We start from the raw sequence: 144,179 nt of genomic DNA on the forward strand, positions 1-144,179 counted from the left end.
AAGCGATTGATGTATTTTTAATACCATTCAGTCCAATTAAATATTGCGTCACTGAGAAATGTGTGTGTAATTGATATTAAATGAAAATCTGCCACACTCTTACCGGATTTGATTAACTAAATATTAATGCGCATTTTGTTTTCACTTTTGCCGCATTTGCTCACATTTTCACCTAGTTTGTTTTTTAAATCGGATCAATTAGATAATTCGCAGACAGGTGAAAAACGTAATTCGTTATCCGATTGGTTCATCTTCAATTTCACCGTTTACATTTTCCGCTTATTTAACACGCTTATGTAACTTAAAACCACCAATCGCGAGGGTAACACCAAAAGTTTTACAGAAGAAGTACATTTCGAATACAGTCACACAATACGTGCATACATACATATACTGTAAATACATATGTATATAATAATTCGATGCAATCAAGCAAACACTATTATATACTACACTATCATACTATATAGATATGTACATATGTATATTCATACATACCGGGCATTGTTCATTCTAATCAACTTCAATTTGGGAATAATTTAGGTAGATGACCTTAATCCACTCAAATTGAACAATTTACATAGGATTGTGTAATAGTTTTTATACAGGGGTAAAAACTTTTATCTAACTATTATACATATATATTTCAGAAAATTCAGTAACAAATATTGTAAAAGACAAACAAATGTAGTTTGACTTGATTTGCAATCTTTCGTTGATTCATACACTTTTTGAAGTCTCGAAATTACCGATGAATTTTATAATTTTTGCACTTCGAGTATTAACGGGAAAGGTAAAATCTGTTGTCAAAGTGAATTTTTATATTTATAAATATGTCACCATAACTTGTAACTCTCGTAAATCCAAATATTTTATTTTAGTTTGAACCGAATTAAAACTGTTTCTATCGACCTTCCTTTTATATCACATACATACGTACAAAATCCAATGCACTCAAAATAGTATGAAACGCTGTATGCCCAGCATAGCGAGAAGAATTAGGAAACGGAATACTTGGGTGTGACAAGTATGAAGGGTAATGGATATAGTGGAGATAGTGAAGAGATCGAAATGGCAATGAGTGGGTCACGTATCTAGGACAATGGATGAAAGGTGGACAAAATAAATGCTAGAATGGTACCCGAGAGAATGTAAAGGGGTGAAAGGAAAGCCGCAAGGATCTTCCATGTGGACGAAATTAAAAATGATGAGATGAGACGGATGACAGTTGAATCCTGTCATAGAGACCTTCATCCACCATTGGACAAATAAATGATGATGATTTATAATACCATACTTTATCGACCACACTTTTATGGTTAGAGAGTTTAAAAAGAATATTTCTAAAATATAACGTACAAATATTGTTTTTAATTAAAAGCGGATTTACAAGATATTGTGACGGTATGGTATTTACTTGCATCTCTGATGACTTTATATCGCAGGAGGAAAAGTCTTCAACGATTATTCTGCAATTTTTCAACACTCGACAGCAAAAATATGCGTCGAAGATCTATTATGCGTTTGTGTAGAATCCGAATGAAGCAAATTACTCTCTGATGATTGAGAAAGTGTAAAAAGCATTTTTCCGTTTCCTATATAGGAAAAAATATGGGTATTACCCATATCTCTACCCTACTCCTTTCCTTTTGGACATGCTTGGGTATAATTCCCTTGAACTTCGGAGAAACTTCCCATTAATTCGTTTTGTTCTCCAGCTACTACGTGGTAATACGTCATGCCCATTGTTGCTGAAACAGTTGGGACTTTATGTCCCTAATAATTATTTGCGTGGTAGACATCATCATTACATTCCTTATGTTATATTTTATATTTGATATTTTTATTTGCTATTGTTTTTTATGATTACGTATAAATGTATTTTTGCCTGTGTATATATGTATATGTACATATGTTTATATTTATTTTTATTTCTCTTTTTTCTTTTATAAGACATTCCCTTCTTTGTTGTTTTTTATAATTTGTAATTATTATTATTATCCGCTATTATATACCTTATTACTTTTATGATAGTGTTTTATGTGTTATTTTGTATATGTATATGTTTTGTTTTCGTCGTGTCTAATTTATTTAGCTATTATTTTGTTTCTATTCTGTTATATTTTTGACCATTGTGGCGCATTAGGAATTCCTGTAATGCTGCAATGGTCCAAACTTTAAATAAATAAATTTTGATTGTGTATCAAACCTATTAATGTAATGGGCCTGCAAATAAATTAATAAAATACAAGTATAAGATTTTGCACATATAAAAGTTCCCATTTTGGAAATATTGCGAGAGTCCCAAAGGCACTCGATTCAATTATCCTTATGAGTGTGTTTCCTAGCAAATTTACTATTCCGTAAAACGAAGTTTTCTTTACCGATATTGCCTTCAAGGATTTCTCCGGTCAGTTAGCTAATATAACTCATGGACCAATTGCCTAAAAGCGTCCAAATTAGACAGCTATAAATAGCGCCTTTATTTATTTTCAGTCTGCCGCTAAGAGAATGTCAATGAATTTTTTCGCAAGTGTACATACGTATGTACGTGCGCCTAATGAAATTAGCCGAAGTTTGCACGTGAAGTAATTTATGTACATACATACTTATATGACAATGCACGCGTTACGTCGAAACGAAAGTTGGACGATTTTTAATTTTTGTTTTTTCAAAATGAAATCATATTTTTAAAACGCTCCTATCCGGTCACACATGATGTGGGGCAGATTTTTAGGCGAATTAACGAAATGTATAAGTAGCGTGCAACATTTTATGGCAAAAGTTTTGGAACGTGTATGGGCAAGGCGAGGCAACGCGATTGCTTCATGCCGTTTAGCCGCTAAAGTGAAACACGCTTTTGGCTTCGACTTCAGTGTAGTCTTTCGGGTTTTATTCGATCGTTTTTCAGCACGCACTTCTGAAAGTCTGTCGTCCCCAATGCGGCTATTTGCAGATGCGAGTTTCGCGAAAACTTCACACGCCCAGGTATTCGACAAATGCGGCACGAAAATTTGAATAAAAGAAACACTCGTTTTACGAGTACGTATAACAAAGAAAAATTAAGGAAATGCTTGGAATATTTCAGGACTATTTCAACACAAAATAAAATTTAATTAAATTAGACTTTTTCATTGAGTTTCTTAAAAGCTATGTGTGTACATACATATGTACTACCATATATCCAGGATGGAAAGACATGTGTACATACATATGTTGTTTGATGATGAAGATACGGGATGGAAAAATGTCATTATATGACAAATTTTATAGTACGAAAACGATAACACCGTAAAAGAGACAATACTAACTGTAAGACTTTTTTATCACGCCATTATTTTCTCGTTTTATTTTTATATATCAAAAAGTAAGTAGTATGATTAATAAAAAAAACGTAGAAGAGGAAAACTTAAGTATGAAATAAAATTATTATACTTGTAGAAATTTCAAAGTAGGCCAACCTGAAATATTGTCTGAAGCATCCTTACAACATCCATTTAATTAATATACAGCGTATCTTAACGAATGCTACAGAAGACGTAATCGTGATAAATTGCATAAACATTAAAGTCTATTGTGAAATTTATTAACGTCTAAGGTAATATTTATCATAATTATACTTAACTTCACTTCTTACAAACTACCTTCAATGTGTGTATGTTTAAAATGTTATATATTATTTAGTTTCCAAGAAATTACATACACAAGAACGTACATTTTCATTAAAATAATAAGCAAAAGTTTTAAGCAAAAAAAAGGTTTGATAAGCGAGAGGTAAAAACTTTAATCACTTTTTAATATGTTTTTAACACGAGTTAAAAACAAATGTATCATGAAATTATTTAAAATTTTTTTCTTTTGGTTTTCATGTCATAAAAAAGCAACGCATATACTCTTAAAAAATTATGAACCCTACACTTTGACAAATTTATTTCTATATTACGTATGACAAATTAACATCAAAATCTTTCCCAAATTATTAATTCAAAGTATCAGTCAAAATTTATATCGACTACTAAATTCATAAATGTTTTTTTTTTAGTTTGATATTTACAATCAATTTCTCACCCATTTTATACCACGCCAATTTTGTTGAAATTTTGGAAACATAAATATTAACATTATAATATATAAATAAACCAGCAACATAGCTCAATGTCTAGTGAATAATTTTAACAACTGCGGGGGATCACTGGTTCGAGTATAGATCCAGTGTTACTGATCAGATTCTGGATATATGTGACTCCAAGTCAATATTTTCCTTCAAGAGTTTGCCAATTTTATTTTATGCCTTTATTCTTTATTTGAAACGGTTCCGACCAAATCGGCCAACTACCCCCATTATTTTAATTTAATTAAAAAAATTATATATCTAATAAACATATATGTAATTTTGAAAGAGACTTTGTAAGTATGTATGTAATTTCGGCTGGTAACATCGAAAACAAATCAATGTTTGTATAACGACGATATCAATTCCGCTTTCGATTTCGATTCTGTTTCTGAATTACTTTTTCAGTTCTGTTTCCGGAGTCTTTTATCAATTCCGGATCCGGATGCCTTTTTCAATTCCGGATCCCGATTAATGTTTCAGTTCCGGATCTCGATCACTGTTTCAGTTCCGGATCCCGATAACTGTTTCAGTTCCGGATACCGATTTGTTTCAATTCCGGATCCCAATTACTGTTTCCCGATACACACGTCATATGCGCCATGATAGGAATTACCCACGGCAACATATACGGTTAGATGATGTATACGCTAGTACTATTTTTTAAATATAACATAGAATACAATAGAGACATCTCTAGACAATCATCAAATTTATCGATACAGAGCAAAATTTGTGAGAAATACATGTAGGTAGCATTTTTATAAGATTCAACAAACTCTATATGCTCATAACTCTAATTTGCGGAAACTGAAGAGGAAGATACTGATTTATTGGATCCGTCACAACAATCAAGCTGAAAATTAAATATGGCCATAAATATATGTATAATATATGCTTTGTATCAAAATTTGAATTAACCTACTCTCAAAAGCTTATTTATAAAGTCTTACGGTAAACGACAACGACACCTTAGAGCAATGTTGGAAAATGGTACATATGTAGCTACCATATAAATTAACAAATTAATCATACATATACATACATACCAGTGGCGTGCGGTCCATGGATGCGGTGGATGCGGCGCATCCCCTATAACTTTAAAAAGCCAAGAGTATTTTTAATAAATATTTGAATTTCGCTTCGATGTATTCTTAGTGATGTACGTGATTATGATGTAGTATATGAGTATATATATATATATTTCACATATCACGTGTTTTTTGTTACATGATGCATTATATAGGATCTTTTGATAATTTTTATTAAGGATTCGCATAGGCCGCATTCGCATAGGCCGGCCACAGGCGAGTGACGCTGGCGAGTAGACGCTGAGTGAAGTGCGCGCGCGTCATGGATTCGGAGTCGCGACCGATCCCATTTGCGCATGCGCACTATGAGGCTGTCATATTCGCGCGGACGCGTTGACACTTGTTTAACCTCTACGGTGGATTCGGTTTCTCTGTTTGCTTATCTATTGAGTTTCACTTGGAAGCCGCTGTTGATCGATATTTCCGCACGCTATGCCCCAAGTTATTTATCAAAAAGCTAGCCGATTCATTTCTTTAGACGAAGTTAATCATTTATACTGTAAGTTGGTTATTTTTTACTTTTGAATTAAGTTTTCATTTTAATTAGTTTCGTCTAACTTTATTTTTAGTTTACTGTTCCACTACTTACGAGTTTTCATTATTGCCTTTAATATGGATATCGAAAATAACAATGAGAGTGGACTTGTCGTCGAGATCAATAATAATTGCAATTGTTTAATTGAAAATGTGCTGAAAAGAAGATTTGCTTCTCTCCCATTTAATGAAAAGGAGATTATTGTTAAGAGCCCCAAACCCACACCAATATTAAATATTCAGTCTAAAACAAAAACATTTAAAAGGTATTTTAACACAGAAACATACGAAAAAATTTCATGGATTTGTGGATGTGCTCACTTAACGAAATTATTCTGTTGGCCATGTATTTTATTTTCTCAAGAAGTGAATGTCTGGAGTAAATTTGGATTTTCTGACCTAAACAATTTAAGTAAATCGCGCAAGAGACATGAATGTTCTCAAGCTCACATATGTTCTGCTGCTCAATTTAAAAAATTTGGAAAGGGACCTCGTATAGAAAATTTTTTAAGTGCTCAATTTAAAGCAAATATTGAAATGCACAACAAAGAAGTTACTGCAAATAGATACATTTTGTCGAAATTAATAAGCGCGATCTGTTTTTTAGCAAAACAAGAACAACCTTTACGAGGACATTTTGAACACCAGGAATCGGAAAATAGAGGGAATTATATTGAGTTGCTGTATCTGTTGAGTGAATCAGACATAAAATTGAAAACTCATTTAGATAACTCTACGGTGTTTACTGGACTATCGAACCATATACAAAATGACTTGGTATCCGCAATATCAAAAGTCTTGCTAGATGAGATTAAAACTGAAATACGTGCATCAAAATTTGTTTCCATAATTGTGGACGAATCTACAGATATCAGTCGCAAAGCTCAGCTATCTACTATTTTTAGATATGTAGATGAAAACAATGAAATTCAGGAGAGATTTGTTGGATTTGTCGATGTTAGTCCCAATAGAACAGCTAATGCTCTTTTTCAGCACATACGTGAGACCTTGGAAGAATTTGGTTGTTTGGACAAATTAATTGCACAAACGTACGATGGAGCGTCTGTAATGTCCGGGGAGCATAATGGAGTGCAACGAAAAATTCGAGATATTTGTCCTAATTCTTTATTTGTCCATTGTTACGCTCACAGATTGAATTTAGTTTTGTCGCAATCTGTTAAACATATATCCGGATGCAAACGTTTTTTCAGCCGTATGTTGTCATTTTCAACTTTTTTTTGTAAGTCTTCAAGAAGAATTTCCCTTCTCGATTGTCAAATAAAAAAACGATTTCCCACTGCTGCCCCTACACGATGGAACTACAATAGCAAAATTTTAAATATGATATTAGAATATCAAACAGAATTAATGGAAATATTTAATCAAATAATTAATGATGAAGACGAATGGGATACTGATGCTGTCATAAATGCTGAAGTCCTTCATCGTTATTTAAAAGAGTTTGAATTCAATTTCAATTTGCATTTATTTTCTGCAATATTTAATTCGGCAGATTTTTTATTTGAAATTTTACAAAAAAAACCTTTGACATATCGTATTGCGTAAGTGAAATTAAAAAATTTGTAAAATATTTAGATAACAAAAAAGACGATTTTGATTCATTGTGGAACAAAGTAATAACTAAAAATTTTAATAGAAAAAGAAAATATGCTGAATGTGAAGAAGATGTGAAAACAACGTATAAACTTCACTATTCTGAAATTTTAGAAACTCTTTCAGTAAATACAACCAATCGATTTCGAGATATCGAAAATTTAAAATTTCTCGAATTTTTTAACGTCAAAAAATTTAAAGAATATGAAAATAATTTTCCAGATTTCCTATTTAAATCACTCCACCTAACTTATGGAAAATACTTTGATTTTATGAAATTAAAAAGCGAATTAATTTACATGTACTCAACGCAAGATTTTCATTTGAAATCTATAAATGACGTAAAGGAATTAATTGTGAAAGATGATCTAATAGACGTTTTGGAACAAGTATTTAGTTTAATACAATTAATTTGTACGATACCTTCCACGAGCGCATCGGCTGAACGATCATTTTCGACTATGAAAAGAATTAAAACGTTCACCAGAAGTAGTCAAAGTGAAGAAAGACTCTCTGGTCTTGCTTTAATTGCAATCGAAAAGAAAATAATGTCAAATTTAAAAAACAATAAAAAATTCTATGATGCGGTTATCGATGAATTTTGTAAAAAGGAACGAAGAATAAAATTAAATTTTAAAAAATAAATTGGTCGGTTTTTTTTTTCAAACAAGGGACAGCATCCCTTGTTTGAAAAGTCACCGCCCGCCACTGATACATACGTATTATATGTAGTAAGAATTCAATATTCTAGAGATGAAAAATGAAACATTTAAAATCATAATTTCATTCGGTATTATTACAACACTTTCTTGATGTATCATAAAAACGACGATAATGAAAACTAATCTATTAGTCACTTGAACGTGCGCTCAGTTTACCGACGTATTGGATTACAAGAAGCCCCAGCAATGGACGGGTTAATAAAACCGCTGTATCAAGGTTCTGGAACCATTAATGCAATGTATTTATTTTCGTAACGTAATATATACATATATTTACAATATAATACGCACGTCAATCACAATGGGCCGAGTTTCGCAGGGACCGCAAAAATAGTGCGAAGCTTTACGGGTGATTTATTGCATCTGCGGTGTTATTTTTGCTGTGCAACACAATGGAAAGAGATGATACGACGGGGCACGCATAAACAACAGGAAAAGTTTCGGTGGGCTTTTTGAATTTTGAAATATGAACGACACGACAATGGTGACAATGGAAAGTGAAATAGGCTTGCGTGATGGAGAGCTTCAGGCAAAATAAATTGCGTGGAAAAATGGCAGTACAACAACTGCAAAGTACATACGATAGTATAAAATTTATGCGACATGAAATATAATATGTGGTGTATAATTAACCAGTTTTATTTATTTAAACCACCTTAGCATGTGCATATTGATCCAACTATACAAATATTATCTTAAGTATAAAAATAAAACGAAGGCGGTAATAAAGTCGGTGGAGCTCAATTTTGATCCGATAAAGATCGAGAGATTTATTCGACTTTTTCGAAGGTTTCGATAGATGGTGTAGCTGCCAGTGAACTTGGGATGTTATCAAAATTTAGATCGACCTTCTCTTGTCAGAACAACTTAGTAGCTTTTGGGACTTTTCCGTATAAAACTTTCCACACCAAATCGTTTTCATTGTTGATATTTACTTCTGACACGTAGAGATAAAAAACGCTTAAGAGTCGGATCAAAATGAAGCTTCCACTATTTGCATTTTTTTGTATGATTTCAACTATTATTTTTATGATTTCAATATTCAATATTACTTTGTATGACTTCAACTTTCAGTTTTTTGTTTCCAAATTTTGTAGGTATTCTTTATAAATAGAAGCAGATAAAAATCAACAGGAAGAAAAAAGACAATATTTCAAAAGATTCCTAATGATTTTTCCACATCTTTATTCAAGGAAATACTCGGACAATAAGATGCAAAACATGAGGAAATACATACATTTGTACCTAGTGTATATACATATGTATATATGTTACAGTCCAAGTGTTTCATTCAAACTATTGGTCATATTTTAAGTGCTAACAGTCAAAAGTAACCTTTAAATAGACTCACCAGGTGTCGCGTGAAACTTTTAGCTGTCAAAACCTTTGGGATGTCAAAACGACAAAAAGTATTTAAAAAGGAAATAATATGGAGATCACACTATGTAAAACGTTGCTAAATTTCCCGCTTCCGCTAATATTAAAAAAATATTACAACCCAGGCTGAGTATTCACACATACATAGATGAGACAAACGATTGAGAATGCATACTTTTGTCTAATAGTTTGTGCATAAACAAACTAATTCGTTTATCAAGTTGTTCTTTTGGCCAGAATGTTTCGTGTATGAACAAACTAGTATGTTCGTGGACGAATTGTACACTTGGACTGTATCAGCCATTCACCATCCACTGCTGGATGAAGGCCTCTCCAACACTTTTCCCCTCATCTCTGTTTTGCGCAATTGTCATCCATTTCACCCTACACATATTCCTAATTACGTTGATCCATCTTCCTTGCCGTGTTCCATTTACCCTTTTACATTCTCTCGGGTACCATTCTAGCACTTCTTTTATCCACCTTTCGTCAATCTTCTAGGTACGTGACCCATTGGAATTTCAATCTCTTCACTCTCTCCACTACAACCACTATACCCTATTACCTACTAGCTTTGCCATTCTCTCAGATACATACATCCATACTTAATCTCAATCTGAAGATATTCAAGCGAAGAATTTCTTACGAATTCTTAAAATGTAAATAACAGAGTTGCTATTTTGAAAAGATTTACGAACTTCATTGTTGTTACTAAGAAAATAGTCTCCCACTCATCCTAGCCTAAGCGAATAAAACTACGCTCTTCCTAGCCTAAAATTTATAGCAAAAATGAAAATATCAGAGTTGTTATTACCTAGTTGTTATTAAATTGTCTTGCACATTTTCTTTAAGATTATTATTGGAATAAACAGTAGAAACGATAATAATGGTAATTTATAGAATTTAATACACAATTTTAGGAAGCTGTAGATTGACTAATTATCATTACTAGTCATCAACTAATTACATATAACTGGAAAAAAGAATGACCATTGTACTTACGTATGTATATGCATTGTTTCTACGCGAGACACAATCTCAGACTTTTAGGGCGACATATTTTTGACATATTGTAACATTTAAAATATCACAATACATATAATACGAATAAAAAATGGTCGCAATAATCACACCGATTCCGGTTTTAATTACAATCACACAAAGCGACTGGGCAGTATAATATTTCGACAGAGTGTGGGGTGCATTTTTTAATAATAAGTTCATTACGCGGATATTTCAACTTAATCGCACCCACGGGGACGACCAGCATTGTCGCGGAATAAAAGAGCTTAAAGCTTGAAATTTAATGAATACGAGGCGAACGCAGAAGCTTCCGCAAAGCTTCATTTGTCGCTGAAAGCTTTTTAACGACCACAATTCGAAACGACACGTAGCCCGTCTGTGCGAATATTTCACGAACCTTCATTACACAACGGCCCGGCCCTCCCAAGACGAATGTTCGTTCCTATTTACATCGGCGTGTAATTCAATTCGAGAACAGTTTAAACTACACGCCCTATTAATATATTACATAATACGGCATGTGTGAGTGTAGTTGAAGTTTATAAATTACATTAAATCGGGAATGAAGGCCAAACGCACGCTAACTAAGTTTAGTTCATCATATTATGTACAGACCGCGTATTATAATTGCTTATTCCCCAGACTCGTGGCTGCCTTTGAACTTGAACAACATACAAACATATATGAAAATTTGAATTAATTCATTTCGTTATATATTAACTTCACATATGTGTATATATATATAATCGATTTTTAAGGTTCTTATATCCCAGGGGTCTCGAAACTTTTTTTTTTATGCTGGAAAAAATCAACGACCGTTTTAATTCAATTGTGTATTGAATATATATATATATTTTTATGAAACAATATTTAGTATACATAATTATGTACATTATAGGTTTGAAGCTTTTCGTACCCACTTACTTGTAATTTACTTCTCTTCCAAATAACACTTTAGTGAGCTGTTATAAATTTTATTTTTGGATTTATATATCAACAAACTTATTTACATGAAAGTCTTGCGCTGTCTAATAACCATTCCCAGACAATCGCTTTATTTGTAGCGCAAACAGCTGTTGAGTCAACTTTCAGTCTAATAATCTTCAGGGCGACTTGACTCAGTGACGCACCAAGGATTTAATCTCGAGTGGTAGAATTAAACGGAAAATATACTTTTTCGCAAATTTAATAAAATTCACTAAGTGGTTATAGAAATGCACACAGCTTTTGATTCTTATAATAAAACTCTAGTAGTAATTTCAGTAGTAATTTTTTGGAAAAGTTATGTAGGCAAGTCCCCCCCAAGCTGTCCCTCCCTCTAATTCACCACTGGTCCGTTTATAGTTATATGTGTATATATAATTATAGTTTATAAATTTGAAATCATATTCAAATGGTGGTGACAAATTGTAACTAGGATAGTTTTGCCGATTTGAGGAATGAGGAACCATTTTAGCAATGATAGGAAACGATCGCCCTAGAATTGTACCATAACTAGAGTTGTACCATAGTTGCACATATCTAAGGTCTGGCCAGCAACACGGGACTAGCGCTCTAGCCCATGAGTCCTCGGTTGTTAGCATTATATGCTTACCCCTGAGCTATGTTGATAATTTACTTCATTTTATTGCCATTCTTAATTTATGTATTTAATATTCATACTTTGGGAAAGGTGGTATAGTTGATGGACCCAATGTTATAGTTTCTCGCCGAGTTGATAAATAAACTTGTACATATTAATATAAATTGATTAAATTAAATTAAATTAAATTGATTAATAAACTTGTACATATTAATATAAATATATAGATTTGAAATCATGTTCAAATAGTGGTGACAAAAAATAGATACGATGGTTTTGTCAATTTGACGAGGGACCGTTTCAACAATAAAATCAGATAAATTAACAAACTCTGGTATAAAACGATCAACTTATAGTCACAAATATCCAAGTCTGACCAGCAGTACTGTAAAAATTCTCGGAATAAATTCACTTCAATACAGGTCAACTCGGGGCTTGATCCCGGAACCTCTCGGTGGTAAGAATTAACGCAACCACCTATACAGGCAATACTGCAGGCTAAATCCTACATTATAAATCATTATATTGTTAATCGTTAAATTAACAGCACTATACATACATTCATTACCGTATATGTAGGTGAAGGATCTGTAGTAGGATCTGTTGTAGTACTATTGTTGGATTTGGTTGTCAGAAGACATAGGCAGTAGAATTAAATAAGGCTCGTTGAGCGGTTTAAAACATTATTTATTCGGCAATCAATCAATTGTTCGACCATTACATGTACAAGACGCCAACTCATTCGTACATACATACATATGTACATCCATGCTTCTACATAGGCTAGAAAACTAAATCCCACACTATTAATAGGATATTTACTATCTAGAAGTTTATTTTCTAAAAAAATATTGAATGAATCTTAGATTGATTATTCGAACATATGTATGTACTCGTATGTACATACACATACTCCTCGACTTAATATACAAAATTTTGCATTTACGACTGAGGAAGTAGAGATCGTAGATTTTATGTATTTTTGATGGCGTTGGAGCCGGACGTTTTTGTACAAAGAAGAACTTTTTTAAATCTTTTATGAAATTAATGAAACATGAACAAATTCTGTACTGCTATAAACAGAATAATGCGCTCATAAAAAAATCAAAAAGTGTAGTTTTGTCATTGAAGAAAAACTTTCACTTTTGATATCATGAAAACAAAAAAATATATGAAAATTTTAAAAAATGATCATAATATTACTGTGTCGTTTTTTTATTAGGGCGATTTCATATTACGTACATATAGTCTATATTTAATAGTTATATTCAAGCTTATTTTACAGCCAGTATATAGCACAATTGAATAAAGCAGAACTTGCGTCATTGAGTGTCAAAACCCGCCCATTGAACACATCACTAGAGTTTACATAAATATCGAAGATTTTATCGAATAAAATCAATATTATTTAGAACCGGAATTAACATACTACATATCTATATTCAAGTACACTATAATATAATCAAAAATTGCGACACAGCAACAACAAACATGCGTTAGCATTATCGGAAATTCGCATGCGTGCCGAACGACACACACCGAGAAAAACAAGAAAATGAGATAAAATACGACCGCGAATTCCTTTATCCGTGAAAGCCAATTTTATTGCCGGATTTTCTGCTCGATTTATATGTAAAGAAGCGGCACAAAGCCTATTCTCTCGCCTATATCCAGACCGGAGAAGATAACGCCGTTTAGACCAAACGTTCACATCGCACGTGTGACAGGAGAGAAAAATCATTTCCAAATGGCGGTAAAAACCAGCGACCACCACTTTTTAGGCCACGCTTATAACGAGCCTGCCCCTGACCCATATAACGAGTGCGATTCGGAGTTGGATAAAGTGTGATGAATAGCCACTGCTCTCCAGAGCAGAGCAGAGTAGACGTACATATGTACATACGCCACTGAGGGAACCCTTTTGTTCCGGGCGTATAATAATAAAGTTTAACGATCCATTATGACATTTTCGCAACCCCGCCGAGCGGTAAATGTCAGAGAAAAATGAATCGAAAATCGCAAAACAAAGACCCCCGAGGGATATAAATCAGATCGTACCAAAGGAAACACTCCCAACAGCAGGCACCATACAAGAAAAACAACATAAATACATCACGAAAACAATAACTAATATATACATACATATATGTGTGCGTTTCGTACCATTCATATATGTATGAGTAAATATAATTCTCGCGAAAATATAATATGGTGTGTTTAAAAGGCCGTCGAGCCCTGAAAAGCTCGTTTAGATAAAGCCATAAATTTACGTAACTCCTTGGAGTCGACGTTCATACATAGTTTCCCCGTACGAGAATATCTACATACATATGTATGTACATAGCATAGGTACGATATTAAAATTTCTAAGTGCGTTTTGAACATATCGAAAACTTAAATGCGATATAATTTAGTTTTACGGTACGACATTTTGGCAATAAGCGCCGTATACGTCTTTTCTGTCTATTTTCTTATTTGGCATACTTTCAATTTCTATCCAGCAGCTCGCCTTTGTTACATACGATACGAAATCTTTTCGTACATATTTGATATGAAATACATATGCAAATATACAAAAAAAAATCGCGCACGTGCTATACTACAAGCTCACATATATTTACATATGTATTATGAAAAGATTTGAAAATGTACGTATATATGTACGCATATAAATTCATAAGAAAATAATAAGACTCGTTATTGCATGACGGATAATTTGAACGGAATGGAGAATATACTAAAAATTATAGCCATATATTATACGTATATAATTGCATTTTAAACTGTACGAAAACATAATTATTTTTCTCGCTCGGAATTATTTTTCGTTCATCCCGCAGACCAAGCTCCAGTAAATTTAATTGAAAATCTTCCAATGAAGGAGACTAACGATACTTTTAAACCTCTATATTTCCAACTCCGTATCCCATCACAATGGTTATTACATTAAAATACAGTTTACCGGTAAATCTAATCATTCTTAAAAAACAATCAACGTGAATTTAATCTTCGGAATTATTTAAATTGATTTTTAGGTACAATATTAACTCACGTACGTTCATTCAAAATTAATTTTCATTTACAATAGAATTCTGGCTAAACTTATATGTATGTATATGTACCATTGATCTGAAATATTTTGAGAAAAATATCCATTTAAATTAATAATCTCGCGATGACTTATGAGTGCATTTGGGCGAATGAACGCCGTTTTTTAATCAAAAATGCCACTTGGCCTGAAGAAAAAAAGTTTCGATCATTGTCTTTCGCCAATGAAGACTTATGACTAATGGATGTTTAACTTTAACATTGAACGGCAAGACGCTACACAAAGTCCAATTCAATCAAAGGAGAATGAAACGCTGTATGCTCGGCATAATGAGGAGAGATAGGAAACGGAATACGTAGGTATTGAATATAGTGGAAAGAGTGAGGAGACTGTATAGCAACTCTGCTATTTTCATTTTAAGATATTCTTCGCTTTTCTATCTTTAGATTGAGATTAAGTATATGTATATGTACGTATGTGTACGTATGTATATGTGCATATATATATGTATGATAAATCTAACAAGGGTAGTATGTATGTACATGTAGATATAGTGGAGAAAGTAAAGATATTCAAATTGCAATGAGTGGGTTACGTAGCTAGTAGAATGGATAAAAGGTGGACAAAAGAAGTACTGGAATGGTATCCTAGAGAGTTTCAAATGGTGAAAGGAAGAACGCAAGAAAGATGGGTAGTCGAAATTTAAAAAGAAATGTGTGGGGTGAGATGGATGAGAGTAGCACAAAACAGAGATGAATAGAACCGTGTTGGAGAGGCATTCATCCAGCATTGGATGGTGAATAGCTGTAAATAATGACAGTGATATGTAGCCACGGATCCGGAGAATCGGAAGTCATCGGAAAATCCGAATATTCTCATTGGAAAATTTTCAATCGCATACTAACAAAATCTGCAATATACATACAATCATAAAACGACATCGACACTATGTATGTATAACGAATTATTAATATTATACGGATTTTCAAATGTGACTTTTGAAAGAAAAGGATTCCTTTTGTAAATAAACCACAAGTGAATCTATGTCATAGCGTGAAATATGTCATTCACGGCATCCATTTTTCATACAGTTCCGGGAAAATTCACTTTTCTCTAATGACATGAGCAATTGCGAAAAACCTTAGCATGCATCGAAATACATTTTTCATTATCTTGATGGAAATGAAGCATCAACGGATCAATAAGAAGATATTACAGATACATACACTGCATTCGATTCGTGTCGACAGAGCATTGGACTCGTGAACTAAATACTAAAGACCTTTTCACAAAATTTATTCAAAACTTTGATAACCACCTTTCTTCTCTATAGTTTGTTTCCACGATTTCAACGGTTTGTTTTTTTATGAAATGAAATGTATTTAAAAATATAAACCATTGCAACCAGCTTGACGGTTTGGTGCAAATTTACAATATAATATAAATCATACAAACGTAAAGACGGGCATCATCAAGCGATATATTATATTATATTATAAAACCTTGAAGAAAATCATCAAAACGGCATTTAAATTGCATTATTACAGGTGAGCGCCCTTTCCCGGCCGCTAATCCGAAAACTGCCAAAATTTCCCTCAACCTTGCGAGCGGGAAAATTGCCGAAGGTAATCGCCGGAAAATTACGACTTCACGTGCGTGACTGAGTAGAAACTTCAGTACGAAAACTCTCGACCCACTCACGCACATACATACCAACGTACATATATGCAAAAGTACATATATACATATACATAAATACATACACACATAATAACACGCACGTGGAAAGTCGTAAAGTCTAAATTTGATTGCGGCTTTACGATGATGACCGCAAACGTAAGCCTTCGATCGATAGGTTCGATCGATTAATTTCGAGCGAGTTTACGCCGCTCGGGTGACATTTGCCGATGTTATGTTCATATGTACACACACGGAGCGAAAGGGTTAAATATCAATCGGTCGCATTGATTTTCCCCGACCGAGCGGAAAATTCGACAGCGCCAACGACGGCCGTTAATATTTAATTTTACAAACGATTTGTACATATTTACATGGATATAGCGATTCGTTGACATTTAACGGGAGGGAAAAGGTCGCGTCAATAGACAGTGCTATTTTAAAACCCTTTGAGCGAGAGTCTACACAAATGTATGAAAGGTTTCTTAGCGCGTCCTCATACATAAGTAATACACAGAAGTCTCAACTGGCGACTCTTAGACATCTCTGCAAGACTTGAATTTCCTGCAAGCCTTCAAATGAAAAAAAATAGAAGCAATTTAACTGAAACATCGGCAATACAAGTAAACTACAATTTATCTAATTAGCTATTATACGAAAGTACGTACATTTCTTTCGGAGTATACATACATATGCATAATATCTATGTACATGGCATGTTTGTAGGAGTTGGTTAAACTTAATCACTCGATATGTATACCTACCGCGAACAGTGCGGTAAAGTAATAAAAACTAGAACGAAGGTCATACCTTTTTTATTGTAACTAGGCGTTTGGCCCTTCATTCGGCGGTTGATGCTTTAACGTCTCGGAAAATAAATTTAAACCAACATAATTAAAACGAATGTCAGTATTAACTAGTCGTATGTATGTATATATGTTCGAAGTGGATTTTATCACTCTGCTCAAAAGTAAAACTACGAACACCCTAGCTTACATTTTTTTGCAGAAATGAAAATACCAGAATTGTTATCCATTAGGATTGACAGTAATTTTTTTATTATAGACATTTACGGTATTGAAAATCGAAAATATAAAAAAGAATACAGCATGATAACACTCGCCTTACTGTGCTAAAAAAAAATCCGATAGCCATTGTGCTGGACGCCAAGCGTCCTGTTAAAAATTTGTGTTTCAAAATTAAAAGAAAGAAAAATCTGCCAGATTAATTATTCTATTAGCTATAGTAATCATTTTATCGTGTATTCAACGTTGAATAATATAAATAAAATGCACGAAATTAAAAAAATAAGGGCTGAAGCAGAGCCGTCATTCCAAGGCGAATATCATTCTCACACTGACCGTTGAGCGCAGCGTTCTGAATTCCCCCTCTTTCTCGATCTGTGAGGCACATGTACAAGGGGCTTCTCGCGAAAATAATTACTATTGATTAAATCAATGTCTTTATTTCGAAATGACATAATTCGAATCATAGAGGTTTTAATGAGTAATACATAAAATATAAAGACCCTACATTCAATATATTTGGAGAAATAAAATCAAATATAATTCCTGGTCACTCGCTATCTATCACAGTGCGGCAAGTGTTACGAATGTAGTGTGTTCATTCATGAACTTACTAGTTTGTTAATTTATGAACATACTAGTGTGTTCATACACGAACTATTAATTTTAGACTAATGGCTAAAAGCTATCTACAAATATGTAAGCTCATCAGGTGTCGCATGAAACTTTTAGCTGACAAAATCTTTGAGATGTCAAAACGTCAAGTATTTCTGTTACGTATGTCCTGTTATGTATAAAAAATTGTTAGTACTATGGGTGATGAACGAATGAGACGACTGGCATGTTAATGCACGTGTTTTATTTATGACAGCTGAAGGCAGAGTGAGTAGCCGCTCTCCGAACCCAGCCGAGTTGGTCCCCACTCGCAGGAAGGTAACCAAACTCGACCATGTCGTATAGCGAGCCGCCACAGTACTTATGTACAAAAATAATATAACCATACATATGTGTTGCCTTGGGGTAATTCCTGTCATGGCACATATGTACATACATACATAAATGATGGGAAAAACATTTTTTTTCCTGTTGTGTATTTTATAACTGGCCAGATTGAGTCACGTATGAACAAACTACATAGTATGTGCCTGAACAAACGAAATGTACACTTGGACTGTAACAAACATATAATCTAGAAATTCCGGGACCAAATTGAATTCTCCCACTGTGTTTATACGTAGTACATACATACATACATGCCTTGGTTTAGGATTCCTTGCAGAAACTAAAATACATACCACAGTTTCCATTTTACAAAGATTCATTGATATCATCGATATCACATTTGATTTGTAAATTTACTATATGAACATCATCGAAAACAGTAACAGTTTTGTTGTTTACGGTCATTTACGAGACTTCGTATAAACTTTAACGCAATATTGCGAACTGGTCAAGCCAACAATATCATTGTTACAAGTCACCATTCCAATACTATCGAATAATAAAAGCCAGAGATAAACTCAAATTATAAAAGCGACATGTTTTCATGTCACGTTTACCTCCTCAAATACATACATATGTAACTGCAGTTCTACGTCAAAATGCGCCACAAACGACCCTCCATATAAACATGCACATATGTACATAAACATATAAAAAGGCTCATTTATCATTTTATGAAACTGAAAAACATACATACATACCTCAAAAATTCAAACCAACGAATGCGTAAACATGCCGATCGCGATAATAAACGTTTCGCTCGAACTGCAACTGCTAATAGAGGAGTGCACGTGAACGTACACGTACCTACATACATATGTAATTTACTGCATTTTCACATGCATCATTCACACCGAAAACACAAATTTTGTTTGCTCTCAACATCCACGCTCGCTTTGAGCTACATATTATGAAAACAAATACCCGACATTAAGACATTTAGCTTAGAAACATGTTTGAATATACGATCTTGTTCATATCAAAATTCAATAACGTACATATATTTACAAATACATCTTGTCTTACAAACATATCATCTTTCATACGAATTTATGACAGGCTATTGGAAACGGTATATATTATAAGTAAACTGTGTATGTAGTGCGTCCATCACATATTCCGAATATAATTTATCAATTCTGTGGAAAATGAAAATACGCACCGTGCGCATCTATCACTGATGAGAATATTACTATTATGTTTTATCAATACTGTGATGTAAGAATATTTCAAACGAACGTATTAATATAATAATAGAATATGTATAGACATTATTTTATATTAAATTTTCATAAATCATGAATAATTGTGAGATCGATATTTAATATACATAATATAATAATAGCACCGACATTCGTAGGCAATACTAAATGTCACAGAACAATGAGCAAGAAACCGTTCACCCGCATCACGTCAATTTATGACATTTGATATTAAACTTACGAAGATTTTCCATTGTGTGAGATTGGAAAAATTTTGAATATTTTTTTTATACGTAATAATACTCGAAATTGATTACATTAGTTACGATTGTAATCTTTAACTGTTCCACTATATTTTATGAATAGATGAACGATACGAGCCTTGTTTAGAACGATATCAATAACGATCAAACGGAAGTGCCGGTTTCCCCTAGTATTTATTTTTCACTAAAGAATCGTACAAGAAAACTTATGTATAGTATCGTTTTGGATCAACAGGAAATAGATACTATTTTACTACAAAAAACAACATTAAACGTAAAGAATTATTATTACCACCATATCGTATAGGAAACGTGGGCTATGTATGTACATATGTATTGTTATGAAAATTAATTTCAACATTGAATACTTTTACTTCTTGAAATCTTTTTCGTACTTGGCATTCACTCAAGCTTAATTAATTAAATTAAAATTATGTATTTTACCATATTTGCACTTCCTATTGTTAAATTCAAATCCTTGATAATCGCACATACACACGTACATATGTATGTATGTACGTTGTATATTTTTCAAGGCAAATTTAATATAGAATTATATATTAATAAAAACTTATATTGCATAATCATATTTTTCACTGCAGTATAATTTACCTTGAACATTTGAAAATAATAAACGTCTCATATTTCACACCAGTAAGTTTTAATTATTAAAAGAAATATAGCACCTGTGTATTTTAGCTAGTTACTATTCTCCAAACGACTTCATATTTACGTAATTTGTTTTATCCACCAGGTTATTCCTGATTAGGGCGGTTAAGTAAAAGAAAATTAATTTTATTAACTGTTTCTTATCTTATGTCTCTGTACATACATATGTAAATATGTACATATATATATGTACATATTTGTGCTTTAAAAAATTCTAAAAACGTGTGGGAATAAAATAATAGAAGCGAATAGTGGAATCCTTCATCTTTGGGATACTATATTTGTATAATTTAACTTTTATAATTAATTTTCTTTTAAATCACAGACTTTTAACTTTTCGTGTAAACACGTATGGACCTAAATTTACCGACAACCTATATTTTCGTTCAAAAGTCTGATACTGTTATACTTAGAGTGAAAATATTTCCCAGGACTAAAAACGGAACGCCACACAAAAAAATTGTTCTCCCATTAGTAAAAATTTTATAATTGTTCCAACAAATATAAAATTACAAATAAAAAACAAGAAAAATAGATAAAAGGCAAAAAATGTAATATAATATTTGATGTTCATGCTCCGCAGGTTTCATGATGTTTTTTTCTGAAACGTGTATAATTTATAAATAAAATAACTATAATTTTCCGAAAATATATTTTTGGTTACTATTAATTGCAAAAATTATATATAACTAAAATTTTAATTTATTCTTTTTTTAAGTAATATAATTTTTACCAGAAAGTACATTTCCTTGAAAGAAGAAAATGAAACAAAATAAAAATCAAATATTATTTAATATTTTATTGAAAAATAATTATGATGAAAATAATAGCAAAAAGTATTTTATTTTCAGAATCATGTAAAAATATATTAAAATTTTACTTTAAAATAAATAAATTATATGTAAATTTATATTTATAAAAATATTATTGTTTTTGGGAAACAGATTGATTTTGGAAAAACGAATTTAACAATTAAATGAAAACGAAGAACGCAAAGCACTGTCCAGGGACTGTCCCGGCCAACTCGGGACGAATGGTCACCCTAGCTTGTACTATGTACTTACATATATACTTAAGTATAACAGACTTTTTCCAGTATACTTATTACATAATGCCTGTACTTGAATAATAATTACACCCAAAGCAAAATATTTTTACATATCCTTAAGAGGGCTGGACAGCAGCGCCTTGTCCATACAAACGTACTATACTTCTCCCTACCTCAATTATGGTACTAGAGAAATTATTTTTTAATATGCTATGGATATCCACCATTGGGGTGCATCTATCGTTTTATTTTTTTGATTAATTATTTTTTATAGGAGCTAGGAGCCGCCAAACATCTATAAAATCGCCTCTTTTTTACACCCACGAAAAGAGTCTAGCGTGGTTATTTAACGGTCGATTTTAAAAAAAATACGCCGATAGATGCACAGAAAATATCTTTCTCATACCGATGATGAGATTTTTTTAAAAATTGGTTCAGTTTTGGAGGAGATATATAGTGACAATAGTTGAATACGAAACCTCGATTTTGTCAATTTAAAACACGTTTTATCTGGTTGAAGCGCAACTGTCGCATTCACTCAATATATATATTGATATATATTGTCACATTCACTCAATATATACATACACTCAATATATATATCAAAGAAAGGAACGGTAACAAAATTAAGGTTTCGGGTGTACAGCCCTCTTAAGGCACATTTTATATGTATTATTATACATATATGTATATCAATTAACCTATTTCAAAAGATTTCATTGATGCGAATATGAAAATTTTGATGTAAATTTTTATTGATTCTAAAAAGACTTAAAACTACTGATATGTTGCTTACGTGTATCATTTGAGGTGGTAGGTATGCCGAGAAAAAAAATTACAGGAAGATTAATGAATTTCAGAAGCGAATTTTCCTCAAAAAAAAGTTCGTCATGAAAGTTACTAGAGGAATTTTCCTCAAAAGAAATGACCCGAATCTTAAAAAGATTTTTTTTTCGAAATGAAAACAACCACAAAATTCGAGTAGAGTTCAAAAGTTTTCATCGAAACCCGCCGACCCAACTTAACCCATCTTAAAAAACCGAAATATCATCACAATAATTACCGGAGCCAAAGTGGATTCACCCGCTGTGTTGGAAAGAAGAACTACAAACATACATATGTATATACATCTATATGTATATGTATATATGTATATGTACGTTCTAGCTTAATTTCTTGCGGAAAGTAACCAGTAATTGAGAAAGTAGCAGTCATTGTTTCACTTAATGTTTTACAGACATTAATTAATTTCAACTACAATAAGATTTCATACATTTTTAGCATAACTTTTACGCAATACTGCGAACTAACTGTATATCACCAGGTCAACTAATTATCATGCCTACAAAGCATCATTCTTTCTCAATTCAACGATATAAATAATATTGCTATTGCAAATAATAATTTCAAATTTATAGACAACTAGTGGTTTTACCCGGCTTCGCTCGGTATTTGTAATATAAACAGCTTAACCATGGCAAAACAATCTAATAGTAAATATTCATTTGTTTTTTTATTAAATTTATTTGAATCGAAAAAAAATAATATTCAACGATATCTATATCGTTATCATAGAAACTTTAATTTGCTTTCGATTTTCCCAACAACCCTTACATATGTACATAGTTACAAAGTATATTTCGAAATTATATATTAGATTTTAAAAGCGGCACTTCTTCAAGTCGCCGCTACCGCTAATATGAACCCTTGCGCATATTTTTATTTGCTTGTATTTTTTTTCATATATGATACATTGCCATTACAGGTCACCCTAAATCGACACTTTGGCTCACTGTGTACATACATATTATGTATATACTCAGTAGTGTCACCCTAATGGTTGCCACGGTTTCCGGAAACCCGTTGTTAAAAATCAAAAGTTTCCGGAAACCGAAAACTTTTGACTTTTAAAAATCTTGAAAATTTAATGAACTTTCTTGTAATTGTGCCTTGGCCGAAAAAAAAGTATACACATACATATGTACATATATACATACTTATATGTATATTTTCAATATAAAATTTTTGAAAATAATTTGGAAACCCGTTGTTTCAAAATTGGGGTGGCACCACTGTATGTACTTGGGTTCGGGCCGAGGATATTCAGCTCCACAGGCTATAACAAAAATTTGCCCTCCAGATATATGTATGTATGTATGTATAAACATAAAAATCAGCACAATAAATATCATTTTAAAAGAAAATTTTGAATCAATATTACCAATTATTTGTTAAAAAAAAACAGCAAATATTTTTAAGACTTTTATTTTCAAACATATTTTCGATATCAAAGTCTACTTGAATATCGAATGCTTTATACGCATGTAGATGTAAGGAGTCAACAAGGAGATATCATCCTCTATAAACAAGATGAAGACAATATTTGACAAATCACCTGTGTCATTATTATTTATTTATTTTTGGAATTATAATTCTTAATTTTTTTCTCAAAACCAGCCGAGGATGAATAAATGGCGCTCCCTCCGAGGCCGGCACCCCAGGCACCCCAATAAAGCCGCGCACGACAGTGCAGCGCCGACATAACCGCGCAGAACAAAAGTAAATTCTTATGTATACTCGTATATTACATCTCATATCGTAACGGCATATGTAGGTTGTGGCACCCCGACAAAGCCGCGCACGATAGTGCCACGTCGACATAGCCGCGCATGACAAAAGTAAGTTCCTATGTATTATATTTAAAATAAATAAAAAACTAAAAGACACACAAATTAAACATAGGACTCACGTGAGCGCAATATTAAAAAAAATATAATAAAAAGGTTTTTGCAAGAGCCTAATTGGGCTTCACAATTTTTACAAAATTATAAAATTATAAGATAAATTAAATAGTGTTTTGACGAAAAATTAGATTTAATACCATTAAAACAAATCGTGCGCGGATTTTTGGCCAAGTAAATACTTGGCCGACGGACGCTTGGTTGAACGGACATTTGGCCGATTGTGTATCTAAATTACCCAAAATTCACTGAAAACAGATACAATACTCAGAAATCACCTCGTTCTCATTAAAATTCGATGCTTTTGATACATTTAAACAATTAAAAATTTCATTTGGCGTCGGCCTAAGGTCCGTTCGGTCAAATGTTCGTTCTGCCAAGCGTCCATCAGCCTAGTGTCCGTTGGCCAAGTGTCCATTCTGCCAATAGTCCCTCAACCAAACAAATTAATCGTTCTAAACTGAAAATTAATATTAATATAATACATACAATACGATATTTCAACTATGTATTTTGAATATTTACCGTCAACCTCGGTCGAATATATTTTCATTTAATTTTGTAGTTTTTATTTAATTCTGTAGTGCGCGGTAAAAAATTGCCGATGCCGATTTTGTTGGATCCGTCCCGAAAAAACTGGCAAATTCTAAACCGGAGACGGTCGATCTGGATTTATCCGGATGAAATTTTAACCCACGACCTCTCAACTGGTAAACAATCGTTTAACCATTGAGCCGCACACTAGCTCGATACATATTATTGAATATGTCACTTCCACCAGAGCAATCGATTACACTGTTCGACACGAAAAATGGTTCAGAGACGAGATATGACTTTTCTTATAGATCTATACCCAGTAAACACGAATCTGGTAATAAAAAATGTTGATTCGCAGATATAAGTGTTTTTTAAATCGCGCGATTTTTCTATATCTTCTTGTTCGGTCAATGTCTCAAAATCTGTCAATTTTCTGTTCAAAATGAACATTGGAATCCATAGTCGGGTATTTCATCTTTCATTTTTAGTACTTTTCAGCTTTCAAATGTCTTTAAGTAGTCGTCCAGTTCAAATCAAAAGTCAAAAGTACGTATGTTCACTAGGGATTTTTTCCCACCGTTAATACTATTTTATATTGAGTATTTCCTATTGAAACATGTTTATTGGGATAGTGTTCTGGCCACACTATTTTTTTTCGTTTAAAAGGGTTAATTGGAAGTCTGCTGAATTTTAAATCGGTAAAATTGCGAGCTAAAAACTCGTACTAGTGGATCACGGTTTTGTGTTATTATTATCTTATTTAAATTTAAACCACCATTCCTATTCTATTCAACCACCGCTGATATGATATGTACATAAGGTACAAACGCGCCCTCACAAACAGGTTTAGTTTTACATAATATATGTACATAGGTCCGCCAAAAACAACAATTCCAGCACGCAAAAACAAAAACAAAAACACATCAAACCGGATACTAATCTCTGGCTCGACACCGGAACCGTAGTATCCCCCAACGCATACGTAGACGTACGACTACGTGCACGTACACGTGACAATGAGCGTGTGTGCGGGCGTGGAGTGGAGCTCGGATCGGCGCCGCGACGCCGTAGTCGGTGTGCGTCAGCGGAGGCCTGCGGTCGGGTGGAGCGCCCCCGGAGACTTCGCCCCCCGAACACCCACCCACCCCACGACCGCCCACCGCACGGCAGTCGCAGGCAATCGTTAGAGCTGCGCGCGCAGACCCCAAACCCCACATTTGCGAGATCCGCACATTCGACCATCGACATCCGACAGCCATGGTCAGTGGATCTTTCCGCGTCCCCTCGCCCCCCCCCCCCCCCCCCCACGCCCCCTCCCCCGTATGCCGCCGATTAAGGGGCTCTCAAACCCGGAACCGCAGTCCGTTTGCGGGTCCGCAAACATGCGTCGGCACGCCCACAACGACAGTGTTTATAAAGTCTCGAATCGCGCCTTGCGAAATATACAATATGCATATATGATCTAGTTAGTGTTTGTTTGTTTGTTGCGTGTTTATTTGCGAGTGTTTGTGTGTATGTGTGTGTGTGTGTTCGTCAACGATCGATCGGTATAACTTCGCATAACTGACGAGGTCGATGGTTATTTTTTACTGCATATTTTTTTGTATCATTTTTAGTTTTGTTTTTGTTTCCGAGATGACGTTTTTATGAGACGTTCGCTTTGACGGTTATATGCTAATCTAGTTTCGGAGAGATTTGCCGAAATGGTAAGTGTTTATTTTTTTGTTCGCTCGTTCGGCTTATCGAGTTCGACGATAGTGAAAAAGAAAAAAAAAAAAACAAGTCGGATTGTGTATGTGAGCTTTTACGTCACATTGCAGGTTCAAAACAATTTAATATGTGCCAAAAATAGAATTTGGTACATATGACAATTGCTATTTATGTACAGATACATTACGATTCATTCACAAAATTTTATCTTTATCGATCCACAATGTTACTCTCGTTATCTTCGATTAGTATCGTGTCAGTTGACGTTTAACTGATGATTGAAAAATTTATTTAAATTTTGGGTACTTATTGGTTATACGGGCGCATCCGAGCGTCGAATATATGTACACACACTTACACTAGCGCATACAAATACACGGCAGTTACATGAATGGCCTCTAGGTGTCGCAAACAATTTTAGTAAAGTGACAATACGCAACCAGTGATCAACGTTACATTAAACAATATCGAAAACGCATTTTCGAAATAATCTTATTATACATACATAACTTCTTATTTATTATGTATATGAATTTCACATATATATGTAGTAGATATGTATGTAAATTGTGGTCGAGGCCAGTAATGCCTCAACGCAGAAAGAATCTCTTCAAATGGATATAATATAATAAGATTATTTGGGATAGGCGTTTTCGATTTTTATCGATATTATTCGATGTAACGTCAATCACTGGTTGAGTACAGTCACGTTATTTCAAATGTTTGCGACAACTACATAGATGCAATTCATGTGAATGCCGTGTATTTGTTGTGTTAGCGTAAGTGTGTATACATAATTGATGCTCGGATATCCAAGAGTAAAAGTACCAAATTTAGATTTTTTATTTTTAAAGATTTTTTTTTAAATTAAAAATGTTGTATATATGTGTGTGTATGTTTGTGTGTGTGTGTGTGTGTGTGTGTGTGTATGCACGACGCAACATGTCCGAACAGACAGATTATCCTCAGAAAACAATTAACAATAAACACACGTCTATTTTAATTTCTTATATGTATTATTCTAATCATTTTCTATACATATAACGTAAAATTCTAAAGTTAAATATATATTTTTTTATATTGAAAATTTATTTAATCAAATACATAAATCCATTTTAAATTATAGCAAATTCCAGACGTTTTCATTTGATTAGACGTTATATATTGTAAAATATGTTTAAAGTTTCATTGTTTGAATTTAAAATAAATGCGGCTGAATGCGCAACTCTTCATTGATTTAATTTTCAATCTTTTTAGGTGATGGACTTTTTGAATAACAACCCGGCGCCGCTGTCGGTGCCGGCGTCGCCCGGTCTAATAACCCTCGCCAACGTCAAGGATGACGAATGTTTTAATTACTCTCTAGTCCTAGTCAAGGGCAACGTCCCATGGCGGAGTGAAAAAACGGAAGACAACAAAATATACGCAACCGTATTGTACAATTCGGAGACGACGTCTTCCACTTGGGACGTCATAAACGGCGAATTCAAATGCATATTCGATCTGAAGAGGGGCAAGAATCACATAACGCTGCAGTACGAAACGGATTCGCGCGATCTCGTTTTCGAATACACGCCTCGACGGACGAATCTGAGGGTGACACCGGTGTATATTGTGTGCCAAGGACACGATGGAAGATTTCAGAGTCCTAGAGACGTAGATAGCTCCGTGGAAAGTGCTTGTTCCAGAATCGCCACTGGCGCCAAATTGATTCAGTGCGTCATGGCGGAAAAACTGTACGAACTCGGAATGGGCAGAAAAACTTTCCAATTGGAACACGAAATAAATCCGAAGAAACCGGAATGCATAGTATTTAGAAGTAACTTGAACGTGAACAAAGCACGAAAGATGAAGGAGAGCGAACTGTGGTGTCATTTCGGTCGCGAGCTGATGCTCTCCGATTTGGGAAGCAACGAGAGGAAGTTCATGGCGTTTATATCGTGCACGCGGTTCAAAGGTATGGACAATATAGACAAAGTGCTCACTCATGAGGAAATAGTCTCCATGACGGAAGGACACGCCGCTTTGGGTGGTGGAGGACTAGCCGTTTTCGGGTCGGCATGTCTGTATACGTGGCCCACGACCTTTGAACAAATAATCCCCAAGTTTTTGGACACCACGATAATCGACGCCAAAAGATTTATGGACGACAGCTGCTACCGTGGCACTATAGGAGGCTGTTTCGCCACTACTTTAGGCTCGGTATGTCACGAATTAGGACACACTTTCGATTTGGGTCACACCAAAGACGGTATAATGGGGAGGGGGTTCGATCACTTCGATCGAGTTTTCACAGCTGGCGATCGTAGAGGCCTCGTTTACAAAGATGCAAATTTGAATTTCAGCGGAAAACCCACCCAACACACCACAGTTTCGTTGACACGGAGTATAAACGTGACTATGAACGTGGGCGAGCCGATCAGAACGCTAGGACCTAGGAGCAAAACAACATTGGGAAATTTCATATCGCTGAACAACGATATTTTGAGGCGAGGCCCCAACGTAACTCCAATCAATCGATTGCCCTTCAATGCGACTCTCAGCAATAAACACGATCCAAAGCGGAATTCGATAATTAGAATGAGCAACGATTACACTTACTGGACTAAAAGTTGTGGGGTGTTTTTGAGCTACCACAGATGGTTCAACAACGAGTATGGCAGAGAGAGAGAGGCCATCACTAGGTATCTGAAGTTCGATAAGAATAAGATGATGATACTGTCGACGGCAGGAATTAGGGTCGTCGAAGTGAGAGAAGAGTCCACAGGGATGGTGATCGATTCGTACGAATTCACAGAACCGAACCCTGAAAAGCGATTTCTCATTCCATTCACATCGGCCGCTAAAAATAAGATATTGGTGATAGTCGTCGAAGACGACCTCGGCAACGTTCTCAAACAACTATTTTCCTATTAATTCCAATAACTTTATATTTTTTTCGATAATTCTAAGTGTATTTTAACATTAATAAGCAATCGACAATAAGCGCTGAGTTATTAGATGCTAGAGCTTAAACTAATATTATTATAATTGATAAAAAGAGTGTCACACAATATTATATTATATCTTGCCGAGATCGGTAAAACAGTGCTTCGATACAAAAGTGACCCAGCTTTCAGCCACCAAACTTTTGCACACAAAATACAACACAAGCGTTGTGCTTAATCACAAGCAAAAACCTACAAACAAAAATAAAAATTTGGAATCACGTAAGACTCATAAGTACAACAACAAACATAATACATAAGTATATTTTTGAAATTTATTTTTTCAACAGAAATGATTCACTTGTTTGTGTATTGTATATGTATACAGAAGAACTCAGTGCTTGAAAATTAAAAAAAAAATCATAAAGTCTATTAAAATAAATTCAATTCCTAATAATCTAGTCTTGTAAATATGCGTAACGAATCAGTATTCTAGTCATTAATGTACGCATACAATACAATAATATTTGATCTATGCGAGTGTGTATGGAAACAAAGGGAATTGAATAAGTCCATGATTCGACATTGCAGAGTAATATTCCGCGATTTGAACAATAACAGAGATGGATACAATGGAGCTAATGTGCCAAAAATGAGTGATGATACAAACAAGGACCGCGAAATATCGATCGGCAAGGCCTGCACCATAGTGTGGTGGGGGCGTACCGATCTTGACGTGGTCCACGTGGTTATAACTGTGACACAACGATCTGTCAAAAATTCACTGACCGGTGGGACACGAAGCTGGCTTTTCCACCATGGCTGGCGGTGAGACGACGGGTGAAAATTTCTTCAACACCATCCAGAAGCCATTCCCGGATGTCGTCGATGGAAAACTCGACACGGAGAAGTTCCTGGAAGCGGCCAACGGAACGGTAACTCTGCTTGGTAAGTCTCTGACATTTTGAATCGGATCACTAACGTGTTTTCAAAACAATCGAATAAAAGTTTATTATTTCAAATTTGTTTTGAATTTTATTAAATTTATATCTGTATGGTATTTACTTCAATTCAAAATTTCTACATCCACTAGTCCTTCAATTGATCTGGAAAGCCTTTTAAATATTGCAAAAAATCAAGCAGAATTAATATAAAAATATTAAACGCGTTAACATTTCAATAGGTGGTTTTGAATACATACATATTTGAAATTACATACATACATGTTCAATGTTGTGTGAAAAACTATCACTGTATTCTGTTCGTTTATCAAAATAGTATCAATATATACTTTAATTTGAACCCGATGTATACTTTATTTCATTATGATGACGCCTTTCTTGATCAATTTAAAATTCGAAAGCTATTTATAAACAAAACTTATGCCAGTATTTATCTTACTTTTAATATACATAGATAACAGATTAACAAATTATGACCAACTTTATAAATGACGCTGCTCGGTCAAAAATTAATATTTTTTTCTATTCAACTGACTTCATTGCATTTAAAATGTTTAAGATTTTAATTAATTACCATAAAAACTCGATTATCAGTATTTATAAGTTGCCTTAGATAAATATGTATATAAAACATACTTTTTCTCGAACATACATAATAATATACCCAATAACTGTCCAGGTGAGCATTTCTGAATGATCCATGTAAATATTATTCTCTTCGATATTTTCATAACTTCATTTGCCGTCCTCAGACATAATAAGACAGCACATTTATGGATGATATATTTTGTACACTCCAGATAATCAAGATTCTACTGTATCTATACTTTGCTCGTATCGATAAAAAATAGATTTTTTATTTAAAAGAAAAACTGGATCAAATTTCCTTCATTTTCTCTATTAATTTTGTAAAAAAAACATTAATTTCTAACGGGTACTAAATTTCAATTTAACCTTTGCCCATTTTCTCATCTTACATATATGACATCACGAATTGTAAACAACTTAATTGGTATTAAATGCAGCTTCTGATTATTTAATTGACAAATTTTGACATAATTCGTCCCCGGTAAATTAAATTTAATAAAAAAAAAATAATAATGGGTCAATTAAGGAACTTCAGTTGTCAAATATCAAACTATGTACATATGTTGTTGTTAAAAACAATTTTTTTTCTTAAACTGTAATCTGTTCAAGTTTTCCACTTGTAAGCCAATCCTGCTAAAGTAAATAATGTTATCATTGAATTCTTATAAAAGGCTTCCCTGTGATTGTACATATACATACATATACACAATGCATATTTTTGATAATATATAACAACGGTAGTATCTCATTGCATGTACATATGTATATAATATAGTAATTTATAATACAAAATATGAAAATCATAATTATGTAAATTAAAATTATTATTTTTATATTGTAGACTAGCGGCAAAATTATGATTATATTTATTTATTATGAAATTTAATATCCATTGAAATAACGGAATACTTAAAATTCTTATAGCAAGTATCCCGATTGTATATGTACATATGTAGGTCAGATAAATCATCAAAAACCATTCAATATTTACTGAACTTCAGCTAAGAACGGTAAACTGAACGTTCACGAAAGCAGTTTCGCTCAAATATGAAACCAGTTTAATTCAGCACAGGTCTTGAAAACCATCATGTAATGTGACCTACATTTAACATGTATTTATCTAAGTTCGCAAGTGGAAATAGGTTTCAAAATTATTGCTTCGTTTTCGTTAAATTGGTATAATGCACCGTTGTTAAATATTAAATAAAATATGTTTATGAAATTCTTTTGTATGACCAAATGTAAATTTTCTCTTCTTGAATTATGACATACAGACAATAATTTAAGGTTATTCTCAGTTGTTAAACATTCTATTTTCTTTTTATTCTAGAGCACATGGGAAGAGGCTTTACTCCCATGGCAAGAGACTTAAGTGGAAATGTAGGGGTAAGAACTCAAAGAAATTAATTATTTTAAATAAAACTACCAATGTTTTTATTTGAATTTTAAAACTGTACCAAACTACTAGTATATACATAGATTGCAATATCATATAAGAGTTTATTACAATTATTTTAAAATTTCTTTTAGAAATTAACAAAAGTTTATCTCTCAGATAAACTGAAAAATTCAACAATTAATGATATGTTAATAGCAGAAAGAGACGAGGGAAAAAATAATGTTGCTGCTGAAGCTCTTATATGGTATACGAGGTATTGATTTTAATTTATATCCAAATAAATTCAGTCTTAAAATATACGTAACATCTTAAATTGTATCAATAAAACATATCTTAATGCCAGTCTTGTTTTTTAGGAGTATACACTATTTGGAATTATTGCTCGATAAACTTTTGGACGAAGAAGAGAATGGTTCATCAGACATAAAAGAAATTCTAAATAATGCTTATGCAACAGCCGTAAAACCATACCATAAGTGGTTAACGCAACAAGCTGTCACTGTAAGATATTGTTAATTGAGTATTATTTTGTTAATAGGTAAATGAATACATACAAAGTTTACTTTCAGTTGGTCGCTCGTGCATCGGGAATGTTTATTTCCAAAGCCTCCATTTGCAGAGCTTTAAATACATCAAGTGATAAAGATGAGTTTCAAAAAGATTATAAGGCGTTTGTTTGTAATTTGAATGTAGTCAGATGTCATGTTCAACATTTTCTTACACAAGAAAATCTAGATAACAAAACACCCGTTTGACTATTCGAATTGTTTATAAAAATAAATGATTTGTTAAACATTGATATGTATGACGCTGCATGTATTTTGAAGAAAAAGTGACCTTTACATTGATATTTCAATAAAATTAAATTAAAAATCATCAAAATTACACTACCGTGTATTGAGGTGTGTATGTAGTTCGATTGAAACATGTGAACTATGAATTAAAAAAATAATAATTTCAATATAAATATGATATTATCTAGTTTCTGAAATCAATCTACAGTCATATAATCTGTAAGATGTATAATTGTTTAACTCTTTTCAAATAAGACGGCACATCTTCAATAGTTGTAGTTGTGTTTCCTTTAGATGTACAAAAATCGTAGCTATTATGTATGTTCAAAATAATCAACAACTTCGTTTGATATTTTGTATGTTGCCTTGTTAGTTATGAAATGACGTTGAGCCTTCATATTTGGAAAGAATTATACCATTGAACTATGTATGTAAGTGAAAACAATTTAACATCCATAAAATAATCTAAAATATATGTAATTGTGCTGTTTTAAAACAATACTCATTTTTGTTCCCAAAATACATGTATATACGTATTATATTATATTCCATAAACATTAATGGTATTTTTAAAACGAATTATTTATTATTACTGTACAAAAAAACTTTAATTATTATATAATATATTATATATGTATGTATGTATGTATGTATGTAAAAAGGACCTCAAGATTCTAGTGTTGTTTCAGGAATCTCTCGTTTTTTATTTATTTAATCATTTATCCAACTTAAAATGAAAATGATTTACTCTATAATATATTTTACATATTTAAAAGTAACCTTTTGCCTCATATGTAGTGCCTTTCATAATAAGGGGACATAGTAGAATCTCACTAAAAATACTTAAGTGTTTAACACCTTTTATAATTGAGCATATTTTATTGCTTACGTAGCCATTGCCTGGAATTTTAATGTAAAAATTATTTTTAATATTTTATTTAAACAAATTTATATTTGAGGTCGTTTTTTATTTCTGTTTATTTTATTTACAATTTTATTCCCAAATAAATCTAGATTCAAATAATTAAATGTATTTTAATAAATTTTCATTGTATTCCTATTTTAATTATGCAGAAAAGCTAAATAATCGTAAAACTGGGGGACCATCTCATATTCTAGAAAAGAATTCATCATATCATATATATGTATGATGAATTGTGTGTATCTGTATATCTGCGATAACGCTCGCAGTACTATAATAGTCCTTTGGATTTTATATACATATGTACGTCACAGCTAAAACACTGCCAACAAAATGTACGAATATAATATCGAAAGAAAAAAACTTCTATATATACTGTTTGCTACCAATGTTTCTTCTAAGCTAATAGTCGGCGCGAAGTCTCTGAGCATTTAGCGCTTATTGGTGTTTTATATTTTATATTTAATTTTTCTATTGGTGTTTTATATTGTTTATATGTTGGTAACTAGGTAGTTTTTACCTTTTTTCATATTAAACAATTAAATATAAATATTAAATTAAATATATTTCAAAGGTATTTGAAAAAAATTAGACTACAGATCGAACACAGGACCGACACATTTCTTTTAATTTTTTTTTATTTAATAACTTAATATCCCAATACCCATGCGATGATATTTTATGGGGTTCAACACTAGTTATAAATATCGAGGGAAAATTTTACTATTGTGCGCAGAAAGATGTAACCAAAAGAAAATAATTTTCAATTAACAATAACTTAAACGTTTTTTTGTCCGCTTCCCTTCCTTTCTGTCCACTAAAAAAAATAATTGAAATCTGCCAAAGAAATTTCATACCCAAGGACACTTAACTAACCATAAAAAATTGTAGCATGCTGAATATAAAGCAAATATGCTACATTGAGACAATAATGATGTACAAAGAATGATTGAAGGGTATATATTTGTATCATATTTATTTACAATTTATATATCTACATACAACATCTTTATTACGCCACCTTTGCTTTATTGGATGTAGCTCGTAAGTGAGTTTTCAATGCAAAATATCTTTTAGCTCTAGCTGCTGCTTCTCTCAATGCATGAAATCCAGTAAACAGTTCGGCCAATAACAATAACCACATGACACCGTTAAGAGTCAATTCAACGGGTCTTTGTTGAAGATATGGATTGATCAATAAAAATGTGTGAAGTGGTAGTTGTAATAAAATTGAAAGCATCCAAAACCCAGCTAATTCTGGAATCTAATATAAAAAATTATAATTATGTAAAAAAATTAAACTTAAAGATGTTTTAAAGTAACTCAACAATATGTTGATACCTTTTCTGATAAGTTTCCCGTGTAACCCAAGTATAATCTCATAAGTTCAATGAATATAATCATAATAAACACAGTTATGGATAAAAATTGTGTGAGATGTCCAAGGCATTGAAACTGAAATATTTGTAAAATACATTATACATAATGAGACTTTTATCCAACAATTTACTCTTAGATAATATTAAACATTACCTTTAAGTATAAAAATATGATTGTAGTAACAATCCAAAATGGAAACATAAATACATTGAGAAATAAAAACATCTGCAGCGGCATGCTCGGACACGGTTCATATTTACCTAAAAAATAACTTATAACTTACTAAAATTACTTAAAATATTTAATTTACATAAAAATATAACCAACCAATTTCATATGAAGTGTATTTTGGTGGTAAGTCTTTAAAAATATTTGTAGAAAAATCTGTCACAGCTTCTCTCCAATTCATTTCAATGAATTAATATATAATCTATTATAATATTAAATAATACAGTTGTATCAAAAGCGATGCAACTACTCATTTTGACAAAAATGTTTGTGAATAGTCGCCATGGTGATTTGAATGATGCACAGCAGTTGCTTTTGAGCAAGGAACATGTTTATCTTCCAACTGAAGCAGTTTTATGAAAATAGAGTGTTTTTACATTGCATTACACTATTCTATAGATTCTATATAAATACATACATTTCGATTAATACTAAAATCAATGAAAAATTTATTAGTGATACTGTTAATCTGATTTATTTTCGAATTAAAATGAAATTTGATTCAGTTTCACTAGGTAAATAATGTGAATATTTAAAAGAAACACTAGAAACCTTGATAATACTAAGGTTATTGGCCACTTGAATTTTAAAGTTAAATAACCAAGTGAAGCCTTCAGTGACGTCTCGATACTACATATATATGCCGCCCTTAGGCAGAGTTCTAAATGCCGCCCTCTTAGGAAAAATGGTTGAAACGAATTTTGTATTCATAATTATAATATTATAGATAGATATGTTGAATAACATTTTTAATTCATAATTTTACTCAAAAACGTATATATCTTGCAATGGTCTACCCCACGGGATCGAATGTGAAATGCACTGTAGGAATCTCGTCGTCGTCATCGTCATCGAAACATTCGAGAATATTCCGCAACAACAAACTACATTCCCGAAAACCAGACGTCGTACACCTGCAGTCATTATATTAAACTCAAGCGGAACGCCCCTACCAGTCGAGTGGAACCAAAACGGTCGAAACACGCCGCCACCATTAAAACACATCGAGCGGAACGGCGCCAATCATTCCAGAAAATTCTACGCCTCGACAAAAGTGCATTCCTCGTTCACGCATCAACAACCACATGCGCTTACGCATCAACAACCACTTCCATCAATCGTTCCAGAAAATTCTACGCCTCGACAAAAGTGCATTCCTTTCTTACGCATCAACAAACCACCACCATCGGTCAGGCGATTCCAGAAACACTATAAAAGGAGGTACAACCCAAACAACGCCAGTCGACCCACAGCAGCAAGCGTCGACATACAGCTCCTGACCAGCCACCACTACACTACGCGGACTTGGAAGATCAACCAGCCGGACGAGCCAGCAACACACTGCCGTATCCAGAGACCATCCGAACATGATCATCCAACAGCGCTGTCAACACACATCGCTACCCCGCCTACATTGGTACTACCCCGACGTGATCTACGCAACCTTCTGATCATCCAACAGCGCTGTCAACACATCGCTACCCCGCCTACATTGGTGACCCCATCTTTGAACCACACAACAGTGTTTCGTTAGGCCGGGATACGGTCAACACATCGCTACCCCGCCTACATTGGTGACCCCATCTTTGAACTACGCAGCCTTCATAGCAGTCAACAGCGCAGTCAACACGGCAGCCCACAGTGCAGCCTCCACAACAACCAACAGCCGCCACGACAGCAGCCCACAGCGCAGCCTACATAGCAGCCTACATCGCAGCCCACATAGCAGCCCACATTGCAGCCTACATAGCAGCCCACATCGCAGCCTACATAGCAGCCCACATCGCAGCCTACATAGCAGCCCACATCGCAGCCTACATAGCAGCCCACAGCGCAGCCTACAAAGCAACCAACAAACGCCACGACAAGGCAACAGCCAGAAGCCTTCACGCAACCGCAAGCTTCGAGCAACCACAAGCTTCACGCAACCGCAAGCTTCATGCAACCGCAGACTTCACGCAACCGCAGCCTTCAACGCAGTCTACAACGCAACCCTCAACGCAGACTTCAAACGCAGTCCGCTACATGTCCCCACAACTAGTGACCATGTCAAACAACTCCGCAGCTTTCGCCACAACAAGACGCAACCCGGAGACAACAACCAAATGGATCCACTACTGTTGATCCGCCAGCACCGCTCATCACACCTTCGATGAGTCATCACCTCGATGAGCCCACGCAGGACGCCGCAGCCTGCACAACAGCACCGTCCAGACCGACACAAACCTTCACTACCACTGTAACGACCGAAACAGTAACATGGTGTGAAAGTACATATGGACCAGCTACCAACACAACCCGCTGTTGAGTCAACCCACTCCAGCACAACCGGCGAAACAAATCGCCACTGAGCCAACTAGCTCCAACACAACACAGCCGCTGTCGAGACAACTAACTCCAGCACAATCAGCACAACGCCTGCACAACAACATCGTCCAGACCACCAACCTTCACTATCAACGTAGCCTAGACAGAATAAGCAACATGGTAGAAAAGAACAACTCGGACTGGTACGCAAAACGAGACCTGCTGTCGAGACAACCGACTCCAGCACAACCAACGAAGACCAGCACTCAACGCACTTCGCTAACCAACAGTCTCCACACAAATCCCGCTGTCGAGACAACTAACTCCAGCACAACCAACGAAGACCAGCACTCAACGCACTTCGTCAACCAACGTTCTTCACGCAAGATCCGCTGTCGAGACAACTAACTCCAGCACAACCAACGAAGACCAGCACTCAACGCACTTCGTCAACCAACGTTCTTCACGCAAGATCCGCTGTCGAGACAACTAACTCCAGCACAACCAACGAAGACCAGCACTCAACGCACTTCGTCAACCAACGTTCTTCACGCAAGATCCGCTGTCGAGACAACTAACTCCAGCACAACCAACGAAGACCAGCACTCAACGCACTTCGTCAACCAACGTTCTTCACGCAAGATCCGCTGTCGAGACAACTAACTCCAGCACAACCAACGAAGACCAGCACTCAACGCACTTCGTCAACCAACGTTCTTCACGCAAGATCCGCTGTCGAGACAACTAACTCCAGCACAACCAACGAAGACCAGCACTCAACGCACTTCGTCAACCAACGTTCTTCACGCAAGATCCGCTGTCGAGACAACTAACTCCAGCACAACCAACGAAGACCAGCACTCAACGCACTTCGTCAACCAACGTTCTTCACGCAAGATCCGCTGTCGAGACAACTAACTCCAGCACAACCAACGAAGACCAGCACTCAACGCACTTCGTAAACCAACGTTCTTCACGCAAGATCCGCTGTCGAGACAACTAACTCCAGCACAACCAACGAAGACCAGCACTCAATGCACTTCGTCAACCAACGTTCTTCACGCAAGATCCGCTGTCGAGACAACTAACTCCAGCACAACCAACGAAGACCAGCACTCAACGCACTTCGTCAACCAACGTTCTTCACGCAAGATCCGCTGTCGAGACAACTAACTCCAGCACAACCAACGAAGACCAGCACTCAACGCACTTCGTCAACCAACGTTCTTCACGCAAGACCCGCTGCCGAGACAACTAACTCCAGCACAACCAACGAAGACCAGCACTCAACGCACTTCGTCAACCAACGTTCTTCACGCAAGATCCGCTGTCGAGACAACTAACTCCAGCACAACCAACGAAGAGCAGCACTCAACGCACTTCGTCAACCAACGTTCTTCACGCAAGATCCGCTGTCGAGACAACCAACTCCAGCACAACCAACGAAGACCAGCACTCAACGCACTTCGTCAACCAACGTTCTTCACGCAAGACCCGCTGCCGAGACAACTAACTTCAGCACCACCAGCAAAACAGTCACGCGAATGACTCCACGCAGAACACAGCAGCCTGCACAACAGCACCATCCAAGCCATCACAAACCTTCACTACCAACGCAGCTCGCCCAAAATAAGCAACCTGGTAGAGAACAAGACTTGGACCGGCATGCAACACAAGACCCGCTGTCGAGACAACTTTCTCCAGCACAACCGGACAAACAACGACGCCATCGAGTCAATAGACTCCAACACATCAAGATTCCCACAAAATCACACACATCGCTAACACTCACCGGAGAGCCATGTAGGAATCTCGTCGTCGTCATCGTCATCGAAACATTCGAGAATATTCCGCAACAACAAACTACATTCCCGAAAACCAGACGTCGTACACCTGCAGTCATTATATTAAACTCAAGCGGAACGCCCCTACCAGTCGAGTGGAACCAAAACGGTCGAAACACGCCGCCACCATTAAAACACATCGAGCGGAACGGCGCCAATCATTCCAGAAAATTCTACGCCTCGACAAAAGTGCATTCCTCGTTCACGCATCAACAACCACATGCGCTTACGTATCAACAACCACTTCCATCAATCGTTCCAGAAAATTCTACGCCTCGACAAAAGTGCATTCCTTTCTTACGCATCAACAAACCACCACCATCGGTCAGGCGATTCCAGAAACACTATAAAAGGAGGTACAACCCAAACAACGCCAGTCGACCCACAGCAGCAAGCGTCGACATACAGCTCCTGACCAGCCACCACTACACTACGCGGACTTGGAAGATCAACCAGCCGGACGAGCCAGCAACACACTGCCGTATCCAGAGACCATCCGAACATGATCATCCAACAGCGCTGTCAACACACATCGCTACCCCGCCTACATTGGTACTACCCCGACGTGATCTACGCAACCTTCTGATCATCCAACAGCGCTGTCAACACATCGCTACCCCGCCTACATTGGTGACCCCATCTTTGAACCACACAACAGTGTTTCGTTAGGCCGGGATACGGTCAACACATCGTACCCCGCCTACAGCACGAAAAACCAAATATCGGAAGGCAAAGATCGAAAATCGAAAGATCTTAAGTTGAAAGATCAAAAAAAAGAGTGCATGGAAAACGGTACATCCTCACTTAATGTGCGCGCGCAGAATACGGGAGGAAAAGCCTGTTCCTCTTGTTCCTGTTGTATCCTGCTCGCGCAAATTAAGTGAGGATGTACGTGAGTATGTACCGTTTACCATGCACCCTTTTTTTTGATCTTTCAACTTAAGATCTTTCGATTTTCGATCTTTGCCTTCCGATATTTGGTTTTTCGTGCATTTCACATTCGATCCCGTGAGGTGCACCCATCTTGCAATACTGCAATATTTAAGCCCGTATTGTTTAAAAACGTGTCGGAAATTATCCTTTGAATGGTTTTTTGCAGATTGCACATTTCAAGTGTCAGTAACATGATCCATTCTAAATATTAGTCAAAAAAACGCAAGGCAGTTTTTACTCTATGATGCTACTATCATTAAAAACTTTCTCTTTGACGTTTTTTGTTGTTTGGTCGAACAGACGGAGAACAAGATTATTTCCGAGAAAAATATTTATTAAACATAAATTTTATTCTGCCATAATTTGCCGCCCCCTAAAATTATCCGCCCGTGGGAAATTGTTTTACCTGCCTATGCTTTCAGGACGTCACTGAGTGAAGTTAATAAAAAACTTTTAAAAATAAGAACCCTGTGACATTATCCGGTATCTCTTGTTTCCTCGATGGTGCTCCTATTTATTATTAACTATTAGTAATACATATATTAATTTAGCAACTGCAATTTATTATTTTAATCTAAATAGCTAACGGCCAACGACTGTAATTTTTCCATTAATTTGATCAACCATAGATATAGAATTGTAGGCGGGGTAGGTAAGTGTTGACCGTATCCCGGCCTAACGAAACACTGTTGTGCTTGTTTTATAAAGTTTTATTGTTTGCCTATGGTTGTACAAAGGTATGGTATTTGTGGGCAAAAGTATGTCGTTCAGCGGTCTCTGGATATGGTAGAGTGTCGCTGGCTCGGCATTCAGCTATGTTCAGAAGGTCTCTGGATGCGGCAGTGTGTTGCTGGCTCGTTCGGCTGGTTGATCTTCCAAGTCCGCGTAGTGTAGTGGTGGCTGGTCAGGAGCTGTATGTCGACTGGTCTGCTGCTGTGTGTCGACGCTTGCTGCTGTGGGTCGACTGGCGTTGTCTTTGTGGCTGCGTTTTAACGATAGTTTATAGGGAGTGCCACTCCCTTAACCTATCCATCGAACGTGTTGTATGGGATCGGACTCTCGGTGATGTTTGTGGTGCGGGCTGGCGGCTGCTCGCTTGTGGGGTGTTTGTCAATCTGGAACACTAAGCAAAATTAGTGCAACATCTGTGGGATACTGTCGGGGTTAGTGTGTTAGTGGGTGGTTAACGGGTATGGACCGTTTGGAGGTGGTTGAGTCTGGTTAATTAAATTGGGTGCTATTTTAGCCTATACCCAACTGGCGTTGTTTGGGTTGTACCTCCTTTTATAGTGTTTCTGGAATCACCTGATCGATGGTGGTGGTTTGTTGATGCGTAAGAAAGGAATTTGCTTTTGTCGAGGCGTAGAATTTTCTGGAATGATTGATGGAAGTGGTTGTTGATGCGTAAGCGCATGTGGTTGTTGATGCGTAAACGAGGAATGCACTTTTGTCGAGGCGTAGAATTTTCTGGAATGATTGGCGCCGTTCCGCTCGATGTAGTTTAATGGTGGCGGCGTGTTTCGACCGTTTTGGTTCCACTCGACTGGTAGGGGCGTTCCGCTTGAGTTTAATATAATGGTTGCAGGTGTGCGACGTCTGGTTTTCGGGAATGTAGTTTGTTGTTGCGGAATATTCTCGAATGTTTCGATGACGATGACGATGACGAGATTCCTACAGAATAATTATTATATATCTATGTCATCAAATTAATACTAATCAATTTTGTACAGGTAGCCATATGATTTTTTGGTTCGGTGATTACTAGTCAAATGTGAACCGGTCACAGGACAACCGGTCGCTCTAGATCGATCACATGTGATCACCCGTCCCACTAAAACTGGTCACACCCTAAAATCGGTCAATCAGTGTGACGGGTGATCACGTGTGACCGATCTAGAGCGACCAGTTGTCCTGTGACTGGTTCACATATGACTAGTAGTCCGTTTACCGATTTTTTTCATTGTATCCAATGATTTTTTACAAGTATATCTATTTTATTTTGTTTACATAAGAAAAATATATATTTGTATAAAGTTATTACTTTTATGGTTTATTGTAGCGTATTCACCGTGTGAATAAAAGGATAAATGGAATAAGATTTCTTTTTAAATTATAGAGTAATGGACATTTTTAGTGTTGTTACGAACAAATCAGGAAGCTAAAATAATCTTTGACAGCTGTCATGGCTAGATGTTCGTGCTATTTTTATATTTAATAGTTTGAATGAAGTATTTATTAATACAAGTCAATATAATTAAAAATGGATGAAAATGTGTGCCAACAATGTCAACGAGTATGCAAAAATACTTACGACAGAATTGTACGTGACAGTTGCGGTCATTACAAGTGCAGATTGTGCCTTTTACAAGAAGCCAACCAATGCTTGGCTTGTTCTGAACAGAATCCATCACCGAGTCATTTTTTGGTTGAAAAGTATATAAAATTAAATCAAAATGTTAAATCCAAATATCTGCCAGAACACGCGGATTACGAATCAAATAGAAACATATACAATACGATAGCCTCTGAAAAATTAGTATATAATGATACTTGTCATACGGATTTATTTAATATAAATAATGAAAAACGACTATCAAATGGTTATAATTTGTACCATGCAACTTTTCCTGTAGAAAATAGTTCAAATCTCAACAGCAAAAATGTTCCCACCGATCTATCAAAGAAAAATAGTCATAGTTGTCCAACAGAAGTAAATGATTGTTTAAAAAATAGCGAAAATTTTACAAAAACAACCAACGATAATCAGGATAGTCCAATCGTTTTGCAAATACAATCCGACGACAATCTTGTAATTCAGTCCAATGAATTTTATTGTACAGTGTGTGATACTGTGAGTTTTCCTCGCCTTCAAAATTCTATAGTGATGTTTTTTTCTTTATTAGTAATTTAATATCTTATATATTCTTCTTTATGTTTAGATGTTCGATGACAAAACAGTCTACGAGGAACATGTTAATACAGATCATCGTATTAAAAAAAACTTAATTTGTGATACTTGTGATGCAAAATTTGATAGAAAGTCAAAATTAATTAGACATATACACACACACACAAGTAAGAGGATTATTTTATACATTAATTTAGATCTATAAAAATTAATACATACTTATAAAATTCTTCTGTTTTAATTTCAGACACTAAATTATTCAAGTGTAAATTATGTGCTGCAAAATTTTCAAATCCATCATCATTAAAAAAACACAATTACATTCATTCTAATTTGAAGCCATATGAATGTAAAGATTGTAATATGTCATTTAGAGATTCTTCAAATTTACGTAAACATCAATCTAAACATTCAGGTATTACTTTGTGCAATTATTCTACTTATATTAAACAACAGTGGACTCATTTTTATATGAATTATGTAAACAAAAACTTAAAATTTACTTTTGCATGTTTTAATCAAATTTATTTAGGCGTGAAATTTGTCTGCCCAGAATGCGGAAAATGCTTTGAGAGAAAATCTTATTTAAAAGTACATCTTAGAATCCATAACAGTTTTAAGTTCTGGACGTGTTCGATGTGCGATAAAGAATTTTCCGCAAAAAGTAATAAAGAACGGCACGAGTTGACCCATTCTGGTATGTTATGTTAAATTATTTTTTAAATGAGTATTGTTTATGTAAATAAACGTCACTAATTTGCAATCATTTATAGGTATGAAGCAACACAACTGCACTTTCTGTGGTGCTAATTTTATAAGAAAAGATAACTTGGAGCGACACGTTCGAAATACCCACAATGTATCAAATAATGTTAACTTCACAAATAGCTCCGGTCCAGTGACAAATAGCATGATCTGCAAAAAGATCAAAAAAGTAAAAGAAAGTAGAAGTGTATCTGATATGTATTCATTAGAGAAAAGTGAACTATGTGACAAAAATTGTTTATTACACATTGAACAAAATAAGAATAATGTTGTAAATAATAACATTGTGCTAATGAATTCTAATAACATAGATCCTATCGCTAATTTGTATAATAACTGTAATATTGTTGAAAATAAGACTGATGAAAAAGACGAAAGGCAAACTTGGAGTGAAATTTTGGAAGCTAATAATAGAAGACAATCAGTTATTTTTAAACCGGCTACAAATCAACCAAAAATCTTTGAAGTAATAACAGAAAATGCACATTCCCATAATGTAAATACAATATTAGGAAATGAAACTCCCAGTAATATGGAAATCGATTTCGATAATGAAATAACATTGAGTAATAGTTGCATATCAGCAATTTGTGAGAAAACGTTTTCATTAATTAAAGATAAAATTGAATTAGAAAAAGCAGAGCTAATGAGTACCAGTAAACAACCAAAAGAAACAATAAATGTCATGGACATGTATAAGAAAATGTGTGCTTTAGAAAGCAGTGACGGAAGTATTCAGAACAATTCTATAATTGAAGGACTTGTTCAATTTGATCCAAAGTCAAACGTCGTGTTTTACAAAAATAGTGAAAGAATCGACAAAGAGACTCGTTATATTCATAAAAAAGTAAATTATGATATGCAAAAAAATTATTTACAGAAGTCGGCACAGTCATTACAAGAAGATGAGGAATTCGACGATGAAAAAGCGAGCTGGTTTATCTTTCAACTGTCGAAAAAGAATGCAGAAGGTGGTGCTGCTTCCAAAAAGTGTTCTCCTGAATCTATAGCATTGTATAAAAGGATTTTATTTCCAAAATACAGAGGCGATGTTGAAATAAAGGATTCTCTAAAAGACGAAATCGAAGAATGTTTGCGAGGCAAACTTATCAATGGCGAAGAAGTTACGGGTCAGCTTAAGAAATGTTTGCAGTTGCGGTTGTATGACGAGATTATCAACCATCGGCACATTTTATTTCGCAAATACAGTGAATTCGGTTCTGCCGAAGGTGGATCTTCAAAATATACCGATTTTCCACCAAGTCAAAATATATCTGATGTTCATACACACATACCAAATGATATTCATTGGCGGAGGAGATTGGCTCAACACTCTTCACTTAACGAAGGCTGAATTAATTTATAATTAATTAAAAATACATGCATATAACAGTTGGGCTGAAAAGTTCGTAGGCTAGCATAGAAAAAATCCTTTTCTTGTTAGAATTTGATTTTATTATTCACTATAGTTGCCTTCGAGGGCGATACAACGATTATAGCGGTCATACAATTTTTCGATACCATTTTTATAGTACGATTTGTCTTTAGCCTCAAAATAGGCTTCAGTTTCGGCGATCACCTCTTCATCGGCGCAAAATTTCTATCCAGCGAGCATCTGAGAACAGGAAAAAGTCGCTGGGGGCCAGATCTGGAGAATACGGTGGATGCAGAAGCAATTCGAAGCCCAATTCATGCAATTTTGCCATCGTTTTCATTGATTTGTGACACGGTGCATTGTCTTGTTGAAACAGCACTTTCTTCTTCTTCAAATGGGGCTGTTTTTCCGCGATTTCGTCCTTCAAACGCTCCAATAACGCTACGTAAGAGTCGCTGTTTATGGTTTTTCCCTTTTTAAGATAGTCGATGAATATTATACCATGCGCATCCCAAAACACTGATGCCATAACCTTGCCAGCCGACTTTTGCGTCTTTCCACGCTTTGGAGTCACTTCATCACGTGCAGTCCACTCCGCTGACTGTCGATTGGACTCCGGTGTGAAATGATGGAGCCATGTTTCATCCATTGTCACATATCGACGCAAAAATTCGGGTTTATTACGATTGAACAGCTCCAAACACTGCTCAGAATCATCAATTCGTTGTTGTTTTTGGTCGATAGTGAGCTCGCGCGGCACCCACTTCGAACAGAGCTTTTGCATACCCAAATATTCATTCACGATATGTCCAACACGTTCCTTTAATATCTTTAGGGTCTCAAATATCTCAATCAACTTCACTTTACGTTAATCCAAAATTATTTTGTGGACTTTTTTGATGTTTTCGTCGGTAACAGCCTCTTTGGGGCGTCCACTGCTTGCATCGTCCTCGGTTCTCATCTCGCCTCGTTTAAACTTAGTAAACCACTTCTCAACGGTTGATTTTCCTGGTGCAAGGTCCGAATAATGTTTATCAAGCCAAGCCTTGGCTTCAATAGTATTTTTTTTCACCAAAAAGCAATGCTTTATTAACACACGAAATTCCTTTTTATCCATTTTTTCAAACTAATAAAAGTTGCTTCACTCAAAATGCTATAACTCACAAACTAATAATACGACAGCTGTCAAATTTATACACGTGTCTTTTGAAGGTTAGGGCTAACTAAAAATCATATGGATTTAATATTATTAGCGCCATATATGTGTCAGCCTACGAACTTTTCAGCCCACCTAATATTTATGTATTGGGCTGCTGTATGTTATGCATATGTACATACATGCATTTCGGATTTGAGATTGTGCTTGGATGCGTATCTTAAGATTTAATAAATGCATTTATATGCAATTATGATTTTTTTCCATTTCTATTTATAATATTATATGTATATACATATATACATGCATGCATACTACTTATATATAGGTATTTATATAATATGTACATAAATACATACAGTATTTGTTTTATATAATATGTGCATAAGAGTACATACATATACCTATTTTTTTTTTCATTTTTATTTCAATGATATTGTGTAAAATATATTAAAACAAAGAAATTAAATGTCTTTTTTTAAAGAATCCCATTTTTTTTTGTTTTCTGTTTCTATGTACGTATGTCTTATTATTTTCAAAGAATAGTTTAAAGTGTATTTTTAAGTAAGGATCAGAAAGTTTAATTACAATAAGAATTGAATTTGTTTTCAAAATATCTTAAACAAGCCTAAAATATGCTCTTCAGCTTGCCCCTTTACCAGTTTTCAGTATAATCTTCAAATCATCGTTTAAATGACTGATAACCTTTTTAATTTGTTTATCTTTGTAAATTTCCATTTCTTCTATTCTATTTTATAACCTTTTTCCAATATTTTAACACTTTAGTTCAGTTATGCAATGTGCTATTTTGTCGGTTCGGTGATTACTAGTCAAATGTGAACCGGTCACAGGACAACTAGTAGACCGTTTACCATTTTGTCATGTTATAGCTTTTATTCTTTTCTTTTTCATTTGTTTATCTTGTATTCATCTTTTTCATTTAATTATTTTTGTGAAAATCTGTAATTGGACTCGGATGTTATATATATTATATATTTACTCTTTGTTTTTATGCATTTCTACATCTTGTTGTCTGTTGATTTTTTAATAAATAAAATAAAATAAAAAAAATAGCCTACAATTATTTTTAAAGCAATTAAAACGTAATTTTTAATCAGTCGCTAAATATTTCATGTGGCAATGAAAATACCACATAAGATATTGGTTGAATGCGAGTTATAAAATTTTTTAATCAATTTATATTCTGTATAGTTCATACAGAATTGAAATTGATGAAATATTTGCATATTTAAAGTTAATATTACCCGTCATATCATAATTATATTCTCTCAATGTCTTGCATTTCCCATTAGCTTAGGGCAGGGGTCGGCAGCCTTTTGAGTCGGAAGAGCCAAAAATTACAATTTACAAAATTTCAAAGTTTTTAAAGAGCCACAAAATTTTTTCTTGCCAACAATAAATAGTACTCGCATAAATAAAGATTTTTGATAAAAAAAAAACTTATCTATTTATTCATAAGAAAAAATATCTATTTATTCATACATACATACATAAGTAGTGTTTTCACAACAAATTAGATAATATATATACATATATGGCATTATTAAATAATTACTTATTATTTAAGTAAAAAATTGAAACAATTAAACATTTACTTACAACACTAACTTGTACTTCAATAACAAACAATTGAGCAAACAAACGTAAGAATTTCGTGGTTTATTTTGCTCTGAAGAATTGAAAATCCAAAGTACGACTGAGAAAATCATATTCGATTCTAAATAGCACAGGTCTCATAAAAAGAAAAAAATTTCAATATATGCTTCGAATATCATTGCAGCCGAGGACAAAATCTGCAACACGATTCAGGCAGTGCGTACCATTTCGTGGAAGCGGCGAGCGGATGACGAAACTGCGAGCTGGGGTGAACACTTCACTGCAAACAAATAAATTATGACTGTATTGTTCTTTGTGGAATTTGAGAGCTTCCGACGGACTGACGTCAGTGACGACGCGTGTCACGGGGGAGGGGTGCGGTGAAAAGCGAGTACAAGTGACTCGGTGTGATAGAATCGGTGCCTAATCCTCGTTAATCGATTCAGAACGATTTTTAATTTTTTTTTTTTTGATAAAATAAATAATATTTGCGTATGGAACTAAAGAGCCGCAGCTTCACATTTAAAGAGCCGCATGTGGCTCGCGAGCCGCAGGTTGCCGACCCCTGGCCTGGGAGTTGAGGTGAAAAGGTTCGGTGATTACTAGTCAAATGTGAACCGGTCACAAGACAACCGGTCGCTCTAGATCGGTCACACGTGATCACCCGTCACACTAAAACTGGTCACACCCTAAATTCGGTCAATCAGTTTTATCGCGATCGATTTTATGGTGTGACCAGTTTTCTCGTGACCAGTTTTAGTGTGACGGGTGATCACGTGTGACCGATCAAGCGCGACCGGTTGTCCTGTGACTGGTTTACATATGACTAGTAGTCCGTTTACCGGTGAAAAGATGCGGAGTTAGAGCATGGCTGATTTTTTGTTGGCTAAGGCTCAATGTGTAGGTGACGTTTATAGGTTATGCTAAATTTAATTTGTATAAGATGCAGCACATTCGGGGACTGTGTGGAAAATTGTTTCCAAGTTAGTGTATTATCAAGATTTAAATAAAAATAATTCATTTATTTATTTGTCTCATCAATCTATACACTTTTGGCTAATACAGTAATAATAAATAATAGTAACTACTACATAAATATTGAAGTTCGGAATTTCAATGAACAAAACAATACAGGCTTTTTATATTAGTGAAACCAACATCCGTGCCCATCCTACCTAAATTCATCCGGTGTATAAATGAAAAGTGTGTGGATATTGTTTGGACATTATATCACCATAACGCAATTACGCAGATTAAATCTTGTAATGAAAATTATTCACGTAGTTACAGTGGAGAATAGATTATTTATGTAGGTTGAGTCTTATAGGACGGGAGCTTATGTTTTGACTGTTTCCCGGCCAATGGAAACTCGGTTGAGTTTTTAAGAGGATTTTTATTTATGTTCAGTATACAAGTTTTCGCAAGTATTCGCAGCGAAGAGGGCTAGCTACCGACTTCGGTGGAAGCGCTGGCCGAGTCTGCTGCGCTGGTATATATGTTGGTTAAGAAATGTCATCATGCTTTCGGAAATGTCATTTTTTCCTACGGGCTTGAGATTATTCTTCGTGTAGCTGTGCCTCAAGGTTGTTCGATGTGCGGCCGAGTGATGAGATCATGCTTCATTTTTAATATAGAGCGAGTCGAATTGTGTCTTTGCCCTTGTGTGAGTCTTCACTCAATTTCAGGCGAGGTTGACTCTGCATGGGTCTGCTCTAAAGTACATATAGTCAATCGTTTGTTTAAAAGATGAGCTTGATTGCTAGCTAGTAATTATTTATATAGTTACTAGGTAGGCAAGTAATTATGCCTAACTAGTACTACATAAATAATTACTTGTACTGTATATACTCCGCTTTAGACTATACTCTAGAGCAGACTGGATCAGCATTCTTGTACTGGAACGCAACGATGTAATCGTGTGACTTGTGTTTTATGAATTATCAATCTCGATTTAGGATCGTACAAGTTGTACTATATTCCTACAATTTGTTTTACAGAACGATTTTGATATATTTATATTATATAATGTAGCCCGAGGAGTTTTTCTCGTACTAGAAACATGTTAATTTACAATAAAAAATATTAACAACTGAAGGATGAAAATATAATATTATTGTCAAATTTATCTGTTTGGAGTATGTGACCTTTCAGGAGAGTATTTTTGTCGAAGGTTAAGAGATTAATTATAAAACATTTATGTAAATACATATATTGATTCGCGACCTACTTAACAGACTAGCACAGCTGGACAGGGAAATTAGGATTAAATATGAACGTAGATAAGACCAAGCTAACGTTCAATAGTTATTACATGCCTGATAGCATCTCATTAGATGATAAAATTATATAGATGTATTTCATACTTACATCTTTATTGAATCTAGTAATACTGTATTATTTACATATATGCAATTATACCTTTTAGGTTTAGTATCTTCCAAAAGTCCAAATGTGATTCAAGCATGTGGTATAAAATACTTCGCACCTCCACCAAATTACGATGGTAAGATATTTAGTTACAATATGTTACGAATTTGTATTCCACACTTACTACTTGCTATATTCTTTTTTTTTTTTGTTACGATTTCAGATATTGTAATGCCCGAAAAGTCTAAGCTAAGGGTATTCGAGAGAGTACCGCAATTCAATAATAATAAAGCACCAAAAATGCAGAAACGTTTACGATATATGAGAGGTCCGGAACCAATTCACAACACCTTGCAATACAAACAATTTGGCATTATCGTCAGTACAAAAAATATTTTATAGTTTTATCAAAATGTTTTTAAATTTTAGACTTCATTTATGTTGAATTTTTTTAGGCTACGGGTGGTGGGAGACTAAACCATGAACACATGGAAATGGTGAGGATGGGAATTTTGCGTAAAATTGATCAGAAGCGAATGTTTGCCGTGTGGAGAGTGGATCCGCCCTGGCAACCCATCACCAAAAAGGGCCAAGGGCAACGTATGGGTGGTGGTAAAGGTGCAATTGATCATTATTGCACGCCCGTGAAACCCGACAGGGTAATCATCGAAGTTGGTGGACAGTGTGAATTTTTAGAGGTATACTATCGCATTCAATTCACATTATCGTCTTATTCGATGTACATACATATTTCATCGTGTTTGTCTTTGTAGGTGAAAAAATTTTTAGAAGGTATTGCATGCCGGTTACCATTCACTGCAAGGGTAGTTTCACAGGAAATGTTAGATCAAGAAAAAATTGCCGCAAAAAAAAGCGAGAAATTGAATTTGAATAGATATACAATGAAGTATCTCATTCAAAACAATATGGGAGGATGCCACAAATGGCTTTCTCCAACGGATCGCAAATACCATGCAAAATATATATAGATAATTATTAGGCAATTTACACATTTCAGATTATAGATTTAAAATTAAAATAAAAAAATTTTTCATGAAAACTTGTATTTATTGCATTATTCCATTTATTAACCTCGGGATACAAATCTGTAAGGGGCGAGAAAGCTGTGTCATGGATTTGGACTTTGGGAGGACTTCATCTTCTTCGTTTAGCTCAAACTAAGCAAGACATAGCTATGAATGCTTTCTGGTATTAAAATCAACCATACCGTATTAAAACTACGTACTTAACTACATAAGTATTGTTACGTAGGGATGTGTTCAGGATCCAAATGGACGGCCAAAGTTGCTTCATAGCATTTATTTAACGATTCAGGAGGTCCACACGAGATCGCCGCTCGCTCTAGAATACTTGATCTACCGTATGTACCCCCGATTCGTTGGCGTGTCTATTGTGTAGGCACATAGGTCTACCTGCACTCGCCCCGTTCTGCGAGAACTCACTTACAGAGTCCTGTTAACTTAATCCGGGGTTCATTTTGTTCACTCACAAATGCACTTACACAGTGGATACTCTCTCCCATGTTTCCACGTTACAGTATCATATCTAAATCCATTTGTCATCCACTGCTGAGTGAAGGCCTTTCCAACACGCTTCCATTCGTCTCTGTTTTGCGCAACTCTCATCCCACACTTTTTAGTCTCAAGAATTTATTAAAAATATTTATTTTATTTTTGCAAATGAAGATTAGTTTGATATTTATTTATTCATAAACTTTAATAAATTTGAATGAAAAAGATTTAAATCAGTCAAAATCACGATCCAAATACTTTTGAAGGATGTATGTAAATTTGAATATAAATTAATTAATCAAAGAACTAGTGAACATTTCAAAATCTAAGCAAGCAAAAATATAATATTTTTCTTCAAGATCGTACACAATATTGGTAATAAAGGATAACAGGGCCTATAACAGAACCTCGAGGAACTCCAATTGGAACCGGGAAATAATCTAAAGAACGGGCACCGATCTTCACACAGAGATTCTATTGAATTTCAAACACTCTAGCTCAGCTCAGTAGTTGTCCCCACACATGAATATACGTATGTAGAAGTCCAATAATAGGAATAATATCAAAAGCCTTATATTTAAATTATTTTTACCATATTTGAATAGAATGAATGATTGGACATTAGCTGGTAGCATCAATGCTTTATTATAAATATGAATACCAATAAATATTTATATTTAATAACAATACAAAACAAATTTACTGAATCACTAAAAACATTTCATAATATAATCATATTTAAATTTGTTCATTTGATAAGGCTTTCGAAATATACATACTTACTCATGTGAATATTTTCTTATTCCAACCAACCTAAGTAAAAGATTCAGGTCAAGTAAAGGGCAAATAATAAATTACAAATAACGTTTATTTGTATTGTATTATGACAAAAAATTGTAATCAATAATGCAATGACATATGTATTTGGTAACTGCTTTATATTAAGTTGTAAATGTAGCACACAACTGACATTCAGAAACGATTGAAACAATAAAAAATACGTAATATTTCTATAAAAATGGAAGTACACAATGTATACATAATAGAGGAATGTTAAATTATTAATAAGACTTGTGCACATTATAATAATTATGTATACAGATATGCAAACAAGTCAATATACGTTTTTCTAACACAAATATTTTACGTAACAAACATTTTCCATGATTACACAATATACAAATCTGTATGTATATTTTGTTTAAATTAAATCACTTGCGTGTTGTGTGTATATATATATATAGGTATATTTTATGACAAATTTTATAATTTACTATACATTAACTTTGAAACGAAACAAATATTACATCGTTTGATCGTTACATATTGTTTTCACGACGGCGTAAAGTTAAGAGTAAACGATGACAACCTGCAGACGGAAACTGTTCCTGAGAGATGAAAATTTTCACTGAAAACGCAAAACAACAACACCAATACAAGAGCGATTTCATCGGAGTCACTGTCGTATACATTTTTCACATAAAAAAAACAAACACTTCATTTTCCGAGCATACGATTTGCAGACATAGTTTATTCTCAGGTGCTTTCAGCAATGTTTTAACAATTTTAAATCACTTACACTATCACCAAAGGCGTGTCATTGTATCTCTTGACAGATGTTTCGCCATTTCACATAAGGAAATTTTCATCTAGGAGTATTTCAGTGTCACCGTGTACGCTTAGCTCAAGCATTACAATTTTGATATATATATATATATAAAACATTTAATACATAAGGTACATCAAATGAAATTCAGACAATTACACGATTGCCAATTTGCAAGTATGTTCAACAGTCATTTGTACAATAATGAGATTGGAATTTTATTTTAAATATTATGTACATTTTGAACTAATACGAATAACATTTATTCTGTGGCATGTATTTTCTCGATTTATAATGGATTTGATTGTTCTGTTTTTGATTTCTTTATTTTATTACATATATATGAACATTCAAGTTTAATACTGACAACGCCGTTAAAAGCAGTTAGCTATTTTTATTTGGCTTCATTGTAAACATATTGAAATATTCACACGTATAATACTAAATCGATTTTATTTTTAAAAGAATGAATATATTTTCTTTTGTATTATGCAAATTGCGATATTTATCAAGCGATTTTGTTGATGTTTATTACTATCTATAGACAACCAAATGTACATATGTGTCGTATAAAAAATCATAAGTAAAGTAAAACACTTGGTGGGTAGCTCATATATGTATGTAATAACTAAACAAAGATCACAAATGTAACTGCTTAACTATACGAAGACTTGAGGTATGAGATACAAAGCGTACACAGTAGTGTTTTTTTAATATTTTTATTTACGATTTAGACTTATATTCAGTGAGTACGACAACTTTGGTCCAGTCTTTCGCCATCGATCTTCTAGAATTCAGGGTTATTAATTATTGACTAGATATGTATTAAAAATAAGCCTTTTTATCATATTATAAGGTAAGTGTAGAGAATATTTACGTACGGGGATGGCACTTTTAGACCGTAAATTATGGTACTATAAAAGTTCATACAAATATATAAAACAGCAGCAAAATACATCCACAAGGTGATAACACCTCATTTTTATTCAATAACACTTAATTTTTGTATTACTAAAGCTGTGTGCATGTATGTTCATTAGTATTGATAGCTTTGTAAATTTTACAGAATAACAAACTGATGCTTTAGAGAGGGTAGAAATTTAATGAAGCGCGATATATTTTGAGTATTTTTTCAGTTTACGTAATATTTCATTCATAACAATAAATAAATTATATTATATAAGACATTAACAACTGCGGAATTGATGATTCGGTGATGTTCGGCAAATTCAAGCAATATATTATACTTTACATACAACACGTTCTGAATACATTAATGAAAGGCCAAAATAAGATAAATTGAAATTTTTATAACTCGTCAGAAATAGAATCTTTACCAAAATCACATCCAGTTCGATTTTATTCATCGAAAGATTGCAGAACTGGTTCTTGCCGTTTTGTAATTGTGTATGTGTGTGAGTGTATATGTGTGAGTGTGTAATATTTTATAAATAAGGTAAAACAATGTGGTTTAACAAATCAAGCAAACTATGCATGTCGACCTACACATAATTTATCTTCTATGTATGCAGAGTGCTCCTCTAGTGACATATCAAATGTTATATTTAAAAAGAATTCAACATCGTATTTTTTAATCATTATATCAAATATGCGAACAATCTATATTATATTTATATTACAAACAATACAACATTTATAAATACACGCAAGCTGTCTATACTACTCCGATATACCATTTTTGTTACGTTCCGTAGCATATATCGTGAAGCAAGCCAAATGCTAAATACAAGTCCTTAAAAATATTTACAAATCATCATTATTAAATGTAAAATGTACAAAAAACATTTGGAATAAATACATTTTAATTTCATTCATAATAAAATAAAAACAGGGAAAAATGTAATATAATATTATAATTAAAAAAAAAAAACACATACTTGGCTCGCATACATTCCACCTATCATACACTTTTTGGGCTTTAGTTTATATATCACTGTGTTTTCTTATTTATCAATGCTTAACATTTATTCTTTAAATAAATTAATATAAATACATACACATACATTGTACACACATACATACATACATATCTCTTTTTCACGAATTGATAAAACACGTCTATAGCTATCACACGCTTCATACGATCTACACATGGCTTTTTGTGCTTAATAATTACTCACTCTAATTCTTTTTACAAGCTGATATGATCATTGCAATTTAATGGTCTTATTTTATTTTGGTGATATTTGTCAAATGAAAACTTATCATATAAAGCAACTCGGAAAAATTTGACTGCAAAAAATTAAAATGATTGTCATAAATGTGGGCAATAAAATGATATTACAAATAAAAAGCCTAGGCACTTGAAGTTATTCATAAGTACAATTTGATATTCGTCAAACATTAGTCGTAAAACCAAAATTTATCAAATTATTATCTACTTATTTCAATTGTGCCTAGATTTTAATATTAATTGCAAATATTATATAAAACAAATATATTTATTTAATTATATCAATGTAGATGAAAATTAATAAATAAATTAAAAAAAAAATTAGTATATTATTATGACAATGGTAAAATTAACATTATTACTGTCCCTTTAAATAAAATACCTTTCAAAGCTGTTTGGCAAACTTTTGATGAGAGGAATCAAATATATAGAACATTTGAGAATACAGATTATAAGTTTTCATTGCCTCTCGTCAAACCTTTCAATGATACAACATCAAACAAGATATAGATATATGAATGAGCAAAAACAATGACAAACGATTGTAAAATATTTCATAAATATGAAGTGACAATCGAAAAACATTTACACATAATTATTGTTTACACCATTGTATCAAATATTACACAGATTAAAGCTATGTAGACACGTGCATTTGTTTAGTGACTAGATTCAAGTGGACGCACACTCCTAACGAACATCCACTGCATAATACATACATATATAAATATTTAATAATAAATAGATTTTGCTGTTGTTTTTTTATTATTTTAATTATGATCACTGCAAGATCCTTTTACGATGGGGGGAATACTGATTGTTATATACCTGTGTTTTCAGTTGTTTTTATATACTTTAAGGAAACGGAAGGAGATAAAATTTTTGGTCTTTCGCTGATTTTTCATATTGGTACGATAAAATAATTGATGACGAGACTTATCATGTATGTACATTGTACAATTCTACAATTGTATCTCCTTAAGTTTTTACACGATTTCCTTCAGAAGGTGTACGGCAATCTAAGCGTATGATTCGCTCAAATTGTCGAACAGGTATTCTAGCTGATTGGCGGTGTAACTTTTGATGTTGGCCATCACACTCGGGCTAGCAAACGTTATGTTCCCGTTGAGGATATTCTCGATATCCAACAAACCCACCTCCGACTTGTCCGATTCTACATTATTATTATTATTCATAAGAACATCACGCTGGGACAGTAGAGCGGCACCCGTCGAGACGATCGACGATCCCGTCTTCTTGTTCGGCGTATTGTGCACGCTGGCTATGCCGCTTCCCATCAGATGTTGATATTTAAACGTTGATAGAATCTGTCGGATCTTTGCAATGATCTCCTCTACTCAGGCATTCGACTCCTGTGGGATTTTTCACAAACTAAGCTGATTTATGCTGAAATTCTTCAGACTTATATGACTAGAACTATAAATTATATTTTTTATCTATTGTATAAATATTAGAAATTCATTTATAATATTTTCCTTTAATGATATCTCATTAAATTTACTGACACAGAATACACAAAAGAATATTTTTTTATTATTATTAATATCATATACAATTAACTCTCTTATAACATGCTAGGTCTGTTCAATAAGAAAATGAAAAAATAAGTGAAAAACATAAAACATGATGGTGATTGGAAAAATGCACTCTCGAGACATCCAAACTTTCAAAGATGCTCAAGAAGAAGTAACGCAATAGAATTCCACAAAAAAGCATCAAGGGGTATTTATATGTTATCTGAGGGTGCTAACCTTTTTTTGTGGAATTCTATTGCGTAAGTTCTTTTTGAGCGCCTTTGAATATTAGGACTTCCCGAAACTGCGCCACTATTTAGTGCATTTTTCCGGGATGCAGCCCCACTAAATTTTCAATCATTTTTGCTAATTTTATTTTCTGTACTTACATTTATAACATCTTTTTGCTGAACCGATGTAGCGCGTTATAAGAGAGTTGAGTCTAGCATTAAGATAAGATTTTGCCTACACATAGTATTTGTGAAATTGTTAATTATTAATTAAATAATATATATAAATTTCACAATCTTTTCTTGTTTGAAAGTGAAATCTTAATATTCAAACTGGAAAATTTTGACTAAGAGTTTTAAAATGCAAGCTATTGACAATTTGACAGAAGCAAATTTAGCAAAAAAAAAAAGAAAACAATACTAAATCGTTTTTTAATTGTGTGAAAATACCTTTAAATTATGAAAATAATGCATAATTTGATCATAGTCCATTTCTAGGTCGTCTAATCCCAACGACTCCGTGGGTAAATCGTCGGTGCCGTTTTCATCAGTGGGACTTGAAAACATTGGATTTCCCACTATCGTTGCTCTTTTAACTTCAGGACTGGAGCCTCGAGAACCAGTGGCTAAAAATAAATAAAAATAAATTATAATTAAATTCAAAAACGAATTAAAAATTTAGATAAACAAAATAATAAAAAATAAATCATGTATATGACTGATATGAATGTAAATGTTATTTTTTTTATGAATAATGATGATGATTTATATGCCTTCAGTCATGTATATGAATTAAAAAACATAAAAACTCTATTGTTACCATTATTCTCACCAGCTATCTCGACGAAATCGGAATTAGCAACGTCTGCTTTGTGCTGTGTGTGCACCGGAGGTTTCACTCTATATACAACTTCGCCCAAACCTACCAGAAAAGTAAAGTCAAACATTTATAAACACGTTTATAACATATACAATCATAATCAGTACATTACAAACCTATTCCAGAGTCCCTCATAAGGTCTGGGCTGTGTGGATTGGGGGACAGTTCCAATTTTTTCCCCAATTCTGTGTTCAATTTATTCTGAGTTTCAATTTTTTGTTGCGGTGTTTGAACGTCTACATCAAATTCGAACATTCCGGAGCATTCTTCTTTTGAAAGGCTCGTAATGTTGTCGACTAAAGAAGTCATGTTTCCGAGACTGGTGGGATTATTGTTTTGGTTATTGTTCGCGACAATGTTGTAACTATCGCTGATGTTGGACGATGATGCGTCAGTATAACATCTATCGCGAATCATCCTGAAAGATAATCGTTGGAATCAATTTTCATAGCTAAGTTGGACGTATGTGAAAAACAAAGGATTAACAAACAGAAAAACAAAAAGGATTATTTCAAAAAACGGATTACATATTGTTTATAAATTTACTTGTTATCCATATTATAAGACTTTCTAGGACTTCCTACATTTGCGTTTGGTGAAGTACTATTCGGCGGTTTTTCTGACTTCTTGTGGTGACGAGAATGATTGTTTCGACGCGTCGGTGGCATTATGGTATCTGGCAAAATCTAAAAATAAATAAATAAAAATTTATAAATACATGTACATATATCATTTGTGTAAAACTAAAAAATATAATTTTACATTGATTTTAAAATTATTATTTTTTTCAATAAGAGAAAATTCTTCTACATACATACATATGTATATCAGAAATGATAAATCGAATAGTCCAGTCATACTATGATGATATTATATGTAATTTAAAAGTCTTCGGTAAAAATTAATACAATATGTTGAAGAAAAGAAAATATAATAAAAAAAATCGTTCACTTTTAACATAGAACAATATAGAAAAATATATTTTTTTATGAAAGTAAAGAAGAGATAATATGATATATAAAATAAGTATATAGACATACATATATGCGATATTTCATTATTACATTACCTTAATAAAAATAATTAAGTGGAAAAAATGGATAGGATTTTTAACGTCTTTTGAAAGTCAATGAATATTAAGTATACATATAATCCTTAAGTATCAAAAATAGCATAAAATGTCATCGGTCATTAATATCTTTCATGAAAGAATAATGCACAATTTGCATCCTCCCCAATACAATGAAAAGTAAATACTTGTTAATATTGAAAAATAGTAGCTCATAATATATAATCCATTAAATTTACCCTGTGTGGGGTACTTCTTCCACCGGCGATAGGTTGTTGGGGAGTGCGATGGGGTGGTACGGGAGGTCGGTACTCTTCCGGAGAAGCCTGTGTCTCTAATGGTACGGCATGCGGTGGTAGAGGAGGTGCCGAAGAGTCTGGTCTGTAAATAAACAACCAGCAAAATAAATCACCGCTCATAACAACAAACATAAAACAACCTCAATATGATTTGACTTACTGCCAACTTTTAGCGTTCTCGGATCCGTTATGTCTCACCGGTCGTGACATCCTATCCCTCTTCGTGTACGTGGCGGTGTCAATTATGCGACTGTCGTTGCTCGCGCTTCTTCCTCGTCTTTCCACGTTGTTTTGGGAAGGCAGCTCTATATGGTTGGGATTGTCGAAACTGGTCACGGTCACGTTACCGTTTGCTTGATCGGATTTGATGGCGTCGTCTGGATCAGCGTAGTTCAAATTCAGAGGATTGCTTGTGATTCTTATTTCGCGGTTTAGATGGCTGCGAATGGCTGCATCACTCTGTGCAGGAGGTGGTGGAGGAACAGGAGTACTGTTTCTGTTGACTGCTTGTACTTGATGGCCAGTGTGACGCTCTATGGTTGCACGTCCTAAAAAAATATATTTAATTTCTATACTGGCATATACATACATACATATATAATCAGGAAGGCCTCACAGGTAAATCCCAGCGCGCCTTCCTGATCAATTATTAGCATTGATAAACAATCTATAGAGCAATATCATAGAGACATCTATGGATAAATTTGACAAGGATTTTTGCAGCATTTTATAAATCAGCAAATTCCAGACGATGAGAAATCAAATTTTACGAGAAATAGGACAAGGTTGCCAATTTGTTGGAACTGTTTCAATGAAGTCAGTTAAATTGGCAAACTCTGATAGAAACGATCGACCTGCAGTCACATATCCAAAGTCTGGCCAGCAGTAACGGGTCAGGGATTGAACCCATGACCGTTCAGTTGAAAGCATTACACGCTAACCACTGATCTATACTGATCTATTCAGTGCTACAAACATTTCATTATTTGCAAATACATGATTTTTGGTAGAGATTTTGATTTATTATACGCATTACTGATTAAAGGTGTTAAAAAAAAATCATTCATATAACAAAAACACCCAATACTTTTTACAAGTTTCAAAAACCCAGCTACATAGATAGAAATTCAGGGTTTCAAAAATAATACGTATGGTCACGGCTTTTTTTCCATGTAACGAGGTAGAATGGCGTTCCGGCACCTTTTTGTCTCGGCATTGTTTTATATTTCAAACGAATATTCTATATAATATAATCTTTTCCAATAAAAAAACTTAACAAGAAGTGAGTTCCAGCACCTATTTTTTTCACAAAAAAGCCCTGCGTATGGTAATATCATTTTTAAAAAATATTACCTAGCCAAACCCAATCATGTGCATTGGTTGTAGATTCCCTGGGAGGTTTTCTATTATCTCTTCCGATTCCTAGACTTGTGCCAATTAATCCTGCCACTTGTATTTTACCGGTATCGCCTATTGGTTGTAGAGGCATAGCTGGTCCGAGACCGGTAGTAGCTTCAGGTCCAATCGGTTTAAATTTAGATGCATATACAACGCACGACACAACAAATATCTGAAAATAAATCATAATATATTTAAAGTAAAAGCAAATCTAAAATAAATGAAAAAATAAATAAATGTAAATTACCACAATCGCAAAGCAGAAGGCAGCCAACAGCACATACATTCCGATTTCCACAGGTGTCATGTGAGGTTGATGACGGACTCCTTGTCTGCGACCGTTTACACCGCCGAGTTGTCTAGCTTGAACAGTAGGTTCATGGTTATTCTCATCTTTCAAAGGAATTCCTTAAAATAAAACATAACAATTAATTCATTTAAGTTATATAAAATACATCAAAAATAAAATAATATCTTACCGATGAGAATATCGTGAAGGTCGGAGAGCGGACCTTTGTTGCCACTTCGCATTATATCATCGTTTTGAGGAGTATCGGGACGTTGTGGAATTTCACTAGCTGAAAAGTCTACTTCAACAGATGCTGAAGCGCTAGCCAGGATGAGACCACCTGATACTGAATTGGCATCTGTTTTGCTAGACGAACTCCTCGCTTTGCCGTTGACGCCGGCTGCTACACGGCAGTCTTCGGATAACAGCAAAGCAACGCGTAGCAATTCTCCATTACCTGAAATTATTTTTATTTTACATAAATAAATTATTTTTATTTTAAATGATTGCATGTAACTCAGTAATTGAATTAGTTTTGTTTGAATTATAATTGAATGGAGATTTGGGTTACCTTCTCCGACGGCAATCACTCGAGGATGATGGGAAGCAACCATCGGTGCAAATGCCACAACATCAGGATCTAAGCTTTCAACGCGTAATACATAGTCGGCTACACTCACGTCTCGTAGAGGAGTACGGGAACCGTCTGAAAATTCTATATCGATATCCAGCAAACCTTCCTGAAATTTGTAATGGAGTATATGTTGAGTAAAAGTTTATGGAACACCACTGCTGAGCTAGTATGATGTATACAACATGTACTATTTTGAAATATATTAACCTGATACTGAGCAGTCAATCTTCGAGTAACTGTAGTTTCTGATATATATCCATTTTCAATAGCATTATCTGGAGATATATTGAGTTGTAGTCCTGATATCACTTTAACAATCAATCGCGCTATCGTAACTCGATCACTACCGATGCGAATTTCTCTTGCACCAATTACTCTTCCTAAAAACATATTCAATATTAATAATAAGAATAGAATTGTCTAAAATATGTTTAAATGAAATAAAAAAGATCTAACCTGTGATTGGTGAAAGAACTTGAACTTCGGTACGACCGGTAGCTCGTCCTTGCAGTGAGCGTCCTCGGAGTATGGCCAATCGAGGATCGGCAACACGTAGTAAAGGTAGTACAAGTTCAGTAACTCTTAACCAAGTTCGACGCGATACTAAATAGCTCACTCTACCAGAATCGTGGTCTGTTGCGAGGAATCTTGCAAACACCTAATTGTAATTCAATGTGAGTAATGAAATAGATAATTATCATTAAGACAGACGACGATTAAAATTTTGGCTAACTTACATCCACAGGACTTTGTTGGAATCGCAATCGACAGGAATGTCTGTCTCCGGAGACGCTGTTGCTGAAATCTTCAGAGGAAGGCATGCCATATGATCGGCGACGTCTCCGACCTTTGCTCGGTGTACCGACTTCTTCGGGCACTTTCCAACCTTTTATTTGCGATAATCTAAAGTCATCGACGTTGACTTCTAATGGAAACTCCGGCATCCAAACAGTGAACTTAGCTAGACCAGTATAAGTGCCGTATTTGACGATGATGGAAGCATTGGAAGAGCCTCTTATTTCAGATCCATCCACGTATACAGAGCTACAAGATGATGAAACCTGAAAAAATAATTGTTGTTTCAAGGATTTTTTATTGTTTATTTTTTAGTATTCCACTATAAATTGTATGCATACCTTTAGAACACTCTCATCTTCTGAATGACACGAGCTCTGCAATGTGACGTCAGCCACTTGACCAGCTTGAGACACAATCAAAACCTTCATGGCTTGAGATACTTGTCGACCGGTTATTACAGCAGTATTCAAGACTTCCCAATTCTGAAAATGTATTACATAACTTATAAGAAAGATTAATAATAGAATATTTTCTAATTTTAAAACTACTACAGGACTTATGGACAAATAAATAAATCGAATATACCAACACACGAGACAAATACTCGTCCCCAAACAATACAGTCTGAAGGATCTTTTCGTTAGAGAAAAAGACAATTGTCTAGCTACAAAGTTACATATATTAGATAAAACCTCTTTGACTAGAGAAGTAATAAAATTGACAAATAAAAAAATCAATGTTATATACATAGTTTTGTTTAATAGATTTGTTTAACGTATACATATGTATGTACATACATACATATATATTGTGATTGGTGATTGGTGCTGGTCGACCACTGGTTTACTAGCGCCGAACATCTGATATCGCGTTCGCGCCAAAAAGGCCTTGCCGTATGAATAAATCGTATACAACAACCAATAAGGTTTCGCGACCCATCGACCAATGATTTCTCTGTGCTGAGAGTACATGCTGTGTATAAATATTCGGCAGATCTGTTCCGTGCTTCATTCGGTGCTGGATCGTTGACAGAACAACAATAAACTACTTCTACCACAACTCACAGCGTATTTAACTTCAATATCGGATACCCCTCTACAAGTCCTCGCTACAATATATCCAATTTTTTTTTAATTATAAATTAAAAATTTGAAATGAATATTTAATAAATTCTTAATATTAAATTTAATTTCAAATAATTTATATCTTTTTGGAATAATATTTTTTTTAAATCTTTATAAATATGATATAATAGCATATGGTTGTTGCTATTGCTTACTAATAAAACAAAAGTAGAGTTATTATTATTAGGGTAGTATCAAATATAAAGTATGTATGTACATACATGCATGGTTTGGTAATTATTCCGCAAAAAGTTATCTCGCGCAAGTCACTAACATCTTGATCACGGAACATCCCAAAAACTCCATCAATCTAAAGCTACTCACGCGAAATATTGTACTAACGAGAGCTCGAGTGCCAGATGATCCATGATCGAGATTTTAGTGACTTCCCGAGATCGCTTTTTGCGGAATAATCCGTTTACCACATACATTGTCTATTTGCTACATCTACTTTTGGTTGTTTTTTTAAATATAAACAATCTTTTTACACTGGTTTTCAATCACATTACATCAGCAACAGTTCAAAAATTGATTAATCAATTTTTAATTCAATATATTTCGAAACAAACGAGCTAATTTATAGCTTTTGTTTGCATTGACTATATTGGCACAAATAAAATTTCTATGTTATCAGTATCAAAATAATGTTTTTCAGTTGAAGTTCTACACTGTTGCTGTCAGATAAATTTAAGAACTACACCTGGAGTAGAGCCTCGTAAATTTGAAGGAAATAAAGCCAAATTAGACCGCACTGAATCATAAATTAGGTAACTCGTCCGAGGCAAAGTTCGCCCCCGGACAACTTTGTATCTCGTAAAGGTGTTTCACGGAACAAAAGTTTTGCAAGCGCTTTATTGTATTAATAAAAATTAAACGGACTACTTTTCAGACTGCGAATAAAAATAAAATGAACCGGAAACATTACACATATAAAACCATATTAATAAAATGTAACAAACACAGCGGTTATCAACCATCTGTACGACACATATGTACATAATATAAACAAGTGCGCTATCTGTGTATTGTGTGTGGAGTCAAAACGTGGAGATTGTTCTGCATTGTTTGAACGTTTCAAAAGGAAAACCAACGTTCATTTGTATTTTGAGTTCATTACGCGATAACGAGAATAAGGAAATTAAGCGTATTGTAATATTTTATCAGTGGCGTTCCCGAGCATACGAAAAAGGGTCCAATATATAGAAAGTACTTGGAGGAGAGACGAGGCGAGAAACTGTGACCGTTTTAATTAAAATTCCTACGGAACAAATATTTTGTAAGCAGATGACTAGAACGCACCATTTAACGATTAATCAAAACGAGAGAGAGAAAAAAAGCCGATCTAATACTACAGCTGTAACAATAAGATATAATAAAAACGAAAAGCTTACTCTATAGCAGTAGTAGTAGTAGAATATAATATAACATTTATGGAAGAAAAACACGTCTTTAATGTTTGTTTTTCGCGTAAGATATTATTATTTATATATATAATATAAGCTAGGGGGTGATATATGAAAGCGATTTTCATGAAATAGTCGTCAGATTGTTTTCAGCAGATTTAGCGAAAAATATTAGCGGACAACGTACGAGATAAGCGGGAAAGTTTTCCACGAGCCGGGAAACTAATATAGCTGGAAGATTATGAAGGTGTTGCAATATGGCCCGGGTGGCATCTGGTGCAGACCCACACACGTGGCCCAAGCCTTTGTTGATTACACGACAAAATATTCACGAAGCAGAAGGCGGCCATTTGCTAGTGAAGCATTGATGAGAATCTTGAGATTTCATAACAAGACAAATCTCGAGAGGGGACCGACGAACGGGCAAACACAGCAATCAAAAACGATATTTTATTCATGCGAAAAAAGGATCTTCAGCGATGGGACTTCAGGCTGTGTATGTTTGGGGAAGAAGAAAATAAGTTCAAACTTGAACAAAAATGTAGGTACAAAATTTCTGAAGGAAATTAGTATACAAAAAAAAAGGTTGGTATTAGTTTTACAAACAGTTATTTCGCATATTATTTGGAATAAACAATAGTTTTGTTTATTACGGTCAATTATGAGACTTCATACATTATTTCATACACTTTTAGCATAACTTTGAAGTCATACTGTAAATCAGCAAGTCAATTGATTATCATTGTTACAAACCATCATACTTAGATGATAACATATATAAATGGGGGTGTGCAGTCTAATGTAAATTTAATTTCAACTATTGACTTAAAATACACTCATAGCTTCCCGTTGGTTTATTACTCAAATTTGCGTGATATGACAAAAATATGACAGTGGTGGATCTCGAAGCGACGAAAACATATGTTTGTATGTACATATCCTTGCAGCTAACGTCCTCTGCACACCCGGTCGACCCCCAACAATTATTCACAGATAAATGACCTCACGTGTCCAGCTCTATCTGTTTGTGCCTTACTCTTTTCAACGATTTTTTTTTTAATTAATTTATTTTGTAGGTTTTTGATTATTTTCTATAGATCTGTCTACAAAGACGTGTGGCGATGATGTGGATATATGTATGTATAACCTCACGAACAGATGTAATTCTACGTCAAAATAAAATAAATAAATAAATGGTGTTTGTAACCTTAAGGCTTGTTGGTATATATAATATGCAAGAGCATTTGGCCCGTCGACTGTGCCGCGCCCTTTTTCCATACGATGCCATTGTAAATATTGACCGTTTAAGCTAAGTGAAGTCAATTTGTGAAACGTGTGAATTTCAGCGGATGTTTATTATGGTTTGAAAAAAAGCTGGAATTCGTATCTCTCATCCGTTGTCGTGAAAACTTTGCAACTTTTTTATCGCGTTTGCGAAAGTCACCGAACAATAGATAGTGGCATATAGGAAGCGGGCAGTTAGTTGGAAGCTGCCCAGGGATTGTTTTGTTCTAGCGACCGCAGCTTTGAAACGAGACCATTGTGTCTTGCCCTAGTAAGAGCCGTTTACAGGGTATTAAACTCTTGGCTTCCACGTTCAATTGCGTGCCAATTTTCCATGTATACATTTGTACTCGAATAGCGGATGTTGAGTTTCGTTTACCCTTAGCGCGCTTAAAAAAATACAAAACACAAAAAAATGTGAACTAAATATTCCTCTCTCGGTTTTGTTTTTGTAGGGAAATACAAAAATTCGATTGCGCGAAATCTGAATATGGCCTTCGCAAGCTCGTGCCAAAGTAAATTGGGAAGAATAAATACGAAATGTTCAACTTGGATGGAAGGAGGGGCCATCGCCATAGTATGGAGGATTCATTATTTGGTATTCAAGGATAGAGATCGTCAAACTTTTCCACTCCTCGACTCCTTGAATTCTAAGTTCGAAGTTTTAAACTCCTTCCGACATGACAAGTGGCAGATTTATTTATGACATTCATTAAAAATATTGTAAAATTCATAGAATTCGAAATAGAAATGAATTTAATAGTAAGAATCATTATTATTAATATCATAAAAATCAATAAATGAGCTGTTATATTTGAAAGTGGCGGGAGGCCAATTTTTAGTTCCAAAAACACTATTTATGTTTGACTTAATTCATGAATTGTTATCACTTATTTTATTCCGATATGTCCAGAATCTCGGAAAAGCAGAATAAACGTATTACAGGCCACCAGTATTTTTTAAATATTGTTAAATGTAAAACATTTATTTAATGTTTTGCTTTTCTCGAAATGAAGAAAAGTGGACTTGAAATGAAATCCATCTTATTTTATTGAAAAATGCCAAAAACACGGGAATCAATTGAAGGTAATAAGGCTTCGATTATTTCAAAACATCGAGGGTCGGGATGGATAAAAATTTCCAAAAAACTTAAATTATCGCGATATGCGGTTCAAAAAAAAAGCAGTAAAAAGATACAATGAGAGCAATTTTATCAGTGGCGTTACGTAAATTCCAGGCGCCCCCTCCCTTTATACGCAAATTATTGCCTTACAGCAAAATAACTTAAGCAATGATAACCTTTTTACGTAGATAAATCTGTCTACATATAGGTTAGGAAGATCATTTAAGTTTATTTATTTAATTGAAAATATAGGGAACCCTTTACAAACTTTTGTATGCGGGTCAAATTTTTCTAGTTACGCCACTGACTGTCAAATTTCATTTTAAAGACCGTGTCTTTCAAAATCCCAAAAACGGAACTTCTGAGCAAGTTGGAATAGAGGAAAAGGAATGAAATTAGAAAAACCGTAAGAAGACGTCTGATGGGAGGTTCATTTAAAATAACCAAAAAAGAAACAAAAACGATAAAAACAACGTGACAAAACCACTACGCTCGAAACACTAATTTGTTTGAAAGAGACAATTTTTTTTAAACAATAAGCAAACCCAAGAAGGAGAAATAAGGTTCAAATCATAGAGGAATTCCCAGTAAGATACAATGCAGATAGTAGTTGTTTCAAAAGTAGTAGTTGGTTAAAAACATTCTTGACAAGTGGTCTAATACATTTGTCCACGGCTGTACATATGAACGATTTAACCATATAAACTATGAGAAAATGCCAATACCCGAATTTTCCACACAAATGCATGTAAAATATATGTAGATACCTTACAATACGTCATCGTCAAAAATCAAAGGACTCGAGGATATGAGAATGATCCGAATCAAAAGGACATCAATCGGAAAACAAGAAAAAATGTATAAAATAAAAGGTCAACGTCGTAATATCCTTCGGATTTACGACATCCGGTCCGGTCCTTTTTTTCCCGAGGCACATGTTTCGGGTTGTGTCCGGCCAATACCCGTCTTTTGGATGGGACTTCCGACCCGGTGGACCGTTGACCGTTGCGGGAGCTATTCTCTGCTCCAGCGACCCAGAAACTATTGATGCTGCGCTATCGTTTGCTATCTGAAACATATTTCACAGCAGTTCGGGGTCCGCAGCACTATAATGCACCATGGGATTTATCCGTACGCGCAATCCTTTTTTAAATTGACCTAAAAAAATATGTGGGACAACCCCATACCAACACGTCTCCCATAAGGCCATAAGCATTCCCATCCACCGGAAAACACGCTGCATATTCATATATCGTTCACAATCTGTTTAAATTTCTGCTTGCGTGTGATACAATAAATATTTATGCAATATGAAACTCGATATGCGATGTTTGTTTTGCCACTATTTCAATTTCAGTATTGAAACAGCGAGTTCGTATTAGATTTTGAAATATTATGTTTGCGTGTTTATTCATATGTATAAAACTCGTTCGCTCGATACGTATACTTATTAAAATGTGATGGATATACAATTTCAATAGTAAATATGTACATACATATATGCGGATTAAATTCTGTCATTTTTGTTGCATGGAGTAAACTGTTGAGATTTTTAATAATCCTAGAATAAATTTATATTTTACAATGATGCCATTACAAACTTTATCTCTGAGCGACACCTATGGTATTAAACTAGTACATATGTATATAAATTTGAAATCATATTCAAATAGTTGGTAGGACGGTTTTTCCAATTTGATGAGGAACCGTTTTAAGAATGAAATCCGGTAAATTTGCAAACTTTGATAGGAAACGATCGACTTAGAGTCACAAATATCCAAGTCCGAACAGCAGCATTGTAGAAATACTCCGAAAAATTTCTCTCCCATCAAGGTCAAACCAGAGCTTGATCCCGGGAACCTATCGGTGATTAGCATTAACGCAACCACCGAGCTATACTGCTGGCTGTATAACTCGGGATCATATAAATATGTATGTATGTACATATCGAGAGTCACGTATACTTCTGATTTATATCTCGATCATTATATTTAAAAGCATATAATTACAATTATCCAAATTGATAATTTTTACGTAGTGCTATTCAGAATTACATTTTTTATCCAGACTACAGACTGTTGGAGAAGAACCATCAGAGGTATTTATGATAACGATCCTTCATCGTCCTTGATGAAATAATCAAAAATAATCTAGTTAAATCGGCAGCAAAAAACTTCAACAAGATTCTTCACTATGAAAGACGGCCTTTAATGAGGATTTTACTTATATGGATCTCTCTCTTCTGTGTAATTAATTGTCCAAAAAAAAATTTCTAGTGGAGAGGTCTACGGATTTTTTTTTATATGAATGGTTTTTATTATATAAATGCTATTATATGTACTCGAGCAAATTTTTCTCTGGAACATTTGAAGTGGAAGCTTCGTACTATTAATTACTATTACTTGATTTTTTAATGCTTCAAAAATTAAGAGTATATTTTGTCGTTAGACGACAGCTTGTTTAAATTTTAAACGAATCAATTAATATTTTGTATAAATATAATCATTTTCATTGGACTGAAAATTGTTCCGGTATGAATTTCGCTTATTGTGTAACGAAAAGCAATTTTCTATAATAACGAGATTATTATATTCGCCGAACCAATTTCCGTTCCACGACATACGATACGCTTTCAGCTTCTGGTTGAATCTCGACATTTTCCTAATGAACTTCTGAAAATATCACATTTCCACAAAAGCGACGTTGAAATGTTTCAAATACAATTCACCGCTAAACGGCGATCGATTGAATCCATCAACGAGAAAACAAAAATGAGAACCATTTACACGAGCGCGATAAATTAATATTTAATCTGATAATACGTAATACATTTCCCGTCCAATTAAGAAGCAAGAATATACTGTTTTAAATTTCGATTTTAATTGGTGTGTTGAAACGGCGTAATACGAAGAGAGTTTAAGGGGATTTTAAAGGGTCTTCGGAGGGTTTGCGAAAAGTGGATGTTCGCCTCGGGCCGCATTGCAACATTGCGACTGCAGCAGCCGCAACGTTTAATTAGGGACGTGTACCGGTGCAGTGGTGGCGGAGGCCATTAAGACACTTTCTCGAATTAAAGTGTGCGAATTAATTTCATCCGAGGTCGTAAAATGGCCGATAATCGGCGCTGACGTCTGGCGTAATTGCGCGAAAGACATAGCACTGTACCAAATTACGCTGCAAAAGTACGCAGGGTAATTCCAGCGTCTTATAAGAAACCGCAAAATATATATCTAGTATGCTCATAATAGATGGGTTGAAGAAATGAATTCGTTATGTGAAATCTATGTATGGATGTATATTATAATTAAATTTCAGTACAAGCAAAACTATTCTAACATACATATGTATGTACGAGTATTGTATGTATATGCAATGGCGTATCTAGATTTTCATACACACTCAAATTCCATTTGAAAAGTCTTTTAAATTAGTTATTTTTATTTAAATTCAGTTTATTATATTTATCATGGTGCCATTACGGGTTACCCCAAGGCGACACCTATGGCCAAATTTGAACGGTGACTAGATAAATGCATTAGAGATTGTTGCACTTCCTAGACATCCAAACTTTCAAAAATACTCAAAGAGAACTAACGCAATAGAATTCCACAAAAAAGTGTTAAGGGGTATTTCTATGTTATCCGAGGGTGCCAACCTTTTTTGTGGAATTCTATTGCGAAAGTTCTTTTTGAGCGCCTTTGAAAATTATGACTTCTCGAAACTGCGCTACTATTCAGTGCAATTTAGTGCATCTTTCCGGGAACCAATTTTTTACATATGAGCCGTTATAATTGAAAATGGCATATGTCCACTTTTCTTTATTTCGAGAAATGTCTCCCCTAACATTATATTGAATGTTTTGCGTTTAACAATATTTAAAAATACTGGTAGCCTGAAATACGTTTATTCAGCTTTTCCGAGGTTCTGGACATATCAAATTAAAATAAATGATAACAATTTGTGAATTAAGTCAAACATAAATAGTGTTTTTAGAACTAAAAATTTAACCACCACCACACAAACATAACGGTTCATACATATATAGTGAGATCGATGGGAGTTGCGCAAAACCGAGACGAGTGGAAGCGTGTTGGAGAAACCTTCATCCAGCAGGGGATGGCGAATGGCTGAAGATGATGATGATGATATACTTATATATAAATTTATAGTATTACTATTGTACATTTTGAAATTAAATTCAAATTTTGGTGACAAACAGAGGGATGAAAGTGGCCAATTCGGTAGGAACCGTTTCAACAGTGACATCAGATTAATTAGCAAACTCTAATAGGACACGAACAAGGTTTGGTCAGCAACACCCGGTCAGGGGTCGAATCCGTGACCGCTCAGTTATTGGCATTATACGCTAACCACTGATATTTTACTAGTTTCACTTTTCATCTTTCAACCATTGGGAAGTAGATGTATTCACGAACTAATATCTATATGTATGTATGTATCTGTATAATGCTAGTATTGATTTTTAACTATCGTTAAAGATTTAATGAAGTTGTTTTAAGAGGGGGTTAGTTTAAATTTTGATATTATTGTCTGTGTACCGGTTGTATTTGTTAGGCAAGGAATATATATGTACATATGTTCGTAAAATATAATCACTATGTACATAAATACAAAAAAAAAATGCGTGGAAAAATCAACATGAAAAATTGATTACAAATATTTCATTTTAATATTTTAAACTTTTCACCTTTACGATTTCAATTTAAACTTTTCCGCACACAGTAGGTGGGTTGATATTTGTTTTTGTCGTGTTTGAAGATTAAGCGAATTGGCAATTTCAAAGTGTACAGCGAAAAGCAAAGCCTCTAATCTCCGATAAAAAGGATAAACGACATTTCTGTTTGCAAAGTCTCTTCCTTTAATACATACATACACACATACGCCAAATACTAGTGCTTCCGTATCCGCAAAGGGATTACTCGGCGTGTACATTTACTATATACATACATATACATATACCAATGGAAAAATGGATGCATAAGGATCTGTATAAGGAAATCCGATCGAATCTTTAATAACAGCGAGAACTCCGGTACAGCACTCGACATTGCTTATTCCATTTTAAATCTCGGATAACGCAATTTTTAATGTAATAGCAACAGAGGTGTGATCGAAAGCTTAGCCCGAGGCTACGAAATGTATAGTATTGCTGTAGACGAGAAACTTTAAGATCTAAAGTGGATGGCAGGGACGTCACGTGGGGGCAAGTACGTGAGGAATCGCCCAAGGGCGGCTCGCTCTTAAAGGTACGGCAAATTGAAGAAATAATGTAAAAACATATAAAAAAAACCCACTGGGTATGTATAAAGTAATAATATGCAAATGTTTTCATTTGAAAAATTCATTTACATATTTCTTTGTAAACGTATTTGAAAATTTATTTCAATAAAATAAAATGTGAGTACTAGATTTTTTCCGTTTGCCATAAATATAATTCGACAGCTTCGCATTTATTATATTTAATACAAAAATAAGTCAAATGATTAATTAAAAAAAAAACCGTACTCTTTCTATAGATACTAAAGAGTTTATCTTTTATTTATTTAAAGTAAATACATAGTACTGCATTGAAAGCCTAAAATTTTCCTTGAAAGCTTTTCGATTTAAAATTTATGAACTAAAATTTACGATAACTAATCTAACGATTATACAAAAATTTGGCATAACCTTATAAACAAACTTATATTCATTTAAAAATAAAAACATAACGCATAAACATAATCATTATATAAACAGTACGGGTGCACTCGCCACTATCACGTCACTTGATGCGTGAATATTTCCATAGAGGTCAAAGAAAACTGGTTCTGATTGATACATTGCGGGGATATGTACTGCTGTATAGTATTAATAGATCGTATCGGTTGCTGCTGTTTCGATACGTCACATACACATTACGGAACCTATGAATGTGTCCATATAGAATGTACTTAAAAATATTTTTCGTACAACTGTTTACATGCAGTTGCCGACATGAGCTGTCCTGGTGAAAAACCAACCTTAAAACGTAACTTATACGAGAGAGATATATAGAGAGAGAGTAGGATCGTTTCCTCCTCTTGTCACCCTAAACTTCTTATTAGACAGCGTTTATTCAGTGATTTTCAACATTTTGACGTGATTTATAAAGCTCACCTTCGATATGGGCAGAACAGCTTGAATGTCGTCCTTGTCTATGTCGATCCTTGCGGTTAATTTCCTGGGCGGAGGATGAGACGGTGGAGCTCGTGACGCCGAAGATGGCGCCGCAGGACGTGCATATCTTACGGTACAGGACAAACGTGCCACACCTCGACCGGCACCTGCTCCTGCTTCCCCAGACCACGTCAACACTTCTTCGACCCTGAAAATGAACATTTCATTAATAAATCACGCGTAACGTACATAAATAAATAAGTGTAAGCAGTAGTATTTCCCGTCGACCCTGTTTACGTACCCACGAGGCAAATCTCGTCAAATAAACGTAAACTGGGTATTTATTGTTAACGATTCACATTATGCTGGTTTTGCATGTTGTGGGGCCGTTAAAACGGTAGGTAGGGTAATTTGGTTTGGGAATTATTTGTATTTCGCTACGAATGAATGAAGTTAATGCGATGTGTTTGACCGCGTTTTTTCCAGTACCAAATGTGGGTATTCGAATTAATTTATGACTCGATACAATCTTCAGTTTTACTATTTATTCGGTTGTAATGTACATATGTATGTACATATGTATATGTACTTCTGTCGGTGATTATAATGCATTTATTGTTTTTTAATTTAAACTTTTGACTTTAATTTAAATTTATTAAATTTTTAATTTTTAAGTTGGTAGCTTATTTATATAGAAATCAATAAATTCGAGATGCTGAAAAATCCGAATTTGAAATTTAGTGGAACCGTTTTAATAATAAAATCTGATAAATTGGCAAACTCTGATAGGAAACGATCGACCTGGACATACATATGTATGTATATTACAGGGTCTGGACAGTAGCACCGAGCCAGGGAATGAACCCATGACCCTTCAGTTGAAAGCATTACACGTTAACCACCGAGCTATGTATATTGCTGTTATTATGTACAAAACATGACAATTTAAATAACTCACTTTTTAACATATTATGAGATTAAATGGTTTTTTTTTATGTAGAAAAATATAATGTTAAGCCAATTTATCACATTTTTTAATGTTAAATTGACATTCATATATACATATGTATTTACATGTTCGCACCTTTACCTTGCATACGATCAAAAAATATTCAGTGACCGGGTAAAGTTTTAAAGGCTAAAAAAATAGCAAGGACGATTACAATTATCAGTTTTTAAGTCGAATAAGGTTTTAATTAAATGAATTCAATAGTTACAAAAATAAGAAATAGTCAACTCTAGACCTTGTAGTGGGATTTTGTCAAATATTAAACATATATAATTAAATGAAAGAAAATACTTTTATTTATTTATGTTCATATGTTACGAGCATTTGAATTTAATAAATTTAATTCAATTGTTTATTTTTCTTCAATTTTAGTCGACGAATAACGGTCGAGCTTTATTCTAAACAAAAATTGTACGCAAATATTTAACGTTATAAATTAAGTATTAAAAATATCATTCAATACAATGATATCATTCGCGAATGAAGCTGAACATCTTCAAGACAATAAATCTCAATTCAAGTGTTTTTCAATTCAACTTAATTTTTACTGGATATCTGCAAATCCGTATTTCGTACGCAGCATCCGCATATTTTATCCAGATAAATCATCATTCCTACCAGTCAATAATGACTATTAGATTCTAATTGATTTCCATAATAATTTTACTTATTAACGTAGTTCCATCGAAATTTTCTTACGTATGTTAAAAATAAATTCATTTGTTTTTATTTAAAGTGAAACTAAATTAAAAAAATTCTACATTATATCAAAAATAAATATCGGTGTTTGTTAAATTTTGTGCAATCTTTTTAATTGAACATAGAAGAAGATGATTGGCAAATGTGCTTAAATGTACAAACAATGGTAAATGTTCATATTGTTCAATATTGTTACGCTGCTTTATTTAATAATACCTGTGTGATTATTTTAAATATCATATTAAACTTTTTAGGTTGCAGTGAAGGTAGGAGATTAAATTTAACTCACGGAAATAATTTGTGTGTAATCACATTTCATTTATTTTTATATACACTTTTCAAATTCGCTGTTTATTTCGTTTATAAGTCCATACATAAAATGAAAGTAGTGAGATTATGTAATATTCAATAAAATGTAATAGAAAATAAATCCCGTTCAAGTTAAGCGTAAAGTTCAATTTAGCGCGAAAGAAAGAAAGCAACGTGTAAATAATATTGCTCTTTTTCCCACAACACATTCGGATAAAAGTTTGCGCGAAAAACTTCGATTTCCCTCACCGCGGGCCCACCTTCCGTATTTCTCGCCGTGGAATTTCCCCGCCCGTTGCAAAAGTAACGCAATCTGTTCCGCGAGCGCGTATAATTTACGATTTATATATAAATTTATTTTTGTTTTTGAATTTGCGGGGCGAGAACCACCGCCAACGGCGAAGTAATCACAATGCAAATTGCGAAACAAAACGGCGAAATCCATTCGGAAAACGCTTTTCCGACGCGGCCGCGGAAAAAGTTCACCGCGCTACTAAATAATTCAATTTACAATCAATTTCCCGCGAGACGCAAAGGCGCGCGGACCCCCCTTTGACAACCGCTGGCGCCGTTCACCCGACAAATTAAATTGCCCGACGGAAAATCGTCAACGAAGAAAAACCGCGTAATTATGAATACACACACCGCAAAAAAAATATGATATATGTAATTGGACCATCCACAGTATGTACACACTCGAGCAATCTCTTCAACACACATACGCATGTACATAAATATGTACAATGTATATATGTACGTGAGTGTTCTTATTTTATTTTATTACATTTTATACCAGGAAGGCCTTAGAGGTAAACCCTAATGCGCCTCCCTGGCCAATTACAAATAATACAGCATTTTTATTATACAAGTCGCTGAATTACGAGACTCTGACAACTCGCTATGAATTTTACATAAATTTTATTGTACATTTATCATACTCAAATAGTGGTGACATAGTAGGTAGGAAGGTTTTTAGCCAATTTAATCGGGAACCGTTTCAACAATGAAATCAGAGAAAATTGGCAAACTCTGATAGGAAGCGATCGACCTGGAGCACAAATCCAAGGTCTGGCTAGCAACAACGGGCCAGGGAATGAGCCCATGACCACTCAGTTGAAAGAATTATGGTGACCACTGAGCTATGTTGCTGGTCAGAAACTTATAATATGCGCAAACCCCAAAACACGCGATTCCTATTGGTCAGAACATTTTAGTAGACCGATAGGTATCGCACATTTTTCTTCCTACTGCAATGAAATGAAATATAGTTACTAGTTTAATAAGAGTTTGCTACAAATGGTTGCAAACAACGCGGCTGTATGCTCATTTCGATTAAATTTTGACTGTTTGAATTTCAGCCTGTACGAAAGACGAGATATTCATGGGGTTGCGCAGATGACATTTCGATGTACATTGATAATTGACAATTCTTAAAATTGAGTTGGATCTTTCTGGCAAGTTTAAAATGGCAAAAGCCGAGACAAAAGTATGAAATGAGCATGCAGCGAATTGAGCATGCGGCCGCGTGGTTTGCAACCATTTGTAGCGGTGCGATTTAGAAGTATTACATAATTTGTTTGGTGGATATTTAATATCTTTATTGTCTTTAAGACGTCAAAAATTGAAAGAATATGTCCCTTTCCGTGTGAATTTCCTTTACAAATACAGGCGTAAATAGAATCAACGAAATATTTCACCATTTTAAAGGATAAAAAATAGCTGACATAAATACAGTGATGATTTAAAATAATAATTTCAGTTAAGTGATAATAAATGATCACAGAATCAACGAAAAATATTAAAGTATTATATGAGCCGTTATATTTGAAAGTATCGGAAGTCTAATATTCAATTCCAAAAACACTATATCTGTTTGAATTACTTCAAAAATTTTTATCACTTATTTTAATTAGAAATGTCCAGAATCTTGGAAATGAAAAATAAACGTATTACAAGCCACCAGTATTTTTAAATATTGTGAAACGCAAATCATTTTGAAGAAATTAAGAAAAGTGGAATCATGCCACTTTCAAATATAACGGCTCATAACATATATGTATGTACATATATAATAATAATAATAATTATTTTTAGTTGTTTGTGTATATATATGTTTTGTTTTTGTTATGTCTAATTTATTATTTTGTTTCTTGTCTTTTCTGTTATATTTTTGACCATTGTGGCGCATTAGGAATTCCTGTAATGCTACAACGGTTCAAACTTAAATAAATAAATAAATAAATATATAAAAAAAACTTACTTGGGCAACGGTTGTTGATCCTGAGGTTCCTTCCTCACGGCGGTGACAGTGGCGACTTTCGATTTGAGTTCGACGGTCACGGTCCATTGGTCCGAAGAGGACGTGGCTCCCAGCAGCCTCAGTCCAGATTTGACACGAGCCCTTAAAAAGAAAACGAGAGGAAACTCGTGAAAATTGGCATAGAAAAAAAAATCGTAAATGGCGATGTGCACACTCGTGTGATAAAAGCAAACAGCGCAGCAACAGAGGCATCAGACCCCGCTGTTCAAGATCAACAATTGAGATTTGAAGCAGTGTTGGCACGATACGAACGTCGGCGGTGAAGGAGATAGGAGTTTCCGCGTGGCTAACGAGCGTAAAAATCGCATCTTCAATGTACCAGAACGAGAGATAAGAAAGGGTTACAAAATATCGACCGGCCAGAAGTGAGAGGAGATGTAAGGCGTTCCCCCTGCATATGCATGAAATTTGCAAAGTAAAGGTTTGAAACATTTTTTCGTGACGCAATATAAAATTTTATTAGCGACGTTTAAGTTTGCCGTCGCGTAACGAAAGGGCTTCATGTTTTTAAATTGAGTTTAAGCTTTTGAATGCATTGTGTGGGTAAAAGTCTGCTGTGTGAAAAATCTTAATTTATTCAGACTAATTGAGATGCGGCTTTCAGCATCTGAAAGATCTCTCTAACTCAATTTCAACTTTTGAAACTCGTTAGTTTCCCAGCCAACAGTTATAATAGTTTTGTTCAACAAAACGCTTTTTCAATTTGTAATTTTCTAAGCGAAGCCGCCGTGATTTTCATTGTCTATGCGTAACGTTTGAATTTTAAATGCAATCTATTTTGAAACATTGGATGGATGTTTTGTAGCGATCGCTAAATGAAATAGTATTACAGTAGTATAAATACAATATACAGTACGTGGAATAATTTTATGATGAAATTTACCTAATTTTTTTTTTCAAAATTTAGATTAAATACATAATGAAATTTTATTTTCCTTCGGGGAGGTTATATAGTTGGTTTTATGAAGGCACTCAGCAAACAGGATGTGCAGTTTCGCTCTCAATAGTAAATTTTACAGTGTTTCCATTCAACGACGGTAGTATTAAAATTAAGTAGATACTGTAATAAACCAGAGTATCGACTACCGTATAATAACTCATTTCGGTTTAATACTACACGTAAATTGTATGTACAATCCGGATTTTAAAACATATTACGATACCTTTCGTATATATACATACATATGTATATTTGTATATATTTGGCAAGTCTTTTCAAAGTAAAAGGGATATTTCTCTAGTATAATCGCACTCATATTTGAACTTTACAAGTCAGATGAAATTTACTGATTTTGAAGGTTAAAAATCTTACAAAAGTTACAAAATTTATTGTTATAGAAAAAACAAGATTTAAGTACACATAAGGTAAGAAACAAGTTAAGTTTGTGAGGTAATTTTCAAGCGTATCACATTATCTAAATGGTTCATAGGGGTGGGGGTGCAACCTTTCGTAACACGTTCAGCAGTATAAATCGGCCTTCTAAAGAAGTTTTTACTTAATAAAATTGTATGGATACGAATATAACACTGAGCAACAAAAAAAATTACCAGAGCAGAGACTAACCAATCTTTAATAAGTTTGACCCACCGAATTCGAATATGATAATGATTTTGTTGGTTGAGTTATTGGCATTTTTTAAAACGCTCATATCTCGTAAAGGAGACCCAAACAACAAAAATCATTATCATATTCGAATTTAGTGGGTCAAACTTAGTAAAGATTGGTCAGTCTCTCAACTAAAAAACGTGATTTTTTGTTGCTCAGTGTAATCGATATATAGTTGATTATTTTTTTGAAATTTGTATCATTTCGATTTTTTTTCGTACAAGACTATAATGTTACTTACTATTATGGTAAATTGTAACACTGTTTTTTTTAGTTTGCTTCTTCATTGTACAAAAAAACAAAACACAATAAAAACTTGAATTTATATTTTGATACTCGAAAACCGCCTCGTTGCCAATGTGTTGTTACCCCACTGAGCATGGTACGTATGTATGTAATTTACGAGATTTCATTATTTTTCGTGCAATTTCGTCTATTTGTAGAAAAATCAGTTCATACTGAAAGGATCCGTGGTTGTTTTTCAGCGCTGATTAACTTATCTGCCAATAGATATGACTTTAATTTAAAACATCAGTATATATGTAGGTAGATCGGTGTTTGCGATACTGCTAGCCCCCGATTTGTTCCCGAGTTCGAGCCCTATGTTGACCTCGATTGAAAATAATTCATTACGCGGATTTCTGTAGTACTGCTGGTCAGACTTGAATATTTACAGCAGCAAATCGATCATTTGCTATCGTAGTTTGCCAATTTATCTGATTTCATTGTTGAAACGGTTCCTCGTCAAAATGGGCAAAAACCATCTGAATATGATTTGAAACTATTTGCATAATAATTTCAAATTTATAACCTGTAATTTATATATGTTTAATGCCATTGGTGTCGCTCAGGGGCAACCCGTAGTAATGGAAAATTATTATAATTGTTTTAAATAAAACAAAAATACATATGTACATATGTACTTTTGAACGAAAATATGTAGTACACATATTGTAAAAATCTATATATTTTTGACTTTCATCGCTTTGACTATTTGTATTATAATGAGTTATGAACGTAGATTGTATCTGTATGCAGATATATATGTAGATAAAAAAGCAGTTTCGTCGTGTAGATAAAGTAAATTTGTTTCCGAAACATCTTGCATAATATTATATAAATTGGTATGGCATAAATCATAATTTGAATATACATACTTCGTAAAATCTTGGGTACATTAATTTTCAAATTTATAATACAATTTTGAATATTTGATAGCACACGAGTACGGTTTATGTTTCTGTGTAACAAAAAAAAAGAAGTAAAAATGTAAAAAGAAGCAGTCAGCGAGTAGGAGAATTTCGTTTGTTCAGGGTCGGTTTAATCTTGACGCATTAGCATATTTCTGCGGTTATCACTCGAAAGCGATGTATGCAAACGAGCGCAGGGGCGTGCACGTACGAGGCAAAAAGGCGGCCAGGATTAGGGGCGGCGCATTTAACACTACCGAATTTTCTCCCATTATAATGCGTAATCTGCCTCATTTAAATTTGCGTACTCTTCCGAGCGTCACTTTTAATTCTGTTCCCGGCTCATATCACTCATTCGAATCTCTCCCTCGCGGTTTTTATTTTTTCAGTCCACCCACCCTTGTGCTTCGTTCGCAGGTGTTCTTGGCAAAATTCAATACAGCCTCGATGCATTTTCACAATTCGCACGACAATGTTTCACGCTCTCGTGTTTCATATTTCAGCTGAAAAGTTTGTGCATTTTCTATCGTTCGACGTTTCCTCTTTGAGTCATATTTTTTTTGTCGCATGAAGTTATTTTACATTGAAAATTCATATGGTGAAAATTCTGAATAACGCATTGTAAATCGAATTTTTTGTTCTACGCTACGCTCGAACCAAACCAAATTTCAATTTTACATACAATGTGTTCATTTTTTTTTATATAAAACTATGGAGATTGAATTTCCTTAAATTAAAATTTTGAGATCGACAAATACGATGCGGTTGAATATTTAAAAAGGACACACTGTGAATTCTCAGGTGTGCTTTATTAATGGAAAAGTTAAGACGAAATTCTAATAAGGCCGCATAATGGATTCATACGTTTAATTCGAAAGTTTGGAGTTCTGAAACACGAGAATTTAAATATAGCTCTTTGATTCATAATTAATACATGAAAGTACTTATACAAAACATTGAAATGAAATTTAAAAAAAAATCTTCGCTTGATTCATTTAAAATGGGTAGATACATTTAAATTGAATTTTCGAACGAGACACGGATTTTTATTCGTCGATGTGCTTTTCGGCAAGCGAGAAATTAATCTCCATTGATAATGATGATAGGAGTTGGTGGAAGGTTCACCAGAAGAGGGTTGTAATTAATAAACTTTATGAAATGGCCATCAATCAAGCGTCAAAACTTGAGAAAACTCTGAAAAACTTACTATTTTTTTGAACATTATTATTTTTATTATTTTATGAAGCCTCTTTGATCTTCTCCATTATCGCTAAAGCCTTGCTTTTGCACAAAACTTGGCGTGTAGTTTATTTATTATTTAAGCAATAATCTTGAGTGTTTCTTAGAATCGTTTCAGCATTATAATACGAAGCTTTCAAAAGTCAAAAATACCGCTGTGTATTATTACCGATGCATTGCCGTATCTAATATATACATACATAATTTCTAAAAAGACTTTGTATGTACATATGTAAGTTTTGGTTCATAGAACCAAGAAAAAACTATCAATATTTCCTCTTGGAAAATAGAGTTACGAGCATTTAGCGCCATCTACTGAAAATTAATTTACCTAATTATTAAATGAATTTTTCTATTGCTGTTTTATATTGTTTATAGGTATATAGTAGGTAGGTAGTTTTTACTTATAATACACCCGATGATATTTTCATCGGGTGTATTATAAGTATTCTGTTAGGTTAAACGCCCGTGATAGATTTCATCGGATTTAACTGTATATTAAAATGAGTTGAATAAGAATAAAAAAGGGGTGCCTAAATTTCATACTAAAAACTAAAGAACTCCTTTTCAATTTTATTTGGAACGAAGTTTCTATATTTTATTTGTCACATTTCGCGATTTTTGTAATACTTGAAACGCCGCTATAAATAACACAATTTCAAACAGGGAATTTTCAGTTTTGATCCGAAAGCTTAAACGTTTTAATAATTATAATAAATGTGCGGTAACGCGCACAGCCTTAATTAAGTTTTCCATCTATTTATAATTCACTATGGGATTTTGTCCTTGTCGAACATAATTTCAAGCGAATATAACTCTTGTTTACGGCCTATTAAATGGCTCTAACCATTGTTATGCTGAAATAACCGACACGTACGTACGTTCGTACGTACACATAAACACAATGCGAACATTCAACGGGAAGCTTTTCGCGTGGAGCTTTTTAGTATTCACGATAAATCGCACTCGGGATTACGGACAACGTTCCGTTCGGGTTCGGTTATTGCTTCTCGGGAATTTACCAATTTCGTCCAGAGATCCTTTGGCGAGCTTCCCGCTCCGTTCGCACGACTTTCGGCCGATATTATTATTATTTATTTCTGCGTGCGAAATGATTGATTAGCGTTGGGGAATTTGTATCGCGAATTTAAATGATAATGAGTCCACCTGGTAGTGTTCCGTGCTCGGGAAATCTTGGCGCTGTTGGAAATCCGTTGAATAATTCAGATCTCCATTCTTAACTTTACACTTTCCATTAGGCGTGCGCCAGATTCTACCAGATGGCGCTTTAATCAAGCGCAAGGTGGACCCTGGACTCATCCTACTCGTCCTGGTCTCCCCCCCCCCCCTCTTTCCGACTCCACCTCCGTTTCCGCTTTCCTCTCTTGCTTCGAGGGACGTTTCGGTTTCATTATGGTCGACCGATAAGTGGCCGATGGGAGATCCAGAAGAACGCCATCTGCAGCCAATAATTTTCCAGCTTCCACGGTTTCAGAATGTAAAAGTTTACAGCGGCGTCGTCTTTGCCGATATATTTCGAGTTTTTTGTTCTTTTACTTTTTCTTCGGATAGTACGCCGGAGTTTCTTTACTGTGTTGTAAAATACGCTTTTTGCACTTGAGATGGGGTTGTTGAGTTTTTTTTATTAAATTGTTCGGGGACAAGTTTTTCCATTTAAAAATAGGATGTATTTTAGTGACAGGTTTTCTTATTACTGAGTAAATATATTATACAAGTAGAGAAAAATCAGAAGTGTATAAAATCTTCTGCCACGAAAAAGATGCAATTTTCAAATGAAACCCTCAAATTTGGTATATCTACTGTCTCGAGATAATCAATCTCAAATCGTAGATTATAAAATGATTTGAAATTTTGATTACGAAATGTTTCATTTCGTTATTTTATACTTCATTTATAGCCATCTAATTTATATTTATACGTCACTTATAGCGAGTACAATTTGGATAGTTTTAAATAAAAATAAAAAACAAAATATAATTAGTTTCGATAATAATAATATATGGAAACATCAATGACACCTCATTATAATCTAATATACAATTTCGAAAGAGACTTTGTAAGTATGTATGTATGTATGTAAGTATGTCATGTTGGTTGGTAACATCGAAAACAAATCAAAGTTTCTATGACGACGATTCGATATGGTTTCGATTCGATATATATTTTTTTCGCTTCAAATAAATTTATTAAAAAAACAAATGAATATTTACTATTAGATTCGCCATGTTTAAGCTGTTTATATTACAAATACTGAGCGAAGCCGGGTAAAACAACTAGTTTACAATATTAAAATGTTTCAGTACTTATGTATGTATGTAGTTGGTTTCAATCCATTTTCAGGGTAAAATTATTTTTCTAATATAAAATGGCGTTCAATTGTGTAGGTAGATATGTAGAAAGTACACAAAATTTTGTTTTCTCAGAAATTGAATTTTAAATTTAGGTCAAAATTAATAAATTGAAAAATACATATACATATATTGGTATGAAATATTTTCTTCGCAGAAAATCCTCGAATATTTTATCATAGAATGTAGGTTTAATATTTATTTCGTGATTTTTTTTTTTTAATAATTTTTAGCACGGCCTCAAGGCACAAATGCCACAAACAAATATCGGAACGCGAGCGAAGGACAGAGAATGTGAGCTTATCGACCAGAAAGAGATCAAAGCGTACCCGGTGTGCGGTACGTTGCGCAAGAAACCCGAGAAAAGCGGGTCCTGCGAGAGGAGGGTTCAAAGGAGTGGTGTCTTCTTATCACAATAAATTAGCAAAGCCCTCCTCCTTAAAGGAGAGACCACTTCTTCCTTTGGGCGCTATCTCAGCCGAATTCGTGGCCACGCGCGCTCTCCCACTCGCCAAATCTCCTCAGCGGCATCTCCGCCGGCAGGGAGACGGCTCGGAAAACGGTTTATCTGCGAAATATGATATAATTGAGTCGTTAATTTTCCCGCTGGGGGAAATTCGGGATTTATATAAACGGCAAATTTGAACAGCCCTCGCGCAGGCCGATACGCTCCATAGACTTTTGCCTTTTGTTCGTGCGGGCTTTCGCTACCCACTCTCCGCATATACATATGTACATATGTACATAATATGTACGTAGTCCAAAAATTTTATATGAAAATTGTATATAAATAGAATGAAAGAAACTCATACGTAACTGTAAGAAATGTATGTGCTAGAATTTAACACTGTCCAACTTTTTTTTAATATAAATTATAAGTATAATATGAAATGAATGCGAATTAGTATGGCACATTAATAACGTCCCAAGAACCATGACTGAATATTTAGTCACGGGTACTCGGCGAGCTAAACTGAGCGTCGGATTTTAATGTTAAAATAAAATGCATTTCTTTTATTTGTCTTGTACAAAAATACGTTCCTTTTTTAATCATATGCTATTCAAAGATTATAAAGTCATCATCTTGTATAATTATGTTGTATGTATTCTGTGCGTATATTTTTGATGTTTGATGTAAATATCATGCGTACAATCACATCGGTCATTTAATTTTTTTTAATTATTTGCTTATTTGATATGTATTTTGCACAAAAGTATGTGTTTTTTATATTTTATTTTATTTTTTACATAGATATGTATGTATGTATATACCAGGAAGCCTAACAGGTAAAACGCCAATGCGCCTTCTTAGACAATTAATTACAAACATTTGGAGCATTTTTTATTACATAAATCGCTGAATTTCGAGAGTTTGAGGAATACGAAATTAAGAATTAATTAATCCATAGAGACATCTATGGAATTAGACTTCTACATTTATTTTTACATATTGTACATAAATCAAATTCAGGTATTTGTGACATAGTGAGAAAAATGGTTTTTGCCAATTTGATAGATGAACCGCTTCAACAATGAAATAAGATAAATTGGCAAACTCTGATAGGAAACGATTGACTTTGAGTCACAAATATTTAAGTAATATATATTGTATGCTGTTATATGAAATCTTTGCGCTTTCTATTTAACATTATTTGCGCTACATTTTTGATATCAATATTTTAAATCGATTTGTGAAATTTAAATTTACATAAATTTATCAATTAAAAATCAAAACTGTTAAATATCAATAATTTTTATCTTTCTTGCGACTAAAAAAATAGGAAAACCCCTGAGCCCATCTTTTAAGAATTTGAAATGTGCAATAGCATATTTGTACAAATGAATTTGTACAAATTTAATATTATATTATATGTATATGCAAATTACCTGAGAATGAAGAAAGTGATTGGTCGATCAGGTTCGTGCCTCACTATAACCGGTAGATGAAAGCGAGCCAAGGGATATAGAGGAGCACGAGGAAGTAGCAGAGATAAAGATTCATCAGCTCTGACTTCTCGGGGAGGTGCACGAGCTTCCGTCAACTGTACAGCACCCAAGCTGGTAGCCGGTTGAATCTGAAAAATTTACACCATACGTGAAATAAAATAAAAAATAAATAAAACACACCACGTCAACATTAAACCGGAACGTCGGATACAAACAAATCTCTTTCAACCATTTTTAAACACGTCAAAACCGGAATTCACGCGCGGCCGCGTTAAACGTCACATCCTCGTTTGCCGACGACCGGTTAAAAACAATGAAAATTCCGAATTTCCGCACAACAACAATTGCGTTTTCACCGAGAGGGTGAAAATAAATAAAAAAAATCGCACGGAATTCTGTCGAAAGGCGAGCTTTTGTAAGCTTCGTGGCGCGTTTTTGTACGTTTCGCGATATTTTTATTCAAATGCCGATCATTCGTGACCGGGTTTCCGATTCGAATGCTTGAATAAGTAAAAAAATGCGGTTAGTGCTGGAAAGCTGGCGGTTTTGATCGGAAAATTTTTAGTTTTCCCAAAGACGCGTGCGCGCGCGCGATGATCTGTACCGATGTCTATGCTAATCGAACGACAATTTTCAAGAATGTCGCGTGTAATATAAACAATAAAACGGGGACGCGAAAGCGAAGAAAGACCGTTTTTGCGTGTGTAAAACGAAAGGAATATTGTAAACGTTCGCGTTTCTAAAATGTCCTCGGTCACGAAATGCTTTTACTTGAAAATATTTTGATGGAATAATGGAATGTTTTATACTGAATTTTCATATATGTATGTACATACATACTTATAAACTATGTATGTATTATAGAACATAGAGAAACCATGCTGTGTCAAAAGAGAATCTAAGTATACACAAACATATGTGTGTGCAAAGTAGGTTTTTTCATTGTCTAAAAGTATTGACTATTTATTGGAAAGAAGTTGAAACTTTGAAAAGTTGGGCTATAGAATGAAATCTATCTTAATTATCGAAATAAATGATGCCTCTTTTTCACTGAAATTCAACATTATTTGAAATGTTGAAAACAGCAAAGTCGTTTATTATTTTTAAAGTTATAAGATTGTAAGACTTCGAGTTGTAAACAAACAGCACAAAAGTGAACACGTTTTCTTTGTGTTGTTGGTTCAACTTCGATAAACTTAAAAACGTTCGAGATTTTGACGTATTATCTCCAATTATACAATTTTAATAACATCTTATGGTGTCATCTAATTTCGGGATTCCAATAAAAAATCCTTACGTAAAATTCTATATGTAGTTTTTAAAAAGAAAAGTGTTAATGTAATAATATTTATTATCCCTGCCAATTGTTTTTTTTTTGTAATATCTTAATTTATCCATCATCATAAGGTTGATATGTATTTATAGAAATGGCTATAGGACAAGTTGTTGGGATGAGCAAATAATAGTTCAAAATCCAGATCTCCCATTAAAACCCACTACTCTTGGAAACGCACTGGATAACAACACAGGGAACATATCTAAAAAAAATGTTAAGGTAGCTCAAAATTATACTCTATGATACAATTTAAAAATTTTACATAAAAAATGCAGATTTTTTACAAATATTTTGGGTTACAGTTTGTGAAACTCTGGTATGCGTATACGGGTCTGGAGCTTTATCCGGAAGCGAGCGTTCCGCATTTTTGCGCTTGACGTTTTACCGCTTATACGGGTGCGAGAATGGGGTCGTTTGTTTATTTTTTAATTTTCGCTTTATTGTTATTAAAAAGTTTTTCGCAGCTCGATTCGATCCTTAAATCGTCGTCGGCGTAATAAGAAGAAGCTCGCTGGGGGCGCTAATATCGTTTATGTGCGCGTTTTTAGACGAGCTTTTCAACGGTCCAAAACTCAAAAGGCAATATACATAGTAGAGACGAGGACGACTCGCTCGGAGGCGGTTTAATTTTAAAATAAAGTAAGTACTATATTAAAAGCGAAACGACGAAAATTTCAAACGAATATCTCATACAAGATGAGCGTGCTACGATTTCCGGTTTAAAGCGTTTTCATTAATATTATCTACCTGGATATTAATTAAACATTATTAAAATTGCGTTTACGTACATATATACATATGTATGTATGTGTGTAGGTATACATTTTACTTGAATGCTTTATATCAAATTCCAATTTTCATTGCTATATAAAATCAACAAAAAACGAAGCAATTTAGTACAATTGATATAGATTCACAAATACATATACAGTCCCTGACCAGAATATTACGCCACCCCTCTCGAGATGCATTTGGGTAAATTTGTCACGGTCGTAAATAACTCAAACGACGTCGTATTGTTGAAGTAGATATTTCACGTTTTCGTCCTTTAATTGTTGTTGAATATTTTTTTTTATAATAAATCGATTCTTGGAAACAAGCCTGGCGATTTTTCGATCCACACGAGGGCCAATTTTTTTTTAGTACCACTACTAGCTCGCCGATTGAGTGTGGGGACGCAATCAGTCTCCAGATTTTGTTTTATTTTTCTAATAGACGCCCTACTAACACCCTCCATTGTCGCGATTTTGTTTTGAGAAAACTCTCCTGTATTTAATAATGATGTAATACTTGCAATTTTTTCTTTAGAAAGATCTGATTTTCTACCCATCCAATAAAAGTTTTACACGCAATTTAAATCTTAAAACAAAGTAAAATTTCGAGATATTATATACCAACTTACCTTAGAAATATGATAAAGTTGCAGTAAAAGAGAAAAAAACACAGTGCTTTTCACAAAATAATGAATGATTTTAACGGAAACGCACGTCAATATTGAACAAAATTCAGACGCAAACCGATTTCAAACATCTTTCTTTTGTTTTTGAAGACCTTTTGAGGGATAATCCACCGATATTTTTTGCTAGTGAATAGAGTTGCATTTAAGGATAAGATCACAAAAAAAATGAGGCCAAAAGTTCCCATAATGAGTTATTTACGACCGTGACAAATTTACCCAAACGCATCTCGAGAGGGGTGGCGTAATATTCTGGTCAGGGACTGTATGTATGTACATTATTATTTTCGAAGTTTTTATGCATTATAACAATCGTTGCCAGGGGGGCTTTAGTCGTAGATTATATAATTTGTTTTCTGTGTTAAGGGCTTATGTGAATATACCATGACCTTTGTTATAAGGGCATGTTATTTACTTGATATGTGGTACATTCATATGTATGTGTGTGCGGTTGATTATTTAATGAAATAGTTAAATTTCATATAAAATAAGTTGCTTAGATTCAAAGCGCCTCAGGAACGAAATGTTTTTTTTAATAATATAACAATATTATATCTACTGAAGGCTATCAAACGAGCATATTTGAAAATCCGTTTCCTTGAAATTGTATTATGATACTTTAATTTTCTTTGTTACTCTTGAAATAAAAGGATTTTTCACTGTAAGAAATCCTGAAGATTTTAAGCCTTTGTAGTCAACATTAAAGATATATGTATGTATTTCTAAGTCAATGTGTTCATTGTTCACGTTTTTCTCAATTACGTATTTCTAAAGTCTCGAATACACAGAGGTAATGAGTTTCGTGTAGAAAAGAGCTCCTTATTTATAATGAGCCGTTTTCTTGCTTCTTTAGGTAGGTAAATATGTATGTATGTGTATATATGTATGTATAGTGAGAGATTTTCTATTAGCGGATTGAAACTTGTTGCTTTTGTGTGTACAAACTTGCTAACTACATACCTTATTTCTTATATAAACTTCACGAGACATTTAAAAAAATTTTAACGGCTGAATCGGATTTTGAGATGTAATTGTTTTACTACCAGAGTATTTTTTTTTAATTAAAATTTTGATTTTCTTTATAAAAAGATCAGCAATAAGTCTGGCTTGTATTCAATTCGGAATAGAACTGAGCAATGATTATATTATAAATAGCAGCTCCATAGTAGGTAAAAAAAAACAAAACAGCCATCAACCATAAATAAATACAAATTGCTATACCATGGAAGCATCCAATTTCCTCGCAATTAGTTATAAATGCACGTGAAATAATCAAGTTTCATCATACGACAGCCTTTTGAGCGATACGTGTACATTAATAGAGTTTAAAATTACCTGCACTCTAGGCATACATCCTCCTCCATCAGAGTCGGCAGAGCGAGGCTCCAGCACAGAGTAGGCTAATTGAATGAATCGCGGAGGCTGTTTGGGCGGGGGCACCGGCTTGGTGTCTCTAGCCGGGGGCGGAGGCGCCGGGGGCCACCAGGACGCCGGAATAGCCAATTGTGCCAAACAGGCACCTTCGCCCCCTTCAGGACTACAAGCTGCTGCCAAGGGCGCTCTGCCAGGAGCACGAGCGTGAAGAACACCGCACACTCTCATTCCAGCTTCCCCTCCGGCGTGAAATAGCACTCTGATTACAGGAGCGTCTCTGGGGATCTCTCGTACGACTACGTGAGCTGACATGTCCAGTCTGACCGGTGCTGCGTCTAGTGAGTTGTTTCTGGAGCCCGGTATTGGCGCTGGGGCTAGCGGATCTGGGACTAGGGATCGAGCTGGAACAGTTTGCTTCGTGGAGAACGGCCCGTAAGATGCTCGCACTGAAACTGCTCTTGCTGTTTGGAAGACTGTGAATCGGTCCACGGAGAGGGGAGCCCCGTCTGAAGATCCTGGCGGACTGCTGCCTCCGTTTACGATCCCTTTAGCCATGTGCTTCAGGAAAAACCCGCCGTCTTTGTTCTCAAAGTGGACTTCCACGGAAGCCGCATATCCTGAAAATAAAATTTAAAAAATGTAGAACACTGAATGTATGTACACTCCATAAATAAAATCAATATAAAATAATACCGTCATTAATACAGTTTTAATGTCCCAATTTTATTTTCTGTACATTTAAAACCTATCCAATAGACTTGTTAAAATATGCCTTGATCACGTGAAAAGCAGTTTATAGAGATCATAATAGTTAAATGGTGTTAAAAGATTCTGCCTAATATGAAAGTCTAAAAAAAAGTTGGATGATTGAGCTAAATATTTCAGCCAGCGGCATGGGTCGGTGGTTGGGCTTTTGCCTAATACTGAGAGGCGCCGGGTTCAATCCCGTGAGTTGACCTCGATTGAAAAGAATTTATTCCGAGTATATCTGTAATGCTGCTGGTCAGACTTGGATATTTGTGACTCCAGGTCAATCGTTTCCTATCAGAGTTAGCCATTTTTTTCTAATTTCGTTGTTAAAACGGTTCATCGATAAAATTGGCTAAAAACCTTCCTACCTACTATCTCACTACTATTTGAGTATGATTAATGTACAATAATATTTACGTACAAGTTAAAATTCATAGATGTCTCGTTAATTGCGAGTTTTCAGTGTCCCGTAATTCAACGACTTATGTAATAAAAATGCTGCATTGTTTGTAATTGGCCAGGTAGGCGTACTGGGGTTTACTTGTTAGGCCTTCCTGGTATATATGTACCGATATATAAAAAAAATAAATAAACATAAATTTAATAGACAGTCTAGTATAGTGAACTAATAAGTACAAGGAATCTTCGACATATAACAATTCACTATTTCGCACATGTTATATGTTTTATCATTTATCAAATAAATACTATAATGTTATGATTAATTGTATGATCTAGAATATGATATAAAATTAAAAAGAAGAAGCTGATGAAAATGAATTCAATGTTAAGATTTTGATAATCAAGAAAATATTATGTAAAAATTTAAAGAATGAAATTCTAATGAAGGGCGTATACATGGATAAAGACGTAATAATATTAAAAAATAATTTTTATTCGACTGTCATACGCATTTTCTCAAGTCGAGGACTTTCTGTTGTGTAAGATACTTATTATGAAAAAAATACTCTCTATTCCAACGAGTTTCATTGAGTATTGTCCAACACAAATAAAGCATCACATCCATAGAAAGTATAAGGCATTAAAATGCAACATATCATCCTCGATTGCAAAGCAGATTCAGAGCACGTAACACTGTGGACGAGACGAAGGTCGATTCTTCGAAACAAAACCAAAAGAAGCCATCGAACTGCTTTTATGAATGGAGGTGTAAGCAGCAGCCGACTCATCGGCGACAAAACTATAAGCGTACCTCGCTAATAAACACTGAAGGGGCTCAGCAATCGCTGGGACACAAAGTACGTACATATGCCCACATTTAGCATACACAATGTGTTCCAGAAATAAAAGCAGTCCTTAGAGCAGGATTAGGCGGCCTCCAAGACAAAAACACCCCACGGCTCCTCTCCCCCTCCCCGTCGCTTATAAATAACACAAAGAGTGCGCGTGTGAGAGACACAGTGCTAAGTGCCCTCCTAATCTTGAGATTCTGCTGTGAAATCCCATAAGGAGATTGTCGACGGCTCACCGAGACAAGCTGGAGACGATTTATTGCGTGTTAGGAGATGAAGCGAAAAAAAAGAGAAGACACGGGATGACAAGCGTAAATCAGATTCGTTCGATAGCACGGCTGATCCACGGTGCGACCTGTACACAATAGGATACAGTTGGATCTCAGAAACGTTCAATTCGTTTAAATTGAACGAATGTTTGAATTGTTGCGTTTTAATAAATAGCTACATATAGATCAATTTGTATAGCGTTGACGAACCGCATGCGGCCCGTCAAGGTTAAGGCTGTAGCCAAATACACACATTTTGGAAATAGATCGTATATGTATGTATCACCATCATCATCATCTACAGTCATTCAACATTCACTGCGGGATGAAAGCTTCTCCAACAAGCTCCCACTCGTCTCTGTTTTGCGCAACTCTCATCCGTCTCACCCCACATATTTTCCTAATTTAGTCTACCCATATTCCCTGCAATCTTTCTTTTACCCTTTTGCATTGTCTCGGGTACCATTCTAGCACTTCTTTCGTCCACCTATCATCCATTCTTTTAGCCACGTGGCCCGCCTATTGCCATTTCAATATATTCACTATATCCCGACCCTTGTCATTCTTCTCACCCACGTATCCCGTTTCCTGTCTTTCCCTGTAATGCCAAGCATATAAAGTTCCATACTTTTTTGAGTGCATTGGACTTTAGGTAGCAACTCGGCGTTCAATATCCAAGTTTCACAGCCATACGTCATCACTGGCAAAACACAGTGATCGAAGATCTTTTTCTTAAGGCAAAGTAGCATTTTTGATTTAAATACCACATTCGTTCGTCCAAATGCACTCCATACTAATTTCATACGTCCTTATTTCTTCTTCATTACTACCGGACATGTCGATTCGTACATACATATGTATGTACATATACATATTTAAAAATGTCAAACGCTTATTTGATTAAAAATAAGAAGCCATAGCTATGTAGACGTCAGCTTAGGGGGTGTATAATCTTAAGAGGTGCAAAAAAAACAACGATGTTGATTGATCATCATTGATTTTTTATCATAATTATTTATTTCAGTTGATTTTGACATGTTTCTTTAAATATACAAAGAGTCAAAGATTGATGTGAATTAAAGTCGAAAAAGTCATTAGATTTTCGTGTCCTATCTCGTCGGCTTAAAAGTTCTGGATGTATATGTACATATATTAACCGTGTTTTCTCAATAGGTTTCTTCTTTCTCGTTTACTCAATGCTGAGCGTCGTAGTCATTTGTATTATCTGAAATATGGCGAACTATCCGCCTCGGCTCCTCTCTCGATCCTGTGTCAAGTTGAAAGCAGCGTTTAGGGACGATTCCGTCAGTTATTTAATTTTATTTGATCATTTTATGGGAGACCGCTCGAATTCGTTCTTGTGTTCCGGTGACTACCAGCTTCGCTACTCTCCAAATCATTCACGGCAATATGGCCAAATTAAGAAAAAAATATTTTTCTATGTGTTGTGGAGAGTCTTTCTGAACATGCCAGCTCTTTGAGGGTGGAGATCTTCTTCAATCGATGTTGAACAACTTTCATTATATGATAATGGCAAGAAGAGAGGAATTGCTTTTATTTAAGTTAATCGGTGATAGTTTGTCTTTGAGGATTATCAGAGTAGTCTTTAATACTTCTACAATTTGCACATAGCATTAGGAATGATTGAAATTAGAACTCGACAATCATAAACTGGTACAATAAACTCAATTTGTCTATCATATGGTAATCATATGGTAATCAACATCACCTAAAGCGAAATATCAGAGTGGAGACTAATAATGAATTGTCAAGCAGGACTAATAATGAATTATCGCGATAGCCTTAACCGGCTCAATACCTACAAAAATTGGCATCAGCAATACATATGTATGTATTAAACTCATCAAACTGTTGATGTCAAATTTAATGATTTGAAAAACTGTTGATGTCAAACTGTCAGATTTGATGAGTATAATAATACATATGTATTATTACTCATCAAACTGTTGCTATTCAGTTCTTTCCAATGAACGATATGTTACGATTTTCATTCGTTATGATTAAAGTATGTATAGAGATATGCAAAAAAGTCATATGATGCGTACAATTGTCGGTTTCATGTCGGGTCAGATAAATTATGACGGTATACAACAAACGACTTTTTGGTTTTGGCATCGCTAAAAACGGAGGCTGTGGGTCGTTACACATCCCGTACAGACCCATCAATCCCATCAACTCGACAATGCGTCATCGTTGTCACACTGTAAATTGGTATTAACGATCCGAGCCGCTACCACATATCTCGCCAAATTAGGGTCAAATTTACGCTCCGAAAATGGCGGTATTGGAATTTTTTTGCATTATAATTTCAACTTCATAAATAAAATTGATACGATCTCGTGGAACTGGTATATTTCAAGTACGACAGTCAATTTGTTGCACAAGATAAAAATCTGCGAAGCACTTCAGAAATAAAACCTCCTATCTAATATTGCACTATAAAATACGGCAGAATTTACAGTTTGTTTTATTGCATAATATTTCATTTTGACCATCAAGAAATCATATTTACTATCATGAATTATGAATGAAAATTGCTGACGCACTAAAATCTTAAATCATCTTTTTTACTCTCATATCTGGCTTCATTTTATTTTTACAATTTTAAGTGCGGATACTTCGAAATGATTAAAAATTTCTAATTTTTTTAATGCTAATGTAATTTGGAAGGAAATAAATGTGTGCATGTGGATATATAGATATATAGAAGGTGACACAATTAATGGAAGAAAATAATAGCCATTTGACAAACAGGGAGAATATTTAGCAATGTCAAATTTTGTATCGAACTGTTGGATTAGATAAAGTTAAAGTATAATATAATAAATTAATGAGAAATTATTAATTAATTATCAGCTCTGTAATTGATCATCCCCATTTTTTTCTCGATTACTTACAAATACATATAGTATTTGTATGTATGGTGTAAGTATGTATGATATTGGTTGTCGTAATACTATGTACTTTGATTTTGAACCAGGAATATTTTATGCCATCTTTGAAAAAAATATTAGAAATAAAGTCGCTAAAAATACGACGCAAAGTAACGACTATCTGCTTTTTGAATATTTTCATTAAATTTTGTTAAAAACCATTTTTATTACACACATGTAAATATGTGGAGCTTAAAATGGAAAGTTTCAATCAAATGGAAATGGTTGTTAAAGTAGTATGTACTACATATTCATATATTCTCATGACAGGACAGCCATTACATTTTTCAGTATCGAGATAAGATTAAAAAACGAGAAACTGTTCGGCCTAGTCTCACGACTCTAACGAAGCGAGCGTTCCGAGAATACAAAAGCTTGCATCATCGAAAGTGTCGATGCACAACTGCAACATTCCACGCACTCGAACGCACATTGATCGAGGTATTACATGCATCGTATACCTACAACATACGTATGTAGATAGGTGTGTGGGAGACGAGGAATGATCGTGTCGTGAATTGCACCACAGAAGATATCCGCGTCCGTACGAGTACGTCCGGTCTATTCTGATACTCAGTCAGTAGAAATGCCCAGTCATAATGGAACCAGCGGACCGGTCGACTTGTCACGTCTTTCGGAAAAGAAGACTCCTTTTTTCGTCACGAATCGATAAGAATAATTTATTCTCGGAAGACACGTTTGCCATTTGGACACATGCATACGTTGGCGTATGAGCTGTTTTGATTATTTTGAGAATTTTTTCGTTTGGAAAGTGCGATAGATATCTATTAAGATATAACGACGTTCTGGATTGGCGGAAATGTGATGGCTGCTCTTGGTTTGATTAAAAAGATACTCTTCATGAGGTTTTGCTACATATTTATAGGTATAATATAAAATAGTACGTGTCTGTCTGTATGTACATACATATATCTAATATATAAATTCGAAAGAGACTTTGTAAGTATGTAATGTTGGTTGGTAACATCGAAAACATATCAAAGTTTCTATGACGACGATTCGATATAGTTTCGATTCCATATATATTTTTTTCGATTCAAATAAATTAATATTTACTATTAGATTCGCCATGTTTAAGCTGTATATATTACAAATACTGAGCGAAGCCGGGTAAAACAACTAACTAGTAGACAATAAAGCTCTGTTAGTAAAAGGTATTCAAGTATGTATGTATGTACACACATATATGTATATACATATGTCTGATTATATTTCATTGAAAAGTTACTATATAGGAATTTTTCAATCGTCATATACATATATGTAATAACTTATGAGTGAAGTAAAAATACATATGAGTGATAAAGAGAGCATTTTAAAGCAATAAAAATCACAATCAATAGAACAAACACGTGATTAAAGATTTCAATACTGACTTTTAGCACAGCAATACTATGTACATATGTACATACATGCTAGATTTTGAGTTAAATACGGGAAAAGCCAAACATCCGTAAAAATTGCGCATTTTTTTAACGCTCATATCTCAAAGGCGAAAGGAAACCAACAAAAATCATTGTCATATTCGAATATAGTGGATCAAACGTATAGTAAAGATTGATTAGTCTCGGCTCCGATTTTTTTTGTTGCTCTGTGAAATACTCTAACAGTGAACTAGAAATCCGGCCAATGGGATCCAATTCAGTAATATCTCTCTCAACACCATTTAAAAGTGATCTTGTCAAAATACTAATCAAAAGTAAAATACTTTGAGATGGCGATTAATAACTATTTTGTCTAACAAAAACGAGTAATTGCTCCAAATGTTTGATTATATCGATCTAGTTGACATTTGGCATTTAGTTCACGGTGTGGTATATGTTTGCGACCTAGTAAATATAATTGTTTCAACTTCATGGAATTTCCCAATAATCAATATAGCTGAGCCGAGGAGATGAATTTAGACCTTTAGAAATCAGTGACCTGTGCATTTATAATTGGCGTGCACCGCTGCATATTAAAAATTGCCCTTTGAAATTTACTACTCAAAAATATTCACAGCAAAATTGAAAATAAAAGCTTACAATAGACTTTATTTAATTTGCGAAAAGTGTTTCCAAAACAATTGAATTGAATTTAAATGTTTTTAAATTCCGAATGAGATTTATTTCAATCCCACAATACACACTTGAAGACAACTTAAAGCTTTAAATTACAGTTGTAGAAACAGAGTTAAGGATACATAGCATTTGTTGAGGAATAGGACACCCGTGTAAACAACATTACAATAATGAATGTGGCACTTTACTTAACCCTTACAAAACGTCTTGTTTTAAGAAAGTCCCTATTTTATACGTACACACACAAATCAGCAAGTTTTCACCGAAGAAGAAGGACGTGAACGTTGATGTGCCCTTTTATGGGCATTTTAAATACACACACGTATGCATAATTTATATCCCATTAAAACGCGGGGTTTGAGTTAAGTGTTCGAGAGCTAAGAGTATGTATGTATGTCGGTGCCATAAATACATTCATACCATTATGCATATGGAATACAAATAAGCCCTTTTGCACACACATTTGAGTTAAGTTATGCAAAGCGCACGGTAATTTGGGACACTCACTTCTTCAAACCGTATACAACAAGCTCTTCATTATATAATTAAGGCGTATTATGGTTAATTTCGCTTTTAAAGCATGCTAAGTGACCGTCGTGGGTTTGTTTTGCGTCCCTGATAAAATGGGCGATGATTGATCTCCAATTTGGGATGCTGCTCGGTGGTCCCGCGCGTCGACGAAGATTGTATTTTTAGTAAAGAAATTTCAAATAACAGACAGATTTATATAAACAATCAAAAGCGAATAGACATAATTGAATTATATATAAATATTTTTGGCATGAATTCAACTATGCTATGTGCTAGTACAATCTTTTGTGTCAGTAAAATATTTTTAGAGTAATGATACATTTTTGATAGGAAATCATACATTTCTAAGCTATCATAGAAAGTGCTGGAATTTTCTTACGAATCATTGAACTTTATACATTTGAAAATTATTTTCACTTATTGGAGAAGGTATTTTATAGAAAATAAGTAAAAACGGTATCGATAGCTTTTGCATAAATTATGATTTACGATACGAAGGAATTTATTTCAAATTTAAATATACATAAATGTAACGGATCGTCTTCTGAAAGAATCGTTAAACTCATTGTAGTCAGACTTACTTTCGATCACTATCACTATCTCATTTATTTGGAGGATACGCGTCATTAAAGAATTATTAGCATAAAAGCCAGACGTCTACATTACACACTTTCCTATAACTTGCGCTAAAATAATATTCATAAACTGAACTAAAAGTGTATGTACTTATAATATTATATATGTATGTATGTATGTATGTACTACACACTAATATGGAGCCTTTTTCAATTTATAAGATATCTTGTGGATTGTAAAAAAGTAGATATTATTTTTATTAAAAAATATGTACAAGGTATAAATGGAAAAAAAATGTCATACATACAATACTTTTCATACTTTTCATAATGTCACACATAAAAACTTTTCCAGACTATTTTGTGTAAAACAGGTAAAAATTAATATTATGTATTAGATGTATTATGAACATTTATAAGGATTGTAAATAGGTTTTTGAGCTCTTTTTCCTATTATGCTGTAGATTAACATTAGAATAATATAATACTGTGATTACTAACCAAATTAAATTAAATTGTAAAATAGAAAATGATCAGTAGATCAGTAGCTATTAAAATAGATATAAGATGTATTGTGAACATAATTTCGTAATAATAAAAAGCATTTAAAAATAAAAATAAAATACTTTTCATAATGTCATACATAAAAACTTTTCCAGACTATTTTGTGTAAAACAGGCTAAAAATTGTGTGTGAATTCCAAAAATAGAGAAAGCGTATATGAATCAAATATTTTAATGCAACGTTCAAAAAATGTATGGATACCATTTGAAGAAGTTTTTGATTAATACCGAATATTATTTTAATGAATAAGGTCCTCATTTTATCCCTAACATAATTTTGAATGGACGAAATCTTGAAATCGCGCGGGAAGGACATCTGCTGACGAATCTCTCTGATGACCGTGACATCAAAAGGCAAAGAAGATAACGATGTGTAAGATCAAATATGCTATCAAGACGGTTTCACCATTCCAGAATAGAGACGAAGAAACAATTATGTCTGTCATTTTATACTAGTCGCTATGTATACCGGAGAACTATGGACGAAATACAAGCAGGAGACAAAGAATATAACAACAACTACTACTTCTCTTCTGGCTACCAAGAGGTTGCGGCGTGTCGCAGATATTTGAAGGACACGTGCCTCACTTTGAGGCCATTCTCATGATGAGAGCGGCCTCTCTACTTATCTTATTGCTGTCGAGACTACTCATTTCTGTTCATTACTGTATATTCGATTGATGGAACTATTTCACCGAACACTAAAAATTATTTATCAATTGAATAATTAATCACAAAAAATATTTATTTATTATTGCATATGTACATATATTATTATTACATTTATTTTATCATTTGTATTATCTATGTATATATTGATTTTATACCAGCAGCGTGGACTAGTGGTTAGTATAAATATATGCTTTCGAACATAGTGGTCACGGGTACGAGTTCCACTGATTGAAGCTGGTCAGAGACCTTGGTTTGTGACTCCAGGTCGATCGTTTCCTTGAAACGGTTCCAACAAATTGGCAACCTTTATCCATTTCTCGCAATTTTCGAGATTTCAGCATTTCAAAAATGATGCACATTTGTCCATAAATGTCTCACAAATTTCAAGTTTCAAAATATCTTGAAATTTATCCATAGACGTCTCTATGATGCTTTGTTAAAATTATTCTAAAAATTGTATATCGATGTTTGTAATCGGCCAGAAAGGCGCATTGGGGTTTACCTGGTAAGGCCTGACCGCACTATGCAGACTGCACTGCAGCGGAGTGGCGCGGGCAAATATAGTTTGTATGAAACTGTATGACAGGACGCACTACGACAGGTGCGACACTGCTCGTCAGAGTTGGCAGTTCTGCTGCAGTGCAGTTCCGCCTAGTACGGTCAGGCCTTAAGACATTCCTGGTATATTTATATTTATGTAGAAATAAAATATGGATGATAGGGATTGCACTAAATATTCTCCCTATCGTCTGGAATAAAAAAATATTATTATTATTAAACACATATATGAAACTACCCCAATATAAACCTATAAAGTACATGAAAGATTTTAGACGATTACCTGTATGTTTTAGAAAGAACAGGAACGCATAGTTGGGCGTCTATTGAATCGAGCGAGCGAACGACCGGTCCAGAGAGGAGATTGCGTTGCAAAATAAAAACGAAAGTACTCCGAGGGGCAAAAAGTTTAACTCTCGAGTGCCGGAGAGTTCAAAGCGGAACATATTGAGCTGGTAACAGTTACTCGTTTTGTTGGCTGCGGGTACGGAAAGCGCGCGTGTGGTATGCGCCAGAGCGGAATTCGCACAGCGGCCGTTGAATCACCAGCTTCTTGGAATTGAAAAGACGAGACTTGGGTATGGAATTAGGCACCGAAGGAGCTTCCGTCTCCTACCGTCTTCGAATTCAATGGGCGGAAAGAGGTTACATCATTGAGTTGTATCGAAGTCTTGAAAAATCACAGTCGCAGCATAATTGTATCCAGCACAAGCGCGTCTAGCCAACTGGTAGGTGTGCATATATCAGAGTGATTATTGGGTGCATGAATTTAGCCGGAGACCGAAGCAAAGTGGCGACAGTGGAACATGTGTGATTTAGATTAGTTCATGAGTTTCAATTGCACGCTATTATTATTTAGATAGAAGATTGCTTTTGATGTTGCAGTGGTCGTTAACTTCAATTACTGGTGATTCGAATAATGAGACGTTGACGAATCAACGAATCGCATGCATGTTTGATGATGCTGGTTGACAAATTTGCACTTGTTTTCGAATGGAATGTACATATGTATGTGCATATATGTACATATAAACGTTTACATAGTATTATTTTCTAAAGATCGCTGTACAAATATGGTGATATTTAATTTAATAGTAAATAATAATAGCTGTTAATACACTGCAGTCCTTTAGGTTTAAGCTATTTTTAATATGCAGTACGATGAGATTTAATTAATGTCAATTTTTTATTGAACTAAATGTATGATATTGGCACAGAAAGCAACAAATAGGCATTAGGTAATTTTATCGTTAAAAATAATTTTGAAAAACACACAATATGACTATTTTATATTTTGAACTTTACGCGGTTTTTTGTACAATTTACATACAAAATTATTTGAAAGTAAAAATAATCACAATAATTCAGTTATAATAACAATGTACAGCATGATAATTATTCTAAAATTAGTGTTGTGCCCGTTGATTTCAACAGGTGGTCTCGGAAAGGAATTGAGACACGAATTAAAATAAAGTTATATTTTATATAAAAATATAATGTAAGATAAGTCATAGGTACGTGCACGTATTAATATGCACCCATTGGTCAGAATGTATCGTCGTTGCTATAATTGGTCAAACATTTTAGTCCACACGGACCAACGTTACGCTGATTGGTTGTGCGCCACGTTCGCGTGTATTTATTTTATAAAATATCTATAGGTACAAAATATACTTCTGGCATTCTAAAATTTGTTTTATTGAAATCTCCATACTTGTCGACGCATCCGCCACATACATACTTACATACCCACAAACATACATACATGGCGTCCGTTTTTATGTGTATATTATAACTAGTCACCGGAGCCTGAGGGGGCCGTGTATTGTTTAAATATTGTAAATGCATTGTTAAAGGTTTGCCGAACCTTTTTTACAAAGGATTTACAACAATGGAACAATGAGCGGCACCTTGGCTATCCTACCGCTAATTATAACATAAATGTTGTAGTTATTATATAATATAGTTAGAACTATAACGGGTATGAGATTAGTAGGTATTTGTAGCATGCACGCGGTATGACATAAATCTAAGCTGTAACATCTTTCAGAGTGGGTCGGACGACGACGATTTTCGCATTATAGGGACGGTACTTGAGGATATTCAAATGCCCCGAGGCACAATAAAAGTTGTCGCCCGAGAGCGGCATGGCACGGAAGCAAGCAAATTTTACCGAGACGCGTCGGGCTAAAAGTTAAACGCGTTAAACTACAGTTTAATTTGATCCTTGATGTGTGTCACACGCGCTTTGATAATAATAATAGTAGTACAAACATATATGTATGTATGTATGTATGTATTATACATATTTAGTGTAAGCTAGCGAAATTCCGCGAACGCTGTCGTAATAATAAATACGTTGTCATAATAATAATGAATGATCGACGTCGTAAATGTCGACGAGTCGCGGTTCAAAAGGGGTAGTAGACCTACTTTCCTCCCCAGTCGACCCTCGAACGTCAGTCAGTTGTCGTAAATTATCATGAGGAAGTATAAATAGGGCGATATGTCAACTTGGCAAAAGTCGTCGTAACTGTGGACGAGCTCGTAAGGGTTAGTTAGTTCTGTGAATGAACATTGAAGTTTTATTATTGTGATGCGACCTTGCTACATATTATGCTTCCGTATGCACAATAATGTTACATGTTATACAACATCAATTTATGTATTTGAAAGTAAAGAAGAGGGCATTTTAATGAGTGATTGTAAACAAGGACATGTTGATGAGTGATTGTAGTGTTTCAATAAAAAATGGCTCGAAGAAGAATTTTTTTGGTAATAATGTATGGAAATGTTAAAATTTTGCATAAGCTTGACGCAATTAAAAGTATGGAACATGTTCGCTTGGTATAACGAAACGGAGACAGAAAACGAATATAACAAATCAGCGAGCGAAAAGATTGAAATGGCGCTGGCCGTGTAATATGATAAGAAGAATTGCCGAAAGGTAGACAAAAAAGCCCTCTAATGTTACCCAAGATAGTTTAAAAGTATGAAAGAATGTGCATAAACGAGATGGTATATACAGCCGTGGACAAATCTGTTAGGCCACTTCTAAAACATCAATGTCACTGTATACTTTGCCGTTTGGAGAGAACATCGCGATAATTTAAGTTGTTTTTAAATTTTTTATCTATCCCGACCCTTGAATATGTAATCTGACAAATAATATAAGCCCTATTCCCTTCACTGGATTTCCCTTATTTTGCCGTTTTTCAATTAAAGATGATGCATTTGATTTAAAAAAAAACAAAAGAGAAGAAAAACAGAAACGGAAACGATAAAAACAACGCAAGGAAATCAATTCTCTCGAAACACTGATGCGTAAAAAGGACAATTTCGTATTTTTAAATATTAAGCAACCAAGGAAGAGAAAGTAGGGTTAAACGATGGAGAAATTTTTAGTAAGATGCGATGCAGGTAGTGGCTGTTTCAAATGGCCGAGTATTTTCGGTCAAAACCATTTTTTTCATGTGGCCTAGTACATATGTCCACGCCTATATTTATATAAATTTTACAGTTTATTAAAAGCTGGTTAGGATGAATGCAGTCCTCAAGAACATTTTGAAAAGTGTACCGTGAAAAATTACAAAGGGTTTTAATAACAAATCGTGTCAAAAATTTTGAAATTTTGGAGGAGGTGCTTAAAAGTTATCTTGGAAAAGATGGTGATAACAGATCTAAAATATATTTATTTTTGAACTCAATAAATACAGATAATGTCAAGCAAAGAACTTAAAATAAGTAAACGCTCTATATATTGATCTAAAATAAAGAATCAATAGGTTGAAAAATGTATAAAGCGTTTAAGGATTATATGCACGTTTCACCGGTCAAGTACTTCGGATACAACGCACGTATATCTAAAGGATTAGTAATGCTTTCCTTCAACAAACCGGTGCTATAATTTACTATTACATACTTCATATTATAACTTGAAACATTTTTTTTTTAAAGTACGTAGGTACGAAGTGTGATAAATGTACGTTCAATTCGAATTTGAATCCTCCCACGTTTGGGGAAGCGTCGTAAATCGTTGTTAGCAATACGCACAATATAAATATTCATTAAGCTAGTTGCCAATTTGTTATATTATAATTATAAATAATAACAACGCAGAGGTGTATCCAACCGAGCACGGAAATAACTATTAATTTAGTTCGACAACTCGACAATAATAATTATTATTAGCGAACGGGTAACAATCGAAACGGATCGGTTCCACGCGCATCGTCGAACCTGACAAAGTCGCCTAAAACGATTCTGGTAATTTGAAATGATCAATTGACCATAAATTTAAACTGGTTCCGATTGTGTCGAATCATTTCTAGTCGACTAAACGTCCCATTATGAAAATCGGTCGCCGTAATGACGTTGTTCATCGTCCAGAAAACGCGATTAAAATTACGTTGTACGAGCCACAATGATAGTCGTGTTCACGGATGAACGCTCGGACCGTATTTCAGCAGGTATTAAGGACACTCGGAAGTCTCATCGGAGAATTTAAATTACATTACAAGATGGTAAAACAAACAGGGCCGTGCAAATTGGAATAATTTTATGCATACAAAAACTCTTTTTTTTATACTGTATATGTGTAGGTGTATACGTATTCGATATATGATTTGTGATTTACTATATGTTATGTACTCTAGTATTTTAAAGCAGTGTCTTAATTACGTGCACAATCATTATCTTCTAAATTGGACATATATTGTATGGAATAAAATAACATGCAAATGGCTTATAAAAATAGTATAATATAAAGTTCGTAAAATATCGCAGTTCCGAATAGACGCTCTCAGTGAAAAATCAAGCCAAAAAGTAAAAAACAAAGAATTGAAAACTAAGATCGATTGGTTCGAGCAGAGAGACATCAAAAAGTAACCGTCAGCGGCCATCGAATTATCGATATTACAATATAAATATTTTAAAATTCGGTATATAACCTATTGGTGAATTAAAAATATGTATGAGAGATAATGAGAGCCTAAGCATAAGATATAGAGTGAAAAAGATAAAGTTATAGGCGTTTAAACAATTAAAATCTGACAAAACGAGTGGGGGACGGAAAGTCAAACAGACAAGGTTACGGGCTCTAAGCAAAGAGCTAACCGCCACCGACTCCAAAATTTTCGAATCTTGAAACATGTTAATTACGATTTATTTCACTATCGAATTAGCGGGCACAATTACAATCTCAAGTTTCAAAGTCATCAGAAGAGTGTAATTATATGTTGGTACATATTTATATAGAATACAATAGAGACAAACTTTGATATACAGAAATATTGCGATAAATTAATTTTACAGAGTACAATGTATGTAGGAAGCATATTTATAAAAATCAACAAATTTGAGATGTTAGAAACTCGAATTTACGGGAAACTGGAAAGAGGATACCGATATATTGGATACGTCACAAAAATTAAGATAGATAAATTGGAAAATTCTAACAGGACATGGTCGATCTGTTTTAATAACCACCAAGATCCCGCCAGCAGTATATTTGTGGTAACTCAATAAATAAAGTTATACGGACAAAAATACAATAATAAATAATCATTAAAACAATAGCATTAATAATAGTATCAATTAAACAGAATACATAGTATAGAATGTCTTGCATTTACAGCCAGCACCAATATAATATATAAGAACCAGTCGTAAATACAAAACATCCCTGCGAGGCCCAAATGGAAGACAGAAGCTCAAAATTCCACTTATACATCACATATAATTATAGAAATAAGGATGAGCGCAGGTTACCAGACGGATAGGTTAAAATAATCTCCGATAATCTACGCTCACTAAGGTGGAAAATATCACATTCAGGCTCAGTATAAATACATACATACATATGTATGTATATTATTATTCAAATTCATATTATTTTACACAAATTTTAATATCATAAATTGCGAATATGTATTTAGGACTGTAATTTATAAATCCTCGTTTTATTAAAATCCGACGTTATTATTATTTCGAGTACGATTCCAATTAAATAGAGGCAGCCCAAATGAAAGGATAACGAGTCTTGTTAGCCGCTGGAATAAAACAAGAACCCTGCAAACGATGCAATAAATTATATCTAACTATTTTCAACCGTAGTAGCGGTCATTAAAATCGTCTGCAATTTTTAACCACGGTCGCACAATTTTCAGAAAAAGAGAGCTTTTTGAAAATCGAGACGTTTTTTGTATTTACGTCGCGTTCCTGCCAAAATATGGGTGAGTTTTCGGGGGGAAAGTTTCGCAGTCTAAAAGCTCTAGGCTTAGTTGGTTGCTAGGTGTCGGAGGGGTGGGTATTAAGACGTTGCCTGTATAGCTCTCGTGTGTCCAACTCACACAGTAGATGAGAGAAGATAATTAGAAAGTTGCAGACTCCGCTCCGGTCCGCTCTCGGCCCTAGACAAACTCACATTGTAACGTCACGTTTGCCGCAGAGAGGAGGGCCCGCTTGTCAAGTTTGCCGTCGTCGGTTAAGCTTCTTAAAGTCTTCTGTCGGGACTTCAAAAATACGCGAAAAGTACGAAAGTGTATTTATAAGAATGTCGCCTCTGAATGTCGGTGATAAATTTGGTCCCGCTACGTGTGGCGCGAAAATCGCCGGTCGGGAAAATTGAATTTCAACGACTTAAAGGAACGGCACAAATACGAGTGTAACTTTTTTCAAATCGTACAATATTTATGAAAGTTCTCGTTCAAAGTAAAATTATTCTGCTTATTTGTAGAAAATACGTTTCGGTTGAGCAACAATTTGAACTGGACGTTTTGACGTAGAGCTGTGTTCATCTGTCTAATCGCTAGGGTACATCTGAATTTTATCTATATACAATATGTAAAAAATTATGTTTCAAAAATTAAAATTAATGTTTCAAAAATTAAAGTTTTAAAGGCGCATCTACCTGTTAGGCCTTCCTGGTCTATATCTACGTATGTAAAATAATAAAAATATGTAAGAACCAGCCGTCAATACAAAACATCCCTGCGAGGCCCGAATGGCAGAGAGACGATAAAAATTCCACTCATCCAATGTTAAAAATAATGATGAGCGCAGGCTACCAGACAAATAGATTAAAATAATATCCGATAACCTACGCTCACTGAGGTGTAAATTATTACATACATTCAGGCACGGCAGCAATGATTACATTAAGAAGTCGGATATCTTTTATTATTGTATGTAAATGTACGTACATACATACATACATATATGTATGCGAGGGTGCATATTAGTAGCAGTCGCAATATGAGAATATGGCGCATTTAAAAACGTTATGAATACAAGATTACCTCTCGAATAATATTCAAACCGTTGAATAGAGCAAGAAGCTCTCTTTAACAATGATAATTGGTTGACCTGGTAATTTACAGTCATACCGCAGTATTGCGTCAAGGTTATGCGAAAAATATATGACCCGTAAATGATCGTAGTAAATTAAATTATTGTTGATTCCAATGAACGGCAAGTTGGATATTTTCATTTCAACTTTGTTATTTTATTTTATATTTTCATTTCAACATAATTTTTGGAAAAAGAAAGAAAGGGACGAAACAAAAAAAATATTTTGAAATCATCTGGTGTATGTACAATCAATCATAAATGATTCATAATATACTACTTAAAATTGCTATGCAAAGAAGTATATGAAGATGTATGTATGGTCAGAATAAAAGAGATGAGATTAAAAAATATGGTTGAAAAGCAGTTTAGCAAAAAATTAGACATGTAGTCTAATTTTGTAGTGTACTAGTGGTTTTACCCGGCTTCGCTCGGTATTTTTAATATAAACCACTAATCTAATAGTATACATTTTATTAGTTTTATTTTATTTAAATTTCTTTGCATATTCATTTGATTTTTTATTAAATTTAACGTCACAGATTCTACCACCCAAACCTAATATACTAACATACATATAAAGTCTCTTTCAAAATTATATATTAGATTGCATGTGTACATATGTGTGCATGTAGTTAAATTACTTGAATAGGAAAATAGCTATGATTAGAATAAAATAGTTGAATATTATATAAGGTAAGCAATGGCGAAACTTTCATTGTGTAGTAACTATTACAATTAAAGAAGTTAAGAAACATATATAAGATATAATATGTACATTTGAAAGTTTTTCAGCATACGAATCGAAATCATTCGCATTAAATAATGGGTCGCACGGGAACGAAAATCACAAGTGGCACACAAAAGAAGCAACCAGTCGCAGAGCCAACAAGAAAATAAATATTTACACTAGCATGAGTCACGTGTAAGGACACCGAAACATACACACGAGTATACGATTACGTAGTACGGGTAGAATAGTGTGAACGAACTCGGAGACCGGCTGCAGGCGAAACTTATGTAGTTCCGTAGTTTAGCTTAGTTTGGTAATTTAGCTGGATTGTGTGGTCTCGGTCCTCCCTAACCCTCACTCCCAGGACTGGTGGAACAGTCAGCGGAAATCCGCTAACAAGATGGTTATCCCGTTTAACGACACCTAAAAAGAGAATAGATACACGAGACCCGATTCGGATGCGCGGCTTCAACCCTTTTGATTTCTAAATTAGGCGTGATCGATAAAACGGAAGCCTTTTGTAAATATACACTAGGAGTCGATGTTATGTATTTTTCGATAGTTTATTTAGGTTATTTATACAATATAGAGTGGGATCTTTCAACGAATCACAAAATGATCTTCAAACTTAAGTGTTGATAGTTATAATGTATATATTTATACGATGAGTAATGGTTTTTCAATTTGTAATTCTGTTAAATATCCAAAAAAATAATAAAGATTTAATATTTAATATTAAAATAATGTGTATATGTACATATGTATGTATGTATGTATGTATGTATGTATGTATCGGTGGCTTCCCGTGAAAATCTCATAGTTTTGTCGCACAGCCTTACTTACTTGTGTGCGAGCAGGATAAAATATCCTGCACGCACACGTCTAGATAAGATGCAAAACTTAGAGCACTGTCTGCTTAGTATAACATTAGTGAGAAGAATGACTAATGATGCAAATGGGAAGGTGATACGAGATGTGTAGATATACATATGTAAAATGGTGGAGAAAATATTCAAATGAATATGAGAATATTTAAGATACATTCCAGTTATTTTATATTTTTGATTTTTAAATGCTTTTTATTATTACGAAATTATGTTCACAATACATCTTATATCTATTTTAATAGCTACTGATCTACTGATCATTTTCTATTTTACAATTTTAATTTAATTTGGTTAGTAATTACAGTATTATATTATTCTAATGTTAATCTAAAGCATAATAGGAAAAAGAGCTCAAAAACCTATTTACAATCCTTATAAATGTTCATAATACATCTAATACATAATATTAATTAAAGACTATCTAAAGTCGATGACCTAAAGCAGATTGTGTTTAGGTAATCTGTGTTTATACCTGAAGGGTATAGACATTTTGTTGTAATCACCGAGACTCTTCACAAGTGTGTTAGTATGGTTATAGGTTAGTATAGCTTGGAAAGGTTAGTATTCGAGGCGTTATTCCATACAGGTGAAGCATAGGTTAATAATGGTAATATGAGCGCGCGATATAATTTTATTTTATTTAGCGTTGATAAAGAACTATGGCGATTAAATATTGGATATATTGAGGATATACCCCGCATCGCCTTGCATTTCGCTGCCTCAATGTGAGGTGCCCATCTCATTCTTTTATCAAACGTTACTCCTAAATATTTTATTACTGACTGCCATTTCAGACTTTCTCCAGAGGGGATTTTCAGATCTGAACTTGGCTTATGTTTTCTAACACTAAAGAAGTTATTTTATATGAAGTTTTAGACATGTATGTATATGAATAGAGCTATACATATGTACTGGTAGACCCATTGTATACCAGTAGAGAGGTCGTGGGTTCAAGTCCCAGCTAAATAAGCTGCTGGAGAGATCTTGTGGTTATTAAAACACAGATCGACTGTCTCCTGCTATAATTTTTCGATTTGTCTAGCTTAATTGTTGTGACGGATCTAGCAAATCAGTATCCTACCCCTAAGTTTCACGCAAATTTCTAGTTATTAGCATCTCGAATTTGTTGAATACTAAATAATAATCCAATCCAATCATCGGGGCTAATTCCTGTCACGGTATATATAATGTACGTATGTATATATGTAAGTAATAAAAAAAATATAAGATAAAGGCACAGGCAGATAAAGCTGAATACGTCGATGGCATCGAAGAACTTGCGCTGTGATGACACGATAAGGGATCGACCTGACCAAATCGGTCAGAGTGCACGTACATATATGCAAATATGGGACTAATATGTCATCGATATCCATTAGTCATATCCCTATCAAAATATCACGCATTGATGTATTCATTCACAAACCTATTTAAAAATACTCGCCGTCTGTTTGTGCCTTAAAATTGAATTAAAGCGTATTGGAAAAGCTTTGACTCAGTACTGGATGGGAAATTACTGACAATGACGCTGACGAAATCTTGTCTGTTTCACAGAAATAATTTATAATCATAACGTTACAATTAAATATCTTAGTCATGTCTATGAGTTAAGTTCCCAGATTATTATCATCAAACTGTCTGGCATATGTATGCTTTTCCACTCCTTCTGGAATGTTTAGCAATTGAAATATGTACTTGAATACTATTGAAAAAAATTAATAAATTTTCTAAGGATTCCCAGCTGAACTGGTATTGTGTTGTATATATGTATGTATGTATATGTTTGATGAGTCATCAAAGTGTACGCGTAATGAAATGGCGAAAGCTTGTCTTGGAAGCTGGCGGTAAAAAGCTTTACGCGGCGGGACATCCTCATACATAACGCATGAAAAGAATCTGCAGTTGGATAAGTTATGTGGCGTTATTGTTCTGAACTTGCAGAAAGGATGCCGACCGAATCCTGCGCCTTGAGCCGGGTGTCCTTATTTGGTACACTTTTGCGGAACTTTGCATGTTTTCTCGGAAAGACATTCGAGACACACATACATCGGACAAGAATCTCGAAAAAGCGCACACGATGCCCAAATTGGTATGAAAAATTATTAATAATTTACGGTGTAACCTTTAGAGCTCGGAATTGCAAGTTATCGATGTATGTATGTACATAAATAAAAAAAATTGACCGCGCAAACAACTGTAAAGTTGCACGAAAGCTATTTTGTAAAGATGGTCGATTTGAAAAGTTGAATAAATAAATCGTAAAATGAAAACAAAAGTAGTCGCTGAATATTTTAGAACCTTTAGGAACACGTCATTGTGCAATTTACTGTTAGATAAACACAAAAAACAGAATATATTTATGTAGACCATTTAATGTATCATACACATGTAGTTTAATTATTTAGATAGAATTCGGTTATCAGTACATACATATATCGACGTTCCTACATACATATGTATGTAGTTCTGAAAAAAATGATCTAATTTTGAATGCAAAACAAAATTTTTGATTTTTCTCAACAATGTAATTAAATTTGAAAGTGGAAAGAAACGTTTACGACAATATTGTAACCTATTTTAATCTAAGTACATAGTTGAATTTATCGCTGTACAGCTTTCAATTACCGCCACTCTTCGCTACACTTTATTATTTTTAGTTCATCACTAGTTAGTGATAAATAGCCGGGATATACGAGTGGTCGTTTAAGGGTATGTGAAAAAATTGTGGTGGAAAATTATATAGATAATATGTTGAAAAATTCGTACAATTTGAAACATTTGCAACTTCGTCGTTGCCTATTTTCGTCTATTTTGTGGAATGTTTCCTGGGATAGCTTTCTATATCCTTTCGTTTTATGACTTCTTAGAAATTTACTGTTAAAAACCTGAAACTTTAAAGATATCCATGCTTAAGTTTTTTTCGAAATACACTCCCAAGTGCAAATCCTCATCATTTATAGTAATTCACCATCGACTGCTGAATGAAGGCCTCTCCAACACTCTTCCACTCTCTGTTTTGACCAACTCTTATCCATATCACCCCACACATTTTCCTAATTTGATCTACCCATCTTCTTTTTACCCCTTTGAATTCTCTCCAGTACCATTCTAGAACTTCTTTTGTCCATTTTTCGTTCATTCTTCTAGCTACGTGGCCCGCACATTGCCGTTTCAATCTCTTCACTCTCTCCACTATATCCACTACCCTTGTCATACTTTTCACCCACGTGTTCCACTTTATATATTTCCTCATCAAATATGAGGATTGCGTTTATCAAAATATGAGGATTGCGTTTAATAAAAATGACATTTAAATTTAAAAAAATTGGGAAGCTTCCTTCTTTGCTTTATTTTGTATTCCATTTGTACTAGTACAGGTATCTTTGATAAACTAAAGATTTGAATATTGAACATACTCGTTCTACATATATACCATATATGCACTTATACAATTCGAAATATTAGCAAATGATCCGTGAAATGCAACCAATGCAATAATGCAAATTTCATGTGAGCAAATCCACTCTATGGTTCACCGCTAGTTATGTGCGATGTGAATGACACGTTCGATCAGAATTTGAACCATTTTGAAAACGATTTGATAAAATTAGAATACAATACTATTTACACTTCAATAAAATACTATTATTCGTAAACGAAAAAAGTGCATTTTTTAACACTCACATTCCACGCGCACTGTAATTCAGTTTCACCGAAAATTGCTCAAATTTCTCTGAAAATTCGCTACAACGAACACGTACCTATTCTGAAAAACAGTAAATTCACTGAAAAAGTCAACGTTTTCAATTTACACGGTCAATTTAAATTTAAGCGATGCACACACACACACGTACGAAATTGTGCAATTCACCACAATGCCGCCTTGTCAAGTCCAGTCCTATTTCGGCCTGTACGGAATAGCATCAATGATTAATGATTTTAGAGTTGTGGCTTTCAATTGTACGTCCCTAAAACGGTATACAATGGGCCGGAAACGGAATGCGAACACACACACATACATACATATTTACACATACAATTATAAATTTCGATACGACAGCGACAACGTCTACAATAAGAACGGTTCGGTGCCAAATTCGGGCATAGCCCCCCCCCTGTATGGAATCTGCACCCTTGCCCCCACCCGCCCCTCTCCCCATACAAAACTAATTAATGGCGACAAGGCGGCGTCAATTTAATTAATTTAATTAATTTTCAGAGAGGTGGTTCTCCATTGTGTCGAGTAGACGGTCGGTCTGATGTGGAAACAATGCGGTCACAAACGGAAACCGTACGCCGTTTTAGAAGTTGTATGTTTTCCTCGACGCTTTTGACTGTGAAATCAGATCTGTGATTATTCGAACTCCTTCACCACTTTGGTATAAACATTGAAACGGGAGTGTGTTTTCGCAAAGTTTGTTCGGCAAAGTGCAACGGATTAATATCGATTACACATTATATTAAATTCATGCTAAATTTAAATATGGAGTTCACATTACGTATGTACATACATATGTAAGTACATATATGTGCGTACGAATTTAAATGTTGGTATACATAAATATTTGAGTATGTATGTATTTTAATAATTTTGCATAACGAGGAATTCACTACATATGTATGTATGTGTATATTTATATAATATGCTTCTACAAGAAAAACAACTCAATTTCTGAAAAAAATTCAACATTTTGTGAAACATGCTCTTTTTGTGGAAATATACGTTGTATAAATCCGTAAAATATTACATTTATAATATAATGTTTAAATAATGTTTGTGTGTTTCTTTATAATCTTTTGAGAAACATAAAAATTGTACAGAAGAAAAAGGTAGACGTATAAATTTCTGCATATACCGATGTATTCAGATTCAGACTTTAGTTTTTACTTGATTCTGATTTTTCGAATAGTTATGAAATGTATTACATATTTTATAAAATTAATGTAAGACTTGCAAGTTTTATTTTAGTTCAGTTTAAAAATCTATTCATAATTCATTTATCAAATAAAAAAAGCAGAAAGCCTACGGGTTTTTAGTTTTACCAAATGTCCAAAATTATGCAATAAAAACCAGAAGCGAAATAATTTTGTAAAAGTACTGAAAATATTCGGCCGGAAAGTGGCCATTTTTATGTTAAATTTGATACTATTATCATAGAATTTAAATATAAAGAGCGGCGCCGAAACAGGCAATCCAGGAAACGAGAATGTTTATTTTAAAATATATTTACGTACATCCGTTGGTAATGCAAAATTTTTAAAAGACCCGTTCGCTGATATGGATTTAAAAGCACGGTAAAATATCCCATATGCTTGGTGTCCGCCTATGACAGCTGGGAGGGTGAAGGGCAAATTCTGACATTTTGAAATGCACCATATGGTTGTCCAACACGTGAATTAAATATTTTAAACTAACTGTATTTTTATATATTCGTAATTCAAATAAGAATAAATCCACAATTAAATATTCCATTTTATACGTGAGCTTTGTATAATAGTAACGCGCCCGGTATTTTTCCACCAATTTTCCCCGCTTGTCGACTTGAAACTTTATGGCAGTAATTTTCTTCTCATCTCTTTATCCGCAAATCCGCTAAGCCGTTTTTTCCTTATCGGCAACGGCCCGTCTCGCAAACGGTATAATATTCTGCGGGTTATTATACTATACAATGGTAGGTAGCGATGTTATATACAACTTTTTTTTTCCGCCTCAAACTACCTCGTACTATAAAAGCGAGGGTGTTGTTGGGCATACAACCCTCTTTACACACCGTCCATTTCAGCTTTTAATATATGTGAAAATATTTTCTGACGTCGCGTAATTGAGATTGTTAGCTCGGTGCGTGAAAGCCTCCTTCGACCCCGCAAAATAGCAAAAATAATATATAAGCAGACGGAAAAAGAGGGAATATTTGAGTTCTTTTATAAGTTAATTAGGTGCCTGACAACTGGAACGCACTCGAAAGCCGTATAAAGATAGAGGAAAGAACAGAAAAGAGAGGGACAACGCTATGGCGAACGATAAAAGCTAGAGTGAGAAAAATGCTTTGGACGAGAGGGCGCAACTGACAAGTTGCAGAGTCGGCTTGCGTCAAAATTAATTGCTTTTTTGGTTCCGGTTGTCACGTCTACTTGATGATGTGACAAGGACAGGAACAATATGACAGCGCCAGTGTGTCGTTTAAACAAACTGCCAGTCGAATTCGACAGGAAAGGGTCAAATTAAGCTGCACTTGAACGTGAGAAGCTAGCGAAAAGGTTCACGTGAAGTTAAGGAATGAAAATACCTAGATTGTTGCATAAAGGAAAATTCAATACGAACTTGAAAATAGCGTAAATTAATACGTGTGTCTAACAATGCTTCCAAGGTATTCGTACTGTATTATTACCCAGGTGTTCACTTTGGAATTAAATCTAGGGGTTTAAGTTTCAGTAATTGCACCAAAGTTATAGTAAATATGGGCCAAACGCACTAAAGTTCGCAGATTTAATCATTTATGCTGATAGCTATGTACTATGAGTGTACATAAATAAAATTTTGATATACATACGATTGGATATTTAACACATCTGAAGAATGTAATATGCGACGGCCTTGAAATTACCGAAAAAGGCCAATAGGGATTGAACATAATTTTCTAAATAATAAGCTTGCATAATATGAAACAGTAGAAAAAAGCACAATTATTTTTTTTATTTTCTTTATTTAATTTAAAAAAAATAAGTTGCCTTTACTCAGTGAATTACTTTTTCAAATCTATTGAAACATGCGCTTAATGTATTTGAAATAATAAATTGAGATACGCTGTACTGATTAAAAAAGGAAGATGAATTTATGTTTATCAGAAGCGGACGGAAATTCCCCTCAACATAAAAGGCAAAAATCTCATGCTTTTCTATAAGAAAATGAGGAAATAATCCCAGCTTTCCTATAAACCAATCCAATTAAGATTTTGTATAACAAACGCATAATTTTCCAATTTTTTTCACAGAAAATTACTGGATTTTATAATTGATAGTGAAAGTGCTCTAACAGATTTTCCAGAGAGATTATGAATTATCTGACCTAAGAAAAAGCGAAAACACATAATCTGACAGTTTTTAGACAGTTCTGCATATGCAAATTAAAGCTGGCATTATTAGTCTGTCGCGATCTTCCCAAAACTCACCCCTGCATATTTTCAGTATTTCAACCTTGTATTGTCATGGGATTGAAAATTATGGATAACAGTGATTAAAATATTTGAAGAAATGTAGGAGAAACTCGTCTAAATAATAAGATCGCACGAATTAACGATGACCCGAAGAAACGTACTTCCCATCTGGAAACTACGAGCACGTCCATGCCGTAAAGTCCAATGTGTTTGCGCTTTTCGAAGTAAGCTCAAATGCGTTACACAGTATGAGCCCAACTGACTGAAAATACACGAATTTCACAATTTTTGAAAAGATAAAATGGATGCATTATTTGATGAATTTGTCTCACGTATACTAACATATTTGTACAATATATATCACGAAGTGTATTTTCAGTTGTAATATATTCCAACTGGCGTTTTATGTCATTCACATTCGAATACAATTCAACTAGTAAATTATATCTTTACAAGCGCAAATACACTTTCAACAATATGCGCCAGTTGTAATATCACAGTTGAGTATTGACAGTTCTAATGTTTTTAAGAAAGCTTTAGAATTCAATAATACGTTAACATTCTGCTAGGTATGAATTATGATAGTGAGTATCGTATTACGATAACTCTAAGAATGTGTTCAAAACAAAAATGTTACTTTTTAATTCAACTTGCTAGTCGAGTGACGTTTTCACGAAAACCTAACCTTTCCATCTAACCTAGAATCAACTTATAGTTGAAGTTGGTACTACGTTAGAAGACCCAACTGACTGAGTTGGGCCTTCATGCTCTGGAGAGTTTGGTATGGACCCGCCATCGTCCCATTTTTCACACTCCTTTGGCTAGAACTGTGGCTTATAGTAATTATCCCATTCCTCGTGGCATCCGTTTTTTAAATTCACTGGATGGTGCCATTGACATTTGTCACATCTCTCTTCATTTTCTGCACCACTTATTTTCACTACACTTATATGCACTACTTCATTTTCTGCACCAAAAAAATAGAGACGGTTTATGACGAAAATCCCATATTTTCAACGGTTTAAACACGAGTCTTAATAATGGTTTGTAATAAGCCTATTATTTGTTACCGTATAAAGAACGAGGCGCATAAAATTACAAGATTATAGTAATTCATTTTTAGTATTCCGTGGAAAGTACATATTAATCATTTGCGATCGAAGTATATTTTACCAATATATCATGAAATTATGTATTAACATTCAATATATCGAAGTATATTTTACCATTAGATATTAAAATGTGTGCTTTCACAATGGACAAAAATAAATTTAAAGCTGGCACGCAATTCGTGATTTTTTCAGATTGTCTGAAACGTCACGCATTACCGACAATATATAATATCAACAGGAGAGACGCTTTTTTTACGTAGGTAAATTTTGTATTAATTTGACGTTTTATTCGCGTCACGAACGACGATAATATATGCTAATATTAGGCATATTTTTATTTTGTAAAAAAATACACGATATAAAACACCGGAAATTCCAGATTATTAAATTAATTTTAGCCATCTATAATCTATAAAGCATTTTAAAAGCATTTTGACCTACATTTTAGCTCACGTTCATTGTATAGAATTCATACAACGTATTCCATATAGCACATGATATATTTTTTAAACCATAATGTACCACTTAACGTGCCGTTATATAGATGATGAATGAATACGTCGAGAACAAGTCAAGAGGGAAAAAATACGTCCGTCGGTTCAAAATTAAAAATTCCAAACAATGCGACAAAAAAGGGAAAATAAAGGACGAGCAAAAAGAAGAAATACCTCATAATTTTCGCACTCGTACAACTGACGATTTATTTTAAGATGACAAGAGAGTTAGTTATGAATATTGCTCATTTTTCATGGAGCTTTTTACGTCTGCTTTCCCTCTCGGCGTTTCCTTTTAAAGCGTGAGATTTTTTTCCATATTAAAGTATTCATTATGGCGATTAATTGCGCCGAAACTTTCTCGGATATCATCTCTGTTTGAGTATTATTCGATGATTCTCACCTGCGAACAAAAAATAAAACGTGGGTTAGTTTAATTATTCAATTAGTGAATAATGCGAAATGCATTTGACCTCATTATTAAGGGCGACAGCCACAAAATTGCATAATCATTCACGGCATCTGATGGATGGCATGGCACAACCGTTGCAACACAAAAGGGAGCAGAAATTAATAAAAAACAGAGCGTATTGTTCGTTGAAAAATTACATGGGTCTAGTCAGAAGGTTCTGCTCCAAATTAATTATGCATCATTAAAAGGCAACGATAGAAGTACAAATTTGTACATGCATATTATATATGAAACCACAATGGTATTTTATTCAATATATGGACAAGATTGCTTTTGATTTATTTATTTTTTAAAGTTTATTTATATTTCATGTAAAATTTATTTTATTTCATTTTTTACATATATATATATATATATATATATATATATATATATATATATATATATATATATATATATATATATATATATATATATATACCAGGAAGGCTTGACAAGAAAACCCCAATGCGCCTTCCTGGACAATTAATTACAAACAATGCAGCATTTTTATTACATAAATCACTGTATTTCGCGAAGCTGGATAACACGAAATTAACAATTAATTAATGAATTAAAGAATTAGTCCACTGAGAAATCTATGGATTTTAGATTTGTACATAAATTTTACAAATTGTACATACAGAAGATTTGTGACAGCAGGTAGGATGATTTTTTTGCCGATTTTAAGGAACCATTTCAACAATGATCAGATAAAATTGGCAAACTCTGATGAGAAACGATCGACTTGTACTCAGAAACACCCAAGTCTGATCAGCAGTATAGCGGGCTCGAACCCAATAATCACTTGGTGCTAAACATACACGCTACCACTGAGCCATACTGCTGGCTACATATGTATGTACTTAGTGTGATTAAATCAAATTTATATAATATTATAAATTGACATAGTCATTCACCATTCACTGCTGGATGAAGGCCTTTCCAACAAGCTTCAACTTGTCTCTGTTTTGAGCAACTCTCATCCATCTCACCCCACAAATTTTCTTAATTTCGTCTTCCCATCTTCTCTGCGATCTTCCTTGTACCCTTTTGCATTCTCTCGGGTACCATTCTAGCACTTCTTTTGTCCACCTTTTGTCAATTCTTCTAGCCACGTGCCCCATCCATTGCCTTTTCAAAATCTACACTCTATCGATTATATCCATTAACCTTGTCATACTTCTCACCCACGTATTCCACTTCTTGTCATTTATCGCTATGACCAGCATACTGCGTTCAATCCTTCTTTGAGTGCACTGCACTTTGGTAGCACTTGGCGTTCAATGTCCAAGTTTTACATTCACACATCATCACTTGGAGAGCACATTGATCGATCTTCTTTTCCTTCAGGCATTCATTCGTTCAAATGCACACCATTCTAATTTCATACGTTTCGTTATTTATTCTTCTTTACTATTATTTGTCTATTACTTCTACTATTTTATCATATTTTCACATCATCTAATGAAATTTACATACATATAATATAATATACATATATAGTGCAAAATAAAAATCCATCGTCTACTGGTAGAATCTCACTTTGATACAATGACTATTTAAATAAATAGTAATTAAATAAGGTAATTCTCAATTTGATGTTAACTTACCGGTACAGGGTTTGTGATTATAAAACCATACAACCGTAAAACCAGTTCCCTCTTCACGCGTAAAGAAAAATTCATTTTCAATACATATTCATATCTAAACGTGAATTTGTGTTATTCTACATATAAAGACAGTAATACATACAAAGTGTGACAGTGCAATTCTAGACGAGCTTTGAGTATCTAAATGCGAGCGGAGCATCTGCATGAACCCACTTGATGAAACAATATTTGCCACCCGACGAAAACAATTTTCCCAGAGTGCCTGGGGAAAAGTCGCACGAAATAGGCGAGGCGCAAGGCGGACACAGACGGAGAGAGGGGATTAGAACAAACGAGAAAAAAGAAAATCTACGGGGAAAAGCGGTGTCTGCGGCGGCGGCGGCGTCGGGGAAAACAACGAACGATGTCGCGCGTTGTTTGCACACCAAACAAACTGTTGAGTTGTTTCGTCAAGATATTATCGAGCAAGGGGTATACAACGACGACGACGAGGAAGAGTAGGGTGAGGAGGAGGAGGACTCTCGCTTCGACAAACGACAGATTGGATTACTGCGATTAACATTTGAATGCGTGTGTCAGATTTGTCTCGGGCAAATTGGACCCGATGCTAATTAGCCAGAGCGGGCGTCGAAACCCCCAAATTTGCCACGGTTCGGTTCGGTTAACACAAGAGTGTGTTCTAGGGTTACGTTTGAACGTCTCCAACCCAATTTCGACCCTTATCTATGTAGATGCCGATTTGGCACTATGTGTATACATGAAGGGAGTGAACATTTACGCTAGGACTGTATACGTATGTATGTATGTACATACATATATACGTTGTCGAGTATGTAATGTACATACATATATGTGGGTTGCATTTTGTAAAATTAAAAGTTTCGAGAGGCACAGTCCGATGGTGGTTTTCAACACGAGGCCATGTGGTTTTCTATAGACTACGGCAACTTTCCAAATGGGCCACCCGAACGTGAAAACTTTAATAAAAACAAGCTTAATCTATTTTTTTTATACTATTTTTTCAAAAAATATGCAATATCTAGTATATAATTTCGAAAGAGACTTTGTATGTAAGTATATATGTATCTTTGGTTGGGAATTTCGTAAACAAATCAAAATTTCAAATGAATCAAATAAATTTAATAAAAAAACATATGAATATTTACTATTAGATTCGCCATGTTTACGCTGTTTATATTACAGATACTGAGCGAAGGCGGGTAAAATAACTAGTATGTCTATAATCTCACAGAAATTTATTTTTGAAGTGAACAAAAAACATTACCGAAGCTGAAGATTTGTATGTCGATGGCTTGGTGCACAGATATTGTATGTCGATTTTTGAATTTGTATCGAATTTCAAGTTTGAAAATGGCGGAATAATTTAGGTGTATCCTTTTAAGGTATTTTGTAATTTATGTATACCATACAAATTACCTTAATTACAAAATACCTTGAAAGGAAAAACCTAAATTATTCCAGCATCTATTTACATACAACCTTAAATTCGATACAAACTTAAAAATCGATGCAAATAAAAAAAAATGGACATACAATATCTGCACACCAAGCCATCCATGCTTTCTATGTGGCTTATGTTTTCTTACGGAAATGAATGTGATTCATACATACATATATATTTATTTAAATAAATAAAATCATATATATAGTATTATTATGTTTTTATTTTCATGCATTGGGGTAAAATCGCACTATTTTATTTTTGAAATAGCTTGGTAATTGTGTTAATGCTATTTTTGGTTATTGAAAACAATTTATTCCGATTATTATCTGTAATACCACTAGTCAGATTTGGATATTTATAAGTCAATCGTGTTCTATCAGAGTTTGCCAATTTATCTGAATTCGTTGATGAAATGATTCATCATCAAAATAGGCAATATCCATCATATCCGCAATGTCAACACTATTTGAATATGATTTCAAAATTTATATGTGTACAAATTTAATACTATATATGTATGTCGTTCAGAAGCCACCCGAAAATGTCATGTTGAGAAAAATATAAAATTGGGTCCATCGGCTATGCCAAATTTTATATTTAATTAATTACTATATTTAAAAATAAATAAATATGTATATATGTAAATAAGAAGCTGGGCCGCCGTGAGGAATACCGGGCCCTGGAAAAATAATTTAAAAAAAAACTTATATTATTGATATATTTTTAATATGCGAAAAATCTATCAGAACTATTAGAAAAATACCTATATGTTAAATGCTATATTTTGAAATAATCGAATAAGAAAGTATGATATATGTACAGGTACGATTTCATATGGACATTAAGAATGCGCGGATCTTAAAATAATAAACATTTGGCATTAAATAAAATGTATTTTTATTTAAAATAATATAAAATATCAATATTGACCAGTCGAACGTCCCAACACAGGGCCACTCAAGTAGTCCAGGCTCTGGAACTTTAACCCCAGCTTCCCCCCCCCCTCTCCGCGGCCTTTAGTAGAAGTACATAATATGTGCACAAAAGTGGACCGCTAAATTTATCATTGTATGTAGTATAATTTAATATATGTATTTTAGCACAGACAACCCAAATCAATTACCCGACCACTAGATAACGAAACCGTAGTGTTTATTTCGCATTGTCTAAAATTTAAACGAGGGTCGCATGTGCCCTTGTCTATAAATTCATATTGAACGGGCGATTTTTAAATATTCAATAAGATTCGGCGGCCCGTCCAGATGTATTATAATGTGGGGGGGCGTACGTGAGCCCGGCAGCGAACGTGTTAAGGTCGCATCAAACGGTCGTAGTAGGGTAGGGGGTGGAGGGTGGTGCAAGGCAACATCTGCAAAGAAGTGGAATCTGCAACAAGGAAACGAACGCAGGCCATATTGTAGCCATAAATTTCGATGCCGAAGGATATTATGCAAAGACGATAGCCCCTCGCGAAAAATCATATAAATTATGCATAACTTATTACCCCCACAGTGCGGATGATAAATCGCGAGAGCAGTTTGGCTCCTGCGCGCGCGGGCATAAAAGTTATAACCGGTATATGTATGTATGTATGTATGTGCAAATGTGTGAATTTTGTTACGCTTTTAAAATACGCTGTTATCGAAAACAAACTGATGGATTTATTTTCAGTCAAGTCAAGTCAAACCTGTGCTCGTTAAATGAATGGTGTAAATTGAAGCGTATTGTTGGTTTTGCAAATAAAAATGTTTGTTCTCATTTGAATACGAATTTATGCAAACAGTGTGAATTTAAATGTAAACAATATCAGTAAGCAATTTTATATGAAATACGATTTCCTTACGTTGAAGAATTTTTTTATTTGTACAGGATGTTTTACGGAACTGATGAATTGCATTTCTTATGTCATATATCGAGGATTTCGTGTATCGGTACATAATTAAAATGGATAAATTATTTGACATATCTATTATTTTATTATAGGCTATTCAATTTACGAAATTGTCAAAAAATAAATAAAACACAAAATTTTTAACGATCTTTAAAGAGAAACAAAACCACAGAGAAATTTATAATATGTATGTATGTATATAAAGGCGCAAACTCTGAATCGTACGGTATGCATGTGCTCGTTTACAGCTGGGAAGAGCATTTGTTCAGGTCATTCAATTCGTACGATCTTATTATTTGGACAAGTTTCTCCTACATTTCGTCAAATATTTGTTATCCATCACTATTAATCCTATGTCAATACAAGGATGAAATATCACCGAAAATGAGTTTTGGGAAGATCGCGACAGCCAAAAAATCACGTGCCGCGTACGATTCTGTCTGTCTGCACCTTTATTTAAGCTCTTTGAAACCCTAAACGAATATAATCTGAAAGATTTTTCTGTCGGAGAACGAAACGGTTGTCCAGCTATTTTGCAACATAGCCATCGCACATCACTGCTATATAGCTATAAATAAATAAATTATTAACGAATAACCGGAAAAAAATACTAAAATAAAATTGAAAAACGAGAAAAATATGAGGGAGAGAATTTTTTTTTTATTTAGTAAGCATTCACAGTTTTAAAACAAGGCCAATACATTTGGCAGGTTTCGCAACCTTTTGAAGGCTTGTTTTTCCAATTATGTAAATGGATAAATAACAATATTATGACCAATGTGACCTGACACGTTGTCACAATGCGTCACACCAGTCTTACAAAAAAAAGAAAAGAACAATAAAACTTCATCATTCAATCATTCATCTCATTCAAATATACTCGTGTTGTATGTATCTCATGAAACTGACCAGTTCATCAACATGAAGATCAAACAGGTCCAAATGTTCATCTATCACATTAAGGAACCGTATAGCCTTTACAAGAGACAAGTTATTGAAAGCAGACGTTTTCGCAGCAATTATAAAACAATTATAAAATGCTTTAAAATCATTTACAAGTATTTCTATATGATTGTAGAATTACACATACATAGAATGGAGCGATAGTTATAAAAACCAATAATTGTATATTTGACCAAACTTAATTTTTCTACTACGTACAAATTTATTTGTTGAAAACTTCTGGAACGGATGGCTTCTATAATAATAAATAAATTGAGCAATAAATACTAATAAGCGTCAGTTTTAAATGACCTATAATTAATAATCATAAAGACCGAACTGTCAACCAAAAATAACGAATTTATTTATGTTAAATCATAAAAAAATTAAGATTTATATAAAAATAAAAAATATATCCTACAACTCTAGTATATCGAAGATCGACCATAACAATCAAAATTGATCCTCAATTCACCTTACACTCGAGCCTTTATAACACCAATACGGAATCTACTATAGAACGACCGTAGCTGTAAAAGCCGATCGTAATAATATAATTCAGCGACGTTAACTGTAACTTCAGCAAAAATTGTACACTAAAGTCTCCCGGCGAGAAAAATCGCACAATTTCTCGACAGAGAAGCGCAAAGAAAGAAAAAAAAACAACATTCATTTTTATTACGACCTTTCAAAGGGGATATGGAGCCCTGAGGCGGCGGTTGTATTGCCGTTGTATAACCCACGTACCACCGAATGTTATTAGCATAATTCGGTCGTTGTTCGAAGATCACACTGGCACGTCCCGGGTCAGCATCCCGGGGTCAAATGGGCCAAAGGTCCGGCCAAACAAAACCGCATTACGCATTCGTTCATTCCGCGCAATATTGGAAAAATGAAAAATATCTCGCATACTTCAACGTCTTGGCCCATTTAATTTTTTTAATATCCATGTACGTATATGTTTGTATATCGGTATACGTGTTTGCTATACACATATACGATATACTATAGTGTATATGATTATTTCCTCTCCACACGTAACTCGTATAACTGGATATTGTTTTGGAATACAAAGCGTTTGCGGTAAGGAAATACTACAAACGCACTCGTGAATACAATATCAAACGGAACGCAAAGATTTAAATGATGTAGTGAAATATTAATGGCGTATTATTATAAAATTGTGAATAATTTTCATATTGATTGTGAAAATTGACTGTGAATTGTAAAAATATCAACTCAATTGATAAATTTTATTCGAAATGTCTATATTTATATGCATACATAAATATATTACATATGTACATATGTATATTACAATGACACTTTTACATAGTTATATAAAAATTTAAATTGTTTTGGTAAATTTTATGCGCATATAAATTTGCACATTTTCAAATTAACAAACGGAATTTCATTTGTAATGATATCGAGAATATATTAAATCACTTTAAAACTATTCATATTATGTAGAAAATTTCAAAATACTCTGTAAGCTTCTTTGAGACTTTAATTTTCAAGTAAATTATCGTGGTAAAACTTATTTACGGACGTTATGTACATACATACATATAATATGTAGGTGAGGTGGGTGGATTAAATCAGAAAAATGTGTGGGATGAGATCGATGAGAGTTGCCCTAAACACAGACGAATGAAAACATGTCAGCGAATGGCTGTGAATGATGATAACGATTTGATTTGAAGTGACTGAAAGCGTTACGAAAATTTGTAACGCTGAAAAATTGCATGAAACTGAAGAGGGATGATGTCCTCTCAGCCGCCCGTACCCTCATCTCCCTTGAAACCTACCCCATAAACTTAATCTGTTTTTATCTGCTATGAACATGTATACGTTTAATTTATTATTAAGAATAATAATCAAAGATCAGATGAGAACATATTCCCATCGAAGATGTATTTATAAAGATAAATCTAATTGTGCGCCGAAATAGGTTCAATTACAATGTAATTAATAAAAATATGACAATGAGAATAAGAAGATTCATCACAAATTCTAGAGTATCACACATACAAAGCTTTATTAAGATGATTGGATATAATACACAAATTAACTACTAAATATTGTTTATTTTTCGGATTGGCACAAATTATGTTTATTTGTTATGAAGAAAAATAAAAAACACTATCATTCCTCAAAGAAAGATAAATGGCTTTTATACGAGTCGAGCGAAAAATTAATGACAGATAAACCGGAGAAAAAAGAAATTAAAGCGGTATTTACGAAAGTAGATGCACTTCCATTAAGAATAGATAGGAAAACAAAAACGGAGAAGACGAGATAAGCTCACAAAATGATTAATGAGACTAGAGTTAAGCCCTACCAATTCACTGTATTTATATCTACTCCACATATACTTTTTTTGTATTTTTTGAAGAAACAAAAGTATTTACCGATTCAGGACACACGCCGAACGAAAAAGGAGAACGCAAGAGCCGGGAGCAAATAAATTTTTAGAACGATACGCGCGGGAATATAGGGGAGAGGGTAAAAAGTGGGACACGCCGAGAACGGATAAGAGGGATGCAAGCGGAAAGCGAGTTCCGGAAAAGTTAAACTTCGAAGCGTCAAAGGCTTCGTCGCCTTTGCTCGAGGAAAATAAATAGGCTTTAACTTGAACGGTGTTCATGCGTCTATTAAACATTTAAGTAGGAATGCAACGGTCCTTCGTTCAGTATTCCATTAGCGGTTGCACCCTTTCGCCCCTACAGTCCGGAAAACACCCCCGCATCGGAATAAATTTTCCGAGGGTGGATCGCGTGACTAGGCAAAGGCGGTGGTTTTTCCTAGACTTTAGGTATAAGGGAGAAATTCGCCGTTTCAGAGGTGAGCCGCGTTTGAAAGAGGCCAACGTGTCATTATGTAAATACTCTACCTATAGAATCGGATTTCAGATTGGCTACCGTCCTTCGATAGGAAATATCTCGAACATACATAGCTGAGAGATATCTCAAATTTGCGCGGGTTCATATATATGTATGTTTTAGATGAAATAGAAAAAAATGGACACCCGAAAATTTACATTCGATAAATAAAACAAGGTTTTCTTTCTTTTTTTTTGTTGGTGTATGTGCGTACAAATAAGTGTATACGTAAGTATGAATGTATGGGAAGTTTTTCTTCTTTTAATAATAAAATGCAGTAAAGAGATTGAAATGGCAATAGAATTAGACGATAAACGTGGTTAGAATAATGGACGAAAGGTAGAAAAAAGAAGTGCTCGTATTGCACCCGAGAGAATTTTAAAGAGTGCAAGAAAGACCAAAAAGAATATGGGTGGATTAAAATAGAAAAATGTGTTGAATAAGAGTTTCTCAAAATAGAGACGAGTGAAATTGTATTGGAGAAGCCTAGATCCAGCAGTAGATAGTTAATGGCTGTGAAATGTGGATAGCTAGATAACAGAGCCGTTCTCTGATGAAGGGTTTTTCAAACTGTTTAAAATGTTTATAGGTCAGGGCGGTGGTGCCCCCCAATATGCTGAAGGTTTTAAAGTAGGTGATTAATTTAAAGCATGCTTCGCAAACAAATTCTCGTAAAATGCTCAGTTTGAACGATTTTAGTGCTCTTAAACTTAAAATTTCTCAATTCGATGATCAAACTGAGTTTTTTATGAGCATATATGTTCGTGTAGCGTGTTACAAACGAATGACTGACTCTAAGGGAAAATTTATTGGCTTTTTATTAATTAAATTAAATACATTTGTAGGCATTAAAGAAAAACAAATGTTTTTTAATGCATTTATTTGCAAAGAAAAACAAATTAAGAGCGCCATTTTGTAATCTCAGAAAATGTGGCTCATACAAAAATACGTAAATTTACCAAGAGAAAAAAGCAAATTTTCCTTACGTCACACGATGAAAAATGCGTACTTTTCATATTATCCGATTCCGATTCCAATTTCGACTTTTATGTTGACTTCGGGTTTTATTATTTTTTATTGCATAATTTAATTGGCATAACCGATTCCAGATTTCTGTTTCAGTTCCAATTCCGATTAGTTATTACTATTCATATTGTAACTTTATTTTAAATCATGTATCAATCCGAAATCACCCGTCGAAATTTCAACGGGCATATAACTAGTATTTATAATAGCGATGTTGAACTTCCAAGAAGACTAATGTTAAGGTTACGTCCATGACATAGGCGTGCACTTTAAGTTGTGTAATAAAATCCATATAAGACATGACATTGTAACAGGAGTTTTATTTTTCATTGAGCGTGTGAAAACACGGCGTTGAAATATCACACCGCATAAGTTCGCAAATACATAGAAATAAAGGTAAAACGGTGAAACTCGAAACGCGTCACATTACAACAAAACGATCCAATTATTTCGTATACAAATGTGTCACGTTATACATAACAGAAACTCAACTCTGGGTACTTTGTTTGTCTTCAAGAAGAAATTGTAATGGAAGACAAAGCAATTCGTGTAATAATTTAACTTGTGGGTCACTAGGTGGAAAATTAAACTTCACGGTAATTTCTCGACAAGTAAATATGTCACATAACGAGCTTTTATCACAAACAACACGAAATGATTAAAGTTAACAATTTCACATAGCATCAAATCACAGTTCAACGATTATATAAACATACCCCAAATGTCTAGAGTTTAAAGATGAACTTTTATTTATTAATTAGGCATATCAATCACAGTAATTGTGCAAAAAAAACAATCCTACTACATTATATTAAATTATACAAACTATATTTTATAACTGTCAAAAAAAGAATATTCAAAAATTTTATATAATATTAACTCGTTTTCCAAAAAGTATCCATCATAAAACTACACCGAATTTAAAAGCTACCGTTAGAATTTAAAAGCTACTAAAAATACTACTGAATTTAAAAGCCTTCAAAAAAATATTTAATCAAAAATATCATTCAAAAGGATTCCCGTAGAAGTTTACAAATATTTAATTATTTAGTTTTAAAATATTCCTTTATCAATCAGTAAAACATGTACATAAATACATATATAATATAAGAAAAATCTACAATGATTAAAAAAATAGATTTGTCTTTTTGCTTATTGATCACCTACATGCCTATAATGAAATGCGTCTTTTTAGAAGTAAATTTGAAAAGGAAGCACAATTTCTTAAATATAAGAAGAATTACAACTACATATGTTTCTTAGCCTTTTTATGTTTACATTCACCTCGTATTAAAACATGTGCTTCAGATACGATCCTTATATAAATATTAAATTATTTAAAGGTCAAATGTTTGCAGATTGAATCGACCTTTTGAGAAGTAAAATAGCCCAAGATTTTAAATTGTTCTCCCCTCTTTTATTACATTATACCTACATATAACATAATCAGAAAACCGACGGAAAAGCACACATCCCACGGGATTCAATACGTTTCAAACATACGACAGGACTAAAATCGAGTATACATTGAAAAAAAAAATGGAAATATATTCAATCTACATAAGTACGCGTGATGGCGTAGACAAGGTTTACGCTGAAAACACCGGGTTGGCCACCCCTTTCCTTAATGTAAGATACCGCGCGTTAGTATGTCGAGGGAAATCTATAAATCCGCGGATATTCCAACGGCGTACAAGGGAACGAACACGGTGAAAAACTGCTCCTTATCATCCGGCCATAATCCGAGACGTATATGGGCGCGCCAGCCGGCACGCGACGTTCGGGAAAATCGCGAATTTTCCGACCCCGCGTGCGGATTACGTACGCCTCGGAAACGACCCTCGATGGGAGGGTTACGTCTCTAACCTACACGAGAACCCCAAAATTAATGCACCTAAGGGAAACCAATAACGACCCGTGGAAAACCCTGCATACATTCGTACGTACATACATATATACATATACATATCTACACAGTATACGCATTTTTCTCTCGCCCTTTGAATTAACACGCGTGTTGAATTGCTGAAAAGTTAGTATCATGAGATGATTGTATTATACATACATATGTATGTATAGGTATACAATTATCGAACGGTGGTTAGAAAATAATAGTTTCAACTGTGTAGTATAGGGTTAAATCACTGGCCCTGTACTGCTGGCCAGACTGGATACGTGGCTCCAGCTCAATTGTTTCCTATTAGGGTTTGCCAATTTTTATGATTTAATTCTAAAAAATCCAAAAAATTGGTAATCTTGTCTCATCTCGCAAAAATTCGAGTTTCATCTCAAACTTGATGATTTATAAAATTATGCAAAAATGTTTGTCAAATTTATCCATTGACGTCTCTATGATACTTTGTAAAATTTCGCTACACATTTTTTATCGATGTTTATAATTGGCCAGGAAGGCCAGTATTTGAGTTAAACTGTTAGGTCTTCCTGATAGACATGTATGTATAAAAATAAATAAATATGTGAGAAGTTTCGATTTATGGAACTTGGTCATGAAGGCAAATTTTTGATATCTATAACTATACGATTTTTCTACATTTATAACTCGACATCAAAAAAAGGTTCACGAAGTTGAATATGTAAAAACATATTCATGTGAAGTATTATATGCAGTTTCATTCGGCAAATTTACGCCAAGATAACGAGGTCAGAAAATATTTAACATTATCTAGTAATGCGGCATAATAATAAATTCACGCGTGGATATAACTTGCGCTTCAGTGACTTTATTGCAAATACTTTCCACGGTTGAAAAGTTGTGGCGTTTGCCAACAAAGTGTAACACAAATAAGGGCTTTGTACAAAAAGGGCGCAAAATGAACGTCAAAGCATATTTCTTTTCTAGGTGGAGTCGACAAACTTTCATTCAAACCCAACCTCGTTGCTTGTAAATCGTTTCTTTTTTCGCCCTTGCCCCTACCTACGCGTAATGCGAAATATTTACATTCTTATTTTGTACGAAGTACAAGGAGAAAAAAAAGGGATTTTTCGCTACCGTACAAGCGCGACTCCATAACTCGAAATAGTGTTCGAACGGAAAAAAGTAGTTTTAGGGACAAAAGGTTAAACAAAACGTCCGCTTTATGGATGGGTTAACCCACCTACGATATACGCGGAAGGTTGAGCCTTTTAGGATTACCGAAGAAACTAGTTTCTAGTTTGATATGGTGATATTTCAGCTCGGCTTTAAGGATCGCCCATTTCGTTGTTGTGTGATGCCGAGCAGAAATTGGACCTTGTTTTTGCCCGCGTAACCGCAGAAAGGTTACGTCGATTCGTATTTTCACTATTTTGTCGGTCACCGTGAGACCATATTTTCCGTAGGAAATGCAAAAAAGCAGGCAGAAATATGTATACTTATACCCATATGAAAACACTACGCGATTCTATATAGTAGGCACAAAAACGGACTTTGAACGTTTGTAACATACTCGTAGAAACTCGATATGCTATAAACAAAATCAATATAAAACAAAATATGCTTATTTTTATTTTATTACTAGAATACGATAAATACTAATATATATGAAATATTCAAAATACATATTGCGTTTACCGTATATACGAATAATATAAATCACAAGTAATATATTGAAAACATACACACATTCATACATTCTAGATATTTCATTGCTGCGGGGAAAAACTCATACGAAGCAATTTCTCAGTTGTCTATCATAATATTTGTACGACGCGCTTTGTATGAATAACAATACATTTATAACGTTTTTATTGTAATATTACATAGTCATATCGGTATTGCCTACATAAACGTGTATGCCAGAGACGAATATGTATGTAAAATAAGGAAATTCAGCGACAATTGAGTGGTCGCATTGTTTCACTGTCACGAATAATGGTCAAACGAGCCAGCAGGGCCGGTGGGTCCCATTAATGGACATATGGCGTGTGTGGGTCCCCTGCGGCTCTCTGTACTGAGGGGGCCTCTACGGTGCCGAACTTTCAGCTCTGCTAATCCGATCGACAACTTTTGTCGGAAAAACTTTGGACACGACGTACGCCTATAGAATGTGAAACGGTTGGAAAATCGCGTTAGTTTGCAATGGACGTAATTCAAAAATAAATAGGATCGGAGATTTGATGAAGAAATTTAATTTTGACAAGATATATTATGTGTTTTCGTGGAGATTTTTTTGTTGATCAGTAGCAGTAATATATGTATGTATATACAATATAATATATATTATTACTATTTGAATCCTTCTAAATATAATATACATTTATATAACACCTACCGACCATGTCACCACTATTATAATATGATTTTAAAATTTATAATCCATAAATTTATATATGTATGTATAAGATTAATACCATAAATGTCGCTCAGGGGCAACCCGTAATGACATCATGGGCAAATATAAATTTAAAATAAATATACACAATACGTCATATACTACGTATGTATGTATGTATGTATGTGTATAAATTGTTGATTGAGTTATTGTCGGCTTTTACTGTTTATATGAGTTAGACTATTCATGTAGACACCAATGCGTTGAAAATGGTCAATTTATATTCGAAAATAGCCTAATGGCGTATTTTTTGTCAAAAAAATCCTTCAATACATAATATATGTGGCCGAAAAAAAACCAATAAAAGATGAATACGTTCCACATTAAGCGTCGTAACGAGCAAAAACTGAAATAAAATTTTCATATGAGAGACATAAGGTGAAATTCGGGAAAACATTATCACTTCCTTTGCTGATATATGGAAAGCCCTTTCGGAGAGAAAATTCGTTTAAAGCACAAGGTCATGAATAAAATATTGTGATTTTAGCGCGAAAAACCCGTTCGCCGAATAAGAAAACAGTTTTCGACGGAGAGACGAAAATGTGACCGAAGGAAATGCGTACAAAAAATGCGAACAAAACCGAACGTTTCCAATAAAATCGAAGAAAACATGCGCACCACTGATGCTATCTAAACAAAACTAAAGAAAAACACAAATAAAATTATCCGACATTTCGAGATGACCTGTCGGATCGAACGATCGAGAATTACGGCAGATTTTGCTCCATCAGCTACGTTGAAAACGGGGTTTGGTAAACTGAATACGAAAACGTACTGGTGAGATTATCCGATGCGATATTGAGACCTTTCAAGCGCGGATAATTCACGTCGAGGATCCAAAGATGCGATCTCAATGGTCGCTTATCGATTTTCTCCGCTTCGATACAAATGTAAGCGAGATTTTCGTGCGAATATTGCGCGAGTCAATCAATGTAATCAGATCTCATAGATGGCTTCTGTCTGAGTTGACAGTAATGGACGTCGAGGCGATGAAAGGAAATTTGATTGGATAAATGGCGAGACCGGAAGGAAGAGGTGGAAAGGAACTGGAAAAGGACCGGTCAGGTCGTCAGTCAAGTCAACAGACAGGATATCGAAGGGTCGTTTCCAAACAATGACCCACATTCATTCTGGATGTTTGTTTCGGTGGTTCCTTCACGACTTGACCGATTCATCAGATAACGTGATTCATAAGAATCAATTATGTTTTGTTATATAAAATATTGATTTCGGAGCTATTTTATTATTTTATTTTTAAAATGATTATTTGAATAAATGTACGGTCAAAATTTGACGTGGCTTCAATTCGAAGGGTAATGTAAAAAGTTATCGAGTAGGATTTTTTCACGAGCGCTCACAACAAAAGTTACAAATGACGCGAGAATTGAATCACATCTGGAAGGCGTATGATAAATTTATAGGCGCATAAATTCAATTCGACCGAAGCGTACGGAATTCAATTCATTCATCTGCGCAGGTCAATTATTCCATTGTGAAGGGCTGCCAGCCACCCTTCATCCCGCCGACACAAATAATATATTTTTGGCAGGCAGTGTTTTGAAAAGCCATTCATTCACCCACCAGATGATGAATCTGTATGGCCTTTTATGGCGTCGACCGTCATCGACAACCTTTTCGTTTTTCTTTCCCTCTTTTTTTTTTATTTTGCCCCGAGCTTCGATAACGAGGCGTCAGGTGATTTGAAAAAATAATATAAGGAAAAAAAATCATGAGACGTCACGCGAGTCCACCATTTGACAAAATTAATGAACAAGTGTTTCCACTTTAATTTTCGTGATATCCCAAGCGAAAAAAAAAAATACATACATGATCGATTTGGCGTCGACACGTTGGCGTCGTACCAAAAATATAGAAATTGTATCGTAAACGCAATTCATTTCAATCAATAAATATTGGCATCCAAGAAAAATTGCTCTGATTCTATAAAACCGAGCCAAAATTATTTATGAATTTCTTGACCTTTTCAAATAATAATTTAGAATACAGAGCTGATTTTTATATGTATGTACATACATATATTGAATTGAATAATTCTGAAATAAAAACTTGGCTCATTACCAATTCAAATACAATAAGTACTAGTAACAATCTCCACTTATGGCATATTGTATATTGCTTTATTTTTTTTTTATTCTGAATACATATAACAGGAAGGCCTAACAGATAAAACGCAAGACACTTTCATGACCAATTACAAACATCAATAACCAATTATGTTTATACAGTATCATAGAGACATCTACGGAAAATATTTCGATAATACTAATATTTCAAGAAATACATTTATTTATAAGTAAAACCTTTACACTTCAACAAACAAATTATTTAATTTCTATAATTAAATAATTTGTTTGTTGAAGTGAAGGTATTGCAGAATTTCATTGATAAAAAAATCATGTTTATTGTAAAAAAAATCACATAATATTTAAGTAAAATGAAGATGAAAAATCGAAATTTTTCTTTAAAAGATTAAACGTATATTTTACACACATACTGCAGAAGTAAAATACCAAGCAAGAAACAGCTTGGTTTTTTTTTTTAATAATAATCAAAGATGAACTCTAACGCAACGGCGCACAGGATTGAGAATGTAACGTTTTGTAACATGTTCAATTGCATATATATATTTATATATATACATACATACATAAATACATTTATATCTTACTCACTCTACGGTAAAACACGAAGTTTCACAAAATACATTTTTGCTCTATCCATATTAGAATTAACAAAACAAAAAACTACCAAAATTATATCATTGACAAATATTTTTCGAAACAATGATGATAAGTGAACATATTCCGTTGCCAAAAAACACGGCTCATAAATCCACCGTCAGATAATGTAATCGGATAATGTTAAACGGGCATAAAAAAGGTTGTCAACTTCTGCAATATTGACTGTAACTTGACATTCAATAAAGGTTTTGACAAATAGCCGGGAGAGTCGAACGAAGCAGAAGGCAGGCCAACGTTCCGGAGCGGAAAAACAGGGGTGTAGTCGTGTACGTAACCGTACTACCAAATAAAGATACCGGCCGCGATATTGATTGATACGACCACCAACAAATAGGAAAATATTACCAGCGGATGTGGAAAAATTTCGATAAAAACCAAACAGAAATGGAATATACGAAGACACCGACTCCATTTATCAAAGGTTATACATCTTTCAAGATTTTACATCTATTTTTGAAATAAAAACATCGCAAACAGCAATATACACAGGAAGAGAAACGTGAGATCATCTCTTGAGGGTTATAATTTGAAGTCGTACTCGACTGGTACGTGTCATCGATCCTTTTTCTCTCTTCCATAACTCCTCGGTGTTTATTTATATAATATAAGATAAAAATATACACTCCTCTGTAATAATTCGAGCCCTTAATAGAACACAGCCTTAGGCATGTGTATAATACACAAGTTTTCTATACTAATATTATACTTCACGCTTCAATATCCGACTGAGGAGTAATAAGAATAAATGAAGATATACCCAAAAATAAACATATAAGATGTATTTGGGCTATCCATAATGAGTTTATAATAAAAATGTTTGAAAATTTCATTTACTCTATTTAGCTATTACAACATTCACGCTACTATTATATATGTACATACATATGTAGTATGTACATATGTGTTAAATATATAATATTAGAACATTTACAAAATTACAAAATCAATGAGTTTCTTTTAACATTCATATAAAAATTTGTATTTATAAATAGTTGAAAATATGTATGTATGTACATTCAATGTACGCAAATTTATCATAAAAATATGTAAGCCTCAAATAACTCTTTTTATTTGACTTAATCATTAATCATATGTATATAAAAATAATAAACATCAGCATTTTGACAAACCTTTCTTCGAGGGCTAGTAATACTTTCAATAGAGGCAATTATCTGGTGGCAGCGAACCATTCCAAACTAACACACCATTTCTAACTTATAAGTGATAACTATTGTGTTGCAGTGTGTGAAGACGGATATAATACTACGTATACAATCGACAGTTAAAGGTGGATGAATAAAAATAGTGTCCAAGTTTGGATGACAATAATTGGGTTCGCATTTGTATTCTTGGCGCGCGGCAGACGCGAACTGGATCGCAATTAACCCTTTCGTCGCCGATAGAAGGAACGGCTGCCGATAACGCCGACAAACATAGCGACACGTACAAATTAACGTGTCCGTATAAATTGTGATGTTTTGTTTTTGCGTGCGGCAAACGCAAATTGACCGACTATTCGTCGGCTTGTGATTAATTCAGTTTCGAAGTTCTGAAATAACGTAGTAAGTTTCGAATTAACTCGCAAACAACTATGTATGTGAATAACTCTCGTGATTCGCAGCGATATTTAGCACGTGCGGTTCAATTTAACTTTCGTAGCCGAAATTTAATTTCTACATAGTGTAATGCGAGATTTAAATGGTGATTTGTTGTGGTTAAAAGCTTGTTTATAAATAACTATCTATCATGATACCGTCGAAAGTTACCAAAATTACAAAAAGCCTAGACAGAAAGTCTAGATTTTGAGATATAAACTTGTAATAACAAATGTTTTATTTATTATATAAAGATTCGAAATGTAATAATCGAATAATATAAACACTATAACCTTCCATTGTGATTTGCCGCACACTACTAAACAATTGCAAACAAATTTGACAGATGTCACTTTAACAACATGGCTGCTATAACCTAACAAATTTCGAGCATCCCTATTAAAAGACCTTTGTTATACATATATATAGATAAATAGATCAATTTTAAAATTGTATTTATGATATTTTGTATTTTAGCATGCACGGAAAAACGAAAAGTGCTCAACGTCGAACTGGGGCACGCAGGGCGCTCATGGACGAACACGGAGACATATGCCATCCCATTTACTTAAGTTTTTTTGTTCTTCTGTGAGCACCTCGCATGTCCTTGTTTATCCGTGCATGTTTTGTCCTAATTTTGTACCGAATCAAAATACACAAGTACGTTTTTCCTTTTTTTTCCTAACACACATACAAATATTAAGCTTTGCTTGGTATATACATATGTACATCATACAATGAGGGTTATTAAAAAGTGATCTATGGACAATTTGGGATTCCGTATAAAGATATATCTACTTGAAAGAAGAAGGTATAAATATAAGATATATGTAACTAGTACATTTACATACAAAGTCTCTTTCGAAATTATATATTAGATATACCTACATACATATGTATGTACATATAGTAGAAAGGTCTGTGACTTTCATCCAATTTTGAAATTAGTCCTTAAAACGATAGCGAATGAGATAACAAAACTTGAACTTAAATTAAAGTCGAATTTATACTGATATATCTAGATTATGTATATAATTCAGTTTGTAATCGAAAATTGGAATTCATCTTAAGAAGCCATTTATAATCGAATATTTTCGAATGGATAAACAAGGGTTATATTATAACCGAAAATTTAACTACTGCGGTAGTTCACGGGTAGATTGTTAAAATTTGGGTCGCGCGAAGTAATAAATTGGTTAAACTATCAACGGTTAAGTAAGCTAACTTGGCTGACCCCTCAACATTAAATAATTGATTTAATTAAGCACCCAAGAACGGGAGAGATAGCACGTCAAGGGTTGCAACTCAATTAAAACCGAATTGAAGTAAATTCGTACCGATCAAAAGAAAAAATAAACGAATAAAAATGAGGATAATAATTGAGAAATTGGAACGCATTAAGGGCGCAAAAGTTCACAATAGCCACTTACCGAGAAATGTTTACGTTATAACCTGAATTAATTCGCGAATCTTCAAATCCGCTTTGCGAGGATTTATAATGGGGCGACGAAATACTACGGAGTGGGTGGTATGGGAATGGAGACGATGCTGAAAAGTACCGTAAATAATGCAGACGACTCTGAGATATTGTATTTTTAAATAAAAGTCGAGAAGTTGCTGATATTATATTATATTAGACCAGGTGAAAGCGCACGAGAGAGAAAAAGCGCCATCAGCGTCGTAAGCTCAGAACATTTTTCTCCGCTTTCATTTCCATACATTAAAAATCGAGTTCAAAAATCTCCGAATCGCATTTTGATACGTCTGGCTACGTATTACTATTTGCATTAATGAATAATAAATTCAACACTCCGTATATATGTGTGTATGTATATGTATAATACATATATCACACGTAGGTATATGTACATATGTATTCAATGAAAGTAATTGGATTTTAAATTCAAGCATAAGCGCGTATATACAATGATATATGTGTATGAAGTGTTGGCTTAAAATTACGATGTCCCGTGAAAGGGAAAGAGGGTGGAAAAACGATGGGGGAACTTTTGAAGTCGTAATTGCTGGCTTATTTGCGAAATAAAAACATCATGAAACGAACACAAAGCGCAAAAGTCATGACTTCACCGACAACAATAAAATATGCGAGCTTTTCAACGGCATAACTGCGCGAAAAGTCGTAAAAGCAGATTTCAACCCCGCACCACCCCTTCCCCTCCGCTTCTCCACCATCATACGAACGTTAAACGGAAAAATTCCAAAAGAACCATAAATTCAATACGTGGGGTATTATGTCTACAAATCTGCACCCTAAGGAGATTTTTTTGTTATCAATGTCGCAATTCAATGCAAATTTAAAAGTTTTACATATGTACATAAATCAAACTATATAAAATATTTCAAAGTATATTTTTGATTTTTAATAATGCATCTCCAGCAAAAGTTTTCCAATGCATTCTGTAGGGCAGGGGCTTCCGAACTTTGTAGTGTGGGCGAATTCGAGATTGAGAAAACAGTTGAAATATTAAATTGTACATATTTGATAGATTTTTATTAAGAATTTACAGATAATAAATAGAAAAAGAAACATAGCACAAGTAGTGCGATCATTGACATTGCATTTAACCAAAAGAGGATTTGATTTTTAGGGCCCAGAACAGATTTCCATATTTTTAAATTTTGAACAAAGTGAGCGATTTTGAAAACCCGATGGATGGCTGCGAGCTTTCACTAATTTATTAGTGTGGTTATTAGTAGGTGCTTCATACTTTTGAAACGCGCGTACAGACAAATAGTATTGATTCAGTCAAAAAGTATTGAAAATCGTAAAATAGATATACGAAATATTAACGTAACAACTAGTTTTGAATTCAAACGCTTTGAGCGACTTAGATATCGCCGTAGATAAGTCCATGTAACAATAGAATGTAATATATTACATACATAACAATTCCGATACATTGTACAATAAAGATCCCATATAATATACATACATATGTAATAATATACGCTTTCGGGCATATTGTTACGTGAAGTCTAATAATCGGATTATTCGATTAACCTGCGATATTTTACGTAACACGCGAACGTGCGATTCACATTCGAACAACGTCACAATGTCCAATTTGTATTCTGGCAGCGAAAAGGTTAAAATGTCAAATGCGTCCTATCAAGCGCTCCATCGTGTCTACTCCAAAATATATTACATATATACGCACACATGACATATATGTCCATTATTATTATTGCTACTACTGTTAAATTGACATACTCCAGCGAGGACAATAGTCGAGAGAGAGAGATATGTATGATATTATTGCGAGAGTGAATTATCGTTTTACGCGCTTCGATTCGAATTTCGAGAGATGTTTGCGTGCGATATAATTTCGCAGTCAAGAGGTTAATCGATTCGTTTATCATAACATGTCGTAAAGCAAACTTTCAGGTCGTAAATAAATATGTTTATCAAGTTGAAAGATGAAACGACGCAGTTTGAGATGTGGGATCGTAATTGAAAATTCATGGAATTTCCCGCAGAGCGACTGTATAATGTTTATGAAATGCCCTAATTAGAATTTCTCGGAATATCATTTTTACTATTATGAAGCATGGTTTTGTCTGGTAATTATTTTATGATATCGTATTTTCAGTCACGGCGTAAATGGTGTATTTAGTTATAATAAGCACGTAATTTAATATTTCATTTCGGCATATTATGTATATTAAGGTAAGACTTAAGTCACGTTTAATTGGAAATGTTTATAGCTTTCACATTATGTTTAAATATTAATTGTAAACAACAAAATTGAGAAAAATAACTCACAGTATTCAAACGTAGACCACAGTCAAAATTTTTTACCCAATCGTATAACGTCAGGGATTCAGCTATAATTAACTCATTATGGACCGCCCAAATTTTTCGAACAATCTCTATGAGAATCCGCGTATATTTTTCGGAAAGAAGCGGTAAAATTAAAAGTTTTGTAGATTAAATATAACTCGTAAGCCTTTCTATCAATTAAATAAAAAAATTGGAATACAGATTCTTTACAGTTGTCTTCGACTGTATGAATTATCACATAAGTATTTCTCAAACTGTGATGATTGCTGTATTAAATTTTCTATAAAATATGTATATATTTCAATATAAGTTAATACATATGTATATTCACGAAATAAATCATATCTATCTTTAAGATCGTTGTGTTATTCATGTGAATGAAAGATGAAATTTAAGAAATATGTAAATATACATATGCTACACAAGAAAAAACCTTTTGAAAATATCTAAATTTATTTTTCGATATTTTGGATAAAGATATGCTGATATGATATCTATAAATGAAAGTGTGAAACTAAATCATTTAAATGATACTTTTTGTATGAAGTTTGGAAGATTTAAAAATAAAAATGCTATATGTTGACAGCCTTTGAATGAAGTCTCATTCAAAACACAGAGTTTGTGTTTACAGTCCATAGTGAGTTAGTAAAATTAAGCGCGTACGAAAAACAAAATTACAAAGTATGAAAGTGATATCAAAGATTTATGCCCTGCAAAGATACATCGCCGGTCTCTTAAAGGCATTTAAGATACTTTTTAAATAAACACAGTATATCATTCCGAGCATCTTCGACATTTTTTCAATATTAAGCCGAGGAAAATTTACGAAGGAGGGCATCCGCAGAACGGTAGGGGCCGTAAATCAGCCCGCGGGCCCAGCTTTTGTACCCATGGTAATAATCGAAACGGTCGTTAGCGGGCTGCTGTGCCCCGCAGACATTATTACACCTCGGAGAGATCCCAAGAACGTTTAAAAAGAATAAATTGTAGATTTACTTCAACCGAAACTTCCAGACGCGAGTCGATCCGTAACTGAAACTAATTATTTCCATTCGGGGATGGTGGGAAAATTTTCGCGATATTTCTCCGGTCGCCCGCCAAACTTCCCGGGGGTGATTTTAATTTCATTTTTGTAATACAACTCACAATGGCGTGCACCGACGGCTTCCGGTTTAGTGTGTAAAATTTCCACGAAGCGAAAATCTGCAGGTCATCCGAGCCTTTTGTGCGTAATCGGATTTCTCTATGAACAGGCCCCGTTGTAAACCAATTAATCCAATTAATGAAGCCGTTATTAACGAGCGAACAGACTACACATTCGATTACGTACACATACTCGTATTCGTATAAACCCAAATACGCAGACGTCAAAGAGACCCCAATTTATATCTGAGATTAATTGTAAGCCCAAACAAATACATTAAGTTGACGACAAAGCGTGAAAATCTAATCTAAATCTTAACATACACTTTTCTTTTATATAAGAGCCTTTCAGGAGCTTTCATTTTGCATGTATTATACACATATTAATTAACATCTGTTAATGAATTAATTTGATAAATTTACACTATTACACCGTTGCAGATTTCGAATTGAAAGAAACTAGAATAGAAAATTATGTATTGA

At 34.1% G+C, this 144,179-nt stretch overlaps 6 protein-coding genes across 6 annotated transcripts; 4 read left to right on the forward strand and 2 right to left on the reverse strand.

Moving 5' to 3' along the window:
* Window positions 1-26,340: 26,340 nt before the first annotated feature.
* Window positions 26,341-30,546, forward strand: LOC143915230 (uncharacterized). The gene is made up of 2 exons (XM_077435774.1): window positions 26,341-26,527; window positions 28,235-30,546. Exons 1-2 carry the CDS (start codon window positions 26,525-26,527, stop codon window positions 29,891-29,893), a joined length of 1,662 nt encoding a protein of 553 aa, XP_077291900.1. The 5' UTR covers window positions 26,341-26,524; the 3' UTR covers window positions 29,894-30,546.
* A 40-nt stretch (window positions 30,547-30,586) lies between these two features.
* LOC143915231 (glycolipid transfer protein) lies at window positions 30,587-34,981 on the forward strand. The gene is made up of 5 exons (XM_077435775.1): window positions 30,587-30,852; window positions 32,785-32,840; window positions 32,985-33,106; window positions 33,210-33,354; window positions 33,423-34,981. Exons 1-5 carry the CDS (start codon window positions 30,723-30,725, stop codon window positions 33,606-33,608), a joined length of 639 nt encoding a protein of 212 aa, XP_077291901.1. The 5' UTR covers window positions 30,587-30,722; the 3' UTR covers window positions 33,609-34,981.
* A 600-nt stretch (window positions 34,982-35,581) lies between these two features.
* Window positions 35,582-36,358, reverse strand: LOC143915823 (transmembrane protein 17A). Its single transcript, XM_077436640.1, has 4 exons — window positions 36,277-36,358; window positions 36,103-36,209; window positions 35,911-36,024; window positions 35,582-35,833 (listed from the first exon to the last, which is right to left on the reverse strand). The coding sequence occupies exons 1-4, from the start codon at window positions 36,356-36,358 to the stop codon at window positions 35,582-35,584; spliced, it is 555 nt and encodes a 184-aa protein (XP_077292766.1).
* Window positions 36,359-43,399: 7,041 nt separating this feature from the next.
* On the forward strand, window positions 43,400-47,917 carry LOC143915980 (uncharacterized). The gene is made up of 5 exons (XM_077436818.1): window positions 43,400-44,112; window positions 44,201-44,336; window positions 44,417-44,584; window positions 44,702-44,866; window positions 44,943-47,917. The coding sequence occupies exons 1-5, from the start codon at window positions 43,522-43,524 to the stop codon at window positions 46,286-46,288; spliced, it is 2,406 nt and encodes an 801-aa protein (XP_077292944.1). The 5' UTR covers window positions 43,400-43,521; the 3' UTR covers window positions 46,289-47,917.
* Window positions 47,918-49,842: 1,925 nt separating this feature from the next.
* mRpL16 (mitochondrial ribosomal protein L16) lies at window positions 49,843-52,513 on the forward strand. The gene is made up of 5 exons (XM_077435504.1): window positions 49,843-50,065; window positions 51,508-51,585; window positions 51,673-51,827; window positions 51,905-52,147; window positions 52,223-52,513. Exons 1-5 carry the CDS (start codon window positions 50,026-50,028, stop codon window positions 52,436-52,438), a joined length of 732 nt encoding a protein of 243 aa, XP_077291630.1. The 5' UTR covers window positions 49,843-50,025; the 3' UTR covers window positions 52,439-52,513.
* Window positions 52,514-58,867: 6,354 nt separating this feature from the next.
* On the reverse strand, window positions 58,868-92,468 carry dtn (transmembrane protein 132C dtn). The gene is made up of 19 exons (XM_077436641.1): window positions 91,819-92,468; window positions 87,632-87,819; window positions 79,281-79,421; window positions 75,004-75,211; window positions 64,252-64,395; window positions 63,853-64,176; window positions 63,572-63,773; window positions 63,323-63,495; window positions 63,053-63,221; window positions 62,672-62,938; window positions 62,440-62,600; window positions 62,148-62,364; window positions 60,955-61,342; window positions 60,735-60,876; window positions 59,973-60,112; window positions 59,543-59,844; window positions 59,367-59,468; window positions 58,997-59,172; window positions 58,868-58,879 (listed from the first exon to the last, which is right to left on the reverse strand). The coding sequence occupies exons 1-19, from the start codon at window positions 92,410-92,412 to the stop codon at window positions 58,868-58,870; spliced, it is 4,050 nt and encodes a 1,349-aa protein (XP_077292767.1). The 5' UTR covers window positions 92,413-92,468.
* Window positions 92,469-144,179: the final 51,711 nt, after the last annotated feature.

This window comes from Arctopsyche grandis, chromosome 8, assembly GCF_051622035.1.
Source record: "Arctopsyche grandis isolate Sample6627 chromosome 8, ASM5162203v2, whole genome shotgun sequence".
Lineage (NCBI taxonomy): Eukaryota > Metazoa > Arthropoda > Insecta > Trichoptera > Hydropsychidae > Arctopsyche > Arctopsyche grandis.

Excerpts from the sequence above, each read along its gene's own strand:
- LOC143915231 (XM_077435775.1), top strand. The coding sequence starts at position 30,723 with ATGGCTGGCGGTGAGACGACGGGTGAAAATTTCTTCAACACCATCCAG. Across the intron at positions 30,853-32,784 it reads CGGAACGGTAACTCTGCTTG|AGCACATGGGAAGAGGCTTT; the intron begins GTAAGTCTCTGA and ends TTTTTATTCTAG. Across the intron at positions 33,107-33,209 it reads GCTCTTATATGGTATACGAG|GAGTATACACTATTTGGAAT; the intron begins GTATTGATTTTA and ends CTTGTTTTTTAG.
- LOC143915980 (XM_077436818.1), top strand. The coding sequence starts at position 43,522 with ATGGATGAAAATGTGTGCCAACAATGTCAACGAGTATGCAAAAATACT. Across the intron at positions 44,113-44,200 it reads ATTGTACAGTGTGTGATACT|ATGTTCGATGACAAAACAGT; the intron begins GTGAGTTTTCCT and ends CTTTATGTTTAG. Across the intron at positions 44,867-44,942 it reads GCACGAGTTGACCCATTCTG|GTATGAAGCAACACAACTGC; the intron begins GTATGTTATGTT and ends AATCATTTATAG.
- mRpL16 (XM_077435504.1), top strand. The coding sequence starts at position 50,026 with ATGCAGCACATTCGGGGACTGTGTGGAAAATTGTTTCCAA. Across the intron at positions 51,586-51,672 it reads ACCTCCACCAAATTACGATG|ATATTGTAATGCCCGAAAAG; the intron begins GTAAGATATTTA and ends TTACGATTTCAG. Across the intron at positions 52,148-52,222 it reads GACAGTGTGAATTTTTAGAG|GTGAAAAAATTTTTAGAAGG; the intron begins GTATACTATCGC and ends TTGTCTTTGTAG.
- dtn (XM_077436641.1), bottom strand. The coding sequence starts at position 92,412 with ATGGCTAAAGGGATCGTAAACGGAGGCAGCAGTCCGCCAGGATCTTCA. Across the intron at positions 64,396-75,003 it reads CTGTTCTGCCCATATCGAAG|AATTGGGAAGTCTTGAATAC; the intron begins GTGAGCTTTATA and ends ATACATTTTCAG. Across the intron at positions 59,469-59,542 it reads TATGAGGGACTCTGGAATAG|GTTTGGGCGAAGTTGTATAT; the intron begins GTTTGTAATGTA and ends CTTTTCTGGTAG.
- LOC143915823 (XM_077436640.1), bottom strand. The coding sequence starts at position 36,358 with ATGAATTGGAGAGAAGCTGTGACAGATTTTTCTACAAATATTTTTAAA. Across the intron at positions 36,210-36,276 it reads ATACACTTCATATGAAATTG|GTAAATATGAACCGTGTCCG; the intron begins GTTGGTTATATT and ends GTTATTTTTTAG. Across the intron at positions 36,025-36,102 it reads TCATATTTTTATACTTAAAG|TTTCAATGCCTTGGACATCT; the intron begins GTAATGTTTAAT and ends CAAATATTTCAG.